We start from the raw sequence: 126,129 nt of genomic DNA on the forward strand, positions 1-126,129 counted from the left end.
GGCTTAAATCTTGGATTCTTTGGGCTTTTTAAAGGATGCCAAGATAGCCAAAGAAAATGGAATCTGTTGGGATGGGAAGGGGAAATATGGGGACAAGAAGGAAGGCAGCAGCTAAAAATCAGGCTAGGAGGAGGTAGGGACAAAATCAGAAAAATGGGAGCTATGCCTTTTTAGGAACGTCTTTTTCTTCCATTGAATTACCCATCCTCAATGCTGATCCATAGAAACCCTGCTCTCCTGTTTTTAGCACTTAATATTTTAATGCATTTTGGGGGGTATGTCTTATGAAATCTAAGCTCCTTGACTTCAGTAGCTAGCATATATAGCTCCTAGTACAGAGCAGATGCCCACTAGATGTTTCTTGATTTAGTGATTGAATGGATGTTTTATACGGCCTTACAGGTATCACAACTGAAAATGATTCTGAGTAAGTTTGTGCCTCTCCTGTGACCCATGTGTAGCGTGTAATCTTTACAGAGCAACACCAGCATCTAGCACAGAGTTTGGCATAGATTAGGTGTGCAGTGTATGTTAGTTGAAGGAATAAATTACATTATTTCTTGACTCATCACGATACCTAATCTCTTCCAGATCACAGGCTCTGAGGAAGGTCTTTGCCTTAGATATTCCTCCATCATCACTGTCAATCCATAATTCTAGCACAGGGCTGGTGGGTGCCCTTTAGTCATTTATTTTATATATGTTGATGAATAAGCAACCAAAGTTAAGTCTTTCTTAGGGTCTGCCACAATTTGGTAGTACTAACACAAGGACCACCTTTACTCTGCCAGCCTTCAGCGGCTTCTCACTGTACTTAGGATAAAACATAAATATCTCACCATGGCTTACAAGGCCCTGCATCTTGCCTTTTTTCTTGCTTGTTCACTACACTACGGGCCACTGGGCCTTTTTATCAGTTCCTCTCACGTGCCACACTCTTTCATGCCCCCAGGGACTTGGCTCACACTCCTCTGCTGACTGTTCCCCACCCCCTTAAAGTGGCTAACTTCTATTTATCCTTCAAGTCTCAGATTAAATGTGGCTTTCTCCAAGAGTCCTTCCCAGTCGAAATCAGAAAGCCCGTTAATCTCCTTGAGACATCCTCTTCCTTTCCTTCATAGCACATTTGTAGCTCTGTATTCTTGGATTTCCCCACTAGGCTGGAAACTCCTTGAGAGCAGAGACTATCCTTGTCTTGTTTACTTCTGTAAACCTAGTGCCTAGTAGTGTCGAGTATATATCATCTGCTTAATATTTGCAAAAACGAATGAATGGCATACACTTAAAAGCTGGGTATCATATGCTGGGTACACACAGTCCGAGGGCAGGAACCTAGCTCATCACCTGCTACCTCTTGGTGTCCCAAGCTTTTTAAAGGGGCCCATGGGTGTTGCTGGGCACAGTGCTCAGGAGTAGTGTCTGATCAGAGACCCTTAGCTCCTTGGCCTAGGCAGCTACAGAAGCAGAGGCATGAAAATGGCCAGGTTCCTGGAGAAAGAAGCCAGCTCCTCTGACTTCTTTGGGGCCTCTCCCCCAAGCTTCTTCCCCTGCCATCCCTTAGCCTGTCCACAGAGCCCCCTGTCATATGCACACATCACCTGGGTTTTCTCACCCAATGTAAAAGTCTCCCTAGCTTGTGCCTTGCCTGCTCTGCTGCTGCCACCTCTATCACCCACAGACAGATGGGAAATCTCCATCAAAGACTAACACTTCCTTCCAGGCTCAGAGGATCACAGCAGGGTCCTGGAAGAAGCTCCTCTGACAGCTCAGGAAAGGATTGATAGGACTCATTGCTACCCCTCCCCTCAACACACACACCGACCTAAAATAGGAATGACCATCTGGATCCACTTACAGGGCTGGCTGGGGGAGGGAAGGATAGGAGAGCCGGAACTGTCAAACTGGGAAATCTTCGAGGGCAAGATGCTGCTTGTTTGAAGGGTGAACTCAGGGCACGTTCTCTTGGTGGGAGTCAGGGCACCCCCTCCATTGGCCCCATCTCTGAGTCCCCAAGGCTCACACACCACCTCCCTCAGACTGTCTCCCTCCTCATCCTGGCATTCAAGGCCCCCATGGTCTGGCTCTAAACCCCAGACTACTTTACAAGCCTCATCTCTCACTGTGTCCCTTGGGATTTGCTTGGCGTTAACCTCGCTGGGCTGTTTGCCCTTCAGAAAATGATTCCTGCACTTCATACCTCATGTCTTTGCTCACACTGTTCCTTCAGTGGAATGCCCTTCCCCTAGTCTCCTATACTACTTTCAAGGTTTCTGGCAAATGTTCCCTCTTTGCTCCCAGAGCACGAAGGCTGTTTCTACCTATTGAATATTCATGTGTACTTGCATTAGCATTAGCTGTTTACATGTCTGTCTCCCCTGAGGGACTGTGAACTCCTTGAGAAGGGGTCTGAATGGATCTATTGGTCCCTGTAGCCAAGCACAGCACCCAGAAGATAGGAAGTGCTCAGGGAATGTCACCGTTGCTATTTGTTGATCATAGATGGTCTCCTTAAGGGCTCTGGGGAAGAATCACCTCAATCAATAACCCAGGGCAGCAGCGCTGAGCCAGGGGTGGTCACCGCAGCAGGCTGGAGTTGCTGCTGGGCATCATGCAGTGTGTCTGGAGTGTGGAAGGGCAGAGTCCTCTCTTCAGCCTTTTGTTTCTACTTCAGCCTTTCTGTTTCTACTCCACTCATTACCTTCTCTGGCTCCTGGAGACTGGGATTCTCCCCATTAAGCCCTGAACTATCTTCCAGGATGGCTCCAAACCTTTCCATGGTAGGGAGAGGACCATTTGAGAACAGACACTCTGACCCTTTGGACATTAGAGTTTACAAAATGACTTCCTTCTCTGTTCGGTTTTATAGATGGGCAAACTTGCCCAACATTACTGAAAGCACAGCTAGGACCAGAAGCTAAGTCTCCTACTCCCGGGTGGGCAGTAAAGCAAGACAGTTAAATACATGAATTCTGGAGTCAGCCAACAAGCCCAGTGTTTCCACCTAAGCCCGGTTAGTGGTTGTCCTTTGGAAAGTAACTGAGCCTGTTGGAATCAGTTTCCGCATATCTAAAATGGGAAACGGTAATTCACATCTTAGAGAGTTCTTGTAAGGTTTATTTGACTGGCTAGACCTGAACAGTTCCTGGCCCCAAATACACACTCAGTGTTAGCTACTGTAGCAGTGAAAACCACACATCACAACTATAGAACTGTTACTTAAAAAGCACTTTGATGCACATAATCTCACTGTGATTTGGGGCCTTTTACAATGCAGTGAAATAACCAGAGCAGATATCAAAATACCCATTTTACTGATAGGGAATATGAGCCCAGAAATGTTCAGGAGCTTTTCTGAAATCTAAGTACCTATTAGACAGAGTTGGGGTTTTGAGCCTCCTTGACCCTGGCTCTCTCTGCTGGTGAGCTGTCCTAGGTCTACTGAAGAGTGATAAGGCTGAGACCAGCCTGAGATTCTGTAAATCACAAAACAGGTGCAAACTATAGCCTCATTAGGACCAGGCTAGTTTATATATAAAAAAAGAAATGACAGCAGAAAGCAGAAGAAGATAGAACAATAGAGTACTGCATGCCTGCCATCATGTCCATCAGAATGCTTTCCTCCCACACCACCTTGCCAGACACAGAGCCTAGCAAATGGTGAGGAACTCCATGGCAGAATGTACAGGGGAGGACTCATGACTCCCAGGGAAATTCAATTTACAGGGACCATGCACAATCCGCATTTCTAGCCCACATCTTCCAGATAATGTGGAGGTTCCAGGAGGTCAGGGATTAGTCTGTTGTGTGCACTTTTATTAAGCCAGGGCTAGGTACAGAGGGAGAGCTCAAAAAGTGTCACACTTTTAAATAATAAAATGATTTTTAAACACTTGGACTAGGAATCACAGATTAGGGATCCAGTCCTGGTTTTGTTTCTGAGGTCCTTGCATAGCCCTTCCCTTTTTCCTGCCCCTCTTTGGAACTCCTTGTCTCTCTTCCAAAAATGTGGAGTTTAGGACTAGATCAGTGATCCTCAGCTCTGGTCATACTTAGAATGAATCTGGGATGCTTAAAAATAATGGTTGGATGCCTGGGTCTTACCTCAGATCAATTAAAACAATCTCTGGGGTGGGACAGTTTTAGTTTTTAAAGTATACTGGGTGAGGGGCGCCTGGGTGGCTCAGTTCGATCCTTGATTTTGGCTCAGGTCATGATCTCAGGGTCATGAGATCAAGCTCCATGGTGGGCCCCATACTGAGCACGGATGGAGGCTGCTTCAGACTCTCTTCCTACCTCCCTTTCCGTGGCTCTCCCACCCTCTTGAAAGAAAGAAGAAAAGAATGAATGAATGAATGAATGAATGAATCCTGGGTGATTCTGATAGCATAGCCAGAGTGGAGAACCTCTGAGCTAGATGGTTTCTCATTGCCCTTTACGTTCTGCAGCCACATTTCAGCATGTGCTGAAGCACAGAGACAGACAGCGGAGCAGGCCTCTAGGGCCACACCTACCCACCACAAACACAGGTGGCCCAATTCTCTTTTTTAGTAGGCTCCCTGCCCAGTGTGGAGCCCAGCATGGTGGTAGGGGCTTGAACTCATAACCCTACGGTCAAGACTCAGATGCTTACCAACTGAGCCATCCAGGTTCCCCATAGGGGGGCCAATTCTAATGTCTGTTTTGCTTGCCAGGGTTGGCTCAGTCGGTAGAGCCTGCAACTCTTGATCTTGAGGTTGTGAGTTCTAGCCCCGCATTGGCTGGGTGTAGAGATTACTTAAAAATAAAAAAATCTAGGACGCCTGGGTGGCTCAGTTGGTTAAGTGTCTGCCTTCACTAAGGTCATGATCCCAGGGTCCTGGGAGTGAGTCCCCCATCAGGCTCCCTGTTCAGTGGGAAGCCTGCTTCTCCCTCTCCCTCTGCTGTTCTGCCTGCTTGTGCTCTCTCGCTCTGTCAAATAAGTAAGTAAAATCTTTTAAAAAATATATTTAAAAAAACTTTTGCTATGCATTCACTGGGCGGGCTTATCTGATCCCACCTCTCTCTCTCTTGTTTTTATCAAAGTTTGGTTTTTTAAAAAATATTTTTTTATTTGTCAGAGAAAGAGCGAGAGTGAGCACAAGCAGGGGGTACAGCAGGCAGAGGGAGAAGCAGACTTCTGGCTGAGCAAGAAGCCCGATATGGGACTTGATCCCAGGACCCTAGGATCATGACCTGAAGGCAGATGCTTAACCAACTGAGCCACCCAGGCGTCCTGACCCCGCCTCTCTTAACAGTAAGGCTGGTGAGAGTTTTGGGTGAGTCACACAAGCAGAAACATGTTAAAAATGGAGTACCATGCAACCTTTCTTACTCTAGTTTTGCATTTTCCAGAATGTCATATAGTTGGAATCATACAGTGTGGCTTTCAGGCTGGCTTTTTTCATCAAGCAATATGCATTTAGGTTTCCCCTATATTTTTGTGGCTTGATAGCTCATTTCTTCTTACCACTGAATAACAGTGTGGCTGTATCACAACTTATCAGTTCACCCTTTGCAGGACTTCCTGGTTGCTTCCAGTTTGGGGAATTACGAAGCTGCAACAAACATCTGTATACAGGTTTTTGCACGGATGTAAGTTTTCAACTCATTTGGGTAAATACTAAGAACGATTGCTGGATCCTACAGTAAGACTGTACTCAGCTTTGTAAGAAACTGCCAAACTGTCTTTTCAAGTGGCTGTACCATTTCTGCATTCTCACCAGCAATGAGAATTCCTGGTGCTCCACATATCTGTCAGCGTTTGGTAATGTCAGTTTTTGAAATCCAGCCATCCTAATAGGTATGTAATGAGATTTCACTGTTGATTTAATTTGCAATCCCCTAATAACATAATGCTGAGCATCTTTTTGTATGCTCATTAGTCCCCTGTATATCCTTTTTGGGTGAAGTATCTATTCAGATCTTTTGCCCATTTTTAAACTGGGTTGTCTGTATTCGTAGAGTTCTTTGTAGATCTTTGTGTATGTGGGGGTATAGACCCTTTATCTGACATGTTTTGCAAATATTTTCTCAGTCCTTGGCCTGTTTTTTTCATAATAATGACTTCATGGAGAAGTTTTTAATGAAACCCGATTTATCAATTCGCTCATGGACTGTGCTTTTGATGTTGTTTCTAAAAACTCATCACCAAACCCAAGGTCACCCAGATTTTCTCCTATTTATCTTCTAGACTAGAAGTCTGTTTTACATTTGGGTCTATGATCCCTTTTGAGTTAACATTTGTGAATGGTGTACGGTGTTTATTTTGTTATTTTTTTAAAGATTTTTAAAATTTATTTGACAGACAGAGATCACAAGTAGGCAGAGAGAGGGGGGGAAGCAGGTTCCCTGATGAGTAGAGATCCCAACGTGGGGCTGGATCCCAGAACCCTGGGATCAGGGCCCGAGCCGAAGGCAGAGGCCTTAACCCACTGAGCCGCCCAGGCGCCCCTGGTACAGTGTTTAAATCCAGCACCATTTATTGAAAAGACTGTCCTTTTTTTCATGGAACTGACTTTGCTCCTTTGGCAAAGATCAGCTGACTGTATTTATGTGGATCTACTTCTGGGTTCTCCACTCATTCCATTGATCTGTTTGTCTAGTCCTTTGCCAGTACCACACTATCTTTACTATTATAGCTTTATGATAAATATTAAAGTTGGGTAATGCTAATCCTCCTTTGTTCTTCTTTGACTTCATTATTGTTGTTGGCTATTATGGGTCTTTTGCCTCTCTATATAAACTTTAGAATCCATTTGCCAGTGTTCTCAAAACTAGTTCCTGGGATTTTGATTGGGATTTCACTGAAGCTATAGAAGTTGGGAAGAAATGACATCTTAATAATATTGAGCCTTTCCATACATGAGCATGGTGTATCTCTTCATTTATTTTGATTTTCCTTGATTTCTTTCATCAGCATTTTATAGTTTTCCTCATATAGATCTTGTACATATTTTCTCAGATTCATTCCTAAGGCGGGTGTGTGTGTGTGTGTGTGTGTGTGTGTGAAAAGGTGGGGCACAGGGGATTTTTAGGGAAGAAACTATTCTGTATGACAGTGTAATGATGGATACATGACATTATGCATTTGTCAAAACCCACAGAACTATAAAGAAAGTGAACCTTATGGGCTTTAGTTAATAATGATGCATCAGTATTGGTTCATTAATTGTCGTAAATGCACTACAGTAATGCAAGATGTTAATAATAGGGGAAACTGAGCCATGGAGAGAGGGGGATATATGGAGTCTGTAGTATCCACGCAACCGAATGTAAGCCTTAAAGTGCTCTAAAAGACAAAGTCTACTTACAAAAAGGGTGGGGGGAGTACCAATTCCAAATGAAAGGGAGCCCCTGGTGAATGAAGTCTTCCAGTGGCTCCTTCTTGCTTACAGGGTCCAGCCTACAGCCCCTCATCAAGCACAGGGAGCCCTCGGCAGCTGGACTGCCCCTTCAGCCCATGAGCCACTCCACCCTGAACAGTGCAGCTGAACTGAATCATTCGGGCTCTGGGAGGGAATCTGCAATTTTACAATAGTCTCTTGACCTGGGACACTGCCCCTCCCTTGCCGGTCTGCAAATGTCATGAGAAAGTTTCTAGAGACTTCATCCTGGGGGTGCCTGGGTGGCTCAGTGGGTTAAGCCTCTGCCTTCAGCTCAGGTCATGATCTCAGGGTCCTGGGATTGAGCCCGGCATCGGGCTCTCGGCTCAGTGGAGAGCCTGCTTCTCCCTCTCTCTCTGCCTACTTGTGATATCTCTTTCTGTCAAAAGAATAAAGACTTCACCTTGGACACAAAGAAGTGACACTGGTCCAAAACACCTGCTTCATAACACCACCTCCTGTTTCTGTCAGGGATCTCCTTCCTGTCTCCTGAATTAAACCAAGAATACCCTAGCATACCCTGCTGTCTTCCCATCACTCTGTTCTTTCCAAATGTACAAACAGAAGAATGACAAAATTTCAGTAGTGAAGCTGTTGTTCCCACAATACTGAATCACAGCCCTGAAACTGCATCAACAACCTTGGCGGGCCCCAACAAGTTCATAGGGTGCATGGTAGGGGATTTTAAATTTGGGAGACACTCAACATCTATTGGCTACGGAGAGATCTACTAGTTCAAGGTAGATCACAGTTTCATCATTAGGTTGTGATACATTCCTTTGGTTAGATCATCTTTGAGAAGCTGGGTTTTTGGTGGTCACTATTGTAAAAAGCAATTCAAAGTCAGTGTGGAATAGGTAGTACTGTCCAATGGGATTAGGAAGTTTGAGAAGCTTTATAGTGCCCAAAAAGCACAAAGATCCCATTAGTTATTGTATTTAAGAATGAAATAAAAATACCATTTCTTCTAGTTTGTATGTGCTTTAAAAAAAAAAAACAATGACTTGGTACCACATAGTTCTTATTATGGAATTTGAGTGTAATTACTTGATAAATAGAATTCTTGGGCATTTATTTTGGTTTAGAAGCTCCATGAGAAAATTACTGAGCCACTAATGCTGGGTGAGCGCTATGAGCTGAGAAAGTCTGGGAACCTCTGGTCTAAGATACCCTCTAATCCAGGGCACATCACATTGTGAAATCCGTTCAGTGGGTTATGGCCAGCCTTTTTTTGCCTTAGTAAAACAAGATGGTGACTAGAACACACTGCATGTAGCAACGGTAAATATTATTGTGTAAAGCTTATGTTCATTATATACACACAAATAAGCATGGGTATCTTGGGTCACAATGTAAAATGTGTATTTCTTGTTTGGGTTGATTTTAGAAGTCTGAAAAGCCACTAAGACTTCAACCTCCTTATTTTAGAGATGAGAAAACAGCTTGGAGAGTGAAAGCTGATTATTGCAATTCACAGGCACTGGGGCCAGGCGCTGCTGCACTCAGCCTCGCTGTGCTGGGAGGCCACTGCTCACACGGATCCTCCAAGGCAGGCCTCATTCTACCCAGCAGAGGTGTGGTTACTCAAAGTCACATAGCTACAGAGGTGAGGATCAGGTACCCTCACTTTGGTTCTAAGACCCATTTGCACCCCACAAATGCCAGCAGCCACACCTAGAACAAAATGGTTTTAATCAATTGCGTCACCCTCACTCTCCTGGGAGCGGAGCAACAAAAAGGCTCGGCTCCTGCCCCCAGAGGACAGTAAGGCTTATGTGTCTCTCCACACTGCAGGGCCCAGGCTGGGCAGGCGGGGCGGGAGGGCGGGGGGCTGATGGGGGACACAGGACGGGCGGGCAGGAGGCAGAGAGGAAATGGCAGGTGGCTCGAACACAGGAAAGCAAAAGGGGCCCCTGCTGGTCCTTGGGCCCCAGGGCCCAGCCCCAGTACTCCTGCTTTCCCCTCCCTGGCTCGAGAAAGGTCATGGAGAAGAGACAGGGGAGCAAGTCCCAGCAGCAGGAAAAGCAGCAGCAGCTGTTTCCTTCACCAATAAATATACTTCATTACCAAGCTAGAAGAGAGGGGTGGGAGAGGGACTGGGTGGGGAGGAGGGGGGAGAAGCTGCCACCTGTGTTGCTGGGATTAAAGCAATGACGAGATGGTGCCAGACCCCCCACCACTATCCTCACCCCCCCTGTCTTCTTAAAACTGTGAAAAAGCTTTTAACATGGCCCTCCTGTCTCCAGGGCTGCTCGGAAGCCTGACTGAGAGGAGGCACCTGGCAGAGACCAGGCGGAGGGAGGGAAGGACGGAGGGAGGGAAGAAGGGAGGCTGCTGCTCCCCAGAGGCTGCAGCTGGAGGGCTGGAGCCAAGTAAGCACTGAGGGGAGAAGGAGGGAGAAGGGGAGGAAGGCTGAGCAACTGTCAGGAGCAGCTCCCAGCTGAGAGCCAAGGGGGCAGAGAGCGGCTTGGTGAGTGGTGGGGTGACTGCTGTCCAGTGTTAAGCTTGGGGCTGCTGAGGAGGGAGGGGGCCAAGTTAGGGATTTTCCCATCTGAGTGGCTCAGGAGATCCACCCCCCTCCCCCCAGAGCAGCAGGGGGACAGAGAAAAGCCATCACTTCTTTGGTCTTTGTGGCGGCTCAGCATGTGGGGTGGGAGGAAGGGCAGAAAGGGCCCTTAGCAGGGAGTGCCACCTCAGCAGAGTAGGCCTGGCTGGGAGCTCTGGCAGAAAGGTCACAGTGAGGCCAAGGAGCCCCCAGAAAGGGGAGTGGGAGTGGTCATAGTGCAGTGCAGAAGGCTATGGCGTGGTGCCCCACCCTCTGCCAGGGCCCTTGGGAGAGGCTAAGCCCCGGAGGTGGCCAGTGAGCGCAGGCGCAGGGTCTGGAGCCAGCACTGGGAGAAGGGCGAGGACACTCTCCTGCCCAGGCAGGGGCCTGGCCTTGCCTACTGCAGGACTCCCACCTTCCTTCGGCTTCCACCCTGACATGGTGGCTCTGGAGGGAGGGTGGGACCCCATCCTTTTTCAGAACCTTCCCTGAAGCCACAGAGGAGCTAGCCTTGCCCGCAGGAGCAAGAGTGGCAACAGGTCAAGGCTAGCCCTTACGGACTGGAATTCCACTCCCCTTCCTGCCGCCAACTGAAGTGTAGGGCAGTCCTCGAAGACAGCTTTGGCCCTTGCCTCCCAATCTGAGGCGGGCCAGAGCCCTCCAGGGACATGGGAGGTGGGTGGTGTCTGGAGGGGCTTCCCCTCCTGCTCTTCTGCTCAGAGCTGGGGCCAGTCAAGGGGCAATCTGCCCCAAAGTCTGAAAGCCAGCGAGTTGTAGCAACCCCCCACCCCCAATGCCAAACTAACAAACAAAACAGGGAAATGAAAAAAATGGGGGGAGGGGGGAAGACAAACCAAAACAGAACCCCCTGACCTCCTGCCCATGGTGAAGGGTCCAGCCAGTAGCAGGGGCCGGGGACCAGAGCTTGGAGGGTCTAGCTGGGCCGGCACTGAACCTGGCCCTCGGAGCTGTCCTCGTCATCAGAGGCCCCTGCACCCCCACTGCTCAGGCCTGTGATCCGGTAGCCCATGTTGAGCAGCATCACCTCCAGTGGGTCGGCGTTCATGCGCCGCTGGTTGGCCTGGGAAGCACCCTCCATGTCCTCCACAACTCGGCCTGTGAGGTCTTCGCTCTGTGGGGAAGGCACACATAGCACCAGGAGAGAGGTGTGTGGGGGAGGTTGGCAAACACACACACACACACACACACACACACACACAGATGGGGCGGTATACGTAGAGGTGGCTGGACACACCAAGAGATGTACATGGGGCTGTACCTATACTCCTGTGTAGATGCGGATGTCAGGGAACACACATATGGGGATACGTACAGGACCCATGCTCACCAGGATACAGATGTGAGGGAGACACGCCATGTGGGGTTATACATACAGGGCCCGTCTGGTAGTACACACTAGGAGGGGACACAATACACTGAGATATATATAGAGGTGCACATGCTGGGATACACACTGGGGTGGGGGGCATACCCCTATTGGGGTACATATTGGCGGTGCCCCATACAGGAAATGGTGGGGCTTACCACATGGGGTTATATACATGGGGGGCCCATACATGGATATATGTGGGAGGACTCACACCAGGGTCCATTGGGCACACCTACTAGATACCCAGGGCAGGGGGAGCAGACAACAACCCCCATCCTACTCTTCTGTCATCACTCCCAACAACCCTTCCTTTATCCTTCTTTTCCTCTCCCCTCATGGTAGAGGCCTGTAGGGTTCTCTTTAAAATTCACAGTAAATTGCCTCTGTAATGAGATATACCACTTGACTTCTGTTTTGCTGGCTAGAAAGGGGAGGGAAGTGGGGTGGAGGGCAGGGGAGGCCTCAGGCCAGCCTGCCTGGCTACCCACCCTGGGAGTGGAGGGGACCACATCCTCCCAAGTGTCCCTGTGGACTGGACACTTCACAGGCATCACTTCTTTATCCTTAAAGCAACCTTTTGAGGTGGTGCTGTCATACCCATTCCAATGTACAGATAAAAACCTGGGCCAGAGATGGTTAAGTCCCTTAGGCAGTGAGTGAGGGGACCAGGATTCAAACTTAGGCTCACCAAGATTCCAAAGCCTGCATACTTCCCATGTAACCAAGGGAATGGCTTTTGTCCAGCTTCTGGGGGACACAACACAGTGGTATATGAGGTCCCTAGGGAGCCCCTGAGGGACTGTTCTCATGAGGTGGCACTGGAGCTGCTCTGGTTTCCTCCTGGCCTCCTGCACCCTGTCCTTGGTTACTGTTTCCTGTATGGGAGTCTCACCCTCTCAGCTTGCTCAGCGATGTGCCTCGAGAAGGCAGGTGCCTACTCTTCCCCCTGGAACTGCCTACTGCATCTGGCACTCACTCTGAGGAATTGATGGCTCCCACCTTGACACAGTGCTGGGCCCTCAGGTAGGAGTTCACTCATCCTAGCGGCTTCCATCTCCAAATGACTCATTTCCCTCCCCAATCCTCCCAGGCTCAGCCGGAGGCCTCGCACAGGGTCCAGCCCAACCTTTGTCCCTGTCCAGTTTTGGCCATTTTCTCCAACCCTCACCTCTGGCCGGGGGTTCCAGAGCCGCACAACAGGGTCAATGCCGCTGGTGGCCAGGAAGCAGTAGCTGGGGTGTGGCTGCAGACAGTTGACGATGGACTCGTCCCCTTGGAGCACGCGGACCAGGTTGGTGGTCTCCTTTTCCCAGATGAAGAAGGAGCCATCGTCAGAGCCACTGACGATGTACTGAGCGTTGCTGGCAGAGGGGCAAAGGGCAGGGAGGTCAGGTGGGGTACTGCCCTACAGCCTCAAGTAGAGGTTGTATGGCTTAGGGCAAGGGGAGGAGGGAACTCTGGGGTCTTCACTTGACTCAGAACTCCCACACACGGCAATCCTCTCCATACTGCAGAGCCTTAGTTGCTGCCCAGCTATTAAGCTTAAGATCAGGGACTGCTTGGGTGCCTCCAAGATACTCTCCCTCAACACATGTTACAAGCTTCCTGGGTGCAGGATCAATCTTGCATCTCTTCGATCTCTGGGAACACTCTTGTCTAAGCCTTCCCCAGCAGTCCTCGCTTCCCGGGTCCACAACCCCCTTACACACTACTGACACTTAAGAGGGGATCTTGACGGAGAGACTCTCAACACTCAAGGGTTTCACTTACCCAAAGAAAGTATACCATATACAAAGGAGGGTTGGGGGTGACGGGGTCTGAGACATGGGCTATGTCCCTCAGTACCAGAGGCACAGTTCTGAGAATACAAGTGTGTCAAGACTGCCAGCTTCTGAGGGCTCTGGCCTCATAACCCAGCAGAGGGAAGCTCTAAGCATCCACATCAAGACCAAGCTCTGGCACATGGAGACAGAGGGAGAGGAGGCAGGGGATAAAGGCAGAGTCCAGACCCCATGCTGGATGCTCTGTGGATTACCTCACAAATCCTCATTATGGCCCCATGTGTGGGGATGGCTGGTTTCATTTTATAGATGAAGAGACAGGCCCACAGAGGTGAAGCCATTTGGTCAAGGATAGAGAGGCAGAACTGGGATTTGAGACTTTTCTGAAAGCATTATGCCCCCCCCCCCCCGCCCCAGTCTCCTGCTGCCAACCGGGCTATGCCCTCCTCCTCTTCAGGGCCTCGGACCTGCCAAAGAAATTGGCCTCCTTGATATCCGTGGTGGTGTTGCAGTGGCCGCAATAGCGGAACTGGTAGTCGTAGCTTCGCTCCCGCAGCACCATCTCATCCTCCGAAATGGAGTCCTTGCGGCTCGTACTGCGGAGGCGGACAGGGCCACCGCCACCACCGCCGGCTCCCTTCTTCTCCTCTAGGGGCAGAGAGCAAGGAAAGGTGAGACCTGTCCTCCTTTTCCCTCCCCTACCTTGTCTCTACCCCTGGCCCTGTTTTCAGCTCAAGTGCTGACAATGTAGGGCTACCTGCCTCTACCCCTACCCTCAAAAGCTGGGAATGACTGTGAGGAAGAAGCATTTTTGGACCTAACCCTTGATGCTAGAAGGGCCTTTGCTCAGGTCCCAGAACAATGTCTGGAAGACCCAAGGATACACAGGCCCACAGTCTGTTTCTGTGGAGATAAGAGGCAGGGAGGGGAAGGTGAAGCACTACTGAGAGACTTGAAGGGATTATATTTCTAAGTAGACCCACAGCTCTGAAAGGAGTAAAGTCCAAGCCCATCCTCACTGGAAGACAAGTTATAGATCCCAAACGAGGCACTGATCAGTTCAGTGCCTTGGGTAAAATCACAACAGTTTTCTCAGTGCCTTAAAAGTGCCTTGATTCTGCCTGCCTCAGGGCCTTTGCATGTGCTGGTTCCTAGGCCAGAAATCTTTACCTCCCACAGGTATACTTTTTATCTAGTTACCTCTTCTTCCCCATCCCTGAGATCTCAGATTAAATGTCTCTTCCTCTAGAACCCTAGCCTGACATTAAGCCCTGCCCCAGGAACCTGTACCATATCAGCCCCCCATGGTACTCATCACATTGTTTCTCCTTCATTGCTTGGTTCCTTTACTAGGGCTGTAAACTCTACGAATCCCATCTGACTTGTCCACAGCTGTATACCCACAACCCAGCACAGTGCCTAGCATGTGGTAGATGCTGGATAACTACTCAAACAATGCATCAGTCACGTGGTTAGTAAACTGCATAGGAGAGAGGTGAAGGTCCATGTCTGCCTCCAGTGAGTTTCACCACAAATACCCAGCTCGCTCTCCAATGATACTGAGCAGAGCTGGACAGAGCTTCAAATGAGCTCTGTAGAGGCAAGGCAGTGGGGTCAGAGAGGCTGTGCGTTACCTTAGGTCACATGGTTACCACGCGGCAGAGCTGCATGCATGAGGCATTTCCACTGCCCTCCACTGCTGCCTCTGCTGCAAGCAGCCAAACTGGAAGGAGTACAACCCCCCACTGCTGCCTCTTACTCAGATGTCCAATGGAAAAGCTAAGACCCTGTCTCTGTGAGCAGGTGAGAAGGCCCAGCTGGAGCTATGCGGACGGCCTGACTGGGCTCAGTTTCCTCCTGTCCTGAGTCCTAGGCATTAAGCCAGGTGCTTTAAACATACTATTGCTAATCCTCAAGAGAAACCCTAAATGGGAGGTGCTATCATTCCCCCTTTACAGATGGGGAAACTGAGTCTCAAAGAGACCAAGTGAGTGTCCCAACCTCACATGATTTCTGAATCAGCCTAAGAATCCAGGCCTCTCTAATCTCAGAACCATGTCTTCTCCAGCATGTCACAGAGGACCTCAAAGTAACAGCAACCCCTCCTCAGTGCCCACTCACCACCGTCATTTTTGGAGAAGAGGGCTGCCGTGATGTCGCGGCCCAATGCGTCACAAGCGCTGCTGTGGGCCTGCTCCGGGAACTTCCCTTTGAAGTCATCCAGGCACTCCAGGGCCTCAGCCACGTACTTGAGCTCAAAGAGGCAGCGGGCCAGGCGGAAGTGTGCCTTCAGGTGGCACGGGTTTAGGGAGATGGCCTTGAGGCAGTCTCTCAGGGCATCGTAGTGGTCACCATCCCTGGGAAGGCAGGGGAGTGTGGCTTAGAGGTAGGACCGCGTGGCAAGCAAGGAGTCCACCCAGTCTCCTCTGAGGTAGACCATCTCAGCCCACCTCTGACAGATCTCAGGGCGAGGGTGCTTGTAAACGAAAAGAACCCTGGCTCAGCCCAGACCCTGCTCCCAGGGAGACAGAGTATGTTAAGGAGATGAGTCAGGAACCCTGAAGTCTTGGTGGGGGATGGAGGGATAGTGTGCGCGCACCAGGGTGCGCGCATGTGTGAAAGAAAAAACAGTGTCAGGCTGCCCTCTGCTGGGCACAGAGTGCAACTGCGCACTGGCTCTCCCCAGGCCCCTGCGGCTCTGCAGCAGAAGGCCTGGCATCTTGCCCACTTCAGGCTCCCCAAGCCCTCCTTCTCTCTTCCTCCAACTACCTCCTCAAATCCCCCCGGCTGGTCTTCAAAGCCCTGGCCAAGGCAGGGGGCCCTCAAGGACAGTTCGGCGGTCTGGGGAAGCCAGAAGTGCCAGGCTGGGGACTCAGGGTCTGACCAGCAGGCAGCAAGCCCTCAGCCAGACCCCCCTCTGTCCTGGCTGACTGATCCACAGCAGCTGTGGCCTCTACCTCCCGGGGCTGAAGGATGGGGCCTGACAGACTGGCAGAGTCAGCTCTCTGGAAGCTGATGGCGAAGGGGGGTGTGCACGCCAGGAACTCCAAATCATCCCCACTCACTACTTCAACCTCCCAAAGCATGGATGAAGGGAAGTGGGGATGGTTTTCAGTTTTCAGGGGGACAGCAAGAAGGGAGGGGTCTTAAGGAAGTCCCCTGCTCTCCCACCCTGTGCCAGAATATAGGATACACTCCTCCAGTACCTCTCATCTATTCCCACCTGTCGTTTAGAGATCCAGACAGGTCACAGGACTTCTCCTTTAGTAGCCTTCCCGCCACCCCCCCCCCTTTTTCCTGCTGGGCTGAGACGGGCCTAGGACTCAACTGTGACAAGCAGCATTTCCCAGAACTGATGCTCTTTCTACCAAGGCACAGCTCACAACCCTCCTGCATAGGGTCAAAGCAGGCCCGACAGGGGAAATGTCCTCCTGACCCTCCTCTCCTACAGCACTCAGAGGGAGCATCCAGCCCCTGCAACAGCCAGGCTCAGATGGGGAACAAGCAGCTCACCAGCGTGGGAGCGGGCAGGGGACAGAGTGCTTTGAAGGCATGGCCTGCGTCAGAACGACTGGCTGTGATGAAGGAGCAGGCACTGTTTGGAAACCCAATTACCACCTGCAAAGTGCCCCTCAGAGCTCCTGGAGAGAGCCAGAGACCAACCAGGAGCCAGAGGGTGACAGCTCCCACTGCATCCAGGAGCAGATGGCAGCCCTGGAGAGACTGGCCTGGGACAGAATGCGACATTCTGGGGTCACTGGCAGGCATGTGGGGATGGGGAGAGAGTAGGCTGGCCCTAGGGTTCACCCATCCACCAGACTCACTGCCAGATCAATCTCCCTGAAAGGACAGCCCTCAGCACATCCCTCTCCTGCTCAGAACCCTTCAGTAGCTGCCCATCACCCCACTGAATCCAGGCCAAAACAGCCACCGCTCTGCATTCCAAGTCCTTCCCAGGCCGGCCCCAGGCTACCTCACAGACTCATCTCCTGCCAGTCCCTTCCAGAACCCTCTGCTCCAGCCAAATGGATTTGTTGTTCTGCAAACAAGCTCTTCAGTCAGTCCCCCACCCCCACGCCTTTGTTCGCACCATCTCCCTGGGAATGTCCTTCCCCCATAATCCCCTCCTCCTTTTCATTTCCTTGCCTAAGTCTGCCCACACTTAAAGCCCATCAGACACCTCATCTTCCTGACACTTCCCTGACCCCAGATGAAGTGACTTAACTTTTCTTAGTGCCCACAGCCCACAGCCACGCAAAGACTCATTGCTTCCTGACTCTTTGACAATGAGAACCATGATCATGTCTTTGTCCTCTGTCCAGAAGCTGGGGACTCTGGAGCACAGGAACTCAAAGTGAAGAACTTTGTGTCCCTGGTATCTAGTGCATAGTAGGAGTTCAAAGAACATGTCAAGGGCTTTATCAGCCTCTCTTAGCAAGAATGCAAGAGTGAAACAGCTCTCAGTCTAAAGCCTGGATGAGGACACTGCATATTCTACCCAGCTCTTGGGACACAGAGGCCAAATACCTCAGGATGGCCCCCAAACCATCACCTCCTCAGTCAGGTTACCATCTGAGTCTTTGGCAAACTCTTGACACCTGAGCTAAGGCCAATGGGGTAGCATCTTCCCAAACCCCCATCTACCATCCTGTTAACTTGGGTGGGTTTCTTAAGCTTCCCTCTCTGGCCTGCCTTGTTGCAGCCAGACGATGGCACACCAGCTGGCCTGTCTGTCTGGGCAGAGCCGACGGATGCCAGACGGAGCAGAAATGGCTGTGGGCCCAGCTCTATCCATCTCCAGTCCTGGCCCCGGCTGGGGGATGGGGCCTGCTTGCCTGCTGGTGCTGCAGGCAGAAGGGCTGGGAGCCCTGATGGTCTCCAAAGATAGCAGGTTCTTCAGGATATGGACCCCACCCCTTTACCACCAGCCACTATGACCCAACATGACCCACAGCCAGCTTCAGATCTCTGGTATCTTGTTTGTGCTTAGTCCAATGGTCTAAGAGCATAGAAAAGCAAGCCCCAAGGTCAAGGAGCTGCAGAATCATTTCAGACAGATACCAACTGAATTCACCAAATGCCTCTTTCCTGTGTAGCAAAAATTCCACTGCTCCTTCATAGTCCCAATTCAAGGCACAATGATCCAACAGTTGGGATTAATCAATCTCTCAAGTCCTACTTATCCAGTGGCCACATCACTTTATAACAAAACACCACTACTTAACAAAACTATTTCACTGTGACCTTCCTTGGTGCTTGAGAATTCCTGACTTCCAGTCTGGAGGTGGGGAGAAGCAGCCTGGGGCTAAGGAGCCCTAAGAGGCAGTGGGATGCCACTGCCACTTTCCCTGGAGGCCTCAGCAACTTGGCTCCATCAGGCCCCCTGCCTTCATCCCCCATCCTAAGGTCCGCTCACCACTTGCGCTTCATGTAGGCAGCAGCTCGGTTCCCGTAGAGCATGGCATTGTGAGGGGCCCTCTGCACAGCCTTGCTGTAAAGCTGAATGGCTTGGGTCCACTGCTGGCAGGCAAAGGCCTCGTTGGCTTGCTGCTTCACGCGCTCCAAGTATGGGGGCAGCTCTACCTGGGGGCTACAGGGAAGGAGAGCCAAGTTAGGCCAGCCAAAGAAGGTCAGAGCAGCCTCTCAGGAAGTCTGTAGCCTGAGGGCCACCTATTATTTTCTTGGTCCCTGGGATCTGCACTGTCATTTAGAAGAGGGGAGCACTTCCATCCGTGGCCTAGGTTACTGCAATAGGTAATGGGCAGAAGTCCCGATACTCTGAACCAGTGAAAAAAATAAGAGGAACAGAAATGAAGCTGTCATGGACAGGTAAAAGGCAACTCTCTCTCTCTTTTTTAGAAGTAAACTCTAAGTAAACTCTATGCCCCCAACACAGGGCTCAAACTCATGACCCCAAGATCAAGAGCTGCATGTTCCACTGACTAAGCCAGCCAGGCACCCCAAAGGTGATTCAATTTGATTCTATTTATTAGAGGGTGCGAGTATGTGAGCTTGCATGCGCGAGTGGGGAGCGGGCAGAGGGAAAGAAGAGAATCTCAAGCCAACTTGTGCATTAGTGTGGAGTTTGACAGGGGGCTCAATTTCATGAGCCTGAGAGCATGACCTGAGCTGAAATCAAGAGCTGGATGCCTAACTGGTTGAGCCACCCAGGTGCTCCCCAAAGGCAATTCTTAATCAAACTCCTGGGTATGACAGTAGCTAACCACCCACCTCCACACTGAGCTGAACCTTGTGACCACCCAAGTTCCTCCCATGTATCTCTCTATAGAGACTTCGGTTTCTCTCAAAGTTTAGAGGCTTTGAACACCTCTATACCAAAGCCCAGCACTGGGCCTGGTAGTGAATAGAGGCCAAAAGATAGTATGGGACAAAGAAAAATATAATGGGGGAAGAACATCTATGTAGAACACCTTTGAGAGAGAGCTCAGTACTAAGAGACAGCTGATCCCTGGGTCCTGACCCAGCTTCGGATACCAAGGGACTGTAGCTTCAGTCTGAGCATGACTGGAATCCTACCACGTAGGAGCAGTATTGGAACCACTAGCCACATCCAGAAATACTCCATTACTCCATTATATCCCTTGCCCCAGTCCCCAGACTTGGAAGTATGTACCTGGATGGAAGGTTTACAAGACATGCTCTTCCCTCCGATTATATCCCTCCAATTATACTGTAAGGTACCATAAGGTGTAATTGGGACTGGAAGGGCTGGACAAGTCAGACTGGCCTCACCTGACATGTCCCCTACTCTCAGGCAGCCGGAAGCCATTGCTATGAAGGTGCAGGCCATTGGACACGCCGTTGGATACACCATTGGTGGACATCTTGCCATTCTGAACTTCTGGCAGGGATGGAGAGAAAGAACAGCAACAGCTCAGGAGGAGTTCCCCATTGCTCCTCAGCAGCCCTCCAGCTTCCATCACAGGATCTGATGGTTCCACTGTGGGCCATCCTCCTGGGGTGAGACCCCTTCCCAGAAAGCAAGTTTTGACACAGGCAGGCAAGTGCATAAAGAAAAGCCTGTGCGCCCTCTGCTGGTTGGAGAGGGACATAGCTTCAACTTGGTATTACCCTTAGGTGGGATTTGGGGGAATGTGGGGCAGGGTGTTTGTGTGTGGGGGGAGAACGGGACTTGTAGAGGTGCCTAAATCAACTGCAGGCCCCAGGAAAGAGTCAGTGAGGAGACTGACCCAGGATGAGAAAGGAAGGGCAACTACTTGAGGTTCTCAAGAGACAAGCCACGGAAAGTGCTTTTTCAGAGGGAAGGTATCTCTGACCTACTGTTCTCTTCCTTCTTACTGTACACAGAGCATTCTTTCAGAGAATCTAGTCCTTTTGGGGCACAGCCACAGCACAAGGGAAGGGGCAGCTTTCTCAGCAGAAGTGGCAAATGCTCAAGCTCCCCAGCAGAGATAACCCTACCCCAAGAGAGAACTTACCCCCTGAGGAGTGGCATTTTCTAGGCAAGAGAAAGGTGTACGGCCGCTGCTTGTAAGTCAGGTCAAACAAATAGACCTACAGTGGAAGGGTCAAGAAAAGAGACGGAGGCTGTGAGGTAAGAAAGTGGCCGGCCAGAAGCAAGGCCTTGGTGGCTTGATGGCTCTCAGGAACACAGTGAGTGTTGAGTAGGGAGCCATCCAGCAAGGCCAGGAGGTGTTCTACGGAACAAACCTCAGACAGGAACATCTTCCCAGTTCCCAGTCCCGAGGGTGGACTGCTTAAAACACCGCCATTAATTAGAATCACGTGTTTAAGTTGGAAAGGTCCTCTGAGGTCACAAAGCCAAATTTCTCATTTTATAGATGGGAAAACTGAAACCTCAGAGAAGGGAAGCAATTTGCCCAAAGCATCACTGATACTTACTTCTCTCAGTGAACATAAAATTATCTATTATTATTTAATGTTTTTTCAATTCTTACTTTGCTTTAGGAACTCGGCTAAATGTTTTATATGACTTACCTCATTTCATCCTAGAAACCACCTCATAAAGAGGTACTATTATTTTTTTAGTTTATTGTTTTTAGTTATCTCCATACCCAACACAGGACTCTGAACTCACAGCCCCAGGGATCAAAAGTTGCATGCTCTTCTGACAGAGTCAGCCAGGTGCCCCAAGAAGTACTATTATTGTCACCCCCTTTACAAAGAAATATGGGTTGAGCCTTTATTTACCCACGGCCATAAAAGTAGTATGTGGCACAGCCAAGACCCAAAACCAAGTCTGTCTGGCTCTAAGCCACTCTGCTACACTGCCTCACTATTCATCCTAATGCTACCTTCAGGCCAGGTGATGGCTCAGCAATCTGAAGCCAGGACCAGTTCTCCATCCCAGTTCTCTGGTACATAATCAGTCTTGCCTTGTTCATCAACTGCTTCACCTGTCATGTATCCTGTCAACCTGGGCTGGATCGTATTTCAACTTTGTCTTCTTCATGTTTATAATAATGCTAGTCCCAGAGTAAGTGCTCAGTATTTGTAGAATAAATGGATTTAAGCAAGGCTTACTAAATATCCTGACTGAGAACATGCAAAGAGAAGGGTTAGTAGCCTGCCATTACCAAGGAACACTCCTACAGCCCGACTCCGAGCCCCAGGGTTTCCTCCTAGGAAAATGGATGATGAGGAAACCGAGGCTCAGAAGAATGAAGACCCTCACAGTCCAAAATCCCTGTACACAGAAGGCCAGCATTTGAAGACCGGTCCATCAGTTCTAAAGCTTCAGAAAAAGCCAAGACCAGGGCACCTCTCTGGGAATTCCAGTGATGCCAGGTTGCTCCTACATTTCACTATAAAGGCTGCTGCTGCTTGTCTGCCTCATGGCAGTGGAAGTGAGGTGTTAAGCCCTGGCTGCTGACTGTGGGGTGAAGGGGGGCAGAGCTACCTTGGGCAGCCATACATACCTGCTCCCCTCCCATGTTGACCAGCAGCTCTGTGCCATTGGGGCTGAAGGTCACATAGGTGGCAACCAACACTCTCAGACGGTTGTTGTAATCAGGCAGCTTCACGGGCAGGTGACCTGTGGGGAGCAGCTCAGTTAACCTAATGTGAAGCTCCCCGTCTTCCCCTAGAGGGGCAGGGAGTTGTGTGAAGTCAATCATATCAATAATGGTAGCAATTACCTTCATCATAAAAGCAGCTGCAAGTGTTGAGCACTCACTATATGCACTAGGCTAACTGCTTTATATACTTTATTTCATTTCATCATTACAATGCCATTTTATGGAAAAGGAATTAAGACTCATCAAGGGTAAATACTTTGCCAAAGGTCACAGGATGGCTGGTCAGTGGCAGTCAGGATTAAAGCCCACATCTGCCTTACTCTAAAACCCTTTCTCTTGACCACCATGCCATGCTATCTCCCTGTACCACCCCAGACAGAGTTAGCTCCCAGCCAAGAATGTGGGGCCAGAGCTGGACTGAGCCCTACCTGCTACGTAATACTGGGCGGCACCATCCGGAAGGGGCTTCTGCCGGTCACAGAAGGTGTGGACACCTGCCGAAGGGCTCTGCTTCATGCTCTTCCTGGTGGGAAGGCAAACCACATAGGTTATAACCCCTAGAACTACCCTTGGCTAGTCGAGATCACACTCCCTAGAGGAAAACCTAAATTTTTACCTCTGAAAGGAGATACCTTTCTTCCTTACCTGAGCAACCCCAAAGTTTCATCAACTAGACAGTCATGGCCATACACATTACAGTGCTTTACAAGTAGGTCCTATCCATTGTCTTGGTCCTCATGACCACCCTATTATTCTCATTTTACAGATGATGGAGTTAAGGTTCAAGGTCCACTCCACGTCATGTAGTGTATGAGGAGCAGCAGTGGTCGCCCAAACCCACAAATGAAAGTCTAGTAGGCCAGACACCCCTGTGCCTGTCCCAGGAGTTGACTGAAAACCCAGGCTGGCAGAGCTGCTCAGGTCTGGGACTTAGGTGGAGGTTCTAAGTATATTATACATTTGTTTAAAAAATAATAAAATTAAATGTACAAAAAAGAATTACACGTATAAGATTATAACTCTGCACAAATACTCATAGTAAGAGAATAAGCAGAAAATATTATACACAGTGATTTGTTTCAGGTGGTGGATTATGGGTAGTTTTTTCATTATATTTTCCATATTTTACAAAATAGACATGGATTACATTAAAAAAAAATCACAAGAATTTAAAAACCCATCTCAAAAAGCAGAGGGCATGGCAATGAGGGAAAGGGGCAGCAGGTTCCCAGGGACCTGGCCATGGGAGGCCGAGCTATTCATACCTGTGGTTATGAATCATGCGAATGTCATAGAGCCTCACAAAGGGCCCACTGGCCCCTACTGCCAGGCAGTTGTTGTCCTGGGGGTTGACGGTGAGGCACTTGGCCTCCACCAGCTGGCCACAGTACTCTGTCAGGTCAATCAGCACCTCCGAGTGTTTGCTGTTCTCCCGAAGGTCATACTGGCTGTGAGAGAGGACAGCGTTAGGGGATGGGGGTTGGGTCCTCCTGTGAGGCAGGGGAGAAGCTAAGGCCTTGTTATACAAAGGGACTGGGAGCAGCTCTGACCTGTTCCTAAATAATAAGAATGTCAAAAACCACTCCTATTTCTTTTTTTTTTTTTTTTGAAAGATTTTATTTTTAAGTAATCTCTACACCCAGTGTGGGGCTTGAACTCAGGACCCTGAGATCAAGAGTAGCACGCTCCTCTGAGTTAGCCAGCCAGGCACCCTGAAAAACCATTCCCATTTCCCGAGTGGTCACGATGGGCCAGGCACCTGAAATAGGCTTCTCATACAATCTATTTTATTCTTTATGTAACTATTTACGGTAAATACTACTGTAACGTTTTTTGTTTGTCTTTTATAGGTATCAGTGATATTACTATTAAGTACTATTACTACTGATTACTAAAAATGAGAAACTGCTTTGTGTCCAGTACTATCTGTAAATGTTGTACATGGATTATCTAATTAAATCCTCATGCCATTCCCAGGTACCATTAGAACACTGAGGCTGAAGGCAGCTAAACAGCCTGTCTGGGATGATACTGCCAGTAAATGTGAAGCTGGGATAGTGCAGAGCTGGGGAGACAGCCTTTAACCACCTGGCTCCGCTCCTTAACTCCACTTTTAATCTAATTTCTTACAGGAAATGAAGAAGTATGGAGGTGACTGAAAGGAGAATCTAGAGGTCACCTAAGAGCGATCTAGAAACACTTAGGGGCACCTGGGTGGCTCAGTGGGTTGGGGCCTCTACTTTCAGCTCAGGTCTTGATCCCGGAGTCCTGGGATGGAGCCCTGCATCGGGCTCTCTGCTCCATGGGATGCCTGCTTCCTCCTCTCTCTGCCTGCCTCTCTGCCTACTTGTGATCTTTGTCGAATAAATAAATAAAATCTTAAAAAAAAAAAAAAGAAACACTTAGCATCAAGACAAGCCTGAGTCCCTCTCAGGTTAAAGGTCATGTCAGACATCCCCGGCAGCAGCACCAACCTCACTGCAGTTTGGAGGACTGCTGTGCTGCCGCTACACAGGCACAGAGAATGGGGAGGATGTGCCCGTGTGCTCACCCACCTCCTGCCTGGACACTGGCAATAATCTCCACCCTGTCCGCCTCACTTTTCTATGCCGACCTCATCAGATTGCTCTTCCTAAAATACTGTTTTTGTTACATCACTCTCCTGCTCAAAAACCTGAGGAGATTCCTCAATACTTCTAGCTTACTGTTAGTAAACATTGACCAAACTCATCAGTCTGGTTTCTAAGACCCAATTTCAAACTAACATCGTTCCTCAGCTTTCTAACTGCGCCGATGACAACTATCCCCCATGTGGCTATCCTACCCCTGCCTCCACGAACTCTGCTCAAGTTGGGGAGTCCACTCAGCTTTTCCTTGCCCATCCAAATCCTGCCTATTCTGCAAGGTCCAGTGTATGCTCACCTTCCGCTAGGACACCTTCCCTGATTGTACCTCTGCCTAAGTGCCACTCAGGCTCCGACCCTAGGTGCTTAGCCTCTCCCTGCTGCCCTGGCACAGTCTGGTTAGTCCAGGTCAACAAGGGTAACACGGAATTGTACCCGCCACTGACCAAAGTGCTTTTTGTCTTCTAAGTACTCTCCTAAGGTTTTATAGGCACTATCTTGATTTTAATGCTCAGGCCAACAAGAGAGATACTATGATAATTTCTACTATAGATGATGAAACTGAGATTCAAGGGTAAAGTGACTTGCCCCAAATACTGAGTGACAGAGGTAGGACTTGATCCCAGGTCTGTCTGACATCAGTGCCCTGTTTCTAACTGCTGTTTTATAGTTCACGCGATCTAGATCTCTCCTCTTTTGTAATGGGGAAAAGGGTATAAAGTCCTACAAGATCTCAAGGGAGACATTAAATCAGGTTGGAGAGATAAGGAAAAAGTTCTAAAGTCACCTCTGAAGAAAGGAGTTAAAGGGCAATGAGACCATTTTAGGATGAAGGAAAGTAGAGGCAAAGTTGTCGTAACCTAGGCCACTGGGAAGGGGGAAAGCCCACGTGACCATTTCTGGCTGGCTATCCCCTTCTCACACATACGCCCACTGATCAACTCTTTGAGAGAATGTATCAAGCACCTCTACGTGCTAGGCACAGTGCTGGGCTCCAGGAACACAACCAGGGATGAGAAAGAGATGGAGATGCTCTGGCAGCTCACTGTTCAGTGAGTGATACAGACAAAAAGATAAACCAATGAGTAAATAAAATAAAAGAACTACAGATAGTGATTGGAGTTAGAGAGGATACAATTAGTGTGCTGAGACAGAATGATTGCAGGGGGTCCTACTTCAGACAGGATAGAAAAGGTACTTCTGAGGAGGTGATCCTTAAGGTGATCTCAGGGTGAGGATATGGAAAGAACTGGGGAAAGAGAAAACTAGGTGGAGGGAACACCAAGTGTGAAAGCCCAAAGGAGGCTGACTCTGCATTGGTGACAGCAGGCCTGCAGGCCCGGATGTAGTGTAGGAGAGCAGGACAAGCAATGTTCCCAGTTTTATGTTCACAGAAACATGCCCTGGGCAGACAAAGGAGGCTGAACTCTGCTGACAGGAAGGAACCAGGCCTGTGGAAGGAAGCGGTAGGGGTGGATGGGATGGGGAGCCAACATGCAGGGGGAGCAGGGGAGGCACAGGCCCCACTCCATGCCTCAGGCCCTTACCGGATAAGCCCGTCCTCAGCAGCACTCCAGAATGTGTTGGGCCACATGGGCGCTGTGGCGATGCGTTTCACCCGGTTTGTATGGTCTCCAAACATGTGGATCGTTTCCTTTACTGTCAGGTCGTGGACATGCACTTTGGAGTCGGCTGCCCCCGTGATCAAGATGCGGTCCCCAGCATGAGGCAGGAACTGCTCCAGAGAGATCGAAGAAGAGATTGGCAGGCAGTGTGGGTCGGGCTGGCCAGGAAAGAAGACTAGCCTGGATATTAGTACCCTCTTCCCTTCATTTCAGGTAAGAAAATGAGCCCATCCAAGATAGTCCACTAAGGAAACTGCATCAAGCATCAGCCCACAGGCCCAAAGGTAAAAATTGGGACATACGCCTTTACTTTGGTGGAATAGTCCTGACTTATGCCAAACTGAACTACCTAAGAAAGCCTTTTCCTCTGACCCTTCCCCAGGTAAGAGCTGAGCAGGCGACAGTCACAGTTGTTACCATTTACTAAGTATTTACCATGTGCTAGACACCTGGGCAGGTTCCTTATCTTACCGATATTTTAAATAACCCACTTAAAATTGAGGTTCAGCACTAACACTGAGTTAACTCAAGTCTGTCTGAATTCTCATGTGAATACTGCCTCATGAGGACCACTTGATAACCTGAGAATTACATAACAAAGTAGGCTTAAAATGAAAAGGACTTCCAGTGTTTTAAGAAGAAAGTAGTATTTTAAGTTGGGTTCAAATATTTCTGGAGAACAATCTGGCAATAGGTAACAAAGTAAAAGATGTTTCTATCTTTTAATCCCACACTTCCACTCTTGAGAAATTTCTATTAGGAAAAAGGGACCTGTGCAGAAATGCTCAGAGCAGCACTCCTCGTAATGACAAATACTGGAAATGGCTCAAATGTTGGGCCCTGAGGAAGGGTTGAGCATCAGGAGGAAACATCTCCCTGCAGCTGTTACAAAGAATGAGAACCCCGCCATTCAGATGAAGTTGAGAATAAAATATTCCAGATGACATGTGGTAAGAACGAAACAGCCATAAATATAGCTTTGAACAGTAATCTTTAAAAGGTGTACGGTTCTATCACCTAGCTTTGAGGAAGAAAAATATTTGGGTATGGCATTAGTTGACTTTTTCTCTTCTTTCTTGAGTTAAAAAAATTTAATCATCTTCTTTCTTAACTGAAAAGTTCCTCCCAAACCACAACAAGGCTGAACCAGTGCTGGGGTTGGGGCATTAGTCTGCATTTAAAGAGCTCCAGTCCTACTTGACTTAATTGTTCAGGAAAGAGCAACAATTCACCTTTCCACACACCACTGTCTAAGGGCTCACCAGAACAAGGGCTGGATGAAACAGACGGAATTCCATCATTTTTAGGGGCAACCAGTAGTCTTTAATCCTGTCTGGAAACAGCATGTACTTCAGGCACAACAGAAGAGGGAGCTCTTGGGGCCTAGTGCCACACTCACACACTGTAGTTGCCACCAGGGGGAGCTTGTGGGTTAAATAAAAATACCTGTATTGTTACCACCGGAAGAGAGAAGAATCCTTTTCTACACTTTCACAGGAGGCTGAGTGTCTGTGAATTTAATTTGGGGCCTTGCCCCAAATCTCACTATTAGTATCAAGACCACCGTCAAATTCTGGTTTTTGAACTCAACGTTTTGTGCTCTACAATGCCAAAGCTGATGGCATAGGTCCCATTCCCAGATCCCACCCCCCAGATTCAAATTGAACCTAATAACAATTTTCAGCGGGCAGAAAACAGTCTGTTTGCCATGCAAGAGGTGAATCTGCGTTGTTCTGTCTCTAAAAACTGCAGAAAATTATCTAGGACTGGTCTCTGGAACAGGAGGTGAAAATGAGAGCTTGGGAAGGGGGCAGGGTTTAGGGAAATAAGTAGGTTCTCAGCTCTCAAATCTACCTTCTTCTTCATGTATCTTGTAATTCTTCTTGATACTAATTAGGAAAATATTTCTCAGATTAGTGAGGCTTTCCAAAGGACAGCCTCTCTCACATACATCCATTACAGAATTTCAGGGCTGGAAAGGTCCTTAAAGGTCATCTCCTCCAACTTTAAACGTGTCAGGTAAGTTCCCATTGTGGAGAGTACTTCAGTGCTTGGACATTTACAACCTTCTCAAAGGGCCCATTCTACCTTTTCCAAATTGCTCTAAGCGCTAGACCTGTCTCTTCATCAGGCCCACATTTGTTTCTGTGGACTTAGAGCCAATAATCCCACGTCTGTTTTCTGAGATCAAAAGGCAGAAACTTCATGTCATTTCCACTTACAGAGCTTCAGAGGTATGAAGACATTTTGAAGTCCCGTTCCCACCTCTCCTTAGCTCACTTTCACCAACAAATCTGTAGCTCGAATGTAGAAGAGCTAAAAGTACCTATGCCAGGTACCTTTTTACAATCATCTCATTGAACTATAATACTAAGCCTATGGAGTGCTGCTTCCCTTTTAAAATTAAAGTCCTATTTATTCATGAATCCAGGGGATTTTCCTAAGCTACTTTGTATTTACAGATGAGTAAAAGGGCTCAGAGAGGTCAGGTGACTTGCCTAGGTCACACAGCTTCTAAGAGGCAGATAAGGGGGTCAAACATAGGTCTTCCTGCTATCTAAGTTCATACTTGGAACCATACCACCCACCATCACCACTCAAATAAATATAAATTCACCTGGAGCTGGCCTTGTGGCTCTAAGTGAGGAAGCAGAACATGGAAAAGAGATGGGGTTTCAGGAATCACAGTCAGATGCTCAGATCACAAAGGTGTCTGTGACTCCAGGGGGTATGTGAAACCCAAATGGGCAAATACAACCATGTGCGCAGCCCAGTCATGCCTCTTGTTCTGTGCCTTATCCTGCTCACCTTGACAGAGAAGATATTTGCCGTGTGTCCCGTGTGCATGGAGAGCAGCTTCTTGTGGTGCAGCGGGTCCCACACAATCGTGTGCTGGTCATCGGAACCAGAGGCCAGCAAACTGCAAGCAGAATGAAGGTTTCTGACCTCTCTTCAAGTTCCTAGGCCCTACTCCCCTACCCACCTCCCCCGTTCATAGGGAGTGAAGCCACAGAGAGTGTGACGAACAGGAGATATCACGGAATTCAAGGTTATCTTGTAAACATTAGTTGAGTCTCTTCTATTTTGTCTTAAGGATTTCTCATTATTCCTTAAAGGCATTAGATTATAAAAAAAAAAAAAAACAAAAACCAGGGTTTGGGTGGTCATCCAATTCATTGTTCAACTGTGTGTTGATAGTGATGGACTAAACTTAAGTACACAGAAAAGAGCAGCAGTCTCTTTTCCTTAGATCTACTGAGGAGGAGCAAAGTCCCTTCTCCCAGCCTCCCCACTCCCGTCCCCAGCACCTTCTCAGATGCTCTAGCTTATACTCACTCTCCTTTCTCGTTCCACTCCAGACAGTTGACACATCCTGAGTGACCCTGGGGGAGCAAATGGAAAGGGACAAGAAGAGAGCCAGTTATAGATTCTCTTGGGAAACGAAACACCAAGAAGTAGAACTAAACAGGTAAACTGGCCTTTCCATCATTAGTGTTTTGCTGGTGCATGTGAATGACCAGAATTGAATTAAACTGCCTAGTATCTTACAATATATAAAGTATTTTCATAATCATGATCTCGCTTAATACTGAACACCTCAGCCTGTTTTGTTTTGTTTTTTTTAAAGACTTTATTTATTTGAGAGAGAGAGAGAGCTCAAGCAGAGGGAGCAGCAAAGGGAGAGGGAGAAGCAGGCTCCTCGCTGAGCATGGAGCCTGATGCAGGGCTCGATTCCAGGACTGTGAGGATCACAACCTGAGCCAAAAGCAGATGCTTAGCTGCCTGAGCCACCCAGGAGCCCCCACCTGAGCCTTTTAAATAAGGCCACGTTTCATTGAACCTATTTTGCAGAAAAGTAAACTAAAGTTCAGACCAAAGTAAGCCATGGAAGTGAGATCCAAACAAACTTCTGCTCCTACCACTAAAATGGACATGTCCCCTTCCAGGGACGTCCCCCTCAGCCACAGAAAATTTGCCCAGAGGAATACCTGACCCAAAGGCAGCCAATTAACTAGAAGGTTGATCTTTCGTCCATTCAGCATATAATTTAATTTGTCAGGCACCCACTGTGTATCAGGTACTGTTTGACACTGGGGATACAGCAGTATACAAAACAGAGATCTCCTGGAGCTTACTTCAAGTAGGTGGAGCCTGGTATAGTAAGGTTAATTGGGACAGAGTCTTGAGCTTTGGGGGTCTGAATTGAGAAACATGGAGAGAGGCAGTTAGTAACAGACACTGAAAGCAAAAGCATCCACAGAGAGGAATCATGGTAAAGCCAGAGCAATGAGGAAAGAAAACCCATGAAAAGCAGAAGGTATCAAGTGGCAGAAGTGAGTCTTACATGGGAGAAGGAAGGAACAAGTCATCAGGCACTCCTATATACTGTTGTCTGTTCTCCCACCCTCCTTCATTCCTAATGGTACCTAGATTTTCATTTACTTAATTCCCTGTTCCACAAGACCATGTGTTTCAGCGAGTATAAACCCACTATCCTTGCTGTACTGATAGGTTTATCAACTTAGGCCTTAGCCAAATTGGACATGGCATTAACCTGGGCACAGGGATTGGCTCAGAAGTAAGCCTGTGACCCCAATCAGATGCCAGGGACAGAGCCTCTGGGAGGATTCTGAAAAAGGCATTTCCTCATTCTCAGAAGAGTCTATGAGAGATGCCTTTCTTCCTCGGATGCTGGGTGTATAGCTGGACACTTAGAATTGCCACACAAGGGAAGCCAGCCTGAGAGTGATGTCAACACAGAGAAGACAGCCCAGTCAAAGGCAATCACACAAAAACAGAGCAAGAGTGACTGACCAGAGTAACCAATACTGACGCCTACTCTACTTCTGGACTTTCAGTTAAATGAGACACTCAGTTCATTATTAAGGTCTTCTGACTTGGGTTGTTACTTGTAGCCCAACGCATGCCAGCTGGTAGTTCCAGCTCAGCTCCCAGTTTATGGATACTTCCTTCAAGATGCCTTTCCTGTCCAGTAAATTTGGGAAGGAGATATACCCTTCCTTGTGGGCTCCACAGAGCCACAGTCCAGTGGCTCTGGACTGGACTATGAGACCCAACACAGAGACTATGGCTCTGTGTTGACATGATTTTTTTTTTTTAAGATTTTATTTTTTGGGTGCCTGGGTGGCTCAGTGGGTGAAAGCCTCTGCCTTCGGCTCAGGTCATGATCCCAGGGTCCTGGGATGGAGCACCACATCGGGCTCCCTGCTCAGCAGGGAGCCTGCTTCCCTCTCTCTCTCTCTCTCTCTCTGCCTCTCTGCCTACTTGTGATCTCTGTCTGTCAAATAAATAAAATCTTTTAAAAAAAAGATTTTATTTCTTTATTTGAGAGAGAGCATGAGAATGGGGAGGGTCAGAGGGAGAAGCAGGCTCCCCGCTGAGCAGGGAGCCCGATGCAGGACTTGATCCTGACACTCCAGGATCATGACCTGAGCTGAAGGCAGTCGCCCAAACAACTGAACCATCCAGACACCCTCTCTGTTGACATGAATGTCTGCTTCACCAGACTGAGCCTGAGAAAGCAGGCTTTGTGTCTTGTATTCATCATATCCCCAAGGCCAGATACAGAGCCTGGCACATTATCTGTTGCCTGAATGAACAAATGAGTCCAGTGGGACAAGCAGGAAGGATCAAGAAATATGAACAAATCTAATTCCCAGCTATCTGGTTAGGCTTATTTTTTTTTTTTTTTAAGATTTTATTTATTTATTTGATAGTGAGAGAGAGAATGACAGGGGAGAAGGTCAGAGGGAGAAGCAGACTCCTCATGGAGCTGGGAGCCTGATGCGGGACTCAATTCCGGGATTCCGGGATCATGACCTGAGCCGAAGGCAGTTGCTTAACCAACTGAGCCACCCAGGCATCCCTTATTTTATTTTTTAAGATTTTATTTATTTGAAGGAGAGAGAGTGTGTGCACCCACAAGTAGGGGGAGGAGCAGAGGCTGAGAGAGAACCAGACTCCCTGCTGAGCAGGAAGACCAATATGGGGCTCGATCCCAGGACTGTGAGATCATGACCTGAGTCAAAGGCAGAGGCTTAACTGACTGAGCTACCCAGGTGTGCCCCCAACTACCTGGTTAGAAACACTTTTCTTCTGCCTTCTCCTTCCCTTTTACCCTTTGTCCTATAAAGATTCTCATCTGGGTTGAACCGCATTTCTTTCCGGGTTCTGCATTTATGTGCATTCACTCTGTTCAGACTTGTTGGATCACTTGCTGACCTGAGCCTCTCTCACATTCCCATGGCACTCAGCTGAAACCCCCACACGTGGTTCTGGTCACTCTTTCTGGGTCAGAATAACTTCTGTCCTCAGCAGTTTCATTTTCCCACCAGGATGTAAATTACTGTGCCTACAGTCGTTTCACATCATAGGCCTTCAGTAATCGCCACTTAGTGAGGGCTTACAAAGAACAAGCACAGTGCTAACTACTTGTGGTAGGCAGAAAAATGGCCCCTGATGTCTGTGTCCTGATCCTCTGGAACTTATGAATATGTAATGTCTGGTGGCAAAGGGGGCTTTGTAGATGAGATTAAAGTTAAGGTCTTTGAAATGGGAGAGTATTCTAGATTATCCAGGTGGTCACAATATGATCACATGAGTCCTTAAAATCAGAGAACCTCTCCTGGCTGCAGAGAACTTGAGAGATGTAGGTGTGAAAGGGATCTGTCCTATTATTGCTGGCTTTGAAGATGGAAGAAGGGGCTTATGGGTCAAGAAATGCAGCAGCCTCTAGGAGTTGGGAATTGCAAAGGAACAGATTCTACCCTGCAGCCTCCAGGAGGAACACAGCCCTGTCAAGATCTTGCTTTTAGCGTAGTAAAACCTGGGTCAGACTTCTGATCTACAGAAATAAGATAAGAAATTTGTGTTGCTTTGAGCCGCTAAGTTTGTGGTAACTTTGTATGGCAGTAACAGGACACTAATACAGCACTCTATATCCATTAACCTATTTAAGAAACAGGTATCACTACTCATTTCACAGATAAGAAAAGCAATACTCAGAGAGGTTAAGTAACCTGCTGTGATATTGTAATTTATAATAAGAAATACATATTTGGTCTTCTTTGCCATCTCTGAGCCCCTAGAAGCCCTTGGGATTTCCTAGTGATAACAGAGAAAAACACGCTTCATGTTCATAAAAATCCCTTTTAACCTTAACACCTGAGTTTATGTATTAAGCGATTTTTGGAAAGCACCTAAGGATGGGGGCTGGTTTCCAGAGGAACCAACCATATGATTGGAGGGTTAGAACCTGCAGTCCCAGGGGTGCCTGGGCGGCTCAGTTGGTTGGGTATCTGCCTTTGGCTCAGGTCATGATCCCAGGGTCCTGGGACTGAGCCCCTTGTCATGCTCCCTGCTCATGCTCTGTCACTATCTCTGTCTCTCTCTAATGAATAAATAAAATCTTAAAAAAAAACCAAAAGGGCGCCTGGGTGGCTCAGTGGGTTAAGCCTCTGCCTTCGACTCAGGTCATGATCTCAGAGTCCTGGGATCAAGTCCCACATCGGGCTCTATGCTTGGCGAGAGCCTGCTTCCTCCTCTCTCTCTCTCTGCCTGCCTCTCTGACTACTTGTGATCTCGCTGTCAAATGAATAAATAAAATCTTTAAAAACAAAAACAAAACAAAAAAAAACTTTCAGTCCTACTCCCCAGAGGAACTGGAGGTTGACTAGGTCACCAATGGCCAACATTTTAGTTAATCATGCCTATGTACCTGAAGCCTCCACAGAAACCCAAAAGAACTGGGTTCAGAGAGCTTATGCATTAGTAAACGTGTGGAGATTTGGTGGAGAGTGGCACATTCCAAGAGGGTGTGGAAGATTTGCACTCTTTCCTATATACCTTGTCCTAGGCATCTCTTCTATCTGGCTGTTCCTGAATTATATCCTTTTAGAATAAAGGGTAATCTCGTAAGTAAAATGTTTCTGAGTTCTGCAAGCCACTCTAGCAAATTAATCAAATCCAAGGTGGAGGTTGCTGGAACCTCCAATCTATGGATGGTGAGTCAGAAGCACAGGTGATTGGCAACTGAAGGTCGTGGTGCAAGGGGCGGGGCCGTCTTAGAGGACTAAGCCCTTAACCTGTGCAATGTGACACTATCTATCCCCAGACTGACAGTGTCAGAATTGAGTTATATTGTAGGGCACCCATTTGGTGTTGGAGAGTTGCTTGATTGTTGTGTAAAAAGAAACACCCCCCCACCCCCAACACACACTGGACCTGGCTCCACTAACAGGACAGGAAGCAGGATTTTTCACTTGAGAGCCTGCGCTCTTAAGTACTGTCTGAGAAATGGATGAATGCCTCTAGAATTACTGTATTTGCCCTCAAATCAGTAACGTCTCTCAAGTACAGAAGACAGAGGCCAAGTAGACAAACATGATACTTAGGATTAATTTTCTCATGGTAAAACCTAGCTTAGACGTGGGTAAGTTGAAGAGAGTATAGACAGAAAGCTCAAACCAGATTCTACAAAAATACAAAGTAACTATTGACAAAAAGTATTAATAAAGGACTTTATAAGTTAGAACACCTGTTTGGGAAGCTACTTTATAAGGAATAGAGTTTTTAAGAGGAGTTATTTTGGCCCTAATAACTAAGGCTGGCTTAGATATATGGTCACAATCTATAATTACATTGTAGAATACAACGGAAGAAAATATGCCTATGACATATCAGAATTAAAATGTGAGTAAAAAATAAAGGGATAAAGCCTCAAACTTTTAAGAAAGTGAGCAGAGGGACTGAACAGAGATGGCTCCCTAGAAAGGAACAGACCTCTGTGTACCTCCCCGGACCCTTGGAAATACTGCTGTTTGGGGTGAGCTTTGCACATCAGGGACCTAGAGGAAACCAAAAGTGCACAGAGAGAGAACCTGCAAGAAAAGATTTAAATCTCATTTACACTCCAAGTTATAATCTCTTAGTTCCTGTTTAACTTTTTAAAATATTGATTATAGGGGCGCCTGGGTGGCTCAGTGGGTTAAGCCTCTGCCTTCGGCTCAGGTCATGATCCCAGCGTCCTGGGATCGAGCCCCACATCGGGCTCTCTGCTCAGTGGGGAGCCTGCTTCCTCCTCTCTCTCTGCCTGCCTCTCTGCCTACTTGTGATCTCTGCCTGTCAAACAAATAAAAAATAAATCTTTAAAAAAAATAAAATAAAATATTGATTATAATTACTATTTATTGTTAAGTCCCTATAATTCGCTGGGTGGTGTGATATATGGGAGGAGGAGGAGGCAGGAATAAGTATTTTATCCTAACAATGCTCAGAATTGTAGGTGCACAATGATGATAAAAAGCAAATGGACTTACAGTGGGTTTTATTACTGCTTTTAAATTCTTTACAGACTACATAACCCTTATAGGGGGCTTATAGCCTGCACTACAGCCCCACCTTCATATGCCTCTAGTATGTAGAACACCAGCTATTACTATACATGATCTCATTATCACTCCCTTTCCACAGGTAAGACTAAGTCTCAGAGATACGAAATAATTTACCTGGGGTTGCACAAATGATAAACATCAAAGTCCAGCTGGGAACCCAGGTCAATATAACTCCAAAGTTATTTCTCTGGCTATGCTGGATACCTCAGATGTCATGATTATTACTGTCCATTTAAAAAGAGATCTCACTGCTACCATCACCTTAAAGACTGTTTGGCAGTTTCATGTAAAGTTAAGCGAACATCTACCCTATGACCCAGAAACTCCATTCCTAGGTAATAACTTAAAAGAAATTAAGACATTTGTCCACACAAAGACTGACATAAGGGCACCTGGATGGCTCAGTGAGTTAAAGCCTCTGCCTTCGGCTCAGGTCATGGTCTCAGGGTCCTGGGATCGAGTCCCGCGTTGGGCTCTCTGCTCAGCAGGGAGCCTGCTTCCCCCACTCCCCGCCTGTCTCTCTGCCTACTTGTGATCTCTGTCTGTCAAATAAATAAACAAAAATCTTAAAAAAAAAAAAAAAAGGACTGACATAAGAATATCCACAGTGCTTTATTTTTAAAAGCTCTAGGAGCACCCAGCTGGCTCAGTTGGTAGAAGTGTGTGATTCTTGATCTTGGGTTTGTGAGGTGGAGACCCACACTGGGTATAGAAAGTACTTAAAAATAAAATCTTAGAAAAAAAATAAAAAATAGATAAAAGCTCCAAACTGGAATTAATCTAAAGGGTCATCCACGGAAAAGGGATAAATAAATAAAATAAGTCTATCCACATCATGGAATACTATGCAGCAATGAAAAGGAATGGACTATAAATACATGTAACAACATGGATGAAACTCAAAAAACATTATGCTAAGCAAAAGAAGCCAAACACACACAAAAATATACTATCTAATTCCTTTACATTAAGTAAAGAACAGGCAAAACTAATCTTTGGAGACAAAAGCCAAAAAGTGGTTGCTCTGAGGCAGGAGGGTTGACTAGAAAGGGCACCACGAGAACTTTCTTTCTTTTTTTTTTTTTTTTAAGACTTTATTTATTTATTTGACAGACAGAGATCACAAGTAGGCAGAGAGGCAGGCAGAGAGACAGAGGAAGGGAAGCAGGCTCCCTGCTGAGCAGAGAGCCTGATGCGGGGCTCTATCCCAGGACCCTGGGATCATGACCTGAGCCGAAGGCAGAGGATTTAACCCACTGAGCCACTCAGGTGCCCCCCATGAGAACTTTCTATGGTGATGGAAGTACTTTCCAATTTGTTGCAGACAGTAGTTATACAAGTGTCAAAACTCCCCTAACTCAATACTTGAGACCTCTGCACTGTATTTTTGTGTAAATCATACCTCAATAAAGAGAGAAAAAGGGTAATAATAATAATAGCAATAGTAACAGGGCACTATACTGGGCACTATCTCACCATGTACCAGGGACACTACTGTGCCCTTCATATGCACTTTTATTTTTATTTATTTTTAAAAGATTTTTATGTATTTCTTTGAGAGAGACAGCACAAGCAGTGGAGGGGGTGAAGAGAGAGAGGGAGAGGGAAAAGCAGGCTCCCTGCTGAGCAGAGAGCCCAACATGGGGCTCAATGCCAGGACCCTGGGATCATGACCCAAGCCAAAGGCAGATGCTTAACTGACTGAGCCACAAGGCACCCATACATATGCTTTTAGTTAATCTTTACAACTGTCTTATGATGGAAGCATCACTATTTTCATTTTTCTGATGAGGAAATTGTGTAAATAGTGCAGCCACATACTGTGTGAATAGTATAGCCAGATTATGAACCCATGTCTGACAGATTCCGAACTTGGCTGTTAACCATGATGTCAGACTGCCTTTTTAAATTCTGAGCTGTCTCTCCTAAAACTTAAATGCTATGTGCCTGCAAGTATTGTGTGGGCTCAGAGAGACATGACTGAGTCAGACAGACACATCTGTCCTCACAGAACTGATGAGGTTTTGTTTTCTCCTTTTCTCTAAACATGCAACATTAGCCTTTGCCTACGTTATAATCGCATAGGCATCACTTCAAACGGCTAAGGAATATTCCTCCAAAGGTTAAACCATATCTACCTCTACCTTAGTGTTATACATATAAGTTAGTTGCAAATTTGGTAAGTTGATGTACTTTTTAAAAAGATTTTATTTATTTATTTGACAGAAGCGGGGGGGACAGGACAAGCAGGGGGAGCAGCAGGCAGAGGGAGAAGCAGGCTCCCTGCTGAGCAAGGAGCCCAACTCGGGACTTGATCCCAGGACCCTGGGACTCATGACCTGAGCTGAAGGGAGATGCCTAACTGACTGGGTCACCCAGGTGTCCCGAGTTGATGTATTTTAAAATTCTAGTGGGAAAAGGACATTTATAGGTGACTGGTTAGCCCAGACTAGGACTAATGTCATGGTTTTGTTTTTTTTGTGTGTGTGTTTTGGCATTTGACTGGAAATATATAAAATCCGTGTGTGTCTCTTTTAAAGATTTATTTATTAACTGAGGAGGGGGGAGGAGGGGTGTACAGGGAGAGAGAGAATCTCTCTCTTGGGAGAAAGTCCCAGTGGACTCCCTACGGAGCATGCAGTGGGATGTGGGGCTCAATGTCATGACTATAAGATCATGACCTGAGCTGAAACCAAGAGTCAGACACTCAACTGACTAAGCACCCCCAGGGACCCATATAAAATCTGTGTTGTAATGCTAACTGTCACCTGTGCTACTCAAGAGCCTGATAAGCAGTAATGGTGTGGAAAACTATTAGAATGGGAAACATTATTAATAAATGCAAGTTAGTAGGGGCGCCTGGGTGGCTCAGTCAGTTAAGCATCTGACTCTTCATTTTGACTCAAGTCATGATTTCAGGGTCATGATACTGAGTCCCATGTCAAGCTCCACACTCAGCATGGGGTCTGCTTGTCTCTCTCCCTCTTCCCCCATTTGTGTGGGCATTCTCTCTCCTCTCTCTCAAATCAATCAATAAATAAAATCTTTGAAAATAAATAAGTACAAGTTAGTAGACAGCAATCTATCAAAATATGGGATCCACAGGGGAAAAATAATAAAAGTCATTCTAGTCATTCATTTCTAGAGGAAAAAAGAATAGGAACCATTTTATAAGGAAGTAAGAAAAAAAGAAGAGAAGCAAAGAGCTAGGAAGTCTACAAATCAGTGTGTATCCTGGTATAACGAAAGGGTCTAGAGAGCCTTTTGTCTTAATTTATTTTTTACAAGCAGCAAGCCTAGGCTGGTTAGTGACAATCAGAATTGTAAAGTAAAAAGAGATGTCAGGGTTCAACTCTGGCTTGGCCTCTTCCAAGGTCTATGAGTAGTCACTTAAGATTCCCAAAACCTGGATGCCTGGGTGGCTCAGTGGGTTAAGCATCTGCCTTTGGCTCAGGCCACGATCCCAGAGTCCTGGGGCTGAGTCCCACACTGGGCTCATTGCTCATTGGGGAGCTTGCTTCTCCCTCTGCCTGCCACTCCCCCTGCTTCTTTCTGCTCTCTCTCTGACAAATAAATAAAATTAAAAAAAAAAAGTAACAACAACTGGGGACCCTGGGTGGCTCAGTGGGTTAAAGCCTCTGCCTTCGGCTCACGTCATGACCCCAGGGTCCTGGGATCGAGCCCCGCATCGGGCTCTCTGCTCGGCAGGGAGCCTACTTCCTCCTCTCTCTCTCTCTCTCTCTGCCTGCCTCTCTGCCTACTTGTGATCTCTGTCTGTCAAATAAATAAATAAATAAATAATCTTAAAACAAAAAACAAAAACCAGAAACAAACAAAAAGATTTTCCAAACCTCATTTTTCATTTAGAAATGGAGATGATGATAATGTAAACCTGACAAGATCACTGTGAAGATCAAATGCTGTAATGTAATAATATGTGCTTTGGTAAACACTGCCCCCATCCCTGGAACTAGTCCTCATGTATACTCTCTGATATACCTGGTATATCTGTGTGTATCTTCCAGATCCTGCTCTTAAAGACCCCTCCGACATGGCGAGGATACTCAGGAAGGATACACATCTTGAACAACTGGATTCCTTCCTATTTACTTACTTTTCCAAAAGGGTTATTTTCTGCAGCTATTAAATTGCTACCTTAAGCTATGACCAAACAGAAAATTCATTTATTTAATACCCCTTATGTACAAAGTATTGGGAAAAAAAGGAACAAATAGTAGGATGCACAAAAACAGGTCCATGTCCATGGCAACATGAGTCAAAGTTCTACCATAGTGAAGGAGAGATATACCAAAAAACCTAGGAAAAGGCAGGAATATCCAGCTTTAGGAACAAGCTTAAAGGATCTTTGAGGACACTGGCTTGCATATCCACATGTTAAAGAATGAAGTTGGACCCCTACATCACATCATATGCAAAATGGATCAAGGACCTACATATAAGATCTAAAAATATGAAACTTAGAAAGAAACCTGGGTATAAATTTTTGTGACCTGGGATTAAGCAATGGTTTCTACCCCCCTTTTTTTAGTGGTGGGGCTATAACTGATGATTAATGGTTTCTTAAACATATAAATCATATATATGATAAGGGTCTAGTATCCAGGACGTATAAAGAATTTTTACAGCTCAACAATACCAAAGACAAAAAACTCAATTAAAAAATGGTTAAAGAGAGGAGCACATGGGTGGCTCAGTGGGTTAATCCTCTGCCTTCGGCTCAGGTCATGATCTCAGGGTCCTGGGATCGAGCCCTACATCGGGCTCTCTGCTCAGCGGGAAGCCTGCTTCTCTCTCTCCCACTCCCCCTGCTTCTGTTCCCTCTCTCACAGTGTCTCTGTCAAATAAATAAATAAAATCTTTTTTAAAAAAATGGTTAAAGAAGGGGTGCTGGAGTGGCTCGGTTGGTTAAGCATCTGATTCTTGGTCACAGCTCAGGTCTCGATGTCAGGGTGGAGTTCAGGCTCTGCACTGGGCTCCACAATGCATATGGAGCCTACTTAAAAAAAAAAAAGGATAAAGGATCTAAATAGATATTTCTCCATATGAAATATACAATGGCCAATAAAAACATGAAAAGATGCTCAAGGGGAACCTGGTGGCTCAGTGGGTTAAGCATCTGCCTTTGGCTCAGGTCACGATCCCAGGGTCCTGGGACTGAGCCCCACAGTGGATCAAGGACCTACATATAAGATCTAAAAAGTACAAAACTCTTAGAAGGAAACATGGATATAGATCTTTGTGACCTTGGATTAGGCAAAAGTTTTTTTGTCACCCACCAAGTTTTTTGGTAGTGCGGCTACAATTGATGGTTAATGGTTCCTTTTTTAAAAAATTATTTTTATTAACATATAATGTATTATTTGCCCTAGGGGTACAGGTCTGTGAATCATCAGGCTTACACATTTCACAGCACTCACTGTAGCACATACCCTCCCCAATGTCCATAACCAACCACCCTCTCTCCCTCCCTCTCCCCCCAGTGACCCTCAGTTTGTTTTGTGAGATTAAGAGTCTCTTATGGTTTGTCTCCCTCCCGATCCCATCTTGTTTCATTTTTTCATTCCCTACCTCCCAAGCCCCTGCCCTGCCTCTCAAATTCCTCATATCAGGGAGATCACAGGATAATTGTCTTTCTCTGATTGACTTATTTTGCTCAGCATAATACCCTCTAGTTCCATCCACATAGTTATAAATGGCAAGATATAATTTCTTTTTTTTTTAATTTAATATTTTATTTATTTGTCAGAGAGAGAGAGAGAGAGGGAGAGAGAGCGAGCGAGCACAGGCAGACAGAGTGGCAGGCAGAGGCAGAGGGAGAAGCAGGTTCCCTGCCGAGCAAGGAGCCCGATGTGGGACTCATCCCAGGACGCTGGGATCATGACCTGAGCCGAAGCAGCCGCTTAACCAACTGAGCCACCCAGGCGTCCCAAGATATAATTTCTTTTGATGGCTGCATAGTATTCCATTGTGTGTGTGTGTGTATGTGCCACATTTTCTTTATCCACTCATCTGCTGATGGACATCTAGGTTCTTTCCATAGTTTGGCTACTGTGGACATTGCTGTTATAAACATTTGGGTGCACATGCCCCTTTGGATCACTACATTTGTATCTTTAGGGTAAATACCCAGTAGTGTGATTGCTGGGTCATAGGGTAGCTCTACTTTCAACTTTTTGAGGAATCTCCATACTGTTATCCAGCGTGGCTGCACCAGCTTGCATTCCCACCAACAGTGTAGGAGGGTTCCCCTTTCTCTGCATCCTCACCAGCATCTGTCATTTCCTGACTTGTTAATTTTAGCCATTCTGACTGGTGTGAGGTGGTAGATGATTATTGGTTTCTTAAACATGACACCAAAAGCACAAGTGATAAATGGAAACAAATAACTTGGGCTTCATTAAAAATAAAAACTTCCGTGTCAAAGATGCTATCAAGTAAGTGAAAAGACAATCCACAAAATGGGAGAAAACCATTTAAAATCATGCATGTGAGGATATGGAGTAACTAAAACTGTCATACATTTTTCCTGGGAAAGTAAAATGGTGCTGCCACTTTGAAAAATAGTTTGGCAGTTCCTCAAAAAATTGAACATAAAAACAAACAAAAAACATATGATCCAGCAATTCCACCCTTAGGTATATACCTAAGGGAACTGAACATGTCTGACCACACAAAAGCTTGTACACAATGTTCACAGCAGCATTATTCATAGCTAAAAGATGGAAACAACCAAATGTCCACCAACAATGAATGGATAAACAAAATGTGGTATATCCATATAACAACGCTATTTGGCTATAAAAAGGAATGAAGGACTGATTCATGCTACAACATGGATGAATCTTGAAGACATCATGCTAAATAAAAGCCAGATACAAAAAAGCCATGTATTATATGATTCCATTTTTATGAGATGTCTAGAATAGGAAAATCCACAGAGACAAAAAGTAGACTAGTGGTTGCCAGAGATAGGAAGTAACTACTAATATGGGTAAAGGGTTTCCATTGGGGACAATAAAAATGTCTAGAATCAGATAGTGGTGATAGCTGCACAACTTTGTGACTATACTAAAAACCACACAGAATTGTACACTTGAATAAAATAAAAAATAAACTAAAAACAAGCTAACAAACTGGTGGTAGGCGGGATTTGGCCCACAGACCATACTTTGCTGAACCCTGATCTAAAGGATATTCCTTGAAATCTCTTCCAAAGTCAGGTCTTGGGGCACCTGGCTGGCTCAGTGGATTAAAGCCTCTGCCTTCGGCTCGGGTCATGATCCCAGGACCCTGGGATCGAGCCCCGTATCAATCAGGCTCAACGGGGAGTCTGCTTCCCTTCCTCTCTCTCTGCCTGCCTCTCTGCCTACTTGTGATCTCTGTCAAATAAATAAATAAAATCTTTTAAAAAAACAACAACAACAACAAAGTCAGGTCCATCTTTTTCTTTGTGGGTGACTATTTAATAAACTTGGCATATAATTTACTTCTCTATAAGGATATTATAAAAAAACAAATGCTCTGACAAGTCTTTATTAGAGTAAGGTTATACTCTAAAACTTCCCCGGTCTACTAACTATATTCAAAAAGAAAACCAATCTAGTTTGATATTACTTGTTTCTAGTCAATTTATGCTCAAATTATGTACAAAACAAAACAGGAATAAAAAAGTAATCAAGTTAGATTGTGAAGGTGAGATACGTAATTTTGCAACTTATATGGAAAATATAAAGAAAACTAGTATGGCAAGAGAATGAATCCACCAAGCCAAGAACTATTTGTTAATCAATGAACTAACTAACCAACAAATTCATTGATTAAAGTAAGCTCTACACCAGTGTGGGGCTTGACCTCACAATGCAGAGATCGAGAACTGCAGGCTCTACTGACTGAACCAGCCAGGTGCTGATAAACCCTTTCTAAAAAGTAGACACATGGTTGAGGTAGAAAGAATTATAAACTATAGGGCCAGACAGGCCTGACAGAATCTTATTAATCTTATTTTTATCACTTATGTCACCTTGGAAATGCTCAATTTTATTCTCCTTATTTGTGAAGTAAGATTCCTTTCTTCTCCCTCTCTCTACCATGCGTGGAACATTGTGCCAAGAAATCCCACAAGTGAAAGAAACAGAATGGATCAAAGTGAGGACAAAACTTTAAAGTGGACTTGGAAAATCCTGGTGATGCAACCAAAAATGAAAGTGCCTCCCCAAAAAGTGAGGAATGCAGGCTACAAACTGGAATCTAAGGATATCTGGCTCCTGTCCGGTTCTGACATTAAAACTCACTGAGACAAGATGAGCTAGCACATGTAACTAAAGCGGGATGTGGAATGCTGAGCAAAGATGTCCACGGAAAATATATACCAAAACATCATAGATTTAATCTAATTAATATTAAATTTAAATCCTGTAATATCAACTTCTTTTCTACCTCTCTTAGTTGCTGCCAATATACCAGTTCTTTATATACACATATAAGATTTTTTAAAAAGATTTTATTTATTTATTTGTCAGAGAGAGAGGGAGAGAGAGAGTGAGCACAGGCAGACAGAGTGGCAGGCAGAGGCAGAGGGAGAAGCAGGCTCCCTGCTGAGCAAGGAGCCCAATGTGGGACTCGATCCCAGGACGCTGGGGTCATGACCTGAGCCGAAGGCAGCCACTTAACCAACTGAGCCACCCAGGCATCCCAATATATACATATAACATTTTATCTATTTATTTGAAAGAGAGAGAGAGAGAAAGCACAAGAAGAGGGGAACAGCAGAGGGAGAGGGAGAAGGAGGCCCCTCACTAAGCAGGGAGCCAGACTTGATCCCAGGACCCTAAGATCATCACCTGAGCCACAGGCGGACTGACTGAGTCCCCAAGGGCACCCCTAAAGTTTATCTTTAGAATACATATACTCGAAGAATATATATAGTCAAAGTACTGTTTTCAAAAATTACTTGGGTTAGTTGGCATCGCTCTCCCATCGTTGTTTTTATTTTACTTTTTGAATGTGCGAACCTCAACATGGTTCTAAAAGTAGAAACTCTACCAAAAAGTCCAGAAAAAGGTTACTCCCTTTTTTCTACCTCTCCACCCCTATATATTCCATCCACTAGAGGGTAACCCATTTCATTGTTTCTGCTTAACCATTCTATGCTTGTGTTTGCAAAAATATGCAGGTACCTATATAAATTCTTATACCAAAATCAGCAAAAATTATATTAAAATAGCCTTTAAACATATGGAATAGATATTCAATTTCACTCATAAGAGAAATATAACTTAAAACTACATTGAGATACTATTTTTCACCTGTTAGAATGGTAAAAAAAATTCCAAAGCTTAACCACACAGTCTATTGTTGAGTTGTGGAGAAGCAGGCACTCTCCTGCATTACAACTGGGAAAACAAAATGGTGCAACTCCCATGGAGGAAAATTTGGCAATGTCTAACAAAATCATATATGCATTTACCCTTTGGTCAGCACTTCTACTTCCAGGTTTACCCTAAAGATACACCTCCAGCAATACTAAAATACTTATACGTAAGGTTAGTCATCATGGTATTGTTGTAGTTGTAACTATTAGAAACAACCCTAAGAGTCCATACAGGGGATATTCACTGAATAAGTCTTGGCTCATCTACATAATACAATATTATGCAGCTGTGAAGAAGAACTCTATGCACTGATAAAGGTGATTTCCAAGATACACTGGCAAGTGAAAAGTGTGTGTGTGTATATATACATATATATAATCTCAAGTCATGCCTCACTGATTCTTCATCCTTAAAAAATCCTCCAAGTCCAGCCAACCCCTTTATTCTCTTTACATGCTGCATCATGTCTTTATTTCCCTTCCTATTCCCCTAAGAATCCATGATTCATTACTAAAATCATTCTCTTGCAACATTCATTTGACAAAACCCCAACCCTGAATGATACTCTAGTTCTCCTGTATCTTTAACTTTCCCTTTCTCCACTAATTCCTTCCCCTTGGAATTAAACAAGCACAAGTTCCTCTAATCTAGAAAAGTACTTCCTTGGTGCCAAATCCGCATCTAGCTATGGCCTTCCATTTCCATTCCCCTTTGTAGCCAGACCAAAAGAGTAGCCTATACTCAGTATTTTCACTTCCTTACTTCCCAGTAATTCCTCAATCCACTCCTATCATCTATACCACACACCACAAAAATGGCTCTTGCCAAGGTTACTACTGTAGCTTCCTTGCCCTAAATCGATGGACATTTCTTAATCCTTATCCTACTTGGACCCTGGCAGTATTTGATACTTCCACCTCAATACAACTTTCTTCTTCTGGGTTCTGCGACATCACCATCTCTCTCTGTTTTCCTTCCTACTCCTCTAGTTACTCTTTCTTGGTACCCTCTGCATATTCTTCTTTGTTCACATGGCCCTTAGGTTGGTCTTCTTTATGTCTCTATTCAACGCCTTCCTCCCACTCTGCATATTCCCCAAAGGCGATTACAATTCTTCCATTGTTCCAATCTCTATGATGTTCCCTGCTCTCACATCAATATCTCTGAAGTGTACCTGTATCTTAGGCTCAGAGTCAAGTATTCCAACTACCTATCCAGAAAGCACTAGATAATGTACAACATACAGCTCCAGAACATCCATACTGAGCTTGTTATCTTCCCCTCAAACCTATTCCTTTTCCAGTGCTTTCCTGACCTAGTGAATGATACTATCATTTACTCTGCCAGTCAAGTCAGAAACTTGACCTTCACCCTTGACTCCTCTTTCCTAACTTTTCACATCAAGTCACCAAGAATTCTGTTTATTCTATCTCTAAAATGTTTTTCAAATTCACTGACTTCTCTCTATCCAAATTACCATTATCTAGGGTCAGGTTATCTATCACCTCTTCCTGAATCACAGCCACAGTCCCTTAAACTGGTCTGGCTATATTTACTTATTAATTGTTATTAATTTTAAAGGTTGATTTATTTATCTGAGAGAGAGAGAGTGCATGAGCAGAGGGAGGGATAGAGGGAGAGGAGAAAGCACTGTGATGGACCCCATGAGATCAATCCCACGGCCCATGAGAACAGGACCTGAGCAGAAAACAAGAGTCAGACGCTTAACCAACTGAGCCACCCAGGAGCCCCTAGTCTGGCTATATTTAAATCTGTGCAATCTTCATTTTGAAGCCAAGATAACTTTTTTTGCCAAGATAATTTTAAAGCTTAATTCTGATCATTTGCTCCTATTGTAAAAAACATTCAATGGCTCTCCACCGACCTTAGGATAAAGTCCATGGTCTTCAACATAGTTTACAATGTCTTATTAGGAGCATTTCACCAACACTCATCTCACCAACCTCATCTGTCATCCTTCTCCCACTTGTATTTTGTGACCACCTGTTCTCCTGAACTGAGTACCCTCTACTCTCTCTCGCATCACTCATATGCTCTTCCCCCAACCTAGCACTTTTTCTCTCCCTACCAATCCCCAAATCTAGCTCCTCCCATCCAGCTCTCAGGCATCAATGTGGACTACATTTCTTTTTTTTTTTTTTTTTTTTTTTTTTTAAAGATTTTATTTATTTATTTGACAGACAGAGATCACAAGTAGGCAGAGAGGCAGGCAGAGAGAGGAGGAAGCAGGCTCCATGCTGAGCATAGAGTCCGATGTGGGGCTCGATCCCAGGACCCCGGGATCATGACCGGAGCCGAAGGCAGAGGCTTTAACCCACTGAGCCACCCAGGTGCCCCTGGACTACATTTCTTTTAGGAAACTAAGCTGTGATTTCTCCAGCCCATCAAGTTTCACCCATTTGTGAAATTTCTCAGAATAATGGGGGACACATAGAGGAATAGAGACTGGGGTTGGGGAGAGAACAAACATTTGTTGAGCAGTGCTCTAAGAACGAAGGAATGTAAAATATGTACAATTTAGTACAAACTCCATGAAAGATAATTTTGTTTTTTAAGATTATATTTAACAAAGAGAGGGAACACAAGCAGGGGGAGGGCACAGGGAGAAGGAGAAGCAGGCTTGCTGAGGGGCTCAATCCCAGGACGCTGGGATCATGACCTAAGCCCAAGGCAGATACTTAACTACGCGAACCACCCAGGTGCCCATGAAAGGTAATTTTGATAATAATTATCCAAAAATCACAGATGCGTGTACCCTCTGACCTACTAATTCCACTCATAGGTTTTTATCCTATAGACACCAATATGTGCCAGTGATACTGCAAGCAATAATGTATGTACAAAAGACTGTAGGTAATCTATATGTCTGCCAACAGGAACAGTTTAAATGAATTACTCTGAAGCCATGAAAGAATTAGAAATTAGAAATATCCTTATGTACTGATATACTAAAATCATAAAACATTTTTAAATTAAAAAACTTAAGGTACAAAGCAGTAAATATGTTATGCTAACATTTGTGAGAAAGGGTGAGAATACATAAAATTCCTCTGGAATGATACTAAAACTGACTAGTTGATTCCAGGGAAGTAAATTAGGTGGCTGGGAAAGAATGGGAAGGAGATTATCTTTTAAACTTTTAAAATTACAGCTATATGAATGTTTACCTAATCAAAAATAAGTAAATAAAAAAGGAAAGGACCTAACAGTCAGATGCTAGGAAAAAAAATGTTTAAGAAGCATCATTCATGTCATCCACCCAAACCTCCAGGTCAAAGAAGAGATGCTAATGCTAAGTACTGTGCTAAGTACTCTGATTTTTTATTACAGTACAATGAGCAGTTTTAGATCATGATTTAGTTGAAACATTTCTAAGTGCCAAGATCTGAGAGTATTAAGGACAATTTCCTAATATAAAAGAGACATGAATACAACAGATTGATGTACTTCTTTTTTTTTTTTTTTTTTTAAGATTTTATTTATTTATTTGACAGATCACAAGCAGGCAGAGAGACAGGCAGAGAGAGGAAGGGAAGCAAGATCGCCGCTGAGCAGAGAGCCCGATGCGGGGCCCGATCCCAGAACCTTGGGATCATGACCCGAGCCGAAGACAGAGGCTTTAACCCACTGAGCCACCCAGGTGCCCCAGACTGATGTACTTCTTGATTCAGATCTTCCTTAGGAAGAAAGAACTAGGAACAAAATTAATTCAGGTAAAGTGGATGGAAACCAGTCTTAGAAAACAACATTCAGGAAAGAAGTATGAAAAATAAAGAAAACCAGCTTTGCAAAAGAGATTTTTCAGAAGCTTACAGAACCCGCAGGATGAATGCAATGGAAAGTATATCCAAGAAATAAAGTTATCAATGTTAACTTGGATGCTTTTTAAATAGGCATCTCTTTGGGTATAAATTCTACATATACAGGAAAAGCAACAAAATACCAGACTGGTTAAACTCAAAATGCAAACTAGAAAGTCAGAAAGTAAAAACAGGGAAGGAATTGGACATCGGGGAGGGTATGGGCTATGATGAGTGCTGTGAAATGTGTAAACCTGGCGATTCACAGACCTGTACCCCTGGGGATAAAAATACATTGTATGTTTATTAAAATAAATAAATTAGGGACGCCTGGGTGGCTCAGTTGGTTAAGCAGCTGCCTTCAGCTCAGGTCATGATCCCAGCGTCCTGGGATCGAGTCCCACATCGGGCTCCTTGCTCGGCAGGGAACCTGCTTCTCCCTCTGCCTGCCACTCTGTCTGCTTGTGCTCACTCTCACTCCTCTCTCTCTCTCTCTCTCTGACAAATAAATAAATAAATCTTTAAAATAAATAAATAAATAAATAAATAAATAAATAAATTAATTTAAAAAAAAGGGAAGGATTATTAACCTGGAAGGTAGAGAAGTGGTATGGGAATAAGATTTAAAAAGCAAACTCTAGGGGCACCTGGGTGGCTCACTGGGTTAAAGCCGGGGGTGCCTTCAGCTCAGGTCATGATCCCAGGGTCCTGGTATCTTAAGCCCTACACAGCATTGGGCTCTCTGCTCAGTAGGGAGCCTGCTTCCCTTCCTCTCTGCCTGCCTCTCTGCCTACTTGTGATCTCTGTCTGTCAAATAAATAGATAAAATCTTTAAAAAAAAAAAAAAAAGAAAAAGCGAACTCTAATAAGAAAATTAAAAAAAAAAAAAAACAATCAAACCAACAGGTTTTTCGTGAACATCTACTAAATGTTCAGTGCTCTGTCCTAGGAGTTCTCTTTAAGTTATCCTTTAGAGTTTTTCAAAAGCATACAAAGTAGTAAATTAGGAGATCCAGGAAAAAAATCTTCCCCAGATAATAAAGAATATTATTATCAATAACCACAATAAGGCAGGAGCTTTTACTGTTGATTTTACCTCTTTTATCCCACCTCCAGCCCCAAATAATCACCTCTTCCTAATGCTAGAAATGAACTGCTGTTAACTAACACAGAATCCATATGTGACAATGGGTAGGAAATAAAACAAAGAAAGGAAATGACAGTAAAGTGTTTAAAAAATAATACCAGCTAATATATGAGTGCTATATAATATGAGTTTTATGATATGCTAGGCACCGTGCTAAGTACTTTACACAAATTAACTTGTTTATCCCTCCTCACAAACCTAACAAACAGGATATGGATATTATTTTACTGATGAAGAAATGGGTGCTGAAGTTAGACTTATCTAACCAAGGTCATATGACTCATAATGGTATCTTAATTATTATTTGTCAGGCGGGACAGTCACAAAAAGATATCCCCTCCAACCTCAAACTAGGAAAGGGAAATAAGATGGCCTTTTGGGAGTTAAGACTCTAAAACTCAGTACTGTTGAACTTTACCTCCTCCTTGGCTTCCCCGATAACCATGTTCTCCTACCTCTACGTCTATTCTTTCTGGTTCCTGTGGATAGAGGAAGAGCAGTAACAGGCAATCTCTAAATATTCGAACCACCTTGGTTCCTGGTCCTGAGCTTGCTTCTCTCACTTTCTACTTTGTCCCCAAGTGACATTACCCAGTCATTCTGTTTCACGGCTCTTATATAGAGCAGTTGTTCTCAAACCTCTTAGTCTCAAGACCACACCATCAAAAATTACTGAGGATCCCAAAGAGCTTTTTTTATAGGGGTTATATTTATTGATATTTATACCATATTAGAAATTAAAATGGAAATATTTTGTATTATTTTCATTTGAAAATAACAAAAATGGTAAATTAACACATTTTAAATGAAAAATAAATATATTTCCTTTCTTCTTTTTTTTTAAAGATTTCATTTATTTATTTGACAGAGAGAGAGAGATCACAGGTAGGCAGAGAGGCAGGCAGAGAAAGGGAGAAGCAGGCTCCCTGCTGAGCAAAAAGCCCGATGCGGGTCTCGATCCCAGAACCCTGAGACTATGACCTGAGCTGAAGGCAGAGGCTTAACCCACTGAGCCACCCAGGCACCCGTAGTAAATATATTATCTAAGACAAAAGAATTTAATAAAAAGAGTGGCTTTGCATAATGTCTAGCTTAATGGAAGGTTAACTGGTCTCACACCTACTTTTGTATTGTCTGTTGCAATGTTATTTTGGTTAAAGTATATAACGAAAATACAGCCTCACAAAGATAAGTAGTTGCAATAGGGAGGAGTACTTTAATAGCCTTATAATTATAGATATCCTTTTTTGATACTGCACCAAAACTCTACAAGTAATGGTTTCTTAAGTTACAATGCAGAATCTGAAACCACAGAAAGGAACTATTGGTACCCTCCTATTGTTAAAGTGCATTGGTCTAGTTTGTATTATACACAGGTGTTTTACACATGTATTATGTATAGGTGTTTTACACATGTTTGTATTATGTATAGGTGTATTACACCTGTATGTTTTACACAGTGTTACATCAAACACTGGTCATTTTGAAAACACAGACTCACTGAATTTAAAGATCTTCAATGTTAACATTCATTATACAACACTGTTGACATCTGTTTTATCACCACAGACCTCGTCAAAAAAGCTTTTTAAGTATTGAGAAGTTATCAAGCTCACCACAACAGATAAAAAGTTGGCTGGAGGCACGGCTGAAAGAGTGAGCCCAGCCAGCCAGTGACCACTGTCCATTCAGCATCTAGCAGAGTAGGGTTTCTCAACCACGGCATTGCTGGCATTTGGGCTGCATAATTCTTGCCTGCACATTCTTTGTTGCTGTACTGTGTGTTGTAGAAGGTCTAGCAGCATCCCTATCCCCTGTCCACTATATGCCAGCAGTACCCTTCTCATCTGGACAACCAAAATTGTTTCTACACATTGCTAAATATCCCCTTGTAGGTAAAAATCTTTCATGCCCTGTCCCCAGCTGCACCAGAAGGAAGTACTTTGAGTTATGTTCTGAAGGAAATATGGAAAGAAACTCCAAAACAATAAAGGATAAATAAATGTCTTAAAAATTATGTTTTCAAAGAATTTTTAGAAATATGTAAGCAATCATGATATAAAAGTACTAAACTATTTAAATGGTATGAGCCTCATTTTGTAGGCAAAAAAATTTTATATTAAAAAACTGGAAAGGGGCGCCTGGGTGGCTCAGTGGATTAAAGCCTCTGCCTTCGGCTCAGGTCGTGATCTCAAGGTCCTGGGACTGAGCCCCACATCAGGCTCTCTGCTCAGCAGGGAGCATGCTTCCCTCTCTCTCTCTGCCTACTTGTGATCTCTATCTGTCAAATAAATAAATTAAGAAAAAAACTGGAAGACTTAAGAATCATAATTGTTATTTACTGAACTAGCTTTCTATGATCCAGGCACTGTGTTGTTAGTGCTTCACACAAATCTCATTTAATCATCACAACAATTCTCAGTTACTGCTCTACTTCACAGATCAGGAAACTAGGGTAACCGCACAAGACCATATAGCTAGTGAGGAAGCAAGTTTTACTTTTTTTTTTTTTTTTTAAATTTTACTTATTTATCTATTTGACAAAGACAGAGACAGGGAGAGAGGGAACACAAGCAGGGGAAGTGAGAGAGGGAGAAGCAGGCTTCCTGCCGAGCACGGAGCTTGACGCAGTGCTCGATCCCACGACCCGGGGATCATGTCCTGAGCCCAAGGCAGACACTTAACGACTAAGCCACCCAGGTGCCCAGGAAACAGGTTTTAGAACTAAATTAGAGGCACCTGGGTGGCCCGATGCGGGGTTTGATCCAGGACCCTGGGATCATGACCTGAGCTGAAGGCAGACGCTTAACTGAGTGAGCCACCCAGGCATCCCAGCAAAGAGAATTCCAACTCAACCTACTGATAACACTAAGTTGGATAGGACATCTAAAAGTCGGATTCAACATGGTCTGGAAGAAGGAAAGGGACTGGAACTAACATCATAACATTATAGAGTGTCTCTGTGTTGGACACAATCAAAAAGCTGAACTTCTGGACTGAAGGCCTGGCTTTCCATGGACTGGTCAGGACAACACTGAACAACAGCATATACCCATTCTCTATAACCCCACAATATTACTTTGAAGCTAAAATGAGAAAGTGTGTGTGTGTGTGTGTGTCTGTAAAAACACTGTGTAAACTCTAACTTCCTTTGGTAGAATAATTATTGTCCAAGCCAACAGTAAAAACAGTGGCACACATTTCAACAATCTTTTTTCCAAACACACAGCAAATAAGATATGACCAAGAAACAACTTCTGCATGACCATACCAATCACTAACCTTGATTCACCTGCCTATATTTACCTGCCTAATAAAACTGTTGGAAAGGAGAGGTAACCATCAGGTATGACCTGCAGAGAAAAACTTTTTTAATGTCTTGAATAATGCAGAAGGTTCTCTACAGACAGAAAATGGAGACCCAGCCATCTGCATCTAGTATACAAACTGCATTTCTTACCTGTAGCTCTGCTTCCAGGCCCAGCCGCCTGATAAAGGGGTCAGTGACATGGTAGTGCCGCTCAAAGCTCAGGGCACCCCGCTCCTGGGGGACAGATACAAACTCACAGTTTCATTAATTTAACCCAACATGATTTCCATGTACCTATTATGTACCCAGCACTGTGCTGGGCACCACAGGATCTACAAAAGTAACAAGAAATTGGCCTGCAGGAATCTGCACTATACTTGGGTAAGGGTTAGAGAATAATAATAAAAGAGTATAAAATTAAGCACAAAGTTGTGGTGTTGGGTTACAAAATAAGGAGGAGGAGGAGGAGGAGGAGGAAAAAGAAAAAATGAAAAAACCTGAAACAACAAATAGGGAGTTTGCACTGTTAGGATGGAATGGGTGGCACCATCTTTAGGACACATATTGTGGGGTATATTCATAGGAAAAAAAATAACTTCATCGTCCCTCCAATTCTGATTCTGTGCCTCTAGGAAATGGTCCTTGCCCTTGAGGGCCAACTAGTCCAATGAAATTACAAAAAAACCCACAAATGGACAAAGCCCCCAAAGGATTCAGGATGCAGGGAAAAAAATACATGAAACAGACTGATGTGCACCATACACAGCTCATGTAGAGGCATACACTCAATCCTTTAGATTATGATCACAGCTTATGCTGCATGCCACTGACTTTTTAAAGATTTTTAATTAAAAAAATTTTTTAGCACTTAACCTTTTCAAAGAACTTTCAAAGAACTTTCAGATTTCATTCTCTATGATCTGCCTAAAGGCAGACATTATTATCATTTAACAACAGAAAACAAAAGGAAGTAAAATGACTCAAGTCTTATAAGTAATTAGGGTCTTAAGCTCCTGACCCCAGCTTGGGGTTCTTACTACAGAAGCACATCATGCCTTGGTGGAAACTCTTCCATTAAATCCCTGTGGTCCTTAAAAAAAAAAATAAAAATCAATCAATCAATCAATCCCTGTGCTCCTGACAAAGCCTGGGCTACCCTGCTAAATGAACTCGACTGCCTGGTCATTCATTCATCTCACAGAATGTACCAACTGCATAGGTCAGGTGTAGGAGACCCTTAAAGAAAAGAAGAAAGAGTTTAAGCTGAACTAGGACTAAGACTCTTCCAGGTTCTGTTACGTGCACAACTCAGCAGCTAGAACAACATGAAGATGCCGTATTTTCTCCTGCTGTAGCAGCCCCCACATAAACCTACATATGCACACACAGTTGTGTATGCACACGCACAACACACAGATGGCTCCCTTCCCTCACCAGCTCTCATTAATTTCAGCAGCCCAGGCACAAAGCACTAGGACAGAAGAGTCTCCATGAATTCCATGTTCGTGGGCAAAAGAAGATGGGAGTCAAGAGACCCTGATTCCAGTCCTGGGTCTGCCACTAAGTAGCAGTGTGACTTCAGGCAAGTCAAGGTCTTCAGACCTCAGCTTCTTCCCCAGTCTGTCAGGAAGAAAGAACCTCATGCTCTTGTACAAAGGTCTAAGGTGCTTACCTTGATCTGCCTACGGATGAGGTCTCTAGTTATGTTGACTTTTGCCATCTTCTCTTAATGGAATTCAACAGCAGGAAGCTATAGAAGGATCTTCAGGACCCTTGAGCATTCCAGCCAAGCCCAGGTCCACAAGACACACATTTAATTACCTGGGGAAAAAAAACCCATCAAACCTTAAGGGATGGAATAGGGTGGCTTCAGGGCCCCAGTTCTATCCCCTGAAACAGTTCAACAGCCTACCTAGTGAACTGGCTATTGACTATGATTTATAACACAGTGAGTTGGCCCTGCTGCATAGTGCTGAAGAATCTTTGGAAGATGAAAAGGGTGGGAAAGGGGAAACAACGAATCAGAGCCACAGGAAGTACTGCAACAAACACTGAAGAGGTCATGTATGCTTCACCAGAAAATGGAGGGCTGGATAGAAGTACGAAGGAAGATGGGAGCATATCCTGAAAATAAGAACAAGACATGTAGCAAGAAAGATGTCAAGTTTCACTTGCTCAGTATGCATCTGTGGCAACCAGTCTTTTAATTATACTTTGAATCCCTGACCCTCATCTTAGGCTCTCCCCAAAACCAAATCAGTATCACAGACAGCACTAAACCCTCTAATAGATTCACAAAATCAAAGGTGGACAGGAAAGGTAAAGGTGATCATGTCTAAGATTCAATCTGATAAAGAAATCCCTATTCAATATCCTGGTAGGTAGGCTTTCAGTCTCACCTCTTGAAGCAACTTACTCCTTTGTTATAAACTCTGATGGTTAGAAAAACCTACTAATTTCATTTATGAGAACTTACCATTAGAAAATGCAAAATACAAGAAACACAAAACTTCTATACCCAAGCATATTCATCACAGATTTTATTTTATTTTTTTAAGTAGGCTCCATGCCCAATGTGGGGCTCAAACTCAGGACCCTGAGATCAAGAGTTGCATGTTCTACCAATTAGGTAGGTACCCCATTACAGATTTTCTAAAAATAAAAAAATTAAAAGGACCAAAATTTCCAATGATAGAGTAATGGCTAAACAATGCATAGCCATTTGATATTAAGCAGAATTAGAAATTTTAAAAATTACAAAATGCTACTTATGAAGGAAAAATGCTTACATCACACCAAATGTTTATATGATAACATGATGTTTTTTAAATAAATACTACTACCAAACTGTGTTTTAAAAAGGAAATACAGGGGTGCCTGGGTGGCTCAGTGGGTTAGGTCTCTGCCTTCGGCTCAGGTCATGATCTCAGGGTCCTGGGATCAAGCCCCACGTCAGGCTCTCTGCTTGACAGGGAGCCTGCTTCCCCTCTCTCTCTGCCTGCCTCTCTGCCTACTTGTGATCTCTGTCAAATAAATAAATAAAATCTTTTTAAAAAATAAAATAAAAATAAAAAAGGAAATATATAAATGGGGCACCTGGGTGCCTCAGTCAGTTAAGTGTCTGCCTTCAGCTCAGGTCATGAATTCAGGATAGAGCCTCGCAAAGGGCTCCCTGCTGGCAGGAAGCCTGCTTCTTCCTCTCCACTGCTTGTGTTCTCTTGCATTCTCTCTCCCACAAATAATATAAATAAATAAAAATAAAATCTTTAAAAAATAAAAAAGGAAATATAACAATAGCCATCTTTGAATAGTAGTGTGACTGATTTTTTTTCCTTCTGCTTTGTGATATTTTCAATTCTCTTCTACAAAATCACATTAATATTGAAATCAGAAAAAAAAAAAAAAAGGAAAAAAAAGGAATGCTAGAGCCAAAAAAACCCCACTAGGCTTTGAAAGAAAGTTCTGCTCCCTGTTATTTCCAACTTTTGGTCCTGGTTCCACCACTGAAGCCACACAGGAAGTTTAGTCTTCTTCCCCAGTATGGCTGGGATGATGGCTTTCAGGGCCAAGCCTCTCTGCCAACCCTCCAAGCCGGCAGGATTCCCAAGACCACTTCTCCATCTCCTGGCCTGGGTTTTCCATCAGTGGCACCCCTACAGATTCCTAGCATACCCTCCTGAAATCATCTCTCCACCTGATCTATAAGCAGACTCCTTCTTTTCCTTTGATATTTAATCACAAAAGAAACTCTATATAAACACTGTGTTATTGCAGATTTTTTTCTTTAGCATCAGGCACACAGTAGGACAATAAAAATCCTGCCACCTGATTAGATGTTTCCGTTCAGCCCAAGTTCTTTGGGGCTTATGCAAATACATCAAAATGATGTCTTTTGGGATCATAAGCTCTTAAAAGAGCAGGAGCCTTCCCCATAATGTGGAAGACATCCAGCATTGCATCTTAGTGAGCATTACCAGGAAGATATGTAAGTCACTGGCACTGTTTAGGATCACAAAACATGTGACCATGAATAACACCTAGGGATGCCAACTGGGAACAACTATGGTTTCATGATAACTTTCCTAGGGGTCTCAGGCCACCAAATTAAAAATGTGAATCTGGACAAATTGGCATACACCAATGCTGGCCTGCAATTATGTTTATGGCTCTGCTTTGTGATATGATGGTCAACCTCCCCTTCCCCCCACCAAAAAAAACACCTAACAGTAATTTCCCTCACAATCACCAAGAATATAGGGTGAGATTTATCGTAACAGAAAGAACACTAAAGTCAGTGAGAATATCTGGTAATAATAAGTAAGCTACGTGGCCCTGGTCAAATCTCAGTCTCTCCACATAGGCTCTCACTGCTGTGTCTCACAGGCACAGGAAGAACTAGAACAAACACTGAAGGGGCCACATATGCCTCACCAGAAAAAGGCCCATATGCTTCACCCCCCAACACCCTTTTTCTTGGAAGACTAAAAAGGTCAAATGATATAATGTAGGTACGACGTTTTTTATTTAATGTTATTTTTAAAAGAATATAAATACTACGGTCAACTAATCTTCAACAAAGCAGAAAAGAATATCCAAAAAAAAAAAAAAAAAAGACAGTCTCTTCAACAAATGTCATTGGAAAAACTAGACAACCACATGCAGAAGAATGAAACTGGACCATTTCCTTAACTCATACACAAAAATAGACTCAAAATGGATGAAAGACCTAAATATGAGACAGGAATCCATCAAAATCCTAGAGGACAACACAACCAGCAACTTCTGTGACCTCAGCCGCAGCAAATTCTTGCTAGACACATCTCCATAGGGCAAGGGAAACAAAGGCAAAACAAACTATTGGGACTTCATCAAGATCAAAAGCTTTTGCACAGCAAAGGAAACAGTCAACAAAACCAAAAGACAACCAGCAGAATGGGAGAAGATATTTGCAGATGACATATCAGAGAAAGGGCTAGTATCCAAAATCTGTAAAGAACTTATCAAACTCAACACCCAAAGAACAAATAATCCAGTCACAATAGGGCAGAAGACATGAACAGATGTTTCTCCAAAGACGACATCCAAATGGCCAACAGACACATGAAAAAATACTCAATATCACTTGGCATCAGGGAAATACAAACCAAAGCCACAATGAGATATGACCTCACACGGGTCAGAATGGCTAAAACTAACAAGTGAGGAAACAACAGATGTTGGCGAGGATGCAGAGAAAAGGGAGCCCTCCTACACTGTTGGGAATGCAAGTTGGTGCAGCCGCTCTGGAAAATAGTAGAGGTTCCTCAAAAAGTTGAAAATAGAGCTACCCTATGACCCAGGAATTGCACTACTGGGTATTTATCCCAAAGGTACAAATGCAATGATGCAAAGGGGCACCTGTACCCCAATGTTTATAGCAGCAATGTCCATAATACCCCATCTATGGAGTCCAGATGTCCATTGACAAATGAATGGATCAAGAAGATGTGGTGGAAAGAAAAAAAAAAAAGATGTGGTGTATATACATAATGGAATATTATGCAGCCATAAAAAGGAAATCTTGCCATTTGCAACAACGTGGATGGAACTAGAGGGTATTACGCTAAGCAAAATAAGTCAATTAGAGAAAAACAATTATTGTATGCTCTCAATGATAGTGGAATTTAAGAAACAAGGCAAAGGATCATAGGGAAAGAAAGGAAAAAATGAAACAAGATGAAACCAGAGAAGGAGACAAACCATAAGAGACTCTTAATCTCAGGAAACAAACTGAAGATTGCTGGAGGGGAGGAGAGTGGAGGGATGGGGTCACTGGGTGATGGACACTGGGGAAGGTATGTGTTGTAATGAGCACTGGGCATTATATAAGACTGATGAATCACAGACCTGTACCACTGAAACAAATAATACATTATACGTTAATTAATTGAATTTAAATAAAAAAGAATATAAATACTTTTATTTCCTAAGAAATAGTAAGTTGCCAAACATACATTTACTATGTACCAGGAATTGTGCTAATGGCTTTATATATTTATTCATTCTTGGGCTCATAAAGGAGCACAAGAAGCTTCTCCTGTATGCCAGGTAGTATTCCAGGCCCAGGGGATACAGCAGTGAACAAAAGTTCCTTAAATTTCATGGTACTAACATTCTAGGAGGAGAGGACAGATAATAAACAATAATACAGATACAATAAGAATATATCCAGTAGGGAAAAGTGCTGTGATGAAAACAGAAAAAGTTGATATTAAAGTGATTGATGGGTTACTTTAAGATGTGAGGTCAGAGAAGATGAGGTACATATTTGTGGAGTTTTCTAGCTGCTCAGCATTTTAAATCCTTCCTGTAAGTTGGGAATCTCCCACCCAGTAGTCTGGCAGAAGACAGAATGCCTCCCACTATGAGGTGGGAACAGCAGAGACTAAGATTCTCTGAGGTCCCTTACAGCTAGAGTGCGTGCATATGGCCCAGGCTGTTCCAACCAGACACATCAGCCCCAGACCTTTATTGGGATCTGGTATCAGAGAATCAGGGGACCAGAGGAAGTTCATGCTGGCAGCAAGGTGTGGCTATAGTAGCCAGTAAAGCCCAGTCAGCCGGTGATAATGGTGTAAGCTGTATAAGCGTCAGCAGTGACCTCATGGTTTGGTTCTGTGAATGATTTTGGCTAAAAGTCCTGGCTGCTACCCAACTTCCCTTGTTCTAGCCCATTCTTCAAGCCTGGCTTTGCGGCCTTCCTTGATATTTTGTGAGTTTCCCTAATAACCTTTCAAAAATCAGCCAGAGTTGGTTTCTGTTGCTTACACCTACAAATCCCGCCTGATAACAGAGGAACCCTCAGATGACAATCAAGCTGAAACACGAATTACAGGAAGTCACAAAGAACTTGGGGAGGTTGCTTCTGAGAGAGAACCACCAATGTTAAGGGGAAGACTGGTTCAAAAAGCTTGTATGGTGGATGTTACTACTATCATCATCTTACAGAAAAGGAAACAGAGTCATGGACATGAAACAATTTTCACAATGTCACACAGGTAATAAGTGAAGCTGGCACAGGAACTCAAACCAGAGCTGTATGTACCCTCTTAACCACTTTGTATATGAGAATAAATTACTAGGGTACATAATTTCCTAGAGTAATGATCACTATGAGTCAACTAAATTGTTACTACTCATTCATTAATTTTCCTAAATTATTAACCTGGTTTGTACCAAGTACCAGGTACTGGGCTAGACATGGGGGAATACTGACTGGGATGAAAGACATAGCACCTAAGAAATCAGAGAATCAAAGGCAAGGGACTTTAGCTAAGATAGGTACACACTTAGAAAAACTAAAAGGAACAAAAGAAGTGAAAAAGCAGAGAAAGTAGACAAATATAAAAAACCCTCACTACAAGTCAGGTAAATGGTAAAATGGAAAGTGGGATTTAATACAGTATCAGACTGGTAGGCAGAGGTTTAAAAATCAAAATGTCAAATTTAATACAACTACTGCTCAGTATTTTGGTGAACATTTCTGTTCCCATTCTGAGAAGAAATGGTAGCACACCAGCAGACAGCTCATTCTAGAGCACAGCCCACCTTTTCCCCTCTCTCAGGCAACATGGTTTCAGCGCCTTCCACAAACTTTTTTAGGCAGGCAAGCATAACTGGAAGCCCTTCTAAGTAGAGATTTATTTAAAAGGTTTACATTAGGTGGGAAATACCCCCAAATCTATAAGGGGCATAATCAGTTTCATACTTTGATTAAAAAATCTCTCATACACAAATAATCAAATCAATAAAGGAAATTTGAATATGAAGAGATTTAATCAAAGTCAAATTTTAAAAGCATTATTTTAAAGTGTGTTCTGGAATAGTCAATTCTATAGAACAAAGAGAACTCACAGATATGGAATGACATGATGGAGACATTTGGAATTGAAGAAAGGAAGTCATACATTTATGATTAAACACCAGAAAAGGCTATATTGAGGGGATTTCTATCTCTGGTGCAGTATGCAAATTATATGTTCAGTTCTGCTGAGATGCAAAAGACTGAAATAAGTGACTTCAAGAATCCATAAGATAACATTTTCAATGCCTATTATGCCAGCACCACACTTGACTTTGAAAAAACAGCAAAGCAGCAGCCAAACACAGACCCTTCTCTTCAAGAGCACTTCATATAGTTGTCATGAATTGAATATATCAATAGCACCAAGGCTATTGTGACCATTAACACCGTAGATAGACTGAAAAAGGCTAATTTAACCGAATGACCAAAATGAACAGCTAGGACAGTAAATTCAAAAGGAACAATAGGAATAATAAATTAAATCTTATTTATACTCATTTATTCATACATCTTAGAAGAAAGCACAAAAATGACAGTGGGGGAAACAAACTAAACATATGGCAGGAGGGGCACCTGGGTGGCTTAGTCATTAAGCGTTTGCCTTCGGCTCAGGTCTTGATCCCAGGGTCCTGGGATTGAGCTCCCCACTGGGCTCCCTGCTAGGCAGGAAGCCTACTTCTCCCTCTCCCACTCCCCCTGTTTGTGTCCCTGCTCTCACTGTCTGTGTCAAACACATAAATAAAAATCTTAAAAAAAGAAATAAATAAACATAGCAGGAGAGCAAGAAAGAAGACATGTAAATCACCAGCAAAAAAACTAGGACGGTAACAGACCACAAGCAACTTTAAATGTGTATTCTTCATTCTAAGGCTAGCACAGTGAACTGAGTATACCTTTATGTTCACCCTTAAAGCTCTAATGACACTGAGGGTTAATTTGCAGAACATGAAAGCTCAATAAAAAAATCTCTCTAGCTAAAGTACAAAGGTTTAGGGATGGCATCTGCTGTCATTGAGGATACTGCAGGCTGGCTCTAGTTGACACTCAATAAAAGGAGGAAGAAGGAAGCTAGTTTCTGGGAATATGAAAAATATAAAAATGACTAAAAGGCACAGAGTAAAACATATGACATAATGTTACGAAGAAAATATGAGCTGCCATGCATAAGATACTCCTCCCAAAAGGTATTCTCTTAGAGCCTAAAATGCATAGCATGTCACTACCACCTAACGCTATCCCTTCTACAAACTTTTAGCTCAGGCTATTGGGGGGGCGCCTGGGTGGCTCAGTGGGTTAAAGCCTCTGCCTTCAGCTCTGGTCATGATCTCAGGGTCCTGAGATCAAGCCCCACATCAGGTTCTCTGCTCAGCAGGGAGCCTGCTCCCCTTCCTCTCTCTGCCTACTTGTGATCTCTATCTGTCAAATAAATAAAATCTTTAAAAAAACAAAACAAAACCCTAAAACTCAGGCTATTTGGAACTTTTCTTCCATAGTTAGGCCTCTATATTATAAAGGAAGCTAATAAGAAAATTCATTTAACAGCTCAATTTGGAGGAATTAATCTTCTTCATAATGCAAAGGGTATCAGTAATATAATAGCCCAAGGTTAACAAGCCTTAGAACAAAGTACACCTGGCAAAGATTACTCACCTGGAACCAAAGATTGAATGGTAATTTCCAAATAAACATGAGGAACCACCCATTTCAGGTGTGCCACAGTCCTTGGTTGGGCTCTGGTTAATGTAGCAGAAAGGGAAGCAGACTTAAAATACTTAGACACTTGGGCCTGAAGTCCAGCCCCCTTGTTGTACCAATTAGTACCTACTTAGGCAAGTTACTCAACCTTTCTGAGTTTCAAGTTCCTCATGTGTAATATGGGGATGCTCATCAACTTCAATTGGTTGTTGTGAGGGATAAGTGATCAAATATATATGAAGGTACAAAATAGTGCCTGGATCACAGTAGGTGCTCAACAGACGTTATCAGCCAAATCTGAACTCCAGTAAGACTTGATAGCTCCTGATCTATGCGCAGTGCCATGGTTACAACATTTCTCCCTTACTTCCTTCCCTACCAGAGCGACAAAGCTGACACTGAGGATTCCATTGTAGGGTGGTGGGGCACACAAAGTGGGATGACTTTCTCACTTCTGCTGAAGGAACTCCATACAACAGTGTGTACCAGAAGGATTATACAGGATTATTCATAATAGCTAAAAGGCAGAAACCCAAATGCCCATCAACTGATGAATGGACTAACAAAATGTGGTGTAGCTATACAATGGAACGTTATCTGGCCATAAGAAGCAGTGAAGTGCTGATACGTGTTACAATATGGGTGAACCTTGAAGACATTATGCTAAGTGAAAGAAGGCCACGAGCTGAGCTCTATACAGGTTTCTCCAGCTATCCAAAAGTAAAGCATTCCTATGAAATCCATCCTAAGCTGCAATGACATGAAGTGAAGAAGCAGTTACCACTGGTTTCTGAGCTTTCCCCGACCCCCTCAAAAAAAAACTCTCTTGGGTTTTTCCGATACCATCTTGCTAACGGATAAAAAAAAAAACTAAATGAAGATAAAGCACAGAGGCTCAGAGTTCAAAGCTATGGTGGCTTGATGCGGAGTGTAGTTCCCAGGGGAGAAGCTGGGAGGTGCCATCCTCGCTTCTCAGGGTGTGCGCTGCCTCTGTAATGGGCTCACCGCAAAACAAATGATGAACACGGTATCTGATTTTCACCCTTTTCATAAAAGCAAAAATCCTCTTCGGATTTCCTTTGGTTAGCGAGAAAAAGGTGCTAATGTAGGTCTTTCATAAAAGTGAAGTGGCATAATGTGAACTTTGAAGAATCGAGGGATGCTATAATTCCATTTACGTGCAAGGCCCAGAATAGGCAAATCTACAGAAATAGAAAGATTTGTGGTTCCTTGGGGCCGGGGGGATGGGGTTTAGAGTAGTAATAGCTAAAGGATATGCATTTCCTTTTTTTTAAATTTGAGTGAAACTCACATAATATAAAATTAACCATTTTAAAGTGTACAATTCAGTGGTATTTAGTACACTCACAGTGTTATGCAACCATCACTTCTAGGTAGTTCCAAGACATTTTCATCGCACCAAAAGAAAATCATACTTATTAAGTAGTCAGTCCCTCTTCCATCCTCCCCCTCATACCTGGCAACCACCAATTAACTTTCTGCATCTATGAATTTACCTACCCTATATAATTTTATATAGGATTTTAAATAAAATTTTAATATAAATTTATATATTATATATATAATTATATTTTATATAAATAAAATCCTACAATATGTGGCCTTTTGTGACTGGCCTCTTTCACTCACGTAATATTTTGAGGTCCATTACTCTAGCACGTTATCAGTACTTTGTTCCTTTCTATGGCTGAATACTATTCCATTGCACTGCTATTATCATGTAGTGTTTATCCATTCATCTGCTGGCTGTTGTTAATAGTAGTGCTATGAACATTCGTATATATTATCTGTTTGACTACCTGTTTTCAATTCTTTTGTGTATGTACCTTGGAGTGGAATTCCCGAGTCATATGGTAATGCTACGTTTAAGTTTTTTGGGGAATGGCCAAACTGATTTCCATAGTGGCTGCACCATTTTACAATTTCACCAGCAATGTACAAGATTCCAATTTCTCCACATCCTTAACACACTTTTTAAAAAAGATTTTATTTATTTGACAGAGATAGAGAGCACAAGCAAGGGGAGCAGCAGGCAGAGGGAGAGGGAGAAGCAGGCTCCCTACTGAGCAGGGAGCCCGATGCTGGCTTGATTCCAGGACCCTGGGATCATGACCTGAGCCCAAAGCAGAGACTTAATGACCAAGCCACCCAGATGCCCCAAAGTTATTATATTTTTAAAAAGGAACTACTAAAAAAAATAATAAATTTAAAAAAAAGGAACTACTGATACAGGTAACAATATGGATGAATCTCACATATTCTGAGCAAGCAAGACATCAAAAAGTACATACTAGGGGTGCCTGGGTGTACACTGGGGTGCCTGGGTGTCTGGGTGCTCAGTTGGTTCTGACTCTTGATTTCGGCTCAGGTTGTGATCTCAGAGTTGTGAGATTGAGCCCTCTCTCAGGCTCTGTGCTCAGCATGGAGCCTGCTTGTCCCTCTCCCTCTGCTCCTCCGCAGCTCACTCTCTCTCTAATAAATAAATAAAATCTTTTAAAAAAGTACATATTGTATGATTCCATTTACTGTTGACCTTTGAACAACACAAGTTTGAACTATGTGCATCCAGTTATATGTGGATTCTTTTCAATAAATACAGTATAGTACTGTAAATGTATGATTTTCTTAATAAAATTTTATTTTCTCTACTTTATTATAAGAATACAGTTTATAATACTTATACAAAACGTGTCAATTGTTATCAGTAAGGCTTCCAGTCAATAGAAGGCTATTAGTAGCTAAGTTTTGGTGGTCAAAAGTTATATGTGAACTTCTGACTACATGGAAGGGCGCAGGGTTGGTACCCCTAACCCCCACACTGTTCAAGAGTCAACTGTATATGAAGTTCTAGAATAGGTAAAAATACAGTTAAAAAAAAGTGTTGCTTGGGTGCATGGAGATCGACAAGGAAAGGACACCTGAGAATTTTCTAGAGTGACAGAAAGGTTCTACATAGTGATGAGAGTATGGTAACATGAGTATTGGGGAGATGGGTTACATGAGTATATCCATTTGTCAAAACTGCACAACCAAGATTAGTGAGTTTTAATATTTGTAAATTTTACTTAAAAAATAGAATGGAGGGGCGGCTAGGTGCCTCAGTGGGTTAAAGCCTCTGCCTTCCGCTCAGGTCATGGTCTCAGGGTCCTGGGATAGAGCCCCACATTGGGCTCTCTGCCCGGCAGGGAGCCTGCTTCCTCCCCTCTCTCACTGCCTGCCTCTCTGCCTACTTGTGATCTCGTCTGTCAAATAAATAAATAAAATCTTAAAAAAAAAAAATAGAATGGAAGTGGGACGCAGAGGAGGTACAGATAAGAATGGCAGGATTTTGACTGTTACTGAAATAGGATGACAGATATATGGGAGTTCAATATTCTGTTTATTTCGTATATATTTGAAATTCTCTCTAATAAAGTTCTTTTAAAAAAATATATTTATTTATTTTAGAGAGAGTGTGTGAGCAGGAGGGGCAGAGGGAGAGAGGGAGAGAGAATCTCAAGCAAACTCCATGCTGAGTGTGGAGTCTGATGCAGGGTTTGATCTCATGACTCTGAGGTCATGACTTGAGCCCAAACCAAGACGCAGACACTTAACCAACTATGCCATATTGGCGCCCCTCTAATAAAGTCCTTTTAAAAATCTTTCTTATTACAGAGTCATTCAAAACATGGAAGACTGATTAATGAAACACAAAACCAGATTTTAGAAAATCAAATTTAAGACATATCTACAGCCATCTTAGCCCTGGAGAAAAAAAAACAAACCTAGAAGAAGTGTACATATCTACAATGTTATAACAAGAATGATATATATCAAAAATGTGCCAGTGGTCTTCTCTCTGGTAAGACAACAGGTGACATACACATATATAAATGTATTTTTTTCTGTTCCTCTGTACTTTCCAAGTATTCTGTTGTGAACATTAATTGTTTTTATAATAATATAGAAATAGCCCTTAGGAACATGCTTCAAACTGAAAGAAATGAGTCTGAATCTGGCTCTACTATATACTAGGAAATTATTTACGTTTAAGCTCCTGGGGGTTTTTTGTTTGTTTGTTAATCGTTTTACCTGTCATGTAGATATACATAGTAATTTTTACCTCACAGGGTTATTGGGAACATTAATGAGATAATGCATTACAAAACACTTAGTACAATACCTGGCATGTGGTAAGCACTTGAGAAAGACTGGCTATTTTTCATCTGTTACATGAAGGAAACAACAGCACCTACCTCAGAGATGCTGTGAGGATTATACGGGATAACTGGCACACTGTAAATACTTATTAAGTATGAGTGACAATAAGGAAAAAGTGTTTAAGAAAAGCTTCCTCTCCGTGTGCCTGGGTGGCTCAGTCAGTTAAGTGTCCAACTCTTGCTTTCAGCTCAGGTCACGATCTCAGGGTCTCGAGATCAAATCCCACGCTGGCTTCCGCACTGAGCACGGAGCCTGCTTAAGATTCTCTCTACCTCTCCCTCTTCCCCCCACCCCTCCCCTCTTTCCCTCTCAAAAGAAAGGAAGGGAGGGAGGGAGGGAGGGAAAGAGGAAGGAAGGAAGGAAGGAAGGAAGGAAGGAAGGAAAGAAGGAAGGAAGGAAGGAAGGAAGGAGCCTTCTCTTAAGAAGTTAAATATAGTTACTACATGACCTAGAAATTCCACTCCTAGGTATAACCTAAGAAAAATGAAAACATAAGTCTACACAAAAACTCGTAAATCAATGTTCACAGCCCTAAAGTAGAAACAACCCAAATGTCTACCAATGGTAAATGTCCATAAAAGGGTAAGTAAAATGTGATATAGCCATATAATCGAGTATTAATCAGCTGTAAAAAGGAATGAAGCACTGATTCATGCTGCACCAGGGATGAAACTTAAGAACATTATTTGAAAGAAATCAGTCACAAAAGGCCACATATTTTATGAATCCATTTATACAAAACATCAAGAATAGCAAAAGCTGGGGCACCTGGGGGCCTTAGTTGTTAAGCATCTGTCTTCGGCTCAGGTCATGATCCCAGGGTCCTGGGATTGAGCCCCATGTTGGGCTCCCTGCTCCACACTGGGAAGCCTGCTTCTCCCTCCCCTACTTCGCTACTTGTGTTCCCTCTCTAGCTGGGTCTCTGTCAAATAAATAAGTAAAATCTTAAAAAAAAAAAAAAAGAGCAAAAGCTACAGGGACAGAAAGTATTTTACTGGTTCTTTGGAATTGAGGAAGAAGATGGGAGTGACTGGGGTGGTTGTGATAGCTAAAGAATATGGGTTTCTTTGAGGCATGATGAAAATGTCCTGGAATTAGATAGTAGTGAAGGCTGCAAAACTTTGTGGGTATATTAAAAAGGGCAGAATTGTATACATTAAAAGAGTAAACGTTATGGCACATGAATTATATCTCAAGAAGAGATCAAGTTCGCAAACCCTTTTCTTCTTTTCTCTGCCTCAAAATCAGAACTTGGGAAAATTCAGTTCTCACCCTTTTCTTCGTCTGTCTCCTGCCCTGAACTATAATTATTTTTGTGGGGCTTCTCTTCTTTAAAAGACTAAAAGTATCCTGAGGGCTAGCTCTTCATCTGATTAATCTACTGACCCTCCTAGGTCTCCAAGGACTGATGTGGGCTTAGCAGGCACCAGTAAGTACTTGCTGAATGAATGATAGCATGATCATCTTGTGCTATATACCTATCAGAGTGCTGATCATTTCATTCATGCTTTTACCTTGAACTTCACAACAATCCTGTGAGGAAGCTAGAAAGCTATTATCATCCCTTTTAACAAGGGAGAACTGAAGCACAGTGCTATGTGGTACTGAGGAATAAGCACTGGACCAGGATCTAGGATCTTGTGCTCCAGGCAGGGGCTCTGCCTCTAACTGGCTGAAAAACCCTGTGTGAGGCGTTTCACTCTCTCAGACTGTTTCCCCATCTGTAAAATGAGAGGTAGACTCTGAGATGAGCTACAAAACTTCTTCCAATGCCTCTACCCCATGATTCTAAGAACACACTCCTAGGAACAGTAGAGTGGAGATGGAACCCCAGTCATCTGTATTCTTTTTCCTCTGAACATGCTGCCTCTCACTGTGGAGAGATGCCCCCAGCCAGAGTGACCACTGGCCCCCTTTCAACATTCCGAATTATGCAAAAGATGTATGCAAGTTTCCTTTCACTCTATTTGCAGTGGTCTACCTACTGGAGCAATCCTATAGAAGAGAAATACACTTCCAAAGGATAAAGGTCATTGCAAGTAGCATAATAAAATAAAGAGTTGGGCGCTGGAGTCCAACAGACCTAAGGTTCAAATCCCAGTTCTGCCACCTATTTTCTGTGTGGCCGCATTTCTAAACCTCAGCTTCCTAATCTGCAAAACAAGGACGATAATGCCTACTTTCAGAGAATGAAGAGCCATACACATAAAATGCCTGATACCAAGCCTGGTAAAAATATTTAGGGAACATTCAAAGCATTTCTTTCTTTCTTTCTTTTTTTAATGAACCGCTTTTTTTTTTTTTTGAAGATTTTATTTAGTTATTTGACAGAGAGATAGACATAGAGATAGAGCCCAAGTAAGCAGAGCGGCAGGCAGCGGGTGAGAGACAAGCAGGCTCTCTGCTGAGCAGGAAGCCCCTTGTGGGGCTTAATCCCAGGACCCCGGAATCATGACCCGAGCTGAAGGAAGCTGCCTAACCAACTGAGCCACCCAGGTGCCCCTTCAAAGCATTTCTTAAGTGTTCTGACAGATTGCTCATAAACCTATGAGGCAGGTACTATTATCCCCACATTTCAGATGAAAGCTCTGAGGTAGAGAGAAGTTAACTTGCCTAAAGTTACAGTTATTAAACGGAGAATCAAACTAGATAGTTTAATTCTAAGACCCAGGTCATTGATAACTAAAAAATAGTTACTACTTTTAATCAGATCATGTGCAAGCACTGTTACCTCAAAGAAGCTCTTAGCATTCCTTAGGGTTAAGCTAAGGAATCAAAATCACTTTGACACTGCCAGTGTCAAACATAAAGTTCCCGAGTGTATTTCAGGGTCATGGACTAAGCTGGCACAAGGACAGCATCTGGGAAAGGTTTGGTTGGCAGGATAGGCCCATCAACAAAGCACCTTTGGAAAAGTTCTTTGCCATCTTCGAGGCTCCTGGCTCAAACGACTCCATATGGAGTTGGCTAAAGTTTTCTCTGTGAAGTCTATCCTAAGAAATGCTTCACTTTGTGGGAAACTCTGGATGAAAACTCACCTCCATGGCTTCTCTACATGGCTTCTCCACATTCGTGCTTTGTGAAAAATTTTTCTTGATGTTTTTAGAACAATGCTTTTCAGTGATTACAGCTAATTTATCTGCTTTTTCCTAGGGCCACAATTACCTTAAGGTAGTGAAAGGGAACAAACAGACAAAGGGAGCATACTTTGAAAATGCTGTCCTCTCTTACTGTATATATGAGCATCTGCAGTCTTGGATTTTTCCTTTAACTTGCATCTTTCCAAATTTTGGCATGATTCAACGTACCTCTCATAGGGAAGTCTTTGAAGTTTCACCCTGTAACTTTCTAGCAGAGAAGTTAAGGAAAACTAAGCCAATCAGTGTGGAAATGCTTCCTTTCCAACTCAGTTGCAGCTGTGTTACATCCAGATGTCTGACTCAAGAAGGAATCAGGTAAGCCACTGGCACCCAAATATTCAGGGCTCCCATTCTAAGAAAGGCTCTCTAAAGGTACATAGAAAAGCACAGTCTTGTGCTTTCTGAAAATAGAATCGGGGGGTTATGAACAAGTATAAAATTCTGCCAACATTTTGAGAGCCCCTGGATAGCTACCTGGGTAACATCTGATCCTGCTCTGCCCCATTCCCCAAGAAAATGGGGTTAATACCTCCCCAGATGGCTACAGGGAGGATTAAGGGTTATTATTCTTGGCATCCAGCTCTATCACAGCTCTAGCAATTGTGACCTTGTTCATTTTAAAATAAGACATTAAATATAAAAATGCAAACAGTGATCCCAGAATCTGACTCTATAGTAGGGTGAGGAATTTTTTCCCACAAGACCTCTGACACTGCCTACTATACTCTAACCTACTGACTGAACCCTCCTCTTACTCAGGCCTGAAGTTTTTAAGGTATTAGTCACTAATGCCACAAAGCCCTTCAAGGAGTCAGCAGCTATTACAAATAGTACACAGAGTGAAGCCCAGAATTCTCAGGGTGTCACCCTAAAGAAACAAAATGGTACCCTTTTACCCCAAACCCAGGCTCTCAAGGGCAATCAGTGAGGTCTAGCAAAAAGTGTGTATTACATCAGTTAGTACTCATAAACCCACTACAAGGAAGGTACTGTCACAAATCTCATTTCACATATGAGGAAACTATAGCTCAGAGAGGACGCATGAGTTACCCCATGTTACACAGCTAAGAAGGTACAAAGGTTCAAATATCAGTCCTACTTCTAGCTGTGTCACCTAACAGGTTAGTATTTTTTTTTTTTTAACTTTCTGGAACCTCAGTTTCCTCATTTGTAAAGTGGGGGTAAATGAGGGACGCCTGGGTGGCTCAGTTGGTTAAGTGCCTGCCTTCAGCTCAGGTCACGAGCCCAGAATCCTGGGATCGAGTCCTGCATCGGGTTCCTTGCTCCGTGGGGAGGCTGCTGCTCCCCCTGCCTACTGCCCTCCCTGCTTGTGCTCTCTCCCTGACAAATAAACTAATAAAGTGGGGATAATGACAGTTCCTTCATAGGGGATCTAAGGATTAAATGAAATATCGTAGAAAAAGTATCTAACAAGTGCCTGGCACACAGTAAGTATGAAATATGAGTTAGTTCTTTTACAGATCAATATGGCAGGAGTTTGACATCATTTCCATGTAATAACAGGGTTTAAAATACTGAGTAACTAATTAGTCCAGTTACCTACATAAGTATGAACTCCTCTACCAAATCCTTTATAAGAAGTGGAAAAGCCTCTGCTTGAATACCTATAATGACGAGTAACTCATTCCCTCACAGGGTGGCTGATTTTGCTTTTAGAAAGCCAAATTTTCTCCTACCAAGCCAACGTCTCCTCTCTTGGAATTTCTATCCCTTGATCCTAGTACTGCTTTCCAGAATCACACAGAGAAAGTCCAGTTCTCTTTCTACATGATAGTTCTTCAAATACTTGAAGGCAGGTTTTGTGTTCCCCCGGGCTCTTAGCATTGGTCCTTTCAGATCTTCAAGCGTCACAGCCTCAAAGGAGACAGGCCCTGGTTTGAATTCTAAACATTTACTATATTTGCTGTGTGACCTTAAGAAAGTTATTTAACCTCTCTGTACCTGTATCTTCATATGTATAATAGGGAAAATGATCTTTGCCTCACAGGCAGTTATGAGGGCTAAATTAGATAAAGTAAAACACTAACTAGCACACATCCCAACATATACCAGGCCCTCAATAAATGTCAGTTACTTCTTAGAATGTATTCTAATTAGTAAATATCTCTCAAAGTTAGACACAATTAAATGTAACACCAAGGGATTGGTTTCTGATGGAAAATACCAGGGCTTGTGTTTTTGTAGCCAAGGAGTTATGTGAGTCCCTCTGCAAGGGCGGCCCAAAGATACAGTGGAATCCAGAAAGGTAAGGATAAAAGAAGAAAGGAATCAGGATCATTCAATCAGTGACCCCCCCAAAAATGTAAGTATCACCATATTACATGTTGTTTATGATTCCCTCTTTAAGACCCAGGACTGAGCATGTGGGCCACACTCCCTAATTCAAAAAGGAGTGGAGAAAATAATTTAAAAATTGTTGAAGTCATAGTTCTGGGTCTTTGCAGCAGCTGGCCCCTCAAAGTCTAAAGATGTTTAGCAGAGGGCTTTAAAATCTTCAGTTGTATCCTTCCAGGTCCCGAAGTCTAGGTGTGTGAAAAAACCCTAATTTGATGTCCCATGAGTCACTACTGAGTTCCTTCTCGCTAGAAAATTTGTCAGCTGCATGACAACTCTTAAAAATCCCCAAGTGGCAAATCGCCAATGTTAATACCATCACCATAATCACTACACATATTCTCTTCCTTTCAGTAACTCCAAGAGAAGGAGTCTTAGGCAGAAATACGGATTGTTGTTCTATTATTCTTCAGAATTGACCCAAAGCACTGCTTCTACAAACTGACAGGAGGCTTGAACATAAGTGTCCCCAAATTGGTCAAAATACCCCAGTATTAAAGCAGCAGGATCACAAACTATGGCAGAAAATATTTCTCCGTCTGCCAATGAAATACAACAACCTGCACTGGAAATCCACTGTTAAGTCTCAACATTATCAGCCCAATCGAGCCTTTCTAGTTACTCCCCGGTCTATGCTAGAGGATCCAGTTGTTATACTCAGCAGACAAGATTCAATTCAATCCAGAAATAGCCGTAAGTAGTTCCTTCACTTCCAGAAGACACTAGCCACTCAGGAGGGACTGTGAGGTACAGAAAAGCTTCGTTCAGACCACTGGGCATACCTGTGCCCTAGGCAGAGATTTCATAACGTCTTTGAGTCTGGAGGTGTCCTCTGAATAGTTTCTTCTGAAAATTGTTTCAGGCTTTGTTAAAAGGGAACACTTAACTGCCACTTTACCCTGATCATCTACCCCATCCTTGGGAAGAATGGGGAAGTTACAGACACCCTATCAGGTTTCTAAACTCACAAACTTAAGAAGAAAACTTTAAAGTTGCTCTACCACTACCTCAGGAAGTTCTAAGAAAAAAAAAAAGTAGAAGAAAAGGACTTTGAGGAAAATAGTCAAATCAGGCAGTCAGACTTTAGTCATAAGTCCTGATACCTCTTTTCTAGAGTCCCTGGTGGTACACCTACAGAGGAGAGTCAGAGGTCACTAAGCAAAGTCAATCTGGCTGGCAAGGAGTGGGGGCGTCCCACTGCAGTTTTCAGTGACAAAACTTGGTACCTGATGGTTCACAGTCTCTCTCCTATTCTACACTTCTATTTCCCTTTTAAGTGGGTTACTGAATAGCCCGTTCCCAAGTAAAGGCCCTCTGTAAGGGCGTTACAGTCGCATGGTGGAAACACCTTGGGAGTTCTGCTAAGTGCCAGGATGGGCCACTGAAGGCATCTGCGGCTGCAAGAAGCCTGGCCACGGACGGACGGACACACACACACTCACTCACAGAGAAAGAGAGAGGGAGAGAGAGAGACAGAGACAGAGCGCGAGAGCAAGCGAGACAGAGCGAGAGCAGGAAACTAAGAGAGCAGGTCAGGTCAACGTAGCCCTCCCGGCATTTCCACCTGCCCCCTTCTTCCTGAGACCGGCGCCAGATTAGATGTCAAACAAAAACTCCGCAAAAAAGTCCCGTGATGGGATGACTTCCACCTCTCCCTTGGCAGAGCCCCCCTGGACTCCCAGAGCCTCCCCCACCACCCACGTCCCGGCCGGCCCTCCATCCCCACCCCGCCCCCGGCCCACTCTGCCCTTCGCCCCTGCGAGGCCTGCCCCCTCTCGGGACACCCCGGAGCCCCGAGGCTGGCGGCCTCAGGGCCCCGGGGCCGGCAAGGCTGCGGCCGGCCCAGAGCGGGCGGCCCGTGTGCCGGGACTGCGGGAGCGGGTTCTCGCTTCGGCGCCCGGCGAGGGCAGGGGGCGGTGGCTACCAGTACCTGTCAGGCCTCTTCCCAGGACCAGCGGCGGCGCAACTTCAGGAGCCCATGTCCGTCCGGGGGGCCCGGCCCCTCTCCCGGGAGGGGGGGGGGCGCGGATCCCGGGGAGGGGGCTGGGGGGCCCGGGCAGCTCTAGCCCCTTCCCATGCTCCCCGCCCGGCGCCTGGCCGGGGCCGGACAGCGCCTCCGCCCGCCCCTGCGCACCGCCTCACACCCGCGCTCACACACACTCACACTCCCTCGCGCGCTCTCACACACGCACTCCCCTCCCTCCTCCTCCTCTGTTTATCTCCTCCAGCTGTCTGGGGACCCAGGAGAAGCCCAGCACCGCGCCTGCGCCACGCAGTCTCCGCCCCCGCCCCGCGCCTCACGGCCGGCGGCTACGCTACGGAGAGAGCGTCCGGCGGTTTCCAGAATGGCTAGCCGGGCCCCTCCCCCGCCCCGCGCGCCCGGTCAACGTCTGCTGCCGGCGGTGCCTACTAACCTGCTAGTGGGGGAGCCCCGCACCGCCGCGACCAATCCGTTCCTGCGCTCGCCAGACCCGCAGCCAGTAGGCAGGCGGGAAAGCCGGGCTAAGCCCCAGGGCATCCTGGGAATCGTAGTTTTTCCCCGTCGAAGAGCTAGTGCCCAGTGGGCTCACCCCGCCCAGTTGCCATTAGTTACCCTGACGCACCTCCCACCCCACATCCAGGGAAAATGGTCCCTCACATTGCTTCTGGGACACCCCTAACACTCACCCATTGCCCCTCAGAGCCCGACACAGTCTCCTGAGAGCCTCACCAAGACTTCCTCAGATCCCCTGAATTGGGAGACTTTTCAGGCTGGGGCCCCAATGCCCCCCTCCGATCCCCCAGAGCCCAGCTTCCTCTTACTCTTTCCTGCCCTGGGGGTCTGCTGAGTGGCACATTCCTCACTCTTGCTCCTGGGCCTGAAAAAAGAGGATAAAACATAATCAGTCCTACAACAGAGTGGCTTGGAGGAGAGCCAACCACACACTACGGAAACCCTCAGGCTGACCGAAAGAGACAAAGATGAGGTCCTTCTGAGACTAATTGTTGGAGGCACTACTGTTCTCCCCTCTAAGGAAGAGGTAGTTCCAGCCTAGTGAAGTGCCACGTCTGCTAGAGGAGGCACCGTCCTAAGGAAGTGCTCAAGGTGACAAGGGAGGAATCAGGTGTAACTTTTGAAAGCAGAGACCAGGCCCCACCCATGAGGCGCCTCAGGTCAGAAAAAAGGAAAAATTGTCATCATTTCTGAGAATGGAAACTTGGCACTCACCCTTAGGGTGGGTGCCATTTGTCAGATAACAGTAATTCGCTTTTATTTAGCTATTTACCGTGTCACCACTGTATTGAGTACAATTTCTTAGATACTCCTACTCTTAGGGTGTTTTGCAGGAAAGAAAAGAAAGCTGAGGCACAAAGAGATTAAAAGCAACTTGCCCAGGGTCACAGAGCCTGGAACCAAACTGGGATTTGAACCTAGATAGCCTTACTCCAGAGTCTGAGCCTTGGAACACTACCTGTCCCTCCAGTGAGAACCAGGCAGTACCTACTCTCAGGAAGGACTAGGTGTATTTACCATCCACAGTGTTTGTTCCATGTTTATCACTCCATGAGTTGCTTTTTTCCTACTTCTGCTCACATCAAGTATATAAATTAGTCTGTGAGCTCCCAAAGGGTGATTTCTTCCCATTTGGAGGAGTTAGAACCTACTTGTGAATTCAGCTTTGTGAAATGCTTTTCTCCTATAAATGTGGGTCATTCTTCCTGATGTCTCCCCCACAGATGTTCCACTGAATATAAAATATCATAAATTTTGGGACTAGAAGAAAACTGAAATTATCCATAGCTCCCCAAGCTCAGGCTGAAAGCCTGGCTAGGGTCACTGGCTCAATTAAAATGAAAAATAACTAATATATGTGGAGTATTTACCATGAGAGAGAAGTTCTTATCAGTGAATTAAACAATCCTCACAAATTGCATAGCTGGGAAGTGTGGTACAGTTGGGATTCAAACCCAGATTATTTGAATCCAGAATTCCCATTTTAAACCCTTGCTCTATGCCGGCAATGTCACAGGGGCTCTTAGAAATACCAACAGAGGGCGCCTGGGTGGCTCAGTGGGTTAAGCCTCTGCCTTCCGCTCAGGTCATGATCTCAGGATCCTGCTCTCTGCTCGGCGGGGAGCCTGCTTCTTCCTCTCTCTCTGCCTACTCGTGATCTCTCTCTCTCTGTCAAATAAATAAATAAAATCTTTAAAAAAAAAAAAACCGACAGAGAAGTGTGGGTGATTTACCTGTGGCTCCTAGCACAGTAGACAGTAAATAATGGTTGGCAGAATGAACTTTTGTTGGTAAGGAACGGGTGATAGTGTATGGTTTTGGAATATAGGCGAGGTTCGGTGGAGTGAGGTCTGGAGCCAATGATCAAGAAATAATCCTTGAGACATCTTTGGTACAAAATGGTGTTCTTTTTAGAGCACAGGGACAAAACCCATTGGCACAAAGAACTGTGGCACAGGGGTCTTGAGGAGTGGATCATAATATATCTGCAAGTTGGGGGAGGTAAGGAAAAGGGAGGTTTCAAAAGAACTTTCATATGCTAAAGAGGACCCACCTAAAAGATCCTTGCAGGATACCAGAGGCCAGGTGCCATTGTCAAGTTAAGGTTGTTTTCCCTTCTAGCAAGGTATTAACATTAAGACAATTGGGAGATTCCTGGAAGAAAGTCACACGTGTCCCACCCAGGAGTGGGGGCTGGCAGGAGGTTGCAGGGTGTCGGCTTATGCTTTTGTTTTCAGCTAGCCTCCACTCCCTCATCAATAAGATGAAGAATATTAATAATAGCTGAGGGGCACCTGGGTGGCTCAGTTGGTTAAGGATCTGACTTCGGCTCAGGCCATGATCTTGGGGTTCTGGGATTGGACCCCATGTTGTGCTCCACATCAGGCTCTGCTTGTCCTTGTCCCTCTCCCTCTGACAACCCCCTTTCTCTCTCTCTCAAATATTTAAGTAAAATCTTAAAAAATAATAGCTGCAGCTAAAATTAATTATTTTCTTAAAAAATATAAAATAAAAATAATTATTTTCTACCAGGAGCTCACTTGCCCTCTCATGCACTCTCTTTTCTACAGATAGGAATATATACGCATATATGCTATGTGAGTATATTTCATATGTATACATGTATATACATATGCATATGTATATGTGCATACATTTATCTATGTATACACACATTCACACACACTAATTCATTTGATTCCCATAACCCATTTGATTGCATTAGGTATTATTCTTACTCGCATTTTTACATAGAAAAAACAGGCTCACAGGAGACTTAAGTTCAGAATCAGGCACCCCTCCCAGCCAGAAATGTTTTTAGATAATTTAAGAGAAAAATTTCTTACTTCTAGAACTGAGCTTCTTTGGGAAGTTGTAAACTCTCTGTTTTTGATAGTATTGAAGGATAGGATGTATAATCACTTGTCCAGAATACTGTGGAAGCAATCGTTTTATTGGGTCCATATTTAAGTAACTAATTCCAATATTCTCTTGTTTGGCTTTTGGAAGAAGACAAATTATTATTTGAATAATAAGACTTCTGACAATGAAGGTAGCTCCTTTTCCTCTCCTAAGTGCACTAGATAATCCCCCAGCTGATCAGCTCTGTAGAGCTAGCCACTGATAGAACCGTTTTCATCCCTGGATTGGACTCCTGGGCAAAAGGAGGCATAGGCAACCTAAAATTGAAGATGCCCTGGGGCACCTGGGTGGCTCAGTGGGTTAAGCCGCTGCCTTCGGCTCAGGTCATGATCTCAGGGTCCTGGGATCGAGTCCCGCATTGGGCTCTCTGCTCAACAGGGAGCCTGCTTCCCTCTCCCTCTCTCTCTGCCTGCCTCTCTGTCTACTTGTGATCTCTCTCTGTCAAATAAATAAATTAAAAAAAAAAAGTTTAAAAAAAAAATTGAAGATGCCCTTGTTCTATAACCCAGAAGTTTTACTTCTAATATTTTAGAGGAACTGTTGCATGTGTGTACAAGAAGACATGGGCAAGGAACACGACTTCCAGCCCTGTTATAATAGCAAAAAAAAAAAAAAAGTCAAAACAACCTAACTGTCCTTCTGTAGGGGAAAGGATGAATGAATTATCATTTGTTCATACAGTGAACTATTACACAACCAATTAAATTATTTATGTGCTATCAAGATAGATACATGTTTAAAACATAATGATGAATGGCAAAAAGGAAGTTGAAAGATGATGCATTCAGTATGATATTTGTGTAAAATTTAACACAAAAAATGCCACATATTATAGATGCATGCAGTAAAAGTACACAAATTGACATGGGAAAGACACACAGCAATTTTGAGAGAATAGTTTACACTGAGAAAAAGGAAGAAAGAAGAGGTGAGGGATGAGGTTTTAGCTATATTTGTAATATTTTATATCTTAAGAGATTAGAAGTAAATATAGCAAAATATTCAAAAATTAAAATTTTATCTTGGGGTTATATTATTATCTGTACTTTTCTGAAGGTTTAAAATTGTTTGTAATTATTTATAAAAATTTTAAAGATTAAGTAAGGGGCAAAGAAATCCATTTCAACACAGGCACCAACCTTGTCTAAAAGTTGAAGGTCTATTAAAAAGAAAAAAGTTAAAGGTCTATATCTGTACACTGGTAATTATTATTATACAAGAATCTCATTGTTTAAAAAAAAACAGGTACTACCTCCTTCTATTTTCTTTAGGACTTATAGTTGCAAACATTTGGCTTACAATCTGGGTCACTGTAAGAAAAGGTTGAGACTTGCTTGGTTTCAGTTGGTCCCTTCATTTACTAAGGAGAAAATGGTGGCCTAAAACAGTACACAAATTGCCAAGGTCCCAACCTGTCCACTCCGGTCCAACTGGTCCATCCAGAGTATCCAAACTCATCTTAAAGACATTGCAGCATTGTCCAAGTTCTTCCCTTCACTTGAGGGGAACCATGCTCCTACTCTCATTTATCTAACTGGTCTGTTCTTTCTCCAAAACTCTACTCAGCTAGGCTAAGAAAGAATTAGCCAATCTCACTCCCCAAACTACGGTCTGAATGTTAAAGTTGTGTGGGCCCTAAAGGGTTCCCCTGCTAGGCACCCTCAGTTCTCTGATCAGTCCTTCCCAGGAAGGCACGTTCTCTGTCTCACGGGGCAACATTTTTGTGTTTGAACTACACTGATCATGGGACAGCCCTTAATAATAAAGTTCTTATTTGTCTCAACTCTGTTCTCTGTAACAACATAGATTTTGTATATTAAATGGTGGTATTTGCGTAAACTGTAAAGGCCTAGGCCAGTTTGGTGAGGGGTAGCAAGAGTGGCGGTCATAATAATCCCTTTTCCTCCTGAAAAAGCTTCAGATAATGAATACAGCTCTCACGTCCCCAGTGAGTCTTTTCTTTCCTAAACAAAATGTATCCATTTCCTTCTGATACACTCCAAAAAAGGGGGGGGCAAAGATCGACACTAGTGAGGACGTTCAAAAGAATATGTCAAGGAACCCTATGGCATTTCCAAAAGAAGCATTCCAAAAATATCTACGCAAGGATAGCCCCACTAGAAGGGTTAGCAGGTGGAGACTGTTTTCAGTTACAGGTAATGTATAACCTGGCCAGCAGTGGCTTTAAGACACGGGGTGAGAGTTCTCACATTGACAAGAGGGCTTGAGGCAGGTGATTGCTGTAATTAGTTCAGCTGTTTAACATAATTCATTTCTATTTTTTCTGCTCCAGGATCTTTAGTTTTGGTTTCTCACTCTAGTAATAAATTGGCTGCTGCAGCACCAAGCATCATATCTATGGTAAAGGCAAGAAGAATCAGGGACAGGGGGCAGGCATCACCAGCTGCCTTTTATTAAGAAAGCAAAAGCTTTTTAGAAGCCCCCAACAGGGGGTTGTATCTTAGTTGCCAGACTGTCTTGTAACTACCTAAAAGGTAGGTTTGGGAAAGTCTGGAAAACAATTATTTAGCATTTCCAGCCTCTCTATTGCAAGAGGAGGCCAAGGAAATGAGATTAATGAATAGGTATTGGGCTAGCCACACCAGGAATATCTGCTATAGAAACTTTCAAGATGATAGTTTGGGGCATAATTCAGAGTGCAGGGGTCACACCCAATTCTATATGGTTAGACTCCACGACAGTCCCAAGGTTCCTAGTATCAATCAAAGTCAGGGAGATAACTTCTGATCATCAAACTCAGAAAAAAACAGTTCAAATAAAATTCCAGTGTTTTAATGTACATAGGGAAGAGTTAACCTTGCAGACGATGGACCAAGTTTCCTTCCCCTGGGAACGGTTAGTGCACCAAGGCACTAGAAAGCCAAGACTCTCCTACCTGTTGGACAAGCAGGTTATTTAGCCTCTTTATGTTCTGTAAATAGAGTACACCATATGCCACCATCTACTTGACAAGAGTTATAAATAGAAATTAGCAGTATGTATGTAGAACACATTGAAATTCTGACACTCAAATTTTAAAACACCAGTGAATTGGAGGACTAACGCCGCCCAACTTCAAGACTTATTTTAAAGCTATAACAATCAAGACAGCGTTGTACTGGCAAAAGAATAAACAAATACATTAACGGAACAGAATAGAGAACCCCGAAAAAGACCCACACAAGTATAGTCAACTGTTTGTTGACAAAGAAGCAAAGACTATTTAATGGAGAAAATGTATTCCTCTCAAAAAAATGGTGCTAGAATAACTTAGAGATCCACATACTAAAAAAGAGGGAGGATGGAGAATCTAGATACTGCCCTTATATCTTTCACAAAAATGAACTCATAATGGGTCATAGATTTAATGTGAAACATAAAACTATAAAACTTCTTGAAGATAACAAGGGAGAAAATTTAGGTAACTCTGAGTTGGGGTGATGAGTTTTTAGATCCATGAAAGAAAAACCATGAAAACCTGGACATCATTAAAATTAAAAACTTCTGCTCTGCAAAAGACATTGTTAAGGGGATGAAAAGACAAGGCCCAGACTGAGGAAAAAAATTTTTGCAGAACGGATATCAGCTAATGGACGTGTATTCGGGTTATATAAAGATCTCTAAAAACTCAACGAAAAAATAAACAACCCAGTTAAAAAATGGACAAAGATCGGGACATCTCACAAAAGAAGATATATAAGCACATATATGAAAAGATGATTTCAAGATGCTCAACATCAGATGTCATTAAAGAATTGCAACCTGAGTGCCTGGGTGGCTCACTCAGTTAAGTGTCTTTCTTTGGTTCAGGTCATGATCTCAGGAACGTGGGATCAAGTCCCGCCTCAGGCTCTCTGCTCAGTGGGGAGTCTGCTTCTCTCTCTCCAGTAAATAAATAAAATCATTTTAAAAAGAGAGAATTGCAACTTAAAACAACGAGGTATCACTACAAACCTATGAGAATGGCTAAAATCCAAAAAAACTAACAAAACCAAATGCTGGCAAGGATGTAACACAATAGTAACTTTTTTGTTTGCTTGTTAACTAGTTGGCTCATTTTTATTTTTTTTTTTATTTAAATTCAATTAGTTCACATAGAATGTATTATCATTTTCAGATGTAGAGGTCAGTTATTCATCAGTCTGTTATTTTATTTCATTTATTTATTTATTTACTTATTTGATTTTGTGTGTGTGTGTGTGTGTGTGTGTGTGTGTGTAGTAAAGCAAGGTTTATTGAGCAATAGCAAAGTGATGGTACAAAGCTCTCAAGGAGGGAAGGGACTCGAGGGGATTGCCACCAGAGTTTCTACCTCTAAGGGTTTTTATGGTCTTGTTGGAAGACTGTTTTAATTTGATTAACCCTCACAGTGCCTGTCATCCAATCAGGTGTTTGGGAAACCTATCATATGGGAAAGGGTGGAGGGCTCCTTCCAGAGTGGCGTAAAAATCCTTTTAAGGGTGGTTTCCTTTTACGGTGGTGGGCGTCCTCGTCCTGGTCCTTGCCTGCCTGCCTTCCAATTGTCCTTCATCATCCCCTTCTCTAAAGAGGTAGCCCTAACTACTGTTAGGGAAGAAGGGCAACAATTGACTGTAGCTACTTCCTGCAGTCTTTTCTTTTCTTTCTCTTTTATTTTTTTTTAAGATTTTATTTATTTATGTGAGAGAGAGAGAGAGGAAGCCAGGGGAAGTGGCAGTGGGAGAGGGATAAGCAGAATCCCCGCTGTGCAGGGAGTCTGAAGCAGGGCTCATTCCCAGGACCCTGAGATCATGACCTGAGCTGAAGGCAGATGCTTAACTGACTGAGCCACTCAGGTGCCCCCATCAGTCTTATATATAATACCCAGTGCGCATTATATCACATGCTCTCTTTCATGTCCATCATCCAGTTATCACATGCCCTACTCCCCCTTCTCTCCAGCAGCCCTCAATTTGTTTCCTATCATTAAGAGTCTCTTATGGTTTGTCTCCCTCTCTGATTTTGTCTTGTTTAATTTTTTCCTCTCTTCCCCTATGATCCTTTGTTTCTTAAATTCCACATATAAATAGGATCATATAATTGTCTTTCTCTGGTTGACATATTTCGCTTAGCATAATACCCTTTAGTTCCATCTGCATCATTGCAAACGGCAAGATTTCTTTTTTTTCCCTTGATGGCTGAGTAGTATTCCATTGTATATATATACCACATCTTCTTGATCTAGTCATCTGCCAATGGACATCTGGGCTCTATCCATAGATCTGCTATTGTGGACATTGCTGCTATAAACATTGGGGTACAGGAACCCCTTCGCATCACAACATTTTTATCGTTGGGGTAAATACTCAGTAGTGCAATTCCTGGGTCATAGCATAGCTCTATTTTCAACTTTTTAAAAAATATTTTATTTATTTATTTGACAGAGAGAGATCACAAGTAGGCAGAGAGAGAGAGGGAAGCATGCTCCCTGCTGAGCAGAGAGCCTGATGTGGGGCTCAATCCCAGGACCTTGAGATCATGACCTGAGCCAAAGGCAGAGGCTTAACCCACTGAGCCACCCAGGCACTCCTATTTTCAACTTTTTCAGGAACCTCCATACTGTTTCCCAGAGTGGCTACACCAACTTGCATTCCCAACAGTGCAGGGTGTTCTTTCTCTGCATCCTCGCTAACATCTGTTGTTTTCTGACTTGTTAATTTTAGCCATTCTGACCAGTGTGAGGTGGTATGTCATTGTGGTTTTGATTTGTATTTCCCTGATGCCGAGTGATATTGAGCATTTTTTCATTTGGATGTCTTCTTTGGAGAAATGTCTGTTTGTGTCTTCTGCCCTATCGTGATTGGATTATTTGTTCTTTGGGTTGTTGAGTTTGATAAGTTCTTTACAGATTTTGGATACTAGCCCTTTCTCTGATATGTCATCTGCAAATATCTTCCCCCATTCTGTCAGTTGTCTTTTGATTTTGTTGACTGTTTCCTTTGCTGTGCAAAAGCTTTTGATCTTGATGAAGTCCCAATAGTTTGTTTTTGCTTTTGTTTCCCTTGCCCTTGGAGACGTGTCTAGCAAGAAGTTACTGTGGCTGAGGTCAGAGGTTGCTGGTTGTGTTGTCCTCTAGGATTTTGATGGATTCCTGTCTCACATTTAGGTCTTTCATCCATTTTGAGTCTATTTTTGTGTATGATTTAAGGAAATGGTCTAGTTTCATTCTTCTGCGTGTGGCTGTCCAATTTTCCCAGTACCATTTGTTGAAGAGACTGTCTTTATTTCATTTGATATTCTTTCCTGCTTTGTTGAAGATCAATTGACCATACAGTTGAGGGTCTATTTCTGAGTTCTCTATTCATTTCATTGATCTATGTGTCTGTTTTTGTGTCAGTACCATACTGTCTTGATGATTACAGCTTTGTAATAGAGCTTGAAGTCCAGAATTGTGATACCACCAGCTTTGGTTTTCTTTTTCAACATTCCTTTCGCTATGTGGAGACTTTTCTGGTTCCATACAAATTTTAGGATTATTTGTTCTAGCTCTACGAAAAGAAGTTAATAGTATTTTGAAAAGGATTGCCCTGAATGTATAGATTGCTCGAGGTAGCATGGACATTTTAACAATATTTGTTCTTCTAATCCATGAGCATGGAATGTTTTTCCACTTCTTTGTGTCTTCCTCAATTTCTTTCATGAGCATTCTATAGTTTTCCGAGTACAGATCCTTTGCCTATTTGATTAGGTTTATTGCTAGGTATCTCATGGTTTTGGGTGAAATTGTAAATAAGACTGACTCCTTAATTTCTCTTTCTTCTGTCTCATCATTAGTGTATAGAGATGCAACTGATTTCTATGCCTTGATTTTATATCCTGTCACTTTGCTGAATTCATGTATTAGTTCTAAGAATTTTGGGGTGGAATCTTTTGGGTTTTCCATATAGAATATCATGTCTGTGAAGAGTGAGAGTTTGACTTTTTCTTTGCCAATTTGGATGCCTTTTATTTCTTTTTGTTGTCTGAATGCTAGGATTTCTAGTACTTTGTTTCTTTTTTCTTTTTTTCTTCTAGTACTTTTTTTTTCTTCTAGTACTATGTTGAAGAGCAGTAGTGACAGTGGACATTCCTGCCATGTTCCTGACCTTAGGGGAAAATCTCTCAGTTTCTCCCCATTGAGAAGGATATTTGCTGTGGACTTTGCATATATGGCTTTTATGATATTGCGGTATGTTCCCTCTATCTCTACACTGTGAAAAGCTTTAATCAAGAAAGAATGCTATCTTTTGTCAAATACTTTTTTGTATCTATTGAGAGGATCATATAGTTCTTATCCTTTCTTTCATTTATGTAGTGTATTACATTGATTGATATGCAGATGTTGAACCACCGTTATAGCCCAGGAGTAAATCCCACTTGGTCATGGTGAATAATCCTTTTAATGTACTGTTGGATCCTCTTGGCTAGTATTTGGTGAGAATTGTATGCATCCATGTAATTCTTCCATTTGGTAGGGGTTTTGTCTGGTTTTGGGATCAAGGTAATGCTGGCCTCGTAGAATGATTTTGGAAATTTTCCTGCAATTTCTATTTTTTGAAATAGCTTCCGAAGAATAGGTATTAATTCTTCTTTAAATGTTTGGTAGAATTCCCCTGGCCCTGGATGTTGGTTTTTTTTGGCAGATTTTTGATTACTGCTTCAATTTCCTTGCTGGTTGTGGGTCTGTTCAGATTTTCTATTTCTTCCTGGTTCAGTTTTGGTAGTTTATATGTCTCTAGGAATGCATCTATTTCTTCAAAATTGCCTAATTTGTTGGCATATCTCATAATTTATTCTTTTTTTCTCATAATTTATTCTTATAATTATTTGTATTTCTTTGGTGTTGGTTACGATCTCTCCATTTTTATTCATGATTTTATTTATTTGGGTCCTTTCTCTTGTCTTTTTGATAAGTCTGGCCAGGAGTTTATCAATCTTACTAATTTTTTTCAAAGAACTGGCTCTGGTTTTGTTGATCTCTCCTACTATTATTTTGGTTTGTATTTCATTGATTTCTGCTCTAATCTTTATTAATTCTCTTCTCCTGTTGAGTTTAGGCTTTATTTGCTTTTTTTTTTTTTTTAAGATTTTATTTATTTATTTGACAGTCAGAGATCACAAGTAGGCAGAGAGACAGGCAGAGAGAGAGGAGGAAGCAGGCTCCCTGCCGAGCAGAGAGCCCGACACGGGGCTCAATCCCAGGACCCTGAGATCATGACCCGAGCCAAAGGCAGAGGCTTTAACCTACTGAGCCACCCAGGCACCCCTTTATTTGCTTTTCTTTCTCCAGTTCCTTTAGGTGTAAGGTTAGGTTGTTTATTTGAGACTTTCCTTGTTTCTTGAGAAAGGCTTGTTTGGGTATATATTTTCCTCTTAGGACCACCTTTGTTGCATCCCAAAGGTTTTGAACAGTAGTGTTTTCATTTTCATTTGTTTCCATGATTTTTTTAAATTCTTCTTTAATTTCCTCATTGACCCATTCATTCTTCAGTAGGATGCTTTTTAGCCTCCGTGTCTTTGAGTTCTTTCCAAATTTCCTTTTGTGGTTGAGTTGCAGTTTCAAATCTTTGTGGTCCAAAAATAAGGAGGGAATGATCCCAATCTTCTGATACCTGTTGAGACCTGATTTGTGACCCAGTATGTGATCTATTCTGGAGAATGTTCCATGTGCATTTGAGAAGAATTTGTATTCTGTTGTTTTAAGATGGAATGCTCTGAATATATCTGTGAAGTCCATCTGGTCCAGTGCGTCATTCAAAGCTCTTGCTTCCTTGTTGATCTTCTGCTTAGATGATCTGTCCATTGCAGTGAGTGGGGTGTTTAAGTCCCCTACTATTATTGTATTATTATTGACATGTTTCCATAATTTTGTTATTAATTGGTTTATGTAATTGCCCCTCCCCTGTTAGGGGCATAAATATTTACAATTGTTAGATCTTCTTGTTGGATAGACCCTTTAATTATGATATAGTGTCTTCCTCATCTCTTATTACAACATTTGGTTTAAAATGTAAATTGCTAATGGGGTGCCTGGGTGGCTCATTAAGCATTTGCCTTCGGCTCAGGTCATGATCCTAGGGTCCTAGGATTGAGCCCTGAATCAGGCTCCTTGCTCAGTGGGAAGCCTGCTTCTCCCTCTCCCACTCCCCCTGCTTGTATTCCCTCTCTTGCTATCTCTTTCTCTGTTAAATAAATACATTATATATATGTATATAATTTGTCAGATATAAGGATTTCCACCCCAGTTTTCTTTCATTTTTTAAAAGATTTTATTTTATTTATGACAGAGAGAGCAAGAGAGGGAGCACAAGCACAGGGGATCTGGAGAGGGAGAAGCAGGCTCCCTGCTGAGCAAGGAGCCTGATGCAGGACTCAATCCCAGGACCCTGGGACCACGACCAGAGCTGAAGGCAGACGACCAATGACTGAGATATCCAGGCACCCACCACAGTTTTCTTCTGATGTCCATTAGCATGATAAATGTTTTCCCACCCCCTAACTTTAAGTATGGAGGTGTATTTGGGTCCAAAATGAGTCTCTTGCAGACTGCATATTGATGGATTGTGCTTTTTTATCCAATCTGATACCCTGCATTTTTTTATTGGGTCTTTTGATTAGCTTATTTACATTCAGAGTAACTATTAAAAGATATGAATTTAGTGCCATTGTATTACCTGTAAAGTCACTGTTTCTATATATTGTCTCTGTTCCTTTCTGGTCTATATTACATTTGGGCTCTCTGCTTACTTAAAGGATCCTTTTTACTATTTCCTGTAGGGCTGGTTTGATGATCACAAATCTTTTTAGTTTCTGTTTGTCCTGGAAACTTTTTATCTCTCCTATGCTGGATGACATCCTAGCTGGATAAAGTATTCTTGGCTAGAGCAATAGTAACTTTCATTCATTGCTGGTGGGAATGTAAAGTGGCATAGCCTCTTTGGAAGACAGCTTGGCAGTTTATTAGAAAGCTAAATATAGGGGCGCCTGGGTGGCTCAGTGGGTTAAAGCCACTGCCTTCGGCTCAGGTCATGATCCCAGCTTCCTGGGATCGAGCCCCGCATTGGGCTCTCTGCTCAGCAGGGAGCCTGCTTCCTCCCTTCTCTCTCTGCCTACTTGTGATCTGTCTGTCAAATAACTAAATAAAATCTTAAAAAAAAAGAAGAAGAAAGAAAGCTAAATATAGTCTTACCATATGATCTTGTGATTATACTCCTAGGTATTCACCCAAATGAATTGAAACTTATGTTAAAACAAAAACCTGCATATAGATATTTACAACAGCTTTATTCGTAACTGCCAAAAAGTAGAAGCAACCAAAATAGCCTTCAAATAATAAGTGGATAAATAAGCCATGGTACAGCCATACAATGGAATATTAATCAATAATAAAAAGAAATGAGTTATCATAAAATATGGAAGCAACCCAAATGTCCATCTATAAATGAATGGATGAGTAAGATGTTATATATATATATATATATATATATATATATATATACCAAATAATCATACGGTATTTGTCTTTGACTTATTTCACTTAGCATTATATCCTCTGGATCTGTCCATGTTGCAAATAGCAGGATTTCATTCTTTTTTATGACTGAGTAATATTCCATTGTGCATATATAGATATATAGATACACACATATTCACATGCATATCTATATCATATATATACATATATATGGATACATATACGTATGGACACATATATCTCTATATATCTATATATATGCATGTGGGATGTGTGTGTGTGTGTGAGTGTATATCTATATATACAGAATGGAATATTACTCAGTCATAAAAAAGAATGAAATCCTGCCATTTGCAACAACATGGACAGATCCAGAGGTTATAATGTTAAGTGAAGTAAGTCAAAGACAAATGCCATAGGAGTTCACTCTTATACGATCAAAGATAAAAAGACACAAACAAAAAGACTCTCTCTCTCTCTCTCTTTTTTTAGACTCTTAAATATGGAAAACAAACTGGTGGTTACCAGAGGGAGGGTGCATGGGGGGATGGGTGAAATAGGTGAAGGGGATTAAGAGTACACTCATCATGATGAGCACTGGGTAATGTATAGAATGGTTTAATCACTATATTGTACACCTGGAACTAATATACCACTGTAAATTAACTACACCAGAATTTAAAATAAATACAAAAATTAAAAATGTGAAAAAAAAATTAAAAATGTGTGATTAAAAAAAAAAGACAAAATGAGATGAGCTATCAAGCCACAAAATACATGGTGGAAACTTAAATACATATCACTTAGTGAAAGAAACCAATCTGAAAAGGCTACATATTATATGATCCCAACTACATGATATTCTGGAAAAGGTAAAATTATAGAGATAATAAAAAGATCAGTGTTTTTCAGGGTCTTGGGGAGGAGTTAGAAAGGGAGGGATGGGGTGCCTGGGTGGCTCAGTGAGTTAAGCCACCGCCTTTGGCTCAGGTCACGATCTCAGGGTCCTGGGATCAAGCCCTGCATTGGGCTCTCTGCTCAGCAGGGAGCCTGCTTCCTCCTCTCTCTCTCTGCCTGCCTTTCTGCCTACTTGTGATCGCTCTCTGTCAAATAAATGAATAAAATTAAATGTTTTAAAAATCTTAAAAAAAAAAGAAAGGGATGAAAGGGATGAAAAGGTTTTGGGGGCAGTGAAACTACTCTATATATACTCTCTACTATTCTATATATACTCTACTACTCTATATATACTACTCTATATAATTCTGTAATGATGGATATTATATTATGTATTTATCAAAACCAATTTGCTATACACAACTAAACAGTGAATCCTAATGCAATCTATGCACTTTAGTTAATATAGCAATATTGGCTCTACCGTAATAAGTGTACCATATGAATGCAAAATATTAATAATAGGAGAAACTGTTGGGGAGGATAGAAAAGAGATATATGGGCCTCTCTGTACTATCTACCCAGTTTTATATAAAGCTTAAACTGTTCTAAAAAATAAAATCTGTTAATTAAAAAAGAGAGAGAGAGATGCTTTTTGACATAATTTTTAAATTCCATTTTGATACTGACAAAGATGGAGAAGGATGGGCAACCTTACATACTGCTTAAATAAAACAGGAAGAGAACACCTGGGTGGCTCGGTTGTTAAGCATCTGCCTTCGGCTCAGGTCATGATCCCAGGGTCCTGGGATTGAGCCCCACATCAGGCTGCCTGCTCAGCAGGAGGCCTGCTTTCTCCTTCTCCCACTCCCCCTGCTTGTGTTCCCTCTCTCACTAAGTCTCTCTCTGTCAAATAAATAAATAAAATCTTAAAAAATATAATAATTTTAAAAAAACAAGGAGAAAAAGTTGCAACATATATAAATGAAAAGAGCTCATATTCAGAACATATAAAGAATTACTACAAGTCATACACACACACACACAAATTACTACAAATCAATGAGGACAGATGTCCTTAAAAATAAGAGGCAAGATAGGGTGTCCGGCTGGCTCTGTCAGAAGAGCATAAGACTCCTGATCCTGGGGTCATGAGTTCGAGCCCCACCTTGGATGTAGATTACTTAAAAATAAATAAATGAACTTAATAAAATAAAGGGCAAGATAAAAATAGACAAGATGCTTGGATAGGCATATACAGGAAGAGGAAATTCACATGGCCATTAACATGTGAAAAATTGGTCAACCTCAGTCATGAGGTTGCAAATTAAAACTGCATGAGATCTCTTGGGGTGCCTGGGTGGCTCAGTTGGTTAAGCATCTGCCTCCAGCTCAGATCATGATCCCAGAGTCATGGGATCAGTGTCTTTGGCTATTTTAAACAATGTTGCAATGGGGTGGATTTCATGTAACTTTCCAAACCAGACAATTTCTTATGAGACATAAAGCATTTACATAGTGAATAAATATGGGATGTACATGATGTAATATTTGATTTCAGAATTTTAGCTGATGGGCAACATACAAGCAAAGGCCTGGCAGTATGAGCAGTTTGGCAGACAGGCCCCATGAGGAGACTATCTTGGCTACATCTAGAGTTCCCAGAGGACCAGTCTGGATAGGGAAGTTGAGGGTGATTTTTCTTGTTGTTGTTGTTGTTTTCTTTTTGTTTGTTTTGTTTTGTTTTTGGGATTTTATTTATTTATTTGAGAGGGACAGAGAGACAATGGGGTGGGGAGGCACAGAGGGAGAGAGAGTCCCAAGCTGACTTCCTGCTGAGTGCAGAGCCTGATTTAGGGCTCAATCTCAGGATACTGGTATCAGGACCTAAGCTGAAATCAAGAGCCAGAAGCTTAACCAACTGGGCCACCCAGGTACCCTTCGGAAAGTTGAGTTTGTTTGTTTGTTTGTTTGTTTAAAGATTTTATTTATTTGATGGCACCTGGGTGGCTCAGCTGTTAAGCATTTGCCTTCAGCTCAGGTCATGATCCCAAGGACTTGGGATTGAGCCCCGAATCAGGCTCCCTGCTCGGTGGGGAGTCTGTTTCTCCTTCTTCCTCTGCCTGCTTCTCCCCCTGCTGTGCAGAAAAATGTAGGAAAATTAAATGCATTGAAGTAGTTCAAAGCAGTACATTTGCTAAGTTTTGTAGAAGTTTATGTAGAGTTTGCCAACAGGAAGGAGCAACACTTTCTGTTTTGTTGGGGAGAGCCAGGAAGGGGTTTGAGGTGAGCCTGAAGTTTGACAGACAGAAAAGGTAAGGGATGACATGAAATCAGAAATTCAGAGAGCTCATATTCAATAAGTGGCTACCCCATAGGTGAGGAACAGTGTGGCTCTGGGACCAGGGAAGGAAGGAGGTTTACCTTTTATTCTATCTTTTAGTGCTTTTGAATTTTGCACATGCATTAGTAAATTGTCCAAAGTTCTACAGAAGTTCTGTACACCTATGCTCTTAATCATCACAGTAGGCTGCCTCCCAATAATTCCAAGCCTTGTCTACTTGGAAGAGAGAAGAGAGGGAGAGGAGATTTCGTGGCATTGACTCTGAGGGATAAAAGAAACAGATCTCAAACAGAATCCTTAGTTTGAATGCTCGGTCACTGAAGGAGAGTAGTCCTAATGACCAAAACAGGCACCCTGGGAAGGCCTATTGATTTGGGGAGGAAGACAAAGAGTTTGTTTTGGAAAGGGTGAATTTGAAATTGGCAGAATCATTTAAACAGAAATATCCTGTGGACCGATCCCCAAGACCATTTCAGGGAGTCTGCACATTCAAACCAATATCCATAATAGTGCTGAAAAGTTATTTGCTGGGGCCCCTGGGTGGCTGAGTCACTTAAGCATCAACCTTCGGCTCAGGTCATGATCCCAGAGTCCTGGGATCGAGTCCCACACCAGGATACTAGCTCAGGGACGCCTGGGTGGCTCAGTTGGTTAAGCGGCTGCCTTCGGCTCAGGTCATGATCCCAGCGTCCTGGGATCGAGTCCCACATCGGGCTCCTTGCTCCGCGGGGAGCCTGCTTCTCCCTCTGCCTCTGCCTGCCACTCTGTCTGCCTGTGCTCGCTCGCTCTCTCTCCCTCTCTCTCTCTGACCAAAAATAAATAAATAAATAAATAAATAAATAAAAAGGATACTAGCTCAGCAGGGTGCCTGCTTCTCCCTCTCCATCTGCCTGCCATTCCCCCTGCTTGTGCTCTCTTGGTATCTCTCTCTCTGTGTCAAAAAATAAATAAAATCTTTTAAAAAAGTTATTTTCTTTCTCCACTGTCATAGTGTACAGTATACACAGTGTACAGAGGTCACCAAACGTGGTAATGAGATCGATCCGATGGCTAATGGTATGCATGCTTGTGTACATCCGTGATTTAAAATTTTCTGTTTAATTTCTCATGGCAAATAGCAATAGCTATAACAGCCAAAGCAAAGTTTTTGAGGTTCTCAATATTTCTTAAAATTGTAAAGTAGTCCCGAAACCAAAAAGTTTGAGATCCTCCATTGGTCAGTGGCTTTCAAACTTCCTAAGGTCTCACAGAGGGAACCCATTTTACATCCTGACGCAGGATCCACCCATATACACAGAAGTACAATCGGAGGAGTTCCACAAACCAATATTCTGGCTCCCTTTTTGGGATATACATGGTGTTTTCTTTTTTTTTTCTTAAGATTTTATTTATTAGAGAGAGAACAAGAGAGAGCACAAGCAGGGGGGAGGGACAAAGGGAGAGGGAGAAGCAGGCTCCCCACTGAGCAGGGAGACCAACACGAGTCTTGATCTCAGGACCCTGGGATCATGACCTGAGTCAAAGGCAGACACTTAACTGACTGAGCCATCCAGAGGCCCATACATGGTGTTCTCTATCTCATTTTAAGAATTAAAATGCTGATAACATCTCACTGAATTGATTTCATGACTCACTAATGGGTAAGGACCTGCAACCTGAAAAACACTGCTCTAGAGCCTAGATGATTAGAAATATGGAAGGAAGCTGGAACATTTGCAGAGGCCACACTCAGTAGAACATAGTGTATATTTAATATTTGTCGAGGAAGTCCATGGAGAAAATGTCTTATTCCTCAAACTTCCAGTTCTCCAACTATGCAACATTTGCATAAAGCAAATAAATAGGTTATTGTGAAGATCAAGTAAGAAAAATGTAGATAAAGTCTTTTCGAATACTGCAAAATACTAGAGAGACAGGAGGGTTTGCTGTTATAAAAAGCTGATGGAAATGTGTAAAAATTACTGGCCTTAGAATCGGAAAGCTAGGTTTAAATCTCAGCTCCACCATGACTAACTCTGTGACTTGGGTATCACTACTAATAATAACTAACATTTATTGAGTGCTTACTGTATGACTGACACAGTGCTAAGCTTTAGTAAATGTTTATTTTCTTTAATCCTTGCCACGACTTTATTCTTTGGGAACTGTCTTGGATTGTTCACATACATGTTCACATACATGGAAAACGTGGTTTGGAGAGCTCAGATCATTTACAGGTACTTAATTTAGACGACTTTTTTCTCTGTTTGCCTCTTTGCCTATCCAGTATCCAGTCTCTTTTCTTCTTTGAAAAATACCTGGATTTTCCCCCAGGGAACCCCCTTACCTACACACTTAGTCCATGTGGCTCAGGGACACTGGCTCTATCTTGTCTTCAGGGCTGCTTGTGTGACTGTGTCAGTCCAGCCAAGTGACATCGTCCTCCAGTGGGCCACAGCAGTTGATTGAGGGATGGTCATTTGACTCAGGTGGGACCAATCAGAGCGAGTTCAGGGGCTTTTCCTTTAACATTGGAAGGGGGGTGTCTCTTTCTCCGGGACTGGTGGCGGTGTTCCTCTAACACTGGAGCTGCAGTGACCAAGGCTGAGTGAAGAGGTCGGTCCTCAAAAAAAAAAAAAAAAAGAGGTCGGTCCTCTGGGAATGGGTCAACACGGAACAGAGTAGAATAGAGATCTGGGGAGTGAGAGGGAAGAGGGAAGAGAAAGAGAGCGAAAGAACTAATGATACACTTTGAGCTCCTGGATCCAGCCTGCAGACAAATAGATACCCATGAACTTTTCGGTTGCAAGAGCCAAAACATTCTCTTTTGTTCTTAAGTCAGTTAATTTTTTTAAAAAGATTGTATTTATTTATTTATTTGTCAGAGAGAGAGAGAGAGTACAAGCAAGCAGAGGCAGAGAGAGAGAAGCAGGCTCCCCACTGAGCAAGGAGCCCTATGCGGTACTTGAACCCAGGACCGTGGAGTCATGACCTGAGCCGAAGGCAGCAGCTTAATCGACTTAGCCACCGAGGCATCCCAGGTCAGTTAACTTTCTAAAAAAAGATTTTATTTATTTATTTGAGAGGGAAATTGAGAGACAGCACAAATGGAGGGGGAGGGGCAAAGGAAGAGGGAGAACCAGACTCCCCGCTGAGCAGGGAGCCCAATCAGGACCTGAGCTAAAGGCAGACACTTAACTGACTGAGACACGCAGGCACCCCCCCTTTTTTAAAAGATCTTATTTATTTATTTGTCAGAGAGAGAGCACAAGCAGGGGGAGCAGCAGGCAGAGCAGGCAGAGGGAGAAGCAGGCTCCCCACTGAGCAAGGAGCCAGGTGTGGGACTCGATTCCAGGACTCTGGGATCACGACCTGAGCCAAAGGCTGACGCTTAACTGAGCCACCCAGCCATCCCTCCAGGCACCCCTTAAGTCAGTTAATTTAATTTAGTTGCTTAACATGCGCTTAGGTAGCTGTTACTAAGTGCCAGGAACTATTCTAAGCAGTTTACAAATATTAACAAGTTTATTCTTCATGACAACCCTGTGAAAGGAGGTGATACAGTTATTTTCATTTAAAAAAATGAGAAAACCAAGGCATAGGATAGCTGAATAGCGTGTCCGGCTTTCTGTTGGGATGTTTGCCTTTAGAACCTAGCCAAGATTTGATCTGAGTCCAGAGGGATCCCACACGCTTACTCCTTTGCCAGGATTTCTCAAACTCTCCTCACTTACCTTCCATCTTTGTCATTATTACCAAAGTCATGGACTTTCTACACTCTTATTCATCTAACAGTTTCCCTTAAGTCCACTTTAAGTCAAGTCACTTCTTTGATTTGTCCCAAGCTATCATATCAGTGACATCATGAGCTGGATGTTTTCTAGGAGAAAACATGTTAACTCTTAACATGTAAAATATTTATCCATGTGTCAGCTAAAATCATCGAGTCCCCCCACACCCCCTGCCCCTCCTGTGCTGCCTCCCACTTCCCTCACTGATGCGCTGTGTCTTCATCTGTAAATAGGGCTCACGATACGGGACTGTTGTTTAAAATAAATGAGGAGCCCCAGTGAGGAACCCCATATAGAGCTCCCCGCTTAGCAGAGAGTCTGCTTCTCCCTCTGTCCCTCCACCCGCTTGTCCTCATGTTCTCTCTCAAATAGATAAATAAAATCTTTAAAAAATAAATAAAATAGGGGAGCCTGGGTGGCTCAGCGGGTTAAGCCTCTGCCTTCAACTCAGGTCATCATCTCAGGGTCCTGGAATCGAGCCCCGCATCGGGCTCTCTGCTCAGCGGTGAGTCTGCTTCCCTCTGTCTCTCTCTGCTTGCCTCTCTGCCTACTTGTGATCTCTCTCTCTGTCAAATAAATAAATAAAATATTTAAAATAAATAAATAAATAAATAAAATAAGGAAATAGACACTACTTTGTTGATTTTAAATTATGAAACACAAGGCAGGTACAACAGCTGTTAAGAGGACAAACTCCTCAAGGGCAAGGATGAGGAGGTGGTTTTGACCTCTTAAATCTCATTTTACACCAGTCTCTTTCTCTTGGCTATGTGCCAGTCTTCCTAAGGTTGTGTTTATGTCCTCAGGTGGACTCTGCCTTCTCCCCTTAGAAGATTTTTGCTCAAGCATTCTCTACACTGTTACACTCCTCCCACTGGGGCAGAGTGTGTTTTCAACACCGGCCACAACGATATTTTTTGTCCCATGGTTATTCTATGCTAATAAGGTTTTGGGGGAATTTGATATGTGTCCATAGTAACTAGGATACCTCCTCTGTTTGCCTGGCTAACTCCTACTTCTTCTTCAGCTCTCAGATGAAAGGCCTCTTCTAGAAGGCCTTCCCTTGAGCGAAACAGGGTGGCTCCCTGGTCATAATCTCCCATGGCATCTTTCTGCTTCCCCTTTTGTGACACTTACCCCAGCTGCCATGATTTTTTTTTTCCACTGTCAGCTTTTGCTCTACTGTGAGCCCTCTGAAGGCGGGGACCAGCTGCGGGCGGGATCTCCAGCAGCTAGCCTAATGGATGCCTGCACACAGGAGGCTCTTAGTACTTACTGAGGGAATTAATGGGTATAGAACTGAATGAGACTGACGACAAGTTGCAGCTTCATGAGGGAGGCTGAGACAAAGATTTTTCTTTTCTTTTTTTTAGATTTCTTTATTTATTTTAGAGAGAGGGAATGCAGGAGCAGGAGGGAGAGAGAATCTCAAGCAGACTCCATGCTGAGCGCAGAGCCTGATGTGGGACTCGATCTCAAGACTCAGAGACCATGATCTGAGCTGAAACCAAGAGACAGATGCTTAACTGACTGTGCCACCCAGGTGCCCCTGAGACAAAGATTTTAAAGGAAAGACAAGGTAGCATGAACAATGCCAGGCTATGGAAGTGTGAGGAAGGACAGAGGCCCAGGAGAGCCTTTCTAAGTGAGTTTTGAGGACCAGGGAAAATAGGAGACCTTGGAGTGAGATCTGAACCCAGGCTCCTCAGGAAGATCCACAATACAAACACAGTATTATTTTAGTTGAATCACATATACCCATTTTGTCTTGCCACAAAAATTCTCCAAATCCTTGCTACTTAAAATGTGCTCTGGGACCACGAACAATGGCATCACCGAGAAGCTTGTCAAAAACACAAGTTTAGGGGCGCCTGGATGGCTCAGTGGGTTAAGCCTCTGCCTTTGGCTCAGGTCATGATCTCAGGGTCCTGGGATGGAGCCCCACATCAGGCTCTCTGCTCAGCAGGGAGCCTGCTTCCCCCTCTCCCTCTGCCTGCCTCTCTGCCTACTTGTGATCTCTCTCTCTGTCAAATAAATAAATAAAATCTTTAAAAAACAAAACAGAAATGCAAGTTTATAGGCTCCACCCTAGACCTACTGAACCAGAAACTGTATTCTCACTAGATAAATTAGACACCTTCAAGTTTAAGGCAGGGTACCTTCATTGCAGGAGCTATGGTTTTTGGACTCAGTACCATAGGCACATTAGAATGTCAGCTCCACAAAGGCAGAATTTTTACCCATCTTATTCTCTCCTGTATTTCCCAGTGCTTTTGTGTGGTTCAAAACTCAGGATGAGAGCTGGGAAACCTTATGCATTTAGTCTTACACTCTCCAATGCTCTTGCAGAGGATCCATTGGATACTGAACCTGGGAGGACCTCAGCTACCAGTCAATGCTGTCTGTTAGAACTATCCACAACAAGGGAGATGTTCCTTGTCTATGCTGTCAAATACCATAGACCCCACCCACAACTGTCCACGGAGAACATGAAATGTTGGCTAGTATAACTAAGATTGGAATTTTAAATTGTAATTCGTTTTTTTTTAAGGCCTTTTTTTAAAAAGATTTATTTATTTTAGAGAGAGAGAGAGAGCGTAGTGGAGGAGGAGTAGAGAGAGAGAGGGAGAGAGAATGTCAAGCAGACTCCCTACTGAGTGTGGAGCTGGACGCGGGGTTCAATCTCATGACCCTGAGATCATGACCTGAGCCAAAATCAAGAGTTGTATGCTCAACAGACTGAGCCACCAGGGTGCTCAAAATTGTAGTTAGTTTTAATTAATTTAAATTTAAATAGCCACATGGGGCTAGTGGTTACCACACTGACATCACAGGCCTAGACACATTTTTTTTTTTTTAATTCAATGGACAGGAAGTCTAGGCTCGAAAAAATGTCAGTGACTTGAGTAAGATCACATTGTGAGTAGATGGGCACCTAGATGTGATTTGATGAGCATTGAAGGTGAAGTGCACAGAACTGAGAAAGAGACAGATGTAGGTCTCTGGTAGTGGTTTCTGGCCCAAGAAACAGGGCAACTTGGCTAATTTCTGTGGGCCTCACATCTCTTCTGTAAAAGGAGGCTTTTACTTTATGTTTGTTTGCTCTAAAATGCCTTCTAATTATTCATGTTGAAAGGTTCTAGGGGCATCTGGGTGGCTCAGTGGGTTAAGCATCTGACTTGGGCTCAGGTCATAACCTTGGGGTCCTAGGATCTAGTCCCACATTGGGTCCCCACTCAGCGGGGAGTCTGGTTCTCTCCCTCTGCCCCTCCACCCCACTTGTGCGTGCTCTCTCTCTCAAATAAATAAATAAATAAAATCTTTTAAAAAGGGGGGGCGGTTCTTGGTGGGAATGCAAGCTGGTATAACCACTCTGGAAAACAGCGTGGAGGTTCCTCAAAAAGTTGAAAATAGAGCTACCCTATGACCCAGCAATTGCCCTACTGGGTATTTACCCTAAAGATACAAATGTAGTGATCCAAAGGGGCATGTGCACCTGAATGTTTATAGCAGCAAAGTCCACAATAGCCAAACTATGGAAAGAACCTAGATGTCCATCAACAGATGAGTGGATAAAGAAGATGTGGTATATATATACAATGGAATACCATCAAAAGAAATGAAATCTTACCATTTGCGATGACGTGGATGGAATTAGAGGGTATTATGCTTAGCGAAATAAGTCAATCAGAGAAAGACAACTATCATATGATCTCCCTGATATAAGGAAGTTGAGAAGCAACGTGGGGGGTTTGGGGAGTAGGAAAAGAATTAATGAAACAAGACGGATCGGGAGGGAGACAAACCGTAAGAGACTCTTGATCTCACAAAACAAATTGAGGTTGCTAGGGGGAGAGGGGTAGGGAGAGGGTGGCAGGATTATGGACACTGGGGAATGTATGTGCTATGGTGAGTGCTGTGAAGTGTGTAAACCTGGTGATTCACAGACCTGTACCCCTGGGGCTAATAATACATTATATGTTAACAAAAAAATAAAAAATTATTTTAAAAAAGGGGGGATTCTGATTGGGTAATTTTTTTTCTTCCTTGCACAGTGCCACCTAGTGGTGCACTATGAACTCTGCATCTCCTTCTTCTGGGTGAATCTTTTGGCCAAGGAGGATGGAAACTTCTGTGAGGGGACCACTCTCTTCCTCTGCCTAATTTGGCCATGAGATCCCACTTCAGTCTACTTTCCTCACAGATTTGGGCAAGGAGTTCAGTGCTGACACTGCTAGATGTCCCTGGGCTTTTCCCGATCACCTTCCACACCCTCCATCCATAGGAACAAGCTTTGTGACCCTGCTTTTGGTGGAGCCATACCCAACTTACAGGCCAAAAGTCTCTCCCTGTGTCTGGTCCATGGCATGGCAGCCACCTCCTCTGCCAGGCCCCCAGTTTGATTTTTTTTTTTTTCTTTCTCTAGACACAGCTCAACTGATGACCAAGCAAAGAGTCAGCAGGTGGAAATCTATGAGCCCCTCAACATCGAGCTGGGGACAGTGCAAGAAAGATTCTCAAGGTTCTTACCCATAAGATCATAACAGTTCTGTGAACTTGAGCAGGTTATTTAATTTTTCCGAGCCTTAGTTTGCACAGTGGAGATTAAAAAAATACCTATCTCACGGGTAGTTTTGAGCCTTCGAATGAATACATAAAGTACTTAGTGCATAACAGGTGATCAATAAATGATAGTTGGCTATAATTACAGTAATAACATACACCTTCTATTTGCTTGGGACCGATATCGAACTCTAGGGGATGCAGAAGGGGTGTAGAAGATGTGATCCCAGCAGGCTGCCACACAGAAGCCAGAACAGATCATTGGAGACAGGGTATAATTAAGTGCAAAATGGTGGGTCATGGCCCGAGAGTGCTGTGGGAGCACAGAGCCAGGGAAGATAATAATCATCCTCATGTCTACATAACACTTCAGTGTTTACACTGTCCTTTAACATCTATAATTTTACTTATAACAACCATGAGGTGGAAATTAATGTTGTCATCTCCTTTTTTGCAGAGGGAACTGAGGCTCTTGGAGGCAGCGTAACTACCCAAGGTCGCACTAGGAAGTAGCAAAGGTGGGACTTGAGCTAGGGGCACCCTGGACTCAGTGACATCTTTCTTTTCACTCCCCAGAAGGTTTTCTGGGTAAGTCTGAACTCGAGATGGGTCTTGAAAGGGGAGAAGCGTTGGAGAATCAGTGGAGGTTCTTCAAGCAGGGACACTCGTTAAGGATGCAGGGGGAGGGGCGCCTGGGTGGCTCAGTGGGTTAAAGCCTCTGCCTTTGGCTCAGGTCATGATCCCAGGGTGCTGGGATCGAGCCCCACATCGGGCTCTCTGCTTCTCAGGGAGCCTGCTTCCCCTCTCTCTCTGCCTGCCTCTCTGCCTACTTGTGAACTCTGTCAAATAAATAAATGAAATCTTAAAAAAAAAAAAAAAAAGGATGCAGGGGGAGTGGGTATGAAATTGGACCAGATGACCACTGGGATCCCTCTGGGTGGGGAGAAAACCCTGATTCTATATAGCAATGATTGTTGAACCAGCCTGATGGGGCAGAAGAGGTTGGCGAGGGCTTCCTGCAGAAAGCGGCATTTAGGCTGAGACGTGTAGGATGATCAGGAGTTGGCCAGAGCTCCCAGGCAAAAAGAAATATGAGCACATTTAGGGAACTGGAAGTAGTTCAACCAGGCAGAAGCGGAGTGCATTAGAAGTGAGGCTGTGGCCAGATGGGCAGGGCCTTGTAAGCCACATTAAGATCTTAGACTTTATTTCAGGCCACTGAGAAATCAATGGGGTCTTTACCCCGGGAATTTGAGCTTTAGACCAATCACTTTAATTGCAAAGTGGAAACTGAATGGCAGGGGCCAAACGGGTGGCAAAGACTGGTGAGGAGGCTGATGCAGCATTCAGGCAAGAACGGAGGACTGCCTGGTGGAGGGAGCATTGCAGGGATTGGGAGACATGGCAGATCTGGGAAACAATTTAAGAGGAAGAATGGATTGGAGTTGGTGATTGATTGGAAACTGAGGGTGTGTAGGGGAGAGTCAGGCAGAAACAAAGAAGGAGTTGAGGATGACTTCTGGTTTCTGGCTTGGAGCAGCTGCGTGGGTGGCTGTGTCTATCCTTGGGCTGGAGAAGAAGAGGGAGAAGTGGTCCCTGAAGGGAGACCAGAGGGGAGGGGCTTCAAAGGGCAAAGGGATTTAGCAGCTGATAGGGAGTAAGGGAGTGGGGTCAAGTACTCTTAGTGGAAGGAAGCTGAATTTCCTCTTTTTATTCATTCAATATATTAGGGACCTACTGTGTGTCAGACACTAGGAATACAGGAGGGAACCAAACAGACCAGGTCCTTGTCCTCATGGAGTTTCCGTTTTAGAGGGTGGAGACAGACAAGAAGCAAAAAAATAAGTACATTAAGGTGCCATGAATGACACAGAGTAAGGGGATGTGGGTGATGGAGGCTGCCGTTTCAAAGGGGTGATAAAGAAAGGCTTCTCTGACTTTTAGGCAGACATGAAAGAAGAGAGGGAATGATACAGGGAGCAGGGGGACACCCTACTGGGCAGAAAGAAGGGCAAGGCTTAGAGGTGGGAGGTTCCCTGTATGGGGGGGGGCACTCTAGCCACAGCAGGGATTGAGGTCAGAAACTGGTTTTGCTTCCTCCCAGTGATGCTGCTCACCAGCTACGTGACCTTAGGCATGTCACTTAACCTTCACCGAGCCTCAGCTTTCTCATCTATAAAATGGGTATACTAATACAGAGGGCTAAATGAAGTTAGGCATAGTGCCTGGCAAAGAACAGATTCTTCAATAATTTAACTTTTTGTTTTCTTTTTCTGTGGAGGTACTAAAAGATATGGGATGGGGAAAACTGGTCTAACTGAAGCAAGGTGAGAATCTGATAAATTCTAGAATTGAACTCTCATGGCTACGATGGAAGGAGGGAAAACTGTACACCAATATATATGTTCCTTCACCACATTTTCCTCTCCTCTCTTTTCCTCCCCCAGCTTCTGACCTGGACTTACTTGTGTTTCCAAGCAAGCCTGTTGAAGAGAGACTGATAACAAGACACTTCTGATGGCACAGTCTCCTAGGTTCAGTCTTAAGGTCCCTCCCCTGTCCCCGAGTCCCCTGTCCCTACCGATGAATTGGTTTCATTTCACTCTGGGAGGCAGGAATGAACAGAGGGGGTGTGGTGGAAAAAAATGACTCAACCTAGAGTTTGGTGATTGGTGCAATAAAGCTCCACCCTGCCAGGGGGTCTCCATGCTGGGTGGGAGGCTCCAGCCTTTATCAGGTGTGGCATGTTGAGGTTCTAACTGCCGAGCCTCTAAGGACCACTGAACCAGCCCAGAGTGGGGGCGGCAGCGTGCGCCTTGGAGGCGATCACCTCTGTGCTAATGACTTAGATCCTTGTCAGAGCTTGGCCTCTGTGGGCAAAGAAGGAAGAGCACGTGGAAGGAAGGGGCATCAGGAGGGGAGGGCTGTAGGGGGGCCTCCGGAAGCTGAACTGTGTGAACTTGGCTGAGTCATTATGTAATTAGCTACACCCTTGCATAATAGCCTTCTGTGGTTCCCCACGGCCACAGGATAAAGTCCTAAAGGCTTAACCAGAACCCAGCCTATCCCCTTTCTCCCATGCTTCCTACAGGGCTCTCTGCTTGGAATTAGCAAGACCTTTTTTTTTCTGATGCCTTTCCCTCATTTCTGATGCCATTCCCATTCATTTCATTTCACACATCATATACAGGATATATAAAAACAACCTCTTCTTTGAGAGTACTTTTAGATTTAAAGAAAAGGTACAGGGATGGTCAAGCGAGTTTCCCTGTGCACCTCACCCAGCTTCCCCTACTATTAATGTCTGACATTGCCAAGGTGCATTCCTCAAAAGAACTCAGCACTGATATATTTCATTAGCTAAACTTTTTTTTTTTTTTTTTTTTACCACAAATGCCTTTTTTTCGGGTTCAGGCTCCCAGCTAGAACACTCCATTGCACTTACTTCTCAGGTCTCCATAGTCTGATCAGGTCTGGGAAAGCTTCTGTCTTTCTCGTCCCTATGACCTAGATAGTCTTCAGGAGCGCTGATCAGATCTTTGGCAGAATGTCCTTAACATGGGTTTATCTGATGCTTTCCTCATGGCTAGACAGAATTACGGGTTTACAGAAAGAATAGGACGGAGGTGAAGTGCCTTCTTACATCCAAGCTGGGGCACGTGTGGCCCACATCACTTATTACTGGTAACATGAACAGTGGATCACTCCATAATATTTTCCAGGTTTCTCTACTGTGAAGATACTTCCATCCACTCCCACGCCCTACTCCCTGGCCCCCTCTGTTATTTCCATACTCTATTCTTAAGCAAGACACCAAGTCCAGCCCACACTCAAGAGGTAGAGAGTGGGATTAAGCTCTACCTTCCGGAAGGGGGAACGACTGCATAATTTGGAATTCTTCTTTAAAGTTTAAAAACTCTTCTTCCCTATTCATTTATTCAATTATTTATTCATATCAATATGGACTCAACTCCTATATATTTATTTCATGCTTTGGGCTATAATCCAATACTATGTTATTTATTTTGTTTCTCCAGTTGTCCCAGCTTTGGTCATTGGCGTACTTTCAGGTTGACTACTACGTCCCTTTGCCATGCCCCCATCTTTTTGTTTTTTGAGTAATTCCTTCCTTTCTGGTACTACAAGATGCTCTGGGCTCATCTTGCCTTTTTTCTGCCCCAGCCCTTCAATGGTCCCCCGCTGCCACAGGATAAAATCCTAAAGTCTAGAATCAGTTTCTCCAAAGATCCTTGGTTCTATCCATCTATCTATCTACCTATCTATCTATCTGTCTATTAAAGATTTCATTTATTTGACAGACAGTGAGAGAGGGAAGCAAGCAGGGGTGGTGGGAGAGGGAAAAGCAGGCTTCCCACCGAGCAGGGAGCCCGATGTGGGGCTCGATGTGGGGTTCGATCCCAGGACCCTGGGATCATGACCTGAGCCGAAGGCAGACACTTAACAACTGAGCCACCCAGGTGCCCCCTTGGTTCTTTTTATTGGAGAATATTTTTTAGAACCCAAAATCTAGATGTTGGATCCTTGCTTGTTGCTACTGGGGAGTAGACTTTTTTTTTTTAATGAAAAGTATTAGACCTATGTTTTGAAATTGTGAACTATACATACACAGAAGAGTACATCAAGCAGATAAGTACAGTTTAAAGAATAATTATAAACGAAGATAATCAAATCTGTTTTTACCATTATGTTCATTGCTTTGTCTCTTCCTCCTGAAACCTTCCCTTGACCTGCAAGGCCAGGATTGGGTGCCCCTCATATGAGCATTTTTTTTTAAAGAATTTATTCATTTATTTGACAGAGAGAGATCACAAGTAGGCAGAGAGGCAGGCAGAGAGAAGGGGGGAAGCAGGCTCCCCACTGAGCAGAGAGCCTGATGTGGGACTCGATCCCAGGACCCTGTGATCATGACCTGAGTGGAAGGCAGAGGCTTAACCCACTGAGCCACCCAGGCACCCCCTCATATGAGCATTTGTAGCACCTGATGCTTATTCCTATGCTGATTCTGTATTAACGCACGTTCACGGTAAACAAGTTGGAAGACTCAGATGTTTAAGGAAGAAATCAAGCCAGCATTTCTGCTGTCCAGAGGAAAACTTTCTAACTCACCAGAGTCATCTGAGGATGTAATGGGCTCGCTTTAGATCTGTGCTTCATTCATTAGCCACATAGGGCCAGTGAGTACAAGAACCATGGCTGGGTCTGAGTTGGGATGATTTGATACAAAAAAAGAATGTAGGGGCACCTGGGTGGCTCAGTGGGTTGAGGCCTCTGCCTTCGGCTCGGGTCGTGCTCTCAGGGTCTTGGGATTAAATCCCGCATCAGGCTCTCTGCTTGGCGGGGAGCCTGCCCCCCCCAACCGTCTGCCTCTCTGCCTATTTGTGATCTGTCAAATAAATAAATGAAATCTTCAAAAAAAAAGAATGTAAAATATCTATTTAACAGCTTCTTATATTGATTACTTGTTAAAAGGATGATACTTTGGATATATGGAATTAACTAAAACATTGTGAAAATTAATTTCACCTGTTTGACTTTTTGGGGGGGTTTTTTTTGGTATTTTTAAAAAAGATTTTATTTATTTATTTGACAGAGAGAGAAATCACAAGTAGGCAGAGCAGCAGGCAGAGAGAGAGCGGGAAGCAGGCTCCCCGCCGAGCAGAGAGCCTGATGTGGGGCTCTAGCGCAGGACCCTGGGATCATGACCTGAGCCAAAGGCAGAGGCTTAACCCACTGAGCCACCCAGGTGCCCCCTTTTTTTTTGGTATTTAACAGACAAATTTAAATTATATACATGGCCGGGGCATCTGGGTGGCTCCGTGAGTTAAAGCCTCTGCCTTCAGCTCAGGTCATGATCTCAGGGTCCTGGGATCATGACCTGAGCCGAAGGCAGAGGCTTTAACCCACGGAGCCACCCAGGCGCCCCTATATTCTTTGGGTAAATACCCACTAGTGAAATTATTGAATCATATGGTGATTCCATTTATAATTTTTTTTAAGATTTTATTTATTTATTTGACAGACAGAGATCACAAGTCGGCAGAGAGGCAGGCAGACAGAGAGAAGGAAGCAGGCTCCCTGCCAAGCAGAGAGCCCAATGTGGGACTCGATCCCAGGACCCTGGGATCATGACCTGAGCCAAAGGCAGAGGCTTTAACTCACTGAGCCACCCAGGCACCCACATTTATAATTTTTTGAGGAACCTGTTTTCTACAGTGTTTTCCACAGTAGCTACACCAATTTACATCCCCCAAAACAGGACACAAGAGTTCCTTTTTCTCCACATCCTCATCAACACTTGTTATTTCTTGTCTTTTTGATTTTAGCCATCCCAACAGGTGTAAGGTGCTAAGTCATTGTGATTGTGGTTTACATTTCCCTGATGAGTGATGTTGAGCATCTTCTCAAGTGCTTTTGACCATCTGTATGTCGTCTTTGGAAAAATATCTATTCAGTCCTTGCCCATTTTTAATTGGATTATTTATTTATTTTTTTGGCATTAGATTGTATAAGTTCTTTATATATTTTGGATATTAGCCCCTTGTCAGATATATTTGCAAATATCTTCTCCCATTCAGCAGGTTGCCTTTTGTTTAGTTGATGGTTTTTTTTCACTCTGCAGAAGCTTTTTATTTTGGTGTAGTCTCAATAGTTTAATTTTGCTTTTGTTTCTCTTGCCTCAAAAGACATATGTATCTAGAGAAATGTTTCTATGGCTGATGGTAAAAGAAATTACTGTCTATGTTTTCTTCTAGGAGTTTTATGGTTTCAGGTCTTACATTTAAGTCCTTAATCTATTTTAAGTTTATTTTTGTGATTAGTGTAAGAAAGTGGTCTGGTTTCATTCTTGTGCATGGAGCTGTCCAATTTTCCCAGCACCATTTGTTGAAGAGACTCTCTTTTCCCCATTGTATATTCTTGCCTCCATTGTCATAGATTAATTGATCATATAAGTGTGGGTTTATTTCTGGGCTCGTTACTCTGTCCTTATTGATCTGTGTCTATTTTTTGTGCGAGTACCATACTGTTTGGATTATTGCAGCTTTGTCGTACATGTTGGGATTGTGATACCTCCAGCTTGTTCTTCTTCCTCAAGATTGCTTTGCTTATTCAGCGTCTTCTGTGATTCCATACACTTTTTAGTCCTATTTGTTCTAGTTGTAGTGAAAAATGTTGTTGATATTTTAATAAGGATTGCACTAAATCTGTAGATTGCTTTGGGCAGTATGGACATTTTAACAATATTGGTTCTTCCAATCTGCGAATCTTTTCATCTCTTTGTGTCATCTTCAATTGATGTTATCAGAATTAGATGATTTTTTAAAAAGTTTTATATTTATTTTTATGTAATCTCCACACCCAACATGGGGCTCAAACTCATGACCCCAAGATCAAGAGTTGCATGCTTTTCTGCCTGAGCCAGGCAGACGCCCCAGGATTAGGTGATCTTTAACGTAGATTTTATCCTGGAGAGTTTATGATTCTATGTCTTCAGGCTTTCTCCCACACTTGACCTATGCCTACATTCTGCTTCTACTACATTGTTCTTATCCTCCTAACGTGCCCTTTGGTTATTTGTTTCTGAGCCTCTGTTTATCCAGTATGCGCCATCTAGAATGCCTTCTTTCCTATCTCTCCTGTCAGAACCCTACTGAACCTGAAAAGCAGCTCACATGCCACCTCAGTCGTAAAGCCTTTCCTGGCCGCGCACCGCCAGAATGAACTCTCTAACACCTCCAGAACTACTACTCACCAATCCCTCTATATATTCTGTACTTTGGCAATTGGCTGACTTCCGTTCCCTACTAGATTGGGAGCGCCTTGAGGGCAGAGATAAATGACACAGATAATTCCAAGGACTGACGTCAGATCCTCAAACTTGGGCTGTTTCCGAAAATCCATCTGTAGAATACATGGAGTCCAGGGCCCTCTTCTTTCCCGGCTCCCCTCCTTATGCTTTACAGAAGTCACTCAACCCAGGTCTTTAGGGGGACCTGGGTGGCTCAGCTAGTTAAGCTTTTGCCTTCGGCTCGGGTCAGGATCTCAGGATCCTGGGATTGAGTCCCACAGCAGGCTCCCTGCTCAGTGGGGAGTCTGCTTCTCCATCTCCCTGCTCTTATGCGCTTGCTTGAGTGCCCGCTCTCTTCCTCTCACATAAACAAACAAACAAATAAATAAATAAAGTGTTTTTAAAAACCCAAACAACCCAAATTTTTGCGCACAGCATTGGGAGTGGGGGTGTTATGCCTTCAGGGCACCAACCAAAGGTGAAGGATTCTGATGACTGAATAATAAGGCATTTTATCTTGGGGTCATGAGTTCAAGCCCCAGGTTGGGTGTAGAGATTACTTAAAAATGAAATCTTGGGGTGCCTGCGTGGCTCAGTCAGTTAAGCATTTGCCTTTGGCTCAGGTCATAACCCAGGGTCCTGGGGTTGCAGGATTTTTCCTCTGTTGGTGCCTGCAGTTCTTGGTTAGGCCACTTGGAAAAATGAAGAGGGAGACTGGACAGAGTGGTGGGCAGCAAAGCAAGGATTATTGAGTGACAGCACAGGGACGGTACAAAGCTCCCAAGGAGGGAAGGGGACTGGCGGGGGTTGCCACTGGAGTTTTGTCACCTATCTATCATATGGGAAAGGGTGGAGGGCTCCTTCCAGGGTTGTGTAAAATCCTTTTAAGGGCGATTTCCTCTGAGGGCAGGGGCGCTTGTCCCGGCCTGCCTGCCTTCCAACTAACCACCCTTCATCCCTGGGATTGAGCCCCACACTGGGCTCCCTGCTGGTGGGGAGACTGCTTCTCCCTCTCCTCTCTGCTCATGCTCTCTCTTGTTCTCTCCATCTCAAGTAAATAAATAAAAATCTTAAGTAAAATAAAGTAAAATCTTTAAAAAAGATACATTGCTTTGATCAGTTGTGTACTACTACATATAATAACATTGGTGCTATTTAAATTTCAAAAAAAATTTTTTTAAGATTTTATTTATTTATTTGACAGACAGAGATCACAAGTACGCAGAGAGGTAGGCAGAGAGACAGAGGGGGAAGCAGGCTCTCTGCTGAGCAGAGAGCCTGATGCGGGGCTCGATCCCAAGACCCTGGGATCATGACCTGAGCCGAAGGCAGAGGTTTTAACCCACTGAGCCACCCAGGCGCCCCTAAATTTCAAAAATTTTTAAACTGTAACTTTACGTATAAATTTCTGTTGAAGTATGAATTAGGTAATCAATAACAGACTTCCGAGCATAAAATACATCAGCCTAAGATAACATTGCGTGAGAGGAAGCAAAATGTAACTAGCTATACATTCAAGAAGAAAAAAAAATGGTACACCATTTGTGTCTGTTAAAATAGAGCTTTTGTTCCAGTATTTTCTTGGAATGAATGATAGTATGTTGATGGTGGAACAGTTTTATTTAAAATATTGATATTTACAATATGCTAGGATGGATATCCTTTGCAACAATTTACATTTATGATGAACATTTTAGTTGTCAATAAAAATATGTCAGAGGGGCACGTGGGTGGCTCAGTCGGACCAGCGTCTGCCTTCCGCTCAGGTCCTGATCTCCCGGTCCTGGGTCCTGTGATCGGGTCCCACCTCCCTGCTCAGGGGGAGTCCTGCTTCTCCCTCTCCTGCTTCCCCTGCTTGTGTTCCCTCTCTTGCCGTCTCTCTGTCAAATAAATAAATGAAATCCTTAAAAAAAAAAACTTAAAAATATGCCAGATATCCTGCCTGTGGACCTGCAGACCCCTTCTTCACCCTCCTCCCCCCTTCTTCTGCCCTAGTTGGCTCACTTGAGATCAAGGATAGATAGTTGGAAGGCAGGCAGGGAGAAGCGCGCCCCCCCTCCAAGCGGAAACCTCCTTTAAAAGGATTTTACCCCACCCTGGAAGGAGCCCTCCACCCTTTCCCACGTGATAGATAGATGACCAAAACCTGATTGGATGACAGGCACAGGGAGGGTTACTCAGATTAAAACAGCCTGGCAGCAAGCCCACAAAAACCCCCTAGACTTAGAAGCTCCAGTGGCAGCCTGCTCAGGTCCCTTCTGTCTTTGGGAGCTTCCTACTCTATCATTCAGTAAAGGTAACGATCACTCAATAAACTTTGCTGCTTGTCTGCTCTACTTCTTCATTCTTCAAAGTGGTGGGACCAAGAACTTAGGACATTAAAAATCTTACAACACTTGGGTGGAGAACATCAACAGCTCTGGGACTTTTTTCTTTTTCTTCTTTTTTTGGTGGGTAGCAAAGCAGGGTTTATTGAGCGATAGCAAAGTGATAGTACAAAGTCCCAAGGAGGGGGGGACCCGAGAGGGTTGCCCAGCTCTGTGACTTCTGGCTGTGGCTTGGGTTGGGTAAATGGGGAGTCTTAGCAGGAGGGTAAGAAAGTGAGGTCAAGGTTTCTATTGCCTTGGTTCCTACCTCTGCAAGTCTAGTTGGTCTGACCCTGTCCTTGGACAGGGAGTTAATGCTGCTCTTCAGCAGAGGGACTGCCCCTCTAGGTCTCTGGTGGTAACAGCCTGGCGGCCGCCTGTCCCAACTTCCTGCATGATCCCTGGTGATTTTCTCTACCTTGACCACGCCTTCTAAATTACCACTTTGTATATAGTATAACTGTCTCGAATTGCCTTAATTTGAGTGTGCCACTTGTTTCCTGTTGGTATCCTCACAAATACGGAAGGGATGCAGAATTTTTAAAAATCCCTGAAGGGGCCACAAAAGTAAAAAATCTGAAGACCATTGATCCAGACTATGGCCTCATCCATTCATTCAATAAGTACTGTATAATGCCCAGGGCTCCACTACAGAGGTGAATTACATGGGGTCCCTCAACAAGGGGTCCCCTTATTATTAAGTAATAATAACTCAGTGGAACAGAAGATACACAAATAATTAAGCAAAGGGCAACAGAACGGACTGTGATAAGTGCTTTACTAAAGATTTGGGCAGTAAGTTGTGGGAGCACTGTGGAGAGAGCAACCATCTAATTTTACTTGGGAGAATTGGGGATAACCACAGCGGAGGTTTCATTGGTTTTATGGCAGCAAAGATAAGAAGCTTGCCTGAGAGGGAAAGGGAGAAAGGGCATTCAAGGCCAAGGGGCAACGTGAATAGAGAAACAAGGGTTAACAGAGGATTGCTGAGTCATGGCTGGGTTTCCAAAGGTGATTCGACAAGCACAAGAATAAAGGAAATAATGTGTAAATATGATTAGGTTAAAATAAGGAACTTATACGTGGCAAAAGGCATTGTAAACAGAGTTAAAACATTAAATGGCTCCCTGGAAGAAGATAATTGCAATTCATATATAAAGAACACCTAGGAATCAGTAAGAACTAAAGATAAGCAAGCAAGCTGAAAGATCGGCAAAGCACAGGAACAGGCAATCCTGTAAGAGGGAGTCCTAAGAGAAATGCAGATTAACACAATTAGGGACTGCTTCCGAAGAGCAGAGTGTGGCAAGGGGAAAAATAACTGCACAGTGGAGAAACCTGGAAACACCACATTAATCAGGCGCTCAAGGGTCATAACATCACCAGTAACAAGTCACAACAAGTCACATGGGCAGCTCATGCCCTGGGGTTGGATGTGCCAAGAAGAGCACCTCACCTCCGTGCTATTCTTCTCGTAAATCCATAACCTCATCTAGTCATGAGGAAAACATCAGATAAACCCATATTAAGGACATTCTGCCAGAGATCTGATCAGCGCTCCTGAAGACTCTCCAGGTCATAGGGACAGGAAAGACTGAGAAGCTGTCCCAGACCTGAGGAGACTAAATGCCGTATAGTGACCCAGATGGGAGCTTGGACCAGGAAAAGGACATTAGTGAAATCTGAATTAATCTCAAATTTAATTAAGAGTAATAAACCAGGGCCCCTGGCTGGCTCAGTAGCTAGAGCTTGTGACTCTTGATCTCAGGGTTGTGAGTTTGAACCCCAACTGGGTATAAAGATTGCTTTAAAAAAATAAAAATAAATAAATAAAAATAGTCGTAAGCCAATGTTGGTGTCTTAGTTTTGACAAATCTGTCATGGTAATGTAAGATGTTAAATTAAGGGAAACTGAGGAGTATTTGGGAACTCTTTTGACTATGTTTGCAACTTTTCTGTTGATCTAAAGATACACCAATAATAAATACTCCAAATAAAAAGTTTATTTAAAAAAATGCGGAGGAACACCTGGGTGGCAGTTGGTTAGGCCTCCAACTCTTGGTTTTGGCTCAGGTTCTGATCTCAGATGAAGCCTCGTGTTGGGCTCTGCACTCAGTGCAGTCTGCTTGAGATTCTCTCTCTCTCTCACCCCATATCCATCCTGCTCATGCTCTCTCTCTCTCTCAGATAAATAAATAAATCTTTAAAAAAAAAATGCTGGGACACTATTTTTCCACCCATCAAATTAACAAAGAATAAAAAGTCTGACTCAAGCAAGTTTTGAGAAGATATGGGTAAAGTAGCTCTTTCATACTTGCAGAGGGGAGAGCAAAAGATACCTTAGGAAGGGGCACCGGGCTGGCTCATCTGGTAGAGCATGTGACTCTTGATCTGGGTGTTGTGAGTTTGAGTCCCACGTAGGGCACAGAGATTTAAAAAAAAAAAAAAGCATATTTTAGGAAAACACTTTAGTAAATCATAGAATGGACAAACCTTTCAGTCTGTAAATAATTTTCAAGTATAGAGGGAGAATTCTTAAGTGCTTATGTGCATTAAGAGATACGTATAAGAGCAGTTGATATGACATTGTTCACAATAACAAAATTAGAGCATCTTGAATGTCCATCAGTAGGGAAACAGATTTAAACATTGAGATGTGTTGGGGTCCCCGGTGATATAGTTGGTTAGGTGTCTGACTCTTGGTTTTGGCCCAGGCTGTGATCTTGGGGTCATGAGATTGAGCCCCACATTGGGCTCTACACATGTTCAATGTGGAGTCTGCTTGTGATTCTCTTTCTCTCTGCCCCTCCCACTCATGCTCTCTCTCTCTCTCTCTCTCTGAGGTAAATAAATAAATCTTTACTTAAAAATTGAGATATATTGGGGCACATGGGTGGCTCAGTAGCTTAAACCTCTGTCTTCAGCTTGGGTCATGATCTCAGGGTCCAAGGATCAAGCCCTGCGTCAGGCTCTCTGCTCAGCAGGGAGCCTGCTTCCCCTCTCTCTGCCTGCCTCTCTGCCTACTTGTGATCTCTCTCTGTCAAATGAATAAATAAAATCTTAAAAAAATAAAAAAGTTGAGATATATTAATATAATGATATATTTACTATAGAGCATTTCAAAGGAAAGAACAAGATCTATATATATTAACATGGCTAAATGTTAAAAATATAATATTGAGTGAAAAAGTAAAGAGGAAGAAGGATAAATATGATGCCATTGATATAAATTTAACAGACACACAAACATATCATATTGGTTTTTTAAAAGATTTTATTTATTTAATTGTGAGAGAGAGAGAGAGAACGCAGGCGCACTGGCACACGTGAGCAGGGGGAAGGGGCAGAGGGAGGAGCAGAATCCCCGCTGAGCAGGGATTTCCCCACGTGGGGCTCGATCCCAGGACTCCAGGTTCATGACCTGAGCTGAAGGCAGACACTTTAACCGGCTAAGCCACCCGGGCGCCCCACCATATATTGTTTATGTTTACATGTATCCTAATTCATTCATCTAATAGAACTTTCATGAGTGCCTTAGTACATGCCAAGTGCAATTTTCAGTTCTGAGGATACAGCAGTGAACAATAATAGCTGACAATTATATAGGACTTGCTGTGAGCCAAGCACTCCGTAATAATAATAATTAGTAATAATAATAACAGCAAACACTTACGTAGCATTTACTACAGAGCAGGTATAATTCTAACTACTTCATATGCGTTAGCTCATTGAATCCTCATAGTAACCTTATGATATAGGTTCTCTTATTACTCCCATCTCATAGTGCGGCAGAGTGAAGTGAACGTGCCTAGGGTCACATGTCTAGACCGCGATAGTGAGGGCATTCAGATCCAGCCAGCCTGGCTCCGAGGCTGTCCTACCAATCATTATGCTCTCTGCCTTGAATCTGTGACGGCAAGACAGGCCACACAGATGTGTAGGATATGTAGTGTGCAGACAGTGGAAGAGCTGTGGAGAAAAATAATGAAGGGGAGGAAAGAGGGAGAAGGGAGTAGGGGTATTACATTTAAGGAGGGGGTGTGGCATTCAGGAGCAGCCTCACTGAGAGAGAACATCTGAGCAAAGGTTCCCAAGGAAGGAGAGAACCATGCAGCTCTCTGGGGGTGACTGCATTCCAGGCAGAGGGAACAGCAAAGTCGAAGGCTCTGAGGAAGCTCTAACCCTGGAGTATTTGAAAAATAAATGGCAAGGAAGCCTGGGTGGCTAAAGCAGAGAGAAGAAGGGGAAAAGGTCAGAGGTGAGGCCCAGGAGATGTGGGGGTTACATTGGGGGGGGGCTTAGAAGTCACAATGAAGACCTTGGAGGGGTCTGAACAGGGGTCCAGCACCCAACTGGGGCTTTAGAAGGCTTCCTCTGGCTGCTTTGTTGAGATGAGACCACTCAGAGGGTTTTGTAATAACCTGGCAAGAAATGGTGATGGCTTGGACCAGAGTGGTCGCGGTGGGGGTGTGAAGAAGTGGTTGGGTCCTGGACATATTTTGCAGATCCAACTGGTAGTGTTTGCTGAGGATGGACGTGAAAGAAAGAAAGGAGTCTAGGGTGACTCGGGTTTTTGGCCTAAGTAAGTGGGAAGACGGAGGGACTGTTTCCTGGTTGGAAAAACAGTGTGGAAAGCGGGTATGGGGATGGCGAGGTGGGCTAAGGCCTAGAGCTCCCTTTTGGACGTCCTGAGTTTGAGGTTTCTGCTGGACAAGCAGGTAGTCATGTGCTGTATTCAGCTGGACACAGTAGTCTGGACTGTAGAGCAGAAGAGATTAAAAAAAAAATCTGTGTATGGTCTGCAGATAGATGTTATTTGAAACCACAAGAAAGGGTGAGATCACCAGAGACGTGAGTATAGATACAGAGCGGTGCAAAGGTGAGAACCAAACCCTGGGCCCTCAACATGTAGAGATCATGTAGGAACTGAGGAGAAGGGAGCCGAGAAGGGGAGGGTTCGGCAACAGGAGACGGAGAAGGAACAGCCAGAAGAGCAGAGGAAGACTGGGGGAGGGGAGAACCGGGAGGGAGCAGTTTCATCAGCTGATTGAAGAAAGGAGTTCGAGGAGCAAGTGATCAAATGTGTGGAAGGCTCTGGTAGGTAAACAAAGACATGGGACGCCTGGGTGGCTCAGTTGGTTGGGCTTCTGCCTTCGGCTCAGGTCATGATGCCGGTGTCCTGGGATCGAGTCCCGCATCGGGCTCCTTGCTCGGCGGGGAGCCTGCTTCTCCCTCTGCCTCTGCTGCCACTCTGCCTGCGTGTGCTCACTCTCTCTCTGGCAAATAAAAATAAATAAATAAATAAAGTAAAATAAAATAATTAAAAAACAAAAACAAAGACAAGGACTCAGGAATGGCTGATTGAGCAACACGGAAGTGTAGAGGGCAGAGTACAATACCCCCAAATATGCCGCTTTGGCGTAAGGACTGTTTTGAGCTGAAGGCGACTGATAGAAGGGAGGCTCTCTGTCCTCCCCCTCTTCAGATGAAAGGAGGACACAGATTTACAAAGGTGTCCCTGCTCCTTCTCCACCAGGAAGGACAAGAGTTAATCCCCGAGACAGCTTTAGACCCTTAGCTGGAACTAGTACCCCAAGAGTCTATACAACAAACTTCACTAACAAGCCATTCTCTGTCATTAGTTTCCTCTGTTTGCCTTCCTACAGTTTGCTGTCCCTGGAGACAGGTTCTTTTCCCTTGTCTTGTCGCTTCCCTAAAAATGTATTGTTCCTGTGCTAAGATGATATATAAGCCCAAGATCTAACTAGACCTTTGAGTCACTCATCTGTGGGTACATAATACACGTGTCCACAAACTTCTCTTTTCTTTTCTTTTTTTAAAAAATACATTTTTAAAGATTTTATTTATTTCACAGACGGAGATCACAAGCAGGCAGAGAGGCCGGCAGAGAGAGAGGGGGAAGCAGGCTCCCTGCGGAGCAGAGAGCCCGATGCGGGGCTCGATCCCAGGATCCCGGGATCATGACCTGAGCCGAAGGCAGTGGCTTAACCCACTGAGCTACCCAGGTGCCCCTTCTCTTTGCTTTTTCCTTGTTAATCCTCTTTGGCTAGTCTAACTGACAGGACCCCAGCAGGAGGCCCTATGATGGGTAGAAGAAGAGACTTCTCTCCAGTAGAGGCCATTAGTGACATTGACAAGACGGTTTAGGTACAGCATTTGGGGGTGAAAACCTAATTGGCCTGGATTTTGGAGAATGGGAGGAGAGATGATGCGGACAGCCCAGAAAATTCTCCCAGGTTTTGGCCGGTAGCTGGAGGCAGTGCAGAGTGAAGAGATGTGTTTTAAAGTGTCCAAATAATACTTTACACTCATGCCAGAAGTTGCCTGTCATTGCTAGAAGTTGATGTACATTACATTCATATAGAGGTTGACGCCAAAACAGGTTCTAAGAGACTTTTAAGATTTACAGTACATATATCTGTAAAAAAAAAAAATCACAAATAATTGTATGTTGAAAGCAAATACAAGAAACTGTAACAGCTGATAACTCAGAAGTGAAAATTTTGTTTGTTTGTTATGTTATCTTTGTACTTTCAAATTGTCTTATAAATAATTAGGGGGGAAAGTTGTGGGCCTGAATGTATGAAGTTGTGTGCTATGCGGAGAATGGGGATGGGGTATGCAGCTGTCTAAACAGAGGCTCAGAAGGTTCTCCCTGAAAGCCGTGTGTGTGTGTGTCCCACTTGCCTACAGCCAACTGGAGGTGGGAATGATACAGTGTTTACATTTTGGGTGTGGGGGAGGGAGAGGAGGGGTGGGGGAAGGGACAGGGAGAGGGAGAGAGGCAGAGTCCAACTCAGGGCTTGATCTCACAACCCTGAGATCATGACCTGAACCAAAAGCAAGAGCCAGACATCTAACCAACTGAGCCACCCAGTCACCTCCAAAGTTTAATAGATCAGGCCAGAGTTTTCCAAAATGAAGACAGGACCAACTGCTTCAAAACCTTCCAAAGGCACTTAATAAAAATTCCAACCCTGGGCCCTTCCCCTCCAGCCTGCTAAAATTTAACCTCTCCAGCAGGCCCAAGCCATCTGGATCTGGAACATGGTGTGGCAGTGAGTTTGGGGGGGTGCGGGGCGGAAAGGGAGCTGCGTTTTGTACCTGGAGATGGAAGTGCCCATGGGGTTTCCAGGCAGTGAGTGGATGTGAGTTCAAGTTCACTGGTGGGTGTTCATCAGATTCATCATCAAGCTCCCATCGCAGAAGCACAGCGACTTGCACACAGTAGGGACTAAATGTTTATTGAGGGAATTACAATTTCAGTTTAAAAGTCCCCTTGCTGAATCCCAAATTCTAACTCATGACCATCTTCCTAACTCTCTTCTAGTTGCCCAGGGTGTGGACAACTAAAAAAAAAAAAAAAAAGATTTAAATTCTGGCTATCAGCCTCGAAAAGTGGAAAAAGCTTAGGTTTCAGATTCAGACAGACTTGGATCCGGATCTAACCCCTCTTCTCCCCGGTTTGGTGGACGCAAGCAGCTCTCCTCTTGGAGCGCTGATTTTCTCAAGCACAAATTATATATCCTGTCACGCATTCATTCATTCACTCACTCATGAAGGCTCTTCTGCCCTCCTGGAACTTACCTACATCCTACGTGCGAGTGGGTGTAAACAATTAGTATAGTAGATAGGTCAATTATACCATATGTGAGAAGGTGAGAAGAGGAGCAGAGAGAGGGCTGGGACTGGCTTGCAGTGGTGGCGGTTGGGCCGGGGAAACGTCCCTACTAACTAGGGTTATCAGGCAGTAGAGGAGGGAGAATTGTGGGCAGGCTCCACGGATGTGGAGGGTGGGGAAGATGAGAGGATATCTGGGGAAGAGTGTTCCAGGAGGAAGGAAGAGGGAAATGCTTAAGGTGGAAGTGTCTGGGAAAGAGCACAGAGACTTAAGTGTGGTTGGAATGGGTCAAGTGAAGGGGAAATTGGAAAAAAAGAGGCTTGCAGGGCAGTGATATTACAACAAAGGAGAGAAAGAAATGAACAGTGGACTGAGTGCTAACTATGTGCCAGGAATTGGGATTGACATACACCGGCCATTTACTCCTTCAAATAATCTTACCAGGCAGGTGCAGGTTGACCTCGTTTTGTGATGCTTTACAGATGTTGTATTTTCACAAATTGAAGGTTTGTGGTAGTCTGGCACTGAGCAAGTTTACTGGCGCCATTTTCCCAACAGCATTTGCTCACTTCTTGTCTCTGTGCCATTTTTTTTAAAGGATTTTATTTATTTATTTGAAAGAGAGAGTGAGCATAAGCGGAGGGTGAGGAGCAGGGGGAGAGAAAGAGGGAGAAGCAGACTCCCTGCTGAGCAGGGAGCCTGATGTGGGGCTCCATCCCAGGACCCTGAGATCACGATCTGAGCTGGAGGCAGATGCTTAACCGATAGCCACCCAGATGCCCCTCTGTGCCACATTTTGTTAATTCTCACAACATTCAAACTTGTCATTATTCTTGCATTTTTTGGTTTTTTATTTTATTTATTATCATTTATTAATAACAATTATTTTATTGGTGATTATTGATAATTATTATTGTAATCATTTAACCATCCCATGATATTTATAATATATGATATTTAATAACTTAATTGTTAATAATTATTAATAATTCATCAATTTATTGCTATTTTATTATTTTATTTTATTTAACATTATTTTTTTAATTTTAAATTTTATTTATTTATTTCACAGAGAGAGACCCAGTGAGAGAAGAAACACAAGCAGGGGGAGTGGGAGAAGGAGAAAAAACAAGCTTTTCACTGAGCAGGGTGACCGATGTGGGGCTCGATTGCCCCACCTTTGGTTCATGACCTCAGCCGAAGGCAGACACCCAACAACTGAGCCACCCAGGCGCCCCATTCTTGTATTTGTTACAGTGGTCTGTGATCAGTGATCTTTGATGTTACTATTGGAATTGTTTTGGGGTGACATGAACTGCATCCACATAAGACAACAAACTTAATCAGTATATGAGTGTTCCGACTGGTCCACCGACCAGTTGTTCTCCCATCTCTCTCCCTCTCCTCAGGCACCCTAATCCCTGAGATACAACAATATTGAAATCAGGCTAATTAATAACCCTACAATGTCCTCTAAGTGTTAAAATGAAAGGGAGTCGCACTTCTTTCACCTTAAATAAAAAGCTGGAAATGATTAAGCTTAATGAAGAAGTCACATCGAAAGCCAAGTTAGGCCTCTCGTGTCAGTTAGCCAGATTGTGAATGCGAAGGAAAAGTTCTAGAAGGAAATTAAAAGTGTATTCCAGTGGGGATACCTGGGTGACTCAGCTGCCTTCAGCTCAGGTCACGATCCCAGGGTCCTGGGATTGAGTCCCGCATGGGGTTGCCTGCTCATTGAGGAGCCTGCCTCTCCCTCTCCTTCTGCCTGCTGCTCCCCCTGCTCATGTTCTCTCTCTCTCTCTGGAAAATAAATAAATAAAATCTTAAAAAAAAAAAAAGTGTATTCCAGTGAGCACACAAGTGATAAGAAAGTGAAACAACCTTATTGCTGACGTAGAGAAAGTTCGAGTGGTCTGGATAAGCGATCAAACCAGCGGCAAATCTACTCCTGGTGAATGCAAAACCCAATTCAGAGCAAGGCCCTCACTCTCTTCGATTCTGTGAAGGCTGAGAGAGGGGAGGAAGCTGCAGAAGCAAAGTCTGAAGCTAGCAGAGGCTGGTTCATGAGGTTTAAGGAAAGAAGCCATCTCCATAAAATAAAAGTGTAAGGGGAAGCTGATTCAGCAGGTGCTGATGTAGAAACTGCAGAAAGTTCTCCGGAAGATCTGGCTCAGATCAGTGATCAGTGATCAGGTGACTACACTAAACAACAGATTTTTCAACATAGATGAAACAGCTTTCTCCTAAAAGAAGATGCCATCCAGGACTTCCATAGCTGGAGAAGAGAAGTCAATGCCTGGCTTCAAAACTTCAAAGGACAGGCTGACTCTCTCATTAGGGGCTAGAGCAGCTGGTGATTTTAAGTTAAAGCCAATGCTCATTTCCATTCCAAAACTCCTTAAAAACAATGCCAAATCTACTCTACCTGTGCCCTATCAATGGAACCACAAAGCCTGGATGTCGGCACATCTCTTTACAACCTGGTTTACTGAATATTTTAAGTCCACTATTGAGACCTACTGCTCAGAAAAAATTCATTTCAAAAACATTACTACTCACTGACAATGCACTGGTCACCCATGAGCCCTGATGGAGATGTATATCAAGATTAATGTTCTCCTGCCTCCTAATACAAGGTCCATTCTACAGCCCATGAATCTGGGAACGATTTTGACTTTCAAGCCTTATTATTTAAGAAATACATTTAAGGGGCGCCTGGGTGGCTCAGTGGGTTAAGCCTCTGCCTTCGGCTCAGGTCATGATCTCAGGGTCCTGGGATTGAGCCCCGCATTGGGCTCTCTGCTCTGCAGGGAGCCTGTTTCCTCCTCTCTCTCTCTCTGCCTGCCTCTCTGCCTACTTGTGATCTCTGTCAAATAAATAAATAAAATTAAAAAAAAAAAAGAAATACATTTAAAAATTAGATTTCAGGGGCGCCTGGGTGGCTCAGTGGGTTAAGCCTCTGCCTTCCGCTCAGGTCACGATCTTAGGGTCCTGGGATTGAGCCCCACATTGGGCTCTCTGCTCAGCAGGGAGCCTGCTTCCTCCCCTCTCTCTCTCTGCCTACTTGTGATCTGTCTGTCAAACAAATAAATAAAATCTTTAAAAAAAGTTAGATTTCATATGGCTATAGATGCTTTAGATAGTAATTCCTCTGATGGACTGGGCAAAGTAAATTGAAAACCTTCTAGAAAGGATTCATTCTAAATGCCATTAAGAACATTCACAATCATGGGAGGGAGTCCAAATATCAACATTAATGGGAATTTGGAAAAAGTTGATTCCCACCCTCATGGATGACTGTGAGGCTTCAAGACTTTAGTGGGGGAAGTAGCTGCAGATGTGGGGTTAACAGCAAGAGAACTAGAATGAGAAGTGGGGCCTGAAGACAGGACGGAATGCTGTGAGCTCATGAGAAAACTTTAATGGATGAGGAGCTGCTTCTTATGGATGAGTAAAAAAGTGGTTTCTTGGGATGGAATCTACTGGTGACAATGCCGTGAAGACTGTCACAATGACAACAAACGATTTAGAATACTACTTAAACTGAGTTGATGAAGCAGCGGCAGAGTTTTAGAAGATTGACTCCAATTTTGGAAGACGTTCTACTGTGGGTAATATGCTATCAAACAGCCTTGTATGTTCCAGAGAAGTCATCATGAAAGGAAGAGTCAGTCAATGCAGCAAACTTCATGGTTGTCTTATTTTAAGAAATTGCCCCAGCCACCACAGCCTTCAGCACCCACCACTCAGATCAGTCAGCAGCTATTAACATGGAAGCAAGACCCTCTACCAACAAAAAGAGTATAACTTGCTGAAAACTCAGATTACGGTTAACATTTTTAGCCATAAAGGTTTTTTCCTGTGGGGGAGGGTGGAGTTGTCAGATGATCCTCTTTAAAAAAAAAATATGTTATTAAACTTACTTTAAAAAAAAACAAAACCCATGAAGTTTGCTGCATGAATTGACTCTTCCTTTCATGATGATTTCTCTGGAACCATTTGGGGCTCAAACTCACAACCCTGAGATCAAGAGTCACATGTTCTACTGATTGAGCCAGACAGGTGCCCCAAATGATCCTTTATTGAAATATTTTCTTTTGTAGTTCGTAACTAGCTGGGCATTCCACTGTACCACTATTGATGTCATCTATGATGTCATGAGGGTGGTGGCCATGAACATTGCAACCCACAGACTGGGCTGTCCCAGGATCTCTTTAATGGTTCCGGAGAGCTCTCTGGCTAAAGATCCATGCAGCATCTGTTGAGCAATGTTGATAATCTCATCAAAAGTGATATTTCCATTGTGCTTAATGTTTTTCTTCTTTCTATCTCTTGACAATTCCTCGAGGGCTTTGATAATCAGGGCCAAGGCTGAAGGTATCTTTTCAGTCTGGGTCTGTCTGTTCTGAGTGGTCAGTATCCCCGTAATCCTCATCCCTTCCAATCACAGGCTGCCTTGGTGATGTCATAAGCAACATTTTCTGGATATAGACCGGGGGAAGATGGATCAGGGCCAGGACAGATGTGGCATTGATTTCCCCAACTGTGTACCTCAGGTATACAACTTTGATCTCGTTGGGGTCAAACTGACATGGCATTGAGGGGATGGTTGGTGTCAGATGAACCTGAATTTGGGACCACAGAAGACAACTGCACCTTTACCTCCTCTGAGCTGAAAGCCAAAAAAGCCATAAAGTATTTTTTTTAATTAATACTTATTTATTTATTTAAGAGAGAGCATATGCATGAGCAGGGGGAGGGGAAGAGGGAGGGGGAGAGGGACAGAAGCAGACTCCCTGTTCTGGGACCATGGAGCCCAACATGGGGCTCAATCTCACAAACCTGAGATTATGACCTAAGTGAAATCAATCAGATGCTTAACTGACTGAGCCAACCAGGCATCCCCACAAAGTGTTTTTTTTTTTTTTAAAGAGTTTATTTATTTATTTGACAGACAGAGATCGCAAGTAGGCAGAGAGGCAGGCAGAGAGAGAGGAGGAAGCAGGCTCCCTGCTGAGCAGAGAGCCCGATGCGGGGCTCGATCCCAGAACCCTGGGATCATGACCTGAGCTGAAGGCAGAGGCTTTAACCCACTGAGCCACCCAGGCGCCCCCACAAAGTGTTTTTTAATAAAGGTATGCACAGGGGGGCCTGGCTGGTTCAGTTGGTAGAGCATGTGATTCTTGATCTCAGGGTTGTGAGTTCAAGCCCTACATTGGGCATAGAGCTTACTTAAAAAAAAAAAAAAAAGTATGGACAGTATTTTGTTTTGTTTTTATTGAGCAAATTTTTTTAGACATCATACTATTGCACACTTAACAGACTACACTCTAGTATAAACATAACTTTTACATGCACTGGGAAATAAAAAATTGATCTGATTTGGTTTATTGTGATGTCCACTTTATTGCAGTGGTCTGGAACTGAATCTGCAATATCTCTGAGGTATGTCTATATTATGACCCTACCCACTTTCTCTTTTTCTTTTTATAAAAATTTTTATTTATTTGACAGAGACACAGCAAGTGAGGGAACACAAGCAGGGGGACTGGGAGAAGGAGAAGCAGGCTCCCTGCCGCTGAATGGGGAGCCTGATGTGGGGCTCGATCCCAGGACCCTGAGATCATGACCTGAGCTGAAGGCAGGAGCTTAATGACTGAGCTGCCCAAGCACCCCTGTTTTTTTGTTTTTGTTTTTGTTTTTTTAAATGTAAGCTCTATACCTAATGCGGGGCTTGAACTCACGAACAGAGTGACAAAAACAAAACGTGAGTTGGTTATAACGTACAACTAGTAAGTGGCCCAGCATATTCTTTCCTAGTACCATACATTATTTGCCACATATATCTATTGATATCATAACTATAGCAATTTCATAAAATTCCCATTACTTTTAGTGAAAGGGTTCAATGAGGGGACAGGGGAGCAGACATGGCCTATGCAGGGGGAGATGCCACCCAGGATCCAAGCATCCCGAGACTACCCTAGATCTGAGGGAGAAGGGTCTGCCTAAATATGGCTTCTCTGAGTCAAGAAGTAAGGGCCTGGAATGGTTAAAAAATGAGGACTTGCTAAAACAGGCTGACGAATATTGCAGTATGTTTTTACTGATTCCTTTTCATAAGATCATGCTTTTAACATGAACAATACACAGTGATATAGTTTACCTGAAATTATTAAATTCATAGCATACTCTAGGTGGTGTGGTCTCATGATGGAACCAATTTCACAGATGTGAGGGCCTTCCTTCTAGTCTGTCAGTGGGTCCCTGTGACTGAATGTGTAACTTCATGTAGTTCTAACACTAAAAGTCTACATTTGAGACCCTCAGGACATATAAATGAAGATAATAATATATATCATGGTGTTTGCTGAGTGCCGCTCCAAGCTTCCCAATGATTCCTGCTTGAATCTTCCCAATTCTGACAAACATGGTACATTCAAATCTCAGTTCCACCACTGCTGTGGGTTAAATTGTACCTTCCCAAAAGATGTTGCAGTTCTAACTCCCAGGACTGTGAATGCAGCCTTATTTGGAAATTGGGTTATTGAAGATAATCAAGTTAAGATAAGGTCGTGAAGGTAGGCCCCCATCCATCTGACTGGTGATCTTGTAAAAAGGGGAAATTTGGACCCAGAGACAGAGACCCAGGGAGATCACCACATGAAGACTGGTTATGTTGCCATGATCAAGCAACACCAAACATTGTCAGCAAACCACCAGAAGATTGGAGAGGAGCAAGGAATGGATTCTCTCTCACAGCCCTCGGAAGGACCCAATTCCACTCACACCTCGATTTTAGACCTCTAGCCTCAAGTGTGAGAAAAAAATGTCTTGTTCTTTAAACCACCCAGTTCGTGGTATTTTGTTATGGCAGCTCTAGCAAACTAATATAACTATTTATACACTAGTTAAGGAATTCTCCTATTTTCTTATCTGCAAAACTGGAACCATAATAATGGTTTTATTGGCTAGGCTCTATTCTAAACCCTTTAGGTAGATTATCTCATTTGGTCATCATAGCATCGCTCCAAAATAGGTACAGCTACTGTATCCCCTGTTCAGATAAGAAAGCTGGGGAACACGGGGCGCCTGGGTGGCTCAGTGGGTTGGGCCTCTGCCTTCGGCTCGGGTCATGATCTCGGGGTCCTAGGATCAAGCCCCGCATGGGGCTCTCTGCTCAGCGGGGAGCCTGCTTCCCCTCTCTCTCTGCCTGCCTCTCTGCCAACTTCGATCTCTTTGTCAAATAAATAAATAAAATCTTTAAAAAAAAAGAGAGAGAGAGAGAAGAGAGGAAGAGACACATTTCTTAAAAAAAAAAAAAAGAAAGCTAGGGAACAGAGAAGTTAAGTAACTTGCTCAAGGTCATATAGTAACTAAATACATAAGATAAAATATATCCTTCACAAGACAGTTGAGAGCTCTTCACGAGACTGCTGGTGTCTAGTGAAAGCGCTTTGTAAATAGTAAAGCATTCCAGCCTTGTTAGTTAGAATCTCTGGGGATTCAATCCGCCCCGCCCCCCCCCGCCCCGCCTTTTTTCTTTCTTTCTTTTTTTTTTTTTTTTTTTGGTCAACTTCAGACTCGTCCTCTTCCTACCCGTAGTTCCTTCCCTTGGCGACAGTGGTCGCTGCGGTGCGCGGGCGCTGACAGGTCCCTCTAGCCCGCGCGCTGGCGGCTCGCTGGTGTCTATAAATAGCAGTGCCGGGCTCAGCCAGGCATCAGTCCGCCGCCGCCGCGGGGGCAGGGGCTAGGGCTGGGGCTGCAATTGTCGCAGGAGCTGGACGCGCGGAGCTGAAGCTGGGCTGGGGCGGAGCGCAGCGCCGCGCCGGGGCCGCGAGGAGGGGTGTGTTGCTGCCGGCCCACCACGAGCCGCCCCCAGCCCGCGCCGAGGCACCCTCCAGCCAGGCCGCCTACCTCCGCCTTCCGCCTCCCTCCATTTCCCCGGAATTTCAGCCCGGCGCGCCAGCACCCCGGCCCTTCTCTGGGTGGGGAAACTCCCGGCCCCTTTCCGGCTTCACTCCTTCCTCGCAGGCTGGGCTCCCAGCCCCCTCTCTTCTTTTCCTGGACTGGCTCCCACCCCCCACCTCTCCCTTGGTCCCCTTCCTTTAGGTCAGGCTCCCTGCCGCTT

The 126,129-nt window shown here is 43.8% G+C and overlaps 1 protein-coding gene and 1 pseudogene across 4 annotated transcripts; both read right to left on the reverse strand.

Moving 5' to 3' along the window:
* Positions 1-9,075: 9,075 nt before the first annotated feature.
* WDTC1 (WD and tetratricopeptide repeats 1) lies at positions 9,076-74,804 on the reverse strand. 3 transcript variants are annotated; one of them, XM_080800149.1, is made up of 16 exons: positions 74,653-74,804; positions 55,141-55,289; positions 53,619-53,702; positions 29,722-29,768; positions 29,194-29,305; positions 26,308-26,495; positions 23,402-23,584; positions 22,565-22,659; positions 22,038-22,153; positions 20,577-20,652; positions 19,870-19,978; positions 18,533-18,706; positions 15,238-15,473; positions 13,584-13,764; positions 12,504-12,696; positions 9,076-11,077 (listed from the first exon to the last, which is right to left on the reverse strand). In XM_080800149.1, exons 2-16 carry the CDS (start codon positions 55,186-55,188, stop codon positions 10,880-10,882), a joined length of 2,040 nt encoding a protein of 679 aa, XP_080656275.1. In that variant the 5' UTR covers positions 55,189-55,289; positions 74,653-74,804; the 3' UTR covers positions 9,076-10,879. The 3 variants fall into 3 exon arrangements, with proteins under 3 accessions (XP_080656275.1, XP_080656276.1, XP_080656277.1); XM_080800150.1 differs by having other exon boundaries at positions 19,870-19,975; positions 74,653-74,775; XM_080800151.1 differs by lacking the exons at positions 53,619-53,702; positions 55,141-55,289; positions 74,653-74,804 and adding an exon at positions 35,188-35,260.
* A 47,273-nt stretch (positions 74,805-122,077) lies between these two features.
* Positions 122,078-122,596, reverse strand: LOC308341736 (large ribosomal subunit protein uL11-like; annotated as a pseudogene). Its single transcript has one exon. The product of its transcript is annotated as a large ribosomal subunit protein uL11-like (transcript).
* Between the last annotated feature and the right edge of the window lie 3,533 nt (positions 122,597-126,129).

Source organism: Martes martes (assembly GCF_963455335.1).
Source record: "Martes martes genome assembly, chromosome: 4".
NCBI lineage: Eukaryota > Metazoa > Chordata > Mammalia > Carnivora > Mustelidae > Martes > Martes martes.

Coding starts and splice junctions, on each gene's coding strand:
- WDTC1 (XM_080800149.1), bottom strand. CDS start 55,188: ATGGCAAAAGTCAACATAACTAGAGACCTCATCCGTAGGCAGATCAAG. Junction 29,306..29,721: donor GAGTGGAACGAGAAAGGAGA/GTGAGTATAAGC, acceptor TTCTGCTTGCAG/TTTGCTGGCCTCTGGTTCCG. Junction 11,078..12,503: donor TCTGGAACCCCCGGCCAGAG/GTGAGGGTTGGA, acceptor CCTTCCCCACAG/AGCGAAGACCTCACAGGCCG.